Consider the following 144,179-nt stretch of genomic DNA (forward strand, 5'->3'; position numbering starts at 1 on the left):
ACAAACGGGTGAGCTCATAACTCATAGGATAATCATAGGGGACACAAACCGGTGGACTCATAACTCATAAGATATCCAACACATTTGGGAATCCAAGGGACAGTTAAGGCTATGTTGGGATCGGTTACAATAAGTTTGGGTATTTAGCCTAGCACCCGCGCATAGAAAATATGATCCAAAAAATGGAGATCTCCCTTGAAGCAGACTGTGTCCCCATCTCTCATTTCCCTCACTGTGAACATTCTCCATCATAGAAATCCAATAATGGTGTTAGAGCAAGGTTATCAAGTGTGAATTAGTTCTTGGTGTATGTGCGTGGATTTAGCCACCATTAGAAAAACAAAAAAAAACAGAGAAAGCCAATTAGGTTAGTTAACTCATAAGATACCCAACATATTTGAAAATCCAAAGGACACAAAATAGGATACCCAACATGTTTGGGAATCCAAAAGGAATAAGGTTGGGTTGGGATCAGCTGCACCAAGAGAGGCTATTTAGCTTAACACATGCATGCAAGAAATATGATCCAAAAAATAGAGTTTCTCCTTAAAGCAGGCCGTGTCGCTATCTCTCATTTCCTTCCCTCCCTTTTTTGCTCTCAGACTCTCTTCCTCACTGCACACATCCTCGGTCACATAATTTCAACATTTTATATGTGTGTGTGTGTGTTTTCTCATTCTATATGAACAAAGAGATGTCTCCAAACAAGATACAAAATCAAAGAGAAGTTTTCTTGCAAGGGAATTGAAGGTGTTGTCAAATAAGATGGATTCCTAATTCTTTCAAATTAATTTATCGTCATTTCCCTCTAACGTGTTTTCATCAAATTCACCCAATTACCATCTTACAACCAGAACCTAAATGTTTTTAAAAGGTAATATTTGAGAGGAACTGGTGGAAATGATTTGAAGATCTGAATCCAAGAAAAATGGGTACAGAATGAATTGGAAGTAATTATCTTGTTGGTAGCACCTTGCCAAATGTTTCCAAAAGAAGTTGGACCGTTTACAATATAAACATTTGGCAATTACCTCCATTTTGTGAATGAATTCAAACTATCAATAATTTAAAAGGATATGGCATGTGTTGATTCTCTTCCTATTTTCATAATTCTTCCAATTCGTTTGTTTCAAACAACCAAATGAAGAAATTGCTTTGAGTTCTATCCTTTTCCCCTCCAATTCTAACTTCCCGAACAATGCCTAGTTTTAGAAGTCAATGGCATCTCATCTTATAGCAATTTAGTGGCCCTGCAGTGAATCCAAAGGATAGTGCATACCCTACATGCCTTCCTGGTTATGAATGACCGTGGTTTGTCACCTGACATAGAATGACCATGGTTCGAAACTAACAAGACGTGTCCCTGATGCAAGGTTGAAGGTGGTGTATTTTTTTTTTTGCCTACCAGTTATAATAGCATTGGGATTCGAACTTGCAACTTCCCAACACAAGGTGACATGCACTAGCTGCTCCTACCAGACAAGCGGAGCCCCGGTTGGTTGAAGGTGGGTGTACTCCTTTGTGAGCAAGGGGAACCTGAAGGGTTTTACTGGCAGGAGGCCTTCTAATGTACAGCCAGTCTTTTAGGTTTTCCGGTGGCCTATCTGGAAAGAAAGAAAAAATGTAGCAAAGGGCAATGTTACAAATATCACTGTTGTCTCTTGAAGACATTGTCACATTTTCAAAAACTGATACAATGCACAAAACCATGCTATTTTTAAAATATCGATTCTTTTTAAAAATATAGCGCTTTTTGTTGTGGTTATTAATGTGATAAATATGTTTTTTGGTTTATACCAATGTTGTCAGTGTCGGTTTCGATACTCAAGTGAATCGTTCTGAATCGGCTAACTAAAAAATATTACGTGTCAATCAGAACATGACATGTGTAAAAACCATTAAAATAATATTAAAAAATTATTTTAAGTCTTTTTTACATTTATTAAAAAATAGCCAATTCAAGGGTGAAGCATATCAATTTTCTACCGATATGAAACGTATCGGCCAATATAGGCTGATACACCGATACGGACAACATTGGTTTATACTTCTCTTTGTTTTCTGCGTATGTTCTCAAGCTTCTCCAGAAAAACTAGAAAATTTTAAAGTATCAAGAGATTTTCCTTCACTAATATTATTATGAGAACGAGATGGTGACATTGGCAAAGAGAAAGAGTATCTTAAACAGTATTTAGCTAAGAAAAGAGATAACCCCTGAGAGCTTCAAACGCGAGGCTCGTCAATTATGATAGTGCGACCTATCCATCCAGCTATCTCATTCAACCTAAGAGTATGATATTATTATGATGGGTTTCTTTTCAGTTTGATAGCTGGACCTCATGAGAGCATTCAAGCATAGTACATCATTCTTTGTCCTATTGTTTGTTGCGTGGGCCTTGCATACTTTACAATTAACTGGACTTTGTCTGCTCCTTTCAGCGTCGTAGCAATCAAGAGAGCTTTCATTTGGATAAAAAGCTTATGACTTCCGAAAGAAAAAATCATCTCCTATCAATGAAAAGGGAAATTGAAAGAGCTTGGCACCTGATCTCAAAAGGGCCCTCCTATAAAGAAGAGAATTGATTGCATGAGGTAGCTCATGTAGTTGACATGAGCCATTCATCTGGACCACAAGGCTTTAAAAAATGGAAGAACCTTTCATTTTTGTGGGACCCTCCATTAATGACAGAAGCATGGCCCACCAAGAAATAGACAGAATAGGGAGGTTTGGTGTTATTTAAGGACAGATGGTCCAAGTCACGGGTTGGTGCAGGGTACATTATGGACCTTTGTGGCTCTAAGACAAGGAGCCTCCTAAAAATCAAACCGTTGCACAACTGGCACCACCAGTCCCCACGCCAGGAGTACATCGAGTTTGCTTTCTGCAGAAGACAAGATTATTCGATCTCTTTGGAAGGGAGCTGCTAACCAACCATCATTAACGACGGCTGGGAGACGATAACTAAGGCCTACCAGTCAGTGGTAGCCTTCCTGCCGAAGCCCACCACTTCCTCCAGCTCATAGTAGCCTTCATTAAAACTTTCTTAGCTATCATATTAGTTGCTAAGCACAGGTGGTTAAAGAGATGCTGACACTTCAAAGAATTACTAAGCATGGTTGGTCAAAGAGATGAAGCATAGTGGTTCAGAGATGTTGATGGTTGACATAGATTCTAGGCCCGAGTAGTCCCATGTTAGAGAGTCACTACAATCTGAACCATGGCTAGGTTTGGGATTGAGTTTAGTGGGCTCAGTTAGGTTAGGAGGTTAGGTCAAAGTCAACTTCGAGTAACAGGATAGACTAATTCTAACAGGTTTCAGTAACAAATTCACTACACTCAAATTGTTCCCTTGCGACTTACAGTGTACAATTGCGCTTAGAGTCTATTTTGCTTTTGTTGAGTCTGATGTAAGTTGCCCGGTTCAGGTGAATCAATACCCCGAAGGGGCAGCCCGTATACTTGAACTGTAATAGCCTGCGGGCAAAATTGCGAATGAAGTAAATGCGTTGAGCTTTCTTTTGTTCACCCTCATTGTGATTGCTTCTTGTGATTGCAATTTCTCTCCCTCTATTCTCTCTTGCTCTCTTGCACTCTGATTACAAGCTTCCGCGACCGACAAGCGAGCTGACGAGTAGGCTTGCGGCGGTAAGGAAGGATCGTCGCGCCGTGTTTGCCCATTGAAGGAAATAGGCCCGTGACAAGTGGTATCAGAGCCCGTTCTCGTGCTGGGGAAGGAACTCCGGAGTCGGTGTCGACAGACACGCCGACATGCTGCAATTTGTGAGCAAGACATCGTGGCGCCTTATCAACACTTGCGCAACACCAAAGGCAAGGCAGTTGCCGAAGCTGAGGAGATGGGTTCACCTCAGGGCTAAGAAGAGTTGGTTGCAACTGTTAACAAGCTGGTGGAAGATGTGACTTCGCATGATGAAGCGATTTCACGCGCATGTGAATCATTCAATGGATTAAATGATGTGATGGCGAGCCTGCAAGAGCAGGTGAACTTACTAATGGAGCAGGTCACTTCATTGACGACTACAATGACCGATCTTGAGTTGAAGAACCGTACGTTGCAGCGGACGGTGACCATAAATGATGGAAATGGTGAGAGACCATCAAGGATTGATGTACCTAGACCCGCAAAATTCAATGGTTCTCGCGACAGCAAGGCCATTGAGAACTTCTTATTCCAAGTAGAAGACTACTTGGATATCCAGAATGTGACCCTCGAAGATCTGAGGATCAAGGCTGCAGCGGCCTTACTTGATGGGGATGCTATCGCTTGGTGGAGGCGGAAGTGCAATGACATGGAGAGGGGTCAATGTGTGATAGACACCTTTGATGACTTCAAAGTAGAGTTGCGCAACTACTTCATGCCAAGAAATGCGCAGAGACAGGCTTACCGGATGGTTCGTGAGCTCAAACATACTGGTTCGTTGCAAGACTATGTCAGAACGTTCCATAAGCTTATGCTGGAGATACCTAACATGCCAGAAGACGACATGCTCAACTGGTTCATTGTGGGACTTCAACCATGGGCACAGTCTAAAGTGGAAAGGAGCAACCCTGTATTTTGGAAGATGCATATGTGGCGGCAGAGCGCTTAGTTGACACTCAGCGCAAGCCTTTTACCCCATCAACCAAAGTTGGGAAGAAGCCTGACCACGGAGGCAAGAAGGATGAGCAGCGCAACGATAAAGGTGAGGCGTCGACACACCATCAATCCGAAAAGAAACAGAACTTCACAAAGCATAACAACAGCAACAAGGGTGCGGTTGTGACATGTTGGTTCTGCGGCGATAGACATATCGTTAGGCAGTGTCCAAAGCGCCTTGTAAAGGACGACGGGCAAGCCAATGCTGCACGGGAAGAATGCAGCGATACTGAATGCAGTGACACTGAGACCATGCAACCAAGGATGGGGGTCATGCGATCGATTAACTCAGCTAGAAGTTGCGCAACTAAGAACATGCAGGTCAGTAAGGAACTTATGTACGTAGAAGTCATTATGAATGCAAAGTCTACTTTAGCAATGGTAGACTCGGGGGTCACACACAACTTTGTCTCGCGGGAAGAGGCAGAGCGGTTGGGCTTGAAAACTGGGCCAAAGCAAAGGACTATCAAAACAGTAAACTCTGAGGCCAAGCTCATCCTTGGTGAAGCAAGAGATGTGGCTACTCAAGTGGGGAGTTGGGTCGGTAAAGCCAACTTCTCTGTGGTTCCCCTGGACGATTTCAAGGTGATTCTGGGTATGGAGTTTCTGCGAAGCCAGAATGTTATGATGCTGCCAAAGTTTAACACGTTGACGATCATGGGGTCAGACCTGTCACACACAGTGCAGTGCCTTACGCAGAAAGGCAAGTCTTCCGTGTTATCGGCAATGCAACTGAAGAAGGGTGTCAAGCATGGGGAGCCAACATTCTTAGTTGCAGTGCGTGCAGATGAAGGGAAGGTGGAAGCAGCAGTGCCGCCGACCCTAGCCCCATTATTGGAGGAGTTTCGGGGGGTGATGCCCCCGAAATTGCCAAAGCGTCTTCCGCCAAGACGCGAGGTCGACCACAAGATTGAGTTGACCCCGGGAGCGAAGCCTCCTGCAATGGTTTCATACCGTATGGGGCCAGCTGAGCTGAAGGAGCTGTGCAGGCAGCTAGATGAGATGTTGGACGCAGGCATTATTCATCCATCAAAAGCCCCATTTGGTGCCCCGGTCCTTTTCCAGATGAAACATGATGGCTCTAAACGGTTATGTGTGGATTATCGTGCCTTGAACAACGTCACGGTGAAGAACAAGTACCCATTGCCATTGATAGCGGACTTGTTCGATCAGCTAGGCAGTGCCCGTATCTTTTCCAAGCTAGATCTGCGATCGGGTTACTGGCAGGTGAGGATTGCCGAAGGTGATGAGCCGAAAACAACTTGCGTCGCCCGCTATGGTGCTTACGAATTTCTAGTAATGCCATTCGGGTTGACAAATGCTCCAGCCACGTTCACGACTTTAATGAACCAGATTTTCTACCCTTACTTAGACAAGTTTGTGGTAGTTTATCTGGATGATATCGTGATCTACAACAGCAACATGGAGGAACACGTCGAGTACTTGCGAACAGTGTTTCAGGTGCTGAAGGAGAATGACCTCTGTGTCAAATGAGAGAAGTGTCTCTTCGGGCAAGAGGAGATCAGCTTCCTTGGCCACGTTGTGGGGCGTGGTGTGCTGCGTATGGATGGGCAGAAGATAAGGGCCATCCAGGAATGGGTTACGCCAAGCAAAGTACCAGAATTGCGGTTATTTCTCGGTTTGGCAAACTATTATCGGCGTTTCATTGAAGGTTATTCCCTCATTGATGCGCCCCTCACAGATTTGTTAAAGAAAAATCGGGTATGGCTCTGGACAGGAGCGTGACAAGATGCCTTCGATGGCTTGAAGAAAGCCTTAGTGAGGGAGCCAGTGCTGCAACTGCCTGATCATTCGAGACCCTTCAAAGTCCACACTGATGCCTCAGACTTTGCCATTGGCGGAGTTATTATGCAAGATGGTCATCCTATCGCATATAAGAGTCGCAAGCTGAAGGATGCAGAGAGGCGTTACACTGTGCACGAACGTGAGATGACCGCCATTGTGTATTGCCTCAGGACCTGGCGGCACTACCTTTTGGGTGCCGAGTTCGTCGTCAAGACGGACAATGTGGCCACAAGCTATTTTCAGACACAAAAGAAGTTGACGCCTAAACAAGCTCGATGGCAGATGTTTTTGGCTGAGTTCGACTTTGCCTTGGAGTACAAGGTTGGAAAGACCAATGTTGTGGCTGATGCCTTGAGTCGTAGGGCTGAATTGGCAGTTGCGCGCGCGGAGTCTTCTGAAGTGCATTTGAAGGGAGCATTGTTGAGCCGCATCCGTGAGGGTATGCAGCAGGATCCGATCGCACAACACCTTGTTTCTCTAGTGCGGGTAGGGAAGACTCAGCGATTTTGGCTACAGGATGGCCTCCTCGTAACAAAAGGGGGACGCATCTTTGTACCACGGTGGGGAAGCCTTCGCCGAGAGCTACTCAAGGAGTGCCATGATACACTATGGGCCGGCCATCCTGGTCAGGAGCGGACCTTAGCACTCTCTGAGCGCGGCTACTATTGGCTGCAGATGAGAGACGACGTTGAGGGGTATATGCGGACATGCCTCATCTGCCAGCAAGATAAGGGGACAAACCAGAAGGCTGCCGGTCTCCTTGAGCCTCTACCAATTCCAGAACGTCCTTGGGATAGCATCTCCATGGACTTTATTGTTAGTCTGTCGAAGGTAGAGGGCCTCAGTTCTATTTTGGTTGTGGTAGATCGTTTCTCAAAGTATGTCACCTTCATCCCAGCTTTCAAGGAGTGCCCTGCAGAGAAGACTGCAGAGTTGTTCGTAAAGCATGTGGTGAAGCACTGGGGCATACCAAAGAGCATTGTGAGTGATCGCGATGCTCGCTTCACGGGCAAGTTCTGGTGTGAAGTATTTCGGCTACTTGACTCTAAGTTGTTGTTTTCAACAAGCTTCCATCCGCAGACAGATAGGCAGACAGAGCGTATCAACGAGATACTAGAGCAGTACCTTAACCACTTTGTTAGTGCCAATCAGAAAAATTGGGTGAAGCTCCTTGATGTGACACAGTTTTGTTATAATCTGCAGAAGAGCAAGTCTTCAGGCCACAGTCCGTTCGAGATAGCCACGGGGCAGCAGCCACTGACCCCGCACACTCTTGCCACACAAGAAAAGGGAAGGCCATCATTCGCCAATCAGTTTGTTCACGACTGGCACGAGCAAAATGAGTTGGTGAAGGCATTCTTACACAAAGCGGCAAAGAGAATGAAGAAGTGGGCGGACAAACACCGTCGGCCCGCAGGGTTCCAAGTTGGGGACCAAGTGTTGGTGAAGTTATATCCTGGTCGCGCAGGCATCTTCCGCGGGCGGCACCGCGGACTACTCAGAAAGTATGAGGGACCCTTCACCATCACAAAGAAGGTGGGCAAGCTGGAGTTGCCCCCAGACTTCAAGGTGCACCCGGTGTTCCACGTGTGCAACCTCAAGCAGTTTCATCCAGATGATAGAGACCCGGAACACAGTGTGCCACAACGCGCTCTCATCATGCAGAGGGCCCCGACAGCACAACGGTCCGAGAAGCACCTCAATCAGATCCTTCACTACAAGGTCAACTACTTGGGACAAGCGAAGAAATACTTGGTGCAGTTGGAGGAAACAGTGGAACCAACGTGGGAGCCTGCATTTTGAATGAACAGCCGCTACCCGGCTGAAGTCAGGGCTTACCACGAAACAGATGGCACTAAGGACGGCGCATGATTTAAAGGGGGGAGCATGTTCCCTTGCGACTTACAGTGTACAGTTGCGCTTAGAGTCTGTTTTGCTTTTATTGAGTCTGATGTAAGCTGCCCGGTTCAGGTGAATCAATACCCCGAAGGGGCAGCCCGTATACTTGAACTGTAATAGCCTGCGGGCAAAATTGTGAATGAAGTAAATGCGTTGAGCTTTCTTTTGTTCACCCTCGTTGTGATTTCTTCTTGTGATTGCAATTTCTCTCCCTCTATTCTCTCTTGCTCTCTTGCACTCTGATTACAAGCTTCCGCGACCGGCAAGCGAGCTGACGAGTAGGCTTGCGACGATAAGGAAGGATCGTCGCGCTGCGCTGGCCCATTGAAGGAAATAGGCCCGTGACACAAACAACACCACAAAAAAATCTTAAATTTTATGAGAAGATTCTAGACACTTGAGGTTAGATGGGGTTAAAATTTTAGGGTCAAAGGCTTAGTATTTTGGGAGAAATGGCTTGAGAAATTGGTAAGTTGGGTTAGGGTTTCTGCAAGCTGGATTGAGTTTGGTAAAAATACGCCCAGTTTGAAAAATTAATATCTTTGCATAACGACCTTAATAAATTGAGATTTTTGAAGGGGTTAAACTAGATATTAGTGTCCAAAATTTAGTCTCAAATGCTTTACGAATTGGGCCGAGTGATTTTTCTAATTCTAACTAAAAATAGGGTTCGTCAAATTTTTGGTTTTGGGCAGATTTGGGTTCGGGGCTTTTAAACTCAGTTCAGGAGTTATGACAAGGTCTTGGATGACTTACTAGTTGGGGTATGCTACAGTCTTGGTTCAGTTGGAGAAGGCTAAGGTTCTACAGTTTGAGCTTAAGAAGGTCAAGACCATTGTTGGTTTGATGTTGACTGCACCAGTTTAGATGAGCCTTGGTTGCAGCCTTGGTCGATTAAGAACAAACCTACTAAAGATCAATTCATTCAGAGAGAGAAAACTAGTCCTTAGAGAGTGAGATGAGTTTAGGGGGTAAGAACACGCAATATAAAGAGAGTGATAGACAATTTTGAGAGAAATGGATTTCAAGTTTTTTCATGCTTTCCACACTACAAATGAGGCCCTATATATGTAGGGCTCTTAAATCCTATATAAGTTACGACATAGAATACATAGGAAAACCTAATTTTAGATAAGACCTTGAGAGCTTAGGAGCTCAGGCTAACTTTGGGTAAGCCTACTTGGACCAACCCTAAAAATAGAGTTCACCTCCAAAAATAAGTCTAGCGCTTGAACTTTTTCTTGACCATTTTTAAGGAGAGCCTTCAAGAGTGGTACACGAGTTTCATAAACTCCAGAAATAAGCTCGATCGCCCAAGGGATAAGTTACACTAGTTCTAAACCCCAAAAAATAGGAAGGGCATCCCCAGGTGGGTCCCACTTGACTTTCAATACTGAGTTGTCATCCCATAGCTTGGAGCAACTGAAGCTTCCTGAATTTGGACTTGTCGCTCTTAGATCCATATGAAGAGATTGGGCCTTTGGATTTTAATCATGCACTTCCACAACTTGGTTCTCATCTAATACTTGGACCACTGAATTTGGACATGAATCTGAGTCCGCAGAAAATGAGTCTGCATCACAATCTTTCTTGTGGTATTTAGATTTTGTGTTGTTTCGAAGCCCTTGTTATGGTATGTCAAACCAGAAAAATGAGCAAATCAAGCCAAAAAAAAGAGGTGAATGATTTGCCTGGTTCAACATCTACCTATATCAGAGGAGGTAAGAACCCTCTTGTAGGAGGTTTTCTATGATATTCACAAATGCTTTTATTTTTTACCCACAATGCATTAAAATTGCATGATTAAAGAAGGGACCATCCTGGGGTCGCCCGCGTAGCCAAGGGGGTTGGGCTTCGTAAGGAAGGGCGGTTGTGGGCCCCACATGGGGTTTTCCTTCAGTTCGGCGAGGGTTCCTCACCATCAAACAAGAAAAAAGGAAAAATCTTTGCTACCCTTGTGACAGTCAAACACCCTAGTGAATTTTTTTTTCCTGACATGATTACATGTTTGGTTTAACAGAAACTGGTGCTTGATCATGTTTGTTTTAAGTGCATCTCAGATTTTCCAAGGGTTAAAAAACCAACAGTGTACAATGGCTGGAATTTTCAATCATAAAAAAATCACATTTTTATGTCAAAAAATATAATTAAAAAGTTTATTATACTATTTTGACCATACTGAATACATCCATGGGATCAGATGTGGTCAAAACAACCTCTTCCTATAAATTTCAGCTAGGGGTCCTGAAACCCACAAGGGTAGCCATTTTTTTTTTTTTTGAAAAAATCATGCTTTTATGTCCAAACAATTCAATCCAAAACGCTATTTTCAAAGAAATGAAAAAACGCATTTATGAAGTTAAATTAATTGCTTGGGATGTCGAGGTCAATTCTTTCATCTTTGAAGCAGTACTTTTCAAGTGAGAGCAAGCCACTTGGCAAATGAACATGCATCTTATCTGCAATGAACTCCTTTCGTACCAATAATCTAAATGTCGTATTAGTTTCAGGGATTTCATACTGGAATCCAAGAGCTAAATCCTTTTAAAACCGAACTGATTACTTGTAAAATTTGAACTCATAAGTGAATATGGATAGAAAACTAAGTAGATTTGGATCCGTTAAGAGCTCTCACTGTGCGAACTCAAATCCAATCTTTCTATTTCAGATTTTGTTGGGGTTTTAAGTTGAGAGAGAGAGAGAGAGAGTCAACGTGTTATTCACCAACTAAGCCAGCCGTCCCACTAGAAACTTGGGATCCACTTTTTCAAGTCAACAAGGTCAATACTCGGTTGACTTTCATTGGCCTCAGACAACTCGCCCGTGCTGAAAGCAAGGCGTGTTCAACTCCACCCAATACAATCAACAACCTCCCCACGTAACCATCCCAAACAATTTAGACCTCCACCTAAAGAACAACCTCACGATAAACTGACTCCACACCTGTGCCTTTAATATTGCTGATATTTGGTAACAGTATTATGATTTTTTTGTGATATTCTCAAAAAATTGATATAATACCAAATGAAGTATTATATATACAAGGTAGTGATGCATCCCTACCGGATGGTACCAGATTGTTTGAGACGATAAATTTTTAGTGTTTTTTTAAAACTCTGACGTGTTTAGCATGATTAATTTACTAGAAAATGATACTTAGATCATTTTATTTTGATGTATGGATAGGTTTTTATAAGGTTACTGGTGTGGCTGAGATCCACTCACATTCTTTCTCTTGTCGTTTGCTTGCAATCTTTGTTGTAGTGGCTCATCTTGCCACAATATAAACATCCACCGGTCTTGTGGGGACAAAGGTGTCCCGTGTGGTCACAACCACACTTCTGGCAAGCCTGTGATGGTCAGTACTCCTGCTGAAGCTTCGAGCCTCCTTGATATTTCTGTTTTTGACCGATAGGGTAAACTTCTTATCACTAAAGTTCTTATGAAAAAATTCTTCTTCTTGGACTAGCTCTTTTGGTCACTCATGTTCTGCCCGTTCCTGTTGGTTGGGACTTCTATGACTTTGTCTAGTCACAATCAAGTAAAACAGCCACCTAGATGGCATCATCGAGGGTCTTAGGTCCATTGGTGTAAACCTTGGTCCTCAATGCTTTCTTTAGCCCCCGTGCAGCTGGTATAAATGTTGGGAGCAATAGCGCTTCAAACCTCAAAATGTTATGATGTAATCGGCTAATAAAGCTCTGCCCTATTGCAGATCGAGGAACTCTTTCATCTTCTGACTCCTCTCTTATTTGAAAAAGTAGGTCACATATAATACTTCGATGAATTGCTCCCACAACACTGGTCCGCTTAAGAACTTGACCTCAAAGGTTGTCTCCCACCATCTCTTCTTGTTCTCCCTGAGTCGGTACGTGCCAAAATCCACATTATTATTCTCAGGGACTTGTAGCACACAAAAAAATTGCTTGATTTCTCACATCCAATTCTCTGCTGCCTTGGGGTTGAATTTGCCCGTGAAGGAAAGAGAGTTCATATCCATCAAACTATGCCACCAATGACCGGTGATGCTCGGTCTTGAACAACCTGCTGGAGGTTGTCTCCCATCGTATACATAGTCTTGGCTTGTTGCCCCATAACCCTTACAAAGTTGTTAAGGGTATTCATGGTATTGTTGCAATGTCCTTGCCAAGTCATCTATATGATTATGCAAGAAGTCGAATAAGAGTTATGAAAAATATATTCTCGTCGTCACAATATAACATATAACTATCGTCATTACTAGAATGAGATAGTTATACCATGAGACACAAGAACAAAAGTACACAAACAAGAATATAATATATATGTATTTATCGCATACATCAAGACATGCTTTTATAACAGTATAAGTTCAAAAATTCAATAATACTGGTAAACTATGCAAACAAAAAGACAAAACTAAGAGCATCTATATGACGTGTATGTCTATGTTTCAAAGGTGGGTGTACAGACGATGCTGGTGTGTACTTTAGAGAAATTGGAGGAGAATCATACGAAGCTGGAGTGTAAACAAGGGATGTTGGTGTATATATAGACAAATCTGGTCTTACTGTCATAGCCAACTCCAAAGGATCAGTGTAACACCTCAGATTTTCAGAACCAATACTAGTTAAAAAATTAGACTTATTGTTATTATTTTTTTAATGTAGCGAAAAGATGATAGTTGGTTGTCGGTTTTAAAAATGTCGGGTGGGTCACAGTTATGTATCCAACCACATACTCGAACTTTAAGCAAACTAAAACATTTTATTTATAAGTCTATTATAAAATCATACTAGTTGATAAAGCAGTACTGCAAAAATAGAGTCTACGTAAGTCATAGTCTGATGAAACCTTAGATCTCGATGCCGCTCTGCTTCGCACCTCACACAGTAGGTCAACTACTTTGGATTCCCCAAAAATGGGGTCAGTACTGTACCAGACTGGTAGGAAAGCATTTCAATTCCAACAAGAATAATATGCTAAAACACAATTGGTCACTCGAGGGCTGCAATTAAAAATATCGATTTTGGATCGTAGCATAAGTCTTCGCGACTCAGCGTAGTATCGTTCATAGGTACCCCTTTGCCAAAGCATGAGTAGTCTATAATTCTTATAACTTTTTGAGGCTTTAAATACCATTTTTTCATCGAAAATACATTACCCAAGTGTCAATTTCTAGTAAATCAATCATGCCTTACACATTTGTAAGGTCAAAATTTCGAAAAAACACCGAAAATTTTCTTAGTGGGTAGGGTTGGTACGTTTTCTATCTGATAGGTTTTCATTTCTCATATATATATATATATATATATATATATATATATATATATATATATATATATATATATATATATATATATATATGTGTGTGTATGTATGCATGCATGTATGTATGTAAAGAGGACAGTAATAGTGGATGACATTTCGTCTACTGGTATGTCGAACGTATGTCCGTTGTTGATCGCATGCGTTAAGGAAAAAAACACCCTTTAACGGTGATTGTGATTGCTGCTAAAGGATGTTTTTCTACCCAGAGTATTAGCGATGATCAAAGACCAATGCTGGACACGTGTTCGACCGTGCGTTCGACGATTGGGCATCTACTGTTACATGTTTTCGTATATATATATAAAATCTAAGAAAAAAAAACTCCTCCATCACCAACCACATATTAGCTAGCCTTCGGTTAGTAGAACCTTTGATGTCCCTTTTGCCCACTGGGGCACACACCAAGAATCGACCTTGCAGCAAAGGTTGTCACTCATGGGTTTTGAACTTGTGATCTCCCATCAACCTTGGGGACACTCACAAGTTGCTCCTAGCATATGAGTAACTAGGGGTGTTAACGTGTCAGGTTTGGTTTGGACCCAGTGAAACGGGACCTAACCTCGATTTTTGGGTATGGTATCAAGTTTGAACCTGGGTCTAATCGGACCCACTATAAGAGAAACCATACTCTAGGTATGGTATCAGGATTTTTAATCGGGTCTTCTTATTTATCCCCATACCTAGACCCTATAGGATTTGGTATGGGTCGGGTCCAGTCTGGTAAACTCACCCGACCGTTGACACCCCTATGATTAGCGCCTTTGTGGGGGTAAAGCATGATATTTATAATTTTACCTATTTTAAAAAGTATCATGTCTTATCGTGATAAAGACAAAGTTTTTGATATTTTTATATTATTAGTACTTTTACATCTTTCTATGTTTTACATAAGGAATATACTTGCAGAAATCATTTGAATGTACACTCTAGTTGAGATTTCATTAGCTTTTATTAGCTAGGCCAAAGGAACCCTGGTCAAACCCTTGAAGCTCCTCCTACCCACTGTGGAAGGCACCCAGCTTCGACCTTGCGGCAAATGACACAATAGATATTCTTGACAGAGTCAATTTTGTTAAAAATCAACTCTTGGATTATGTTTTTGGCTAGAAATCGGGCAATGCAGATATTGACCTCACAAACATACCAAGTACATCATATCTACAAGGCCAAATTATTGAAAAAGAAGGTAAGAATTCTCCAAGTTCTTTAAAGATTTCTTTGTATTCCTCATTGGGGCTGCCATTATTTTATCATGGTTGGGCAACATAAGACTTGGTGGTCGTATCTTCAACCTGAAGTTTTAACATGGAGGGAGGCGAGCCCATTAAGTACGGGTTTCAATGGGTCGGGTTGACCTGGGCCCTATCCGTACCAAACCCTATATGGTAAGGATTTGGTGATAAATAATAAGGTTCAAATAGAATATATGGAGCCGTGTATGGTTTGTAAACATTCATACTAAACCCAGGTCTAACCTGAGTTTCGACTAAGATCCATAAATTTTCAATGTAAAAAGGATAAAAAATATAAATTTACCGGGTATGGTATGAGTCTAGTTCATGTAATCCTTATAGGATCCGGTTTTGGTTTATCTTGTGGTGGGATCGATTGGACCCATATCCAAGCTCGATACCAACATCTCAAATTAGGTCTGGGTCTGGGTTCACTTGAATGTGAACCAAACCCGACCCATTGACACCCTTAAAAAGATTTCTTTGTATTCCAATTATGGCAAAGATATTTCCTTACCAAATTTTCCCAAGAACGGGATTTGCAACATTACCCCTTGCTAGATGCCACAACAAAATTTAACAAATATTGGGAGTTTTTTTCTTAGCCGAGATTTTCCACCAAAATGAGATTTGAGCACTAGATACCCACAACAGGTTACTGATTCAAGGTAGACAGTCAGATAGGTAGTGGGACTGTAGTCAACAAATCATTACATGTCTCATTCACCCACTAATTGAACATAAATGTTCATTTTTAAGCTCAGATCAGTTAGAATGTCAGTCATTTTTAGCTTACCTAAGCTCACGATAAGCAGACTATGTTCATTTTTTATCATTCTTGCCAAAATGGGTTTATTTTCTCATAAATGAGCTCATTTCTCACTCGAATCCAAGCCAATTGTCTCTGAGTCAGTCATTCCTAGTCAATCTTATTCCTCTGAGTTTAGCTTGAGCTCACCAGGAGTTTAAGTACTCCAGTTTCAGTTCAAATCTATTTTCTAATGTCTAGGAGTTCATTTTATCACATTTCAGCTCATTTTAGCTGAAATTGAGCTAAGTCCAGTCAGTTGAGCTAATGTTTGAACTTTAGTTTTAGTTCATCTCAGTGATCATTTCTCACCATTTCTCTAAAAAGGACACCATTTCTCGACCATTCAGTCCAGGAGTTTAGTTGAGCCAGTGTCGTGTGAGTTCATTTGAGTTCTGAAACCCTAGAACCCAATAAATTTTAGTTCAAACCAGTTAAAACCCCAATTTTTAGTGTTACTCTTGGCCCGACAAGGACAAAACCATTTCTTGAATCATTTTTTTATTTTATCAAAATTATCACTTTTTAAACGGGTACAACTGTCAATCATGGTCCAATACCTAAAGTTCTTCATCCAGGGTTTGCATTTCACATGACATTTCATGTCATTTCATATCATTTTCCATCATTTCATCTCATTTTTGAGATCCAGAACACCAATTTTGAAAATTCTTACCATATTCGAATTTTAAAGCTTTTCAAAATCAATTTTAAACCCTCGATTTTTAAAATGGTCATTTTTACCCACAAGAGTCTAAATTTCTAAATATTTTACTGAGAAAACAATCTGAATTCTTTTCAAACTTGATTTTCAAATTTTCAAACTTGATTTTCAATTTTTCAAACTCGATTTGCTCTACAAAGGGGTATAAAATTTCAAACTTTTCAAAATTGCCAAAATCTTTCATTTAGTCCAAAATTCTTTCTAAAAATTTGTATAAAATAATGCTGCCCCTTTGGTTTTTAAAATGAATTTCAAAATAATGTGTGGACCCACTTCCAAGGTGGCGCCACACTTTGAGTTTAAAAAAAAAAAAGCCTTTTCCTTTCTCTTTTCCATTTTATTTATTTATTTTTATTTCCACCTAGAGAAAGGAGTGGACCCCACAAGGGGGTCGACCCTCTCTCTCTCTCCACTTTCCTTTTTCTTCCTCTCTTTTTTCTTTCCTTTCTTCTCCTTTTCTCTCCCTTTTTTCTTTCCTTCTTCTCTTCTTTTCTTTCTTTTCTTCTTTTTTCTTTCTTTCTTTCTTTTTTTCCATTCTTCCTTCCTCTTTTCTTCCTCCCTCCTTGTCGCCAGCCCCTTCTCTTTCTTTTCTTCCCTTCCTCTTCTTTTTTTCCTTTTATCTACCTCCTCTTCTTTCTTTCTTTCTTTCCCTCCTTCCTTCCTTTATCCTTAAAACCTAATTCCTCCTTTTTAAATCCCTAAGACCTACACGGCTGGGCATTTCCTCTCCATCTCTCTCTTCTTTCAGCCCTAACTCTACCTCTCTCTCTCTCATTCTCTCAAACTCTCTCCCTCTTTTTGACGCCATACTCTCTCCCTCACTCTCTTTCACATCCAGCAAGCAAGTGCAGCCCCCTCCCTTGGTGCAATCACCTTCAGCCACTACTGTAGCAGCTGGTGCTACCTCATCCTTCAGCCATTGCAGCAACCTCCACTAGTGGCGGTCACCTCCAGCCACCGGTGTAGCCCTCCTTAAGCAATTGATCCCTCCATTGCAGCCATCCGAGCTGGTGCAAGTAAAGCTTCCTCCCAAGGTAAACCCCCTTCATGACTTTCTTTCCTCATTATTTTCTGTGTAAATCCAACATGAATCCAATACCAAAAATGGATTCACATGGCTGGAAATTTATCCATGAATTTACAATGTTGTTGTTTTTTATTTTTGCTAATGTTGTGTAAAGGAGGGATCCATCTGATAGATGGATCAGATTTTCCTTCCCACACCCACATCAAAATATGGCTCATACCCCCTTTGATCCTCTTTATTTTTATTATTTTTCATGATTAGGCTGCACATTCTAAGCATCACCTTTGGATTCATGGCATCGATTTTTGTTTATTTCATATGTTTAGATTAGTTTGTTATTTTATAGGTTTTAATCTATGCATACTATCCAATAATTATTTCATGCATGAATTTTCATCAATAAATCCTGAAACTTTTATACTAAATGTTGTTGTCTGTCTCTGAGTTTCTGCAAAAAACCCAGAACAATTTGAGTTCTGTAACCTCATTTAAAAAAACCAAAAACCGGACCAGGTTTTCAACCCTATGAAAACGCTGGATCCCCCTCAAATTCCTAGCAAATATTTTTCTCCCATTCAAAATCATCCTCAGAATCTAACCATCAGTTTTTGCCCTGCAGAGAGCATTTGCAATCCTTCATGGTTTAGATAAGGTCTTGCAAAAAGACCACATTTATCCAGCATATCAATCATTCTTCCGCATTTGAGCAAGAAATGGATTCTCCATAATCTACCAGGAATCAGAACCAACAAGCCAATGATGATGTTGATCCACAAATGTACTCATTATTTCAAAAAATGATGAGTAAGATGGTGACAGAGCAAGCAGGGGCCAGTTCCGGCAAGATTCCTAGCAAGAAGAAGACTAGGGGCCGTACTCTGAAAAAGCATGCAAAAATTTCAAAGAAACGAGTTCAGCATGAGGATACTTCAGAAGAAACCGAGTCAGGGGGCGACACCGATGAAGAGTGTGAGGCTCAGCAAGCTTTTCAGAAGTTGACTCAGAGGCAGAGGTCGGCCAATAAGCTAAAAGACCTGTTTGTGGATGATCCAGTTCAATCACAACTGGAGGAAATGGTCAAGATAGTCAAAGATCTGCAGGTTTGTGATAAAGGCAAGAAGGTCTTCACGAGTGAGGATTTCTATGGTGGTTTGGAAGGGGATGACAGCCTAGAGGATCTCTCCCATAAATTTGTCAAATTTGATGGGACTGGTGATCCCAAGGCTCACCTGGCTATGTTCTTTGTGGAATGCAATCGATTCAAGAGAGAGAATCGTGTTTGGTTCAGATGTTTTCTCTGGAGGGAACCACCGCAAAATGGTACTCAGAGCACATCAATCCCATTGAATTAAAAGAGTTTGATAAGGTGGTAAACCTGTTTATTGAGCGGTTCTTGTTCAACATGGAAGCATTGCCTACTCTGAATCACCTCTGCAACCTGAAGCAGAAGGACAATGAGAAAGCCAAAGACTTCATTCACAGGTGGAGATCCACTTGCAACCGAATGAAGGATCCAATATCAGAAGGGCATGCATTATCAGTTATCCTGAACAATTTCTCCCAACCTTTGAGAGGTCTGATCTTCACTTCCCCAATGCGATCTTTCGTTGAATTGATAGAACGAGCTGAATGACTCGAAATGGGGATAGAAAATGGTGTGTATGAAAGCCTCACGCTCTCAAAGAGCAATCCAGACACCAAGAAGTCACATTTCACTTTCTCTGCAAATACCACCAGAAATAACAAGGGTCACAACAAAAGAGGTGGCGGAAAAAATTATACTAGCAGCTCAAGAAACCCAAATCCCACCAGAGATGATCATACAGGTCAGAAAGAGAAAATGGACAAGCTGAATGGCAATTCCCCCTTAAATACCCAACTAGAATTAAAATCCCAAGGGAAGTCAAAGCATGACGGTTGGGGATATTATCGCAAATTTACTCCCTTAAAACAACCGCTCGAGCAAGTTCTGGAATATATGATAGCCAAGGGGATGGTTAAAATTTCAAAGATGGTCGATCCTTCGATGATCATGGAAAGATTTAAAGAACAGTTCTGCAAATTTCATCAGGCAGTAGGGTATGACACCGAACATTGCTTTGTCTTCAAAAATATTGTTCAAGATTGCATTGACAAGAATCTCCTTGTTGATGATAAAGAAGGCACCAGTCAGTCGTTCTGACCAAGCTTTCCTCAATCATTTTAAAAAATTGACAGCGCCAGTGCTTTTTTATTTCTTGTTCTGCTTTTATCATCTTAAAGGGATGATGTAATCCCGTTCTTCTTGATTTGTCATCTTTCCTTTAACGTATCAATAAAATTATCAATTTTTATTATAAGCTAGGTGTCGTCTATTAATCTCCTTCTCTGCACAATGTCCTTTCGCGAGAAGTGATCATCTTCAGAGTCCCTCCCGAATCAATTAAGAAGTGCATCGTTCTCCTATTATCTTTAAAGAGCTTTCGTCAAATATTAATTACTCCTCCTTTCATCCAATGACTTATTCCTCAGTTACACTGAGGCATTTTTTTTTAAAATTTGTTTTTACTTCAAAATGTCATGTATGCAGGTAGGATCAAACAAAATCTTTCATTATTCATTTGCATCTATTTGCATTCATTTGTATATATTTGCATTTGTTTGCATTCATTTGCATCCATTTGAATCAAATTCATTACCCATTTAGGATAAGGGATGATCGTGAGACCCCAACAATCATTCCCATCACAATTCCCAAACGTCTTTGAAAAGCAGATCTCCTTCCAAAATTCAAATCTTAAATAAAATTTAGTACTCGTACTGGTACATTTTCAAAATCAAGTGCTCATACTGGTACACTTCCTAAATCCAGTTGCTACTGGTCGAACTTCTTAAATCCAGTTTTTATACTGGTCGAACTTCCAAAATCCAATTTTTATTGGTCGAACTTCTCAAATCCAGTTTTTATTGGTCGAACTTTCTAAATTCAGTTGCTACTGGTCGAACTTCTCAAATCCAAGTTTTTTTACACTAGTCGAGCTTCCCAAAATCCATTTTTTATTTGTCAAACTTCTCAAATCTAGTTTTTACACTGGTCGAACTTCCAAAATTCAATTTTTATTGGTCGAGCTTCTCAAATCCAATCTTTATTGGTCAAACTTTCAAAATCTAATTTTTATTGGTCGAACTTCCCGAATCCAATTTTACTGGTCAAACTCTTTAAACCCGGTCTTTACTGGTCAATGTTTTTGAACCCAGTCCACATTGGTCTAGTTTTCCTTCAAAGATTCGAGTTCCGACTCGAATTTTCTTTTCTTTAAATTCTAATTGGTTTAATTTTCCTTTGGGATTCGAGTTATGACTCAAATTTTCTTTTCAAACCCAGCTTTGTGCTGGTTTATTTTCAAAATCCAGTTTTTACGCTGGTTCATTTTCAAAATCCAGTTTTTGAGCTGGTTCATTTTTCAAAACCAACTCTTACATTGGTTCATTTTCAAAATTCAGTGCTCGTACTGGTTCATTTTCAAAATCCAGTTTTTAATTGATTTATTCCTAAAATCCGGTGCTCATACTGGTACAATTTCAAAATTCAATATTTATATTGATACATTTTCAAAATCGGGTGCTCATACTGGTACTTTTTCAAAATCTAGCAATCATGTTAGTGTCTTGCCCATTGGTTGGGTTAGTTAATCTCTTAGAGACAATCTTTGTGCTGACCTTTCATTAAAATTCAAGCTTTATACCAATTTCGACCTTCGGGTCATCCAATTTTCAATTTCGACCTTCGGGTCATCCAATTTCTAATTTTGACCTTCAGGTCACCCAATTTCCAATTTCGACCTTCGGGTCACCCAATTTTCAATTTCAATCTTCGGGTCACCCAATTTTTAATTTCCAATTTCGACCTTTGGGTCATCCAATTCTCAATTTCAACCTTCGGGTCACCTAATTCTCAATTTCGACCTTCGGGTCACTCAATTTCGACCTTCGGGTCATCCAAATTTGACCTTCGGGTCATCTAATTTCGACCTCCGGGTAGACCAATCTTATCAAACCTTTGGGTTACAACTTTATCAATGTCAATCATTTTTAAGTCTTTGGGTTACAATCTTACCAATGTCAATCATTTTTCCTGCCTTCGGGTTATAACTTTATCAATGTCAATCATTTTCAAAACCATCAAACTTAACCTTTCAATCAAATCCTACTTTCGAGCAATCAAAATCCTGCTTTCGAGCTAGTCGAACAATAAAATCTTGCTTTCGAGCTGGTCGAACAAACAAAATCTAATTTTTGAGTTGGTCAAACAATCAAAATCTTGCTTTCGAGATGGTCGAACAAACAAAATCTTGCTTTCGAGATGGTCGAACAAACAAAATCTTGCTTTCGAGCTGATCGGTCAAACAAAATCTTGCTTTTGAGTTGGTCGAACAATCAAAATCCTGCTTTCGAGCTGGTCGAGCAAACAAGATCCTACTTTCAAGCTAGTCAGTCAAACAAAATCTAATCTTCACACTGGTCGATTAATTAAAATTCAATCTACCCACTGGTCAAACTTTTAAGGTCCAAATTTTAGCAATGGATTTATCAATCTAACATCAAGCAATTTCTTTCACCAAGGATTCCAGAAATATTTTGCCAATTTATTATCAAAATAATTGTTGATCTTAAAATCTTTATTGCATAAAACTTTACCTCGTATTACCTTCAGTATTCTCTCCAAAAGGACAAAGCCTTTGCAAAGAAAGAAGAAAATTCAATCTTTTCTGTTGGTCAACCAAAAGGATGAAGAATAAATCCTCGATATGGCCAGCAAAGAAAATTCAATGTTGTCGCAAAGTCATAAGTAATTGATATTGATCGCAGTCAATGACACATTTTTAAAGAGCATTCTTGTGGTAATAAGGCAGTAGAAATATCCTGGGCGATAAAGAAAAATCTACTCAATTTCAACATTTCTTCAATAAATATCAAGTCACAATCATATATCTGCAAAAAAGATCTCTCAAATATCGCCAAGTTGAAGACGATGAACGAGTCAGATCCCCGGGGACAAAGAAGATTTGAAACATCTCTAAGTTGACGGTGCATGTGACGTATCCTTCCAGGGAAAGTTCAAATCATCGTCAAGTTGAAGGTTAATGCGATGAACCTCCCACAAATCCCTGAAAGATATTTGATCAATGCTATCCTCAAAAGAGATTTTCAAAGCGACAATATTATCAATATAATCCTTGTGACCAAGCGACAATATTATCAATATTATCAATTTCCTTGAAGGAGTTTGTGACGTACCCTTCCTGAAGAAAAAAGAAAAATCAGAGCATCTCCAAGTTGAAGACGGATGCAATGAAATTCTTGCAAAATCCCAAGAGAGCTCAAATTCTGTCTCAAAAAGAGTGTAAAAAGATCATCATGGGAAAAATCCAGGATATCAAACTACCAAATCTGTCAAGAATCTTCTTTAATTTTGTGAAATTCTTTTATCAAAATCCTTTCACCAATTCCTTTCACAATGTTAATCCTTTCTTTCTTTTTCATGTCAAGGAAATTGATAGCCTCCTTGGAAGAAAGCCAACTGCAAGCAATTTGAATTCGATTCTTGATTCTATGAAGTTAGCCCAATTGGAGGTAATACTTAAGGTAGAAAAGAGGAAATATTTTTGCACCACTGCGCATTATTTTCAATTACTTTGAATCAACAATAAATTTTCAACATTTTGAAAATATTTTCTAGCTATCTTGGCATGAAGTGAGAGCTTGATGTTCATCTTTGATACATCCTCGTGTCATTTGTCATCCCTCTTTAGGACTTGATAACGGGAGTTTTCAAGATTTCCTTCCGTTCTTTTTTTATAATCTGAGCACCCGAGCTCTCAGATTAGCACACTTCCTTGTGTTTCCCATTGTCTCACCATAGACAGTTCAATTTCGGTTTGAGGTTGAGCCACAAATCATTTTCTCGCAAAAGGTCATCAAATTAAAAAGCTATTTAGTCTTAGTAAAGAGGCGCCCAAGATCAATCCTTTTTTCAATCTTTAGGGACCCCCATTTTCATCCCTTTGCAAAATCCTTATCGGATTCATTGTGCAAAATCTGAAGGTTTGATCATGGTTTCTTTATTTGAGGATTCCATCATTTTCCTCGATCAGGTTAAGGGTTAAACCTGAGCCTCATTTTGATGAGGTATTTCATTTCCCGATCAGGTTAAGGGTTAAACCTGAGCCTCATTTTGATGAGGTATTTTATTCCATGATCAGGTTAAGGGTTAAACCTGAGCATCATTTTGATGATGTATTCCATTTCCCGATCAGGTTAAGGGTTAAACCTGAGCCTCGTTCTGATGAGGTATTTCATCTTCCTTTCAAGATAAGGGTTAAACCTGAACCATTCTTCGCAAAAAGCTATTTTTTAAAAGTTATTCAGTCTTAAGTCATGGGACGCCCAAATTACTCCCTTTTCCAAAGCTTTTAGGGAAAACCATTTTCATTGCCTTCTTTGTGATCCCTTGTTTCTACACGAGGTATTTTTTTGTCCCATCCAAGTTAAGGGCAAAAACCTAAACTTCACTTCTATGAAATGAATCTTTCTTTGTTATTTTCCATTTCATACCTACCATTTTTATCAGGGCTAATTTCTTCATAACCAGTCAGATCCTTCTAACTAGGGTATTTTTTTATATATATAGCCCAAAATTTGGTGTATTTTTCTTTTCCACTAAGCTCGACCCTAAACTGGCTTAGTAGTAAAGAGGAGAATCTGTAAACACCCTAAATTTTTCTCATTCACTTTCAGACACACTCCTCTTGCATATGCCAACTTTGGTAGGTCAGTACAGGAGTCCGACCCCAAGTTTGTCTCAGTTTAGGTGTCATTTTACCCCCTTTCATAAAAAAAAATAGCATTTTACCCCTAAGTCATCCTAGATCTCAGTCAGTCAGGGTTAACCAAGTTCATTCTTAAGCTCAGAACGGTTAGAATGCCAGTTATTTCTAGCTCAACTGAGCTCACGATAAGCAGACCATGTTCATTTCTGCCAAAATGGGTTCATTTCTTCATAAATGAGCTCATTTCTCACTCGAATCCAAGCCAATTGTCTATGACTCAGTCATTTCTAGTCAATCTTGTTCTTCTTAGTCTAGTTTGAGCTCACTAAAAGTTTAAGTGCTTTAGTTTCAGTTCAAATCTATTTTTCAGTGTCTAGAAGTTCATTTTAGCCCATTTCAGCTCATTTTAGCTGAAATTAAGCTAAATCCATTCAGTTGAGCTAATGTTTGAGCTTTAGTTTTAGTTAATCTCAGTATTACTGATCTTTATTTCAGCTTAAACCCAGTTCTTGTTCATAACTCACTTCACTCTAGTGATTATTTCTCACCATTTCTCTGAAAAGGACACCATTTCTCAACCATTCAGTCTAGGAGTTTAGTTGAGCAAGTGTCGTTTCAGTTTATTTGAGTTCTGAAACTCTAGAACCTAGTAAATTTCAATTCAAACAAGTTAAAACCCTGATTTTCAATGTCACTCTTGGCCCGACAAGGACAAAAACTATTTCTTGAATCATTTTGTTCATTTTATCAAAATTATCACTTTTTAAACTAGTCCAACTGTCAATCGGGGTCCAATAACAAAAGTCCTTCATCAAGGGTTTGCATTTCACATGACATTTTATGTCATTTCTCATTATTTTATATCATTTTCTAACATTTCATCTCATTTTTGAGATCCATAACTCAAAATTTGAAAATTCCAATCCAGATTCGAATTTTAAAGCTTTTCGAAATCAATTTCAAACCCTGGGTTTTTAAAATAGTCATTTTTACCTCCGAGACTCTAAATTTCCAAATATTTTTTTGAGAAAACAATCTGAATTCTTTTCAAACTTGATTTTCAAATTTTCAAACCGGATTTGCTTTGCAAAGGGGTATAAATTTTTAAACTTTTCAAAATTGCCAAAATCTTTCATTTAGTCCAAAATTCTTTCTAAATTTTTTATAAAATCATTCTACTCCTTTGGTTTTCAAAATGAATTTCAAAATAATGTGTGGGCCCACTTCCAAGGTAGCACCACACTTTGAGTTTAAAAAATAAAATAAAAGCATTTTCCTTTCCCTTTTCCTTTTTTATTTATTTATATTTATTTCCACCTAGAGAAGGGAGTGGACCCCACAAAGGGGTCGACCCCCCCTCTCTCTCTCTCCACTTTCCCCTTTCTTCCACTCCTTTTTCTTTCCTTTCTTTTCCTTTTCTCTCCCTTTTTCCTTTCCTTCTTCTCTTCTTTTCTTTCTTTTCTTCTTCTTTCTTTTTTTCTTTTCTTTTCTTTCTTCCTTCCTGTTTTCTTCCTCCCTCCTTGTCGCCAGCCCCTTCTCCTTCTTTTCTTCCCTTCCTCTTCTTTCTTTCCTTTCTTCTTCCTCCTCTTCTTTCCATCTTTCTTTCCCTCCTTCTTTTCTCTTTAAAACCTAATTTCTCCTTTCTAAATCCCTAAGACCTACACGACTGAGCATTTTCTCTCTAGCTCTCTCTCCTTTCAGCCTAACTCTACCTCTCTCTCTCTCATTCTCTCAAACTCTCTACCACTTTCTCTCTTGCATTCTCTCAAACTCTCTCCCTCTCTTTGACGCCATACTCTCTACCTCACTCTCTTTCACACCCAGCCAGCAAGTGCAACCCCTCCCTTGGTGCAATCACCTTCAGCCACTGCTGTAGCAGTTGGTGCTACCTTATCATTCAGCCATTGCAGCAACCTCTACTGGTGGCAGCCACCTCCAGCCACCGGTGCAGCCCTCCTTAAGCAATTGATCCCTCCATTGCAACCATCTCAGCTGGTGCAAGTAAAACTTCCTCCCAAGGTAAACCCCCTTCATGACTTTCTTTCCTCATTATTTTCTGTGTAAATCCAATGTGAATTCAGTACCAAAAATGGATTCACATAGCTGAAAATTTACCCATGAACTTATAATGTTTTTCTTTTTTTGCTAATGTTGTGTAAAGGAGGGATCCATCTGATAGATGGATCGAATTTTCCTTCCTACAACCACATCAAAATATGGCTCATACCCCTTTTGATCCTCTTTATTTTTATTGTTTTTCATGATTAGGCTGCACATTCTAAGCACCACCTTTGGATTCATGTCATCAATTTTTGTTTATTTCATATGTTTAGATTAGTTTGTTATTTTATAGGTTTTAATCTATGCATATTGTCCAATCGTTATTTCATGCATGAATTTTCGTTAATAAATCTTGAAACTTTTATGCTAAATGCCGTTGTCTGCCTCTGATTTTCTACAAAAAATCCAAAATGATTTGAGTTCTGTAACCTTATTTAAAAAAATGAAAAACCGGACCAAGTTTCCAACCCAGTGAAAACGCTGGATCCCCCTGTAGCAGAGTTGTTAATTCGAGATCTCTCTCATAGGAGATTCAATTCACAATCTGTAAAATACAGCAGATTCATGGCGAGATCTAGTAATTTACTGGATTTTATGGGATGTTTCTAATAAAGGTTGCTATCTCTTAAAAATAAAGTTTCACAGACCACTGTATCATGTCTGAAATAGGTTGTTACAACTCTATACTGATTTAATTTGATTGTGGCTCTCTGACCTGTAAGTCGGATATTCTGTCTGTCAAAAAAGAAATCGATCTTCATGATGTCCTCTGTAATTTCCTAGAATTTGTTTAAGATTTAAATTTCTATTTTTTATAGATTTTAAAAGTTTACCTGCTGATTTTCTGTTATTACAATTTCTTTAGATTTAGACCTCTATTAATCTAGTGTGTCCTCATCAACCGTAGGTCCAATGACAAAACTATAAAAAGAGGATGTGATCCTCTGTTTGTCTACTTGTTTGTCCTAAAATTTTAGAATTTTAGCCACTGTTTAGCTATTTTCCTACAATTTTAGTTGAAGGTCTGTCAGTTTGCTTGGGATTTCAAGGTTGCCGGATTTCGACCTGGGTTGCCGGAGTTGTAATTCTCCAACCGTAGGTCAAATCCTAAATCTGTAAAAGTCAAAAATCGTCATCTTACTATCTACTATCACCCTGTAAATTTAGTGAATTTCTATGGTAAGTTAGTACCCAAAATCATGCTGTCATTAGGGTAGGAATAGGCATTAGGCAAAATATCATGATTTTTTTAGGGGTTTTTATTAATTTTTATATTGAAATAATGCAAAAAAATGATTTTATTATTCTATTTCATTCTTAGGATTAATATAATCATCCATGCCAAATTCGATTTGATTATGAGTTTAATTGCCATATGTGTTAGCTAAACTGTCAAAAAAAGGCAAAATTTGTATGAGATTCAAGCAAAATTTGATATTTTAGTGATATTTTTGCATTTTTAAGGTTTTAGCATGCATATAATCATATCATATCATCCTGTGTTTAATTTTATCTTCATTTGCATTCATTTAAATTTCAAAACTCTCATTTTTACAAAAAATATTTCTGAGAACCTTGATTACAAGGTCATAGTCGTGTTATCTGGGGTATTTTGGTTATTTTTATCTCAATTTTGAATTTTTAAACTTTATTTTTGTATTTTTATACATTAGTATAATTTATTTCTCATGTTTATATCAGGGAGGTATGATTTGGGTTTATATTTAGATAAAATCCAATAATTTCTCGATATTGTTGAATAAATCGAGAAAAACCTACATATTTGTGCTAACTCATTTTCTAGTTTTGCAAGGATATTCAAAAGGAAGATTTTATTTATTTTTCTTTTATTTCATTGATGTAAAAGTAAATGTAATATTGGAATAAGAGTTTACATTTCCTGCATAAAATAGGATGCATTGCATATAGTTTGCTTTCGTAAATTCTGACATCTGATGTATAACAATTCATTGCAAATTTCCCAAATCCACTATGGTTGACACGAATGACACATGCACAAGCTTTTAGGAAGTTAACAAACTCGGTGGAATTCATATTTATGGCCATAGTCAGAATACGAATGAGACCCAGATTTGTCATCTTCGTATAAGCCACATTCAACCTACACTCTTAGGCTATTTTGAAATTCACTGTATTTCTCAAATTTCCCAGAAAATATTCTTTGAAGTTACATTCATTTATTCATATTGGCTAATTCGCATCATGAAAGCATTTCAAAGGGCCAAATCCTCTTTTATTGATTTATTTCAATGAGAAATCGATTTTTCTTAAAAAAATTTAAGTCTTTCTCAGAAATTGATTTTCTCAAAAACTCTCAGTTTTCAATGATGTTTCAAATATTTTTCCAGTTCAAATCATGATTTTCCAATGTTCTAACATGCTCAATTTCAAGGTTCAAAGCTCTAAGAAATCGATTATCTTAAAGTCATTGGGATTTTATCAGAAATCAATTTTTTAAAATCTCATGATTTCTTCAAAAATCGACCTTTCTTTTCTTCAAAAATGCTTTCTCAATGCAATTCATGATTTTCCCAGAATCATCATTTTTCAAAGTACTTTTCAAACATCAGAAGCAAACATTATCTTTTCAAAATGTGCATCTTTCAAAAATTTTATAGCACATGCTTGATTCTCTGTGCATTTAAGAAATAAAGCATAATTTAGATATTTGGGCCTAGCTAAGCACACATTGATTCTTGGTTCAATTACCCCTGGTAAATGCACTAGGAATGGTTGAACCTCGTACCGACAGGCGAGTCCCATTCTACAGAATTTTCTCACAAAATTTAAAAAACGAAGGCGAATATTTTTCAAAAACCATTTTCAAAACTTTGATCGAGTTTGACTCACATAATAGTTTTTCTTTCTCTTGCAGAAGGAGGAAAAAATTTTGAAGAGCGGGTCTAGGCGGAGATTGGGAGAGGGCGGGACAGGGTAAAGCGTAAGTCTATCTCCGCCTCCATCCCCGCATCAGAATAAATTCCCCGCTTCCATCTCGGTTTCATGCCCTTCATCCCCGGTCCAAACGTGGCGAGGGAGGGCCGTTGTCCCCGGGTCCACTGCCATCCCCATCCAAGATGATTGACTTCTTTCCTTTTTCACACCGCCAACACACAATCATCACCATTTTACTTAAAGCTAAAAGGAAGTTGACTATGTCAATGACCCCGAACTAACCCCAACTCACAATTAAAAGCTTTTTCTAGGCCTTTTGGCTGTCTTTTAGCCACCCCAAAATGCAAAAATACTAGAAAAGAAAGAAAGAAGGCTCCCCAGTTCCCATTTCACAATCCCTTCTTCCTCTCAGGTCTGGGAACAAGAGCTCCAAAACTGCGAGAATCCATGCTCAGAATCGTCTTCTTGCTGCTCCCCATATGGGCAGTCCTCAGAGTTGCTTCTGCTGCACCCAAAGGTGAGTTGCCATGGCTGGTTATGTTTATTTTTCCTGCATACTTTTATGTTGGAGTCTTTTGTTATTTATGTTTTTTCGTTTGTTTTGCAGTACTCTAGTTCTGGGTCTCTGTTTTTGTGCATCTTGTAGCATAACCTTCATTTGTGGGCAGTACCATCAAATTTTGTTGGAAGAGATGGTGTCAGTGAAACCAGTTTTGTATTGATTTTCATTACCTTCATTAGTGGGTACAACCATCAATTTTTGTAGAAAGATATGATATCATCTTTGGGTGCAAAAGAATTCTGTGTGGATTTCAACCCATGGGTGTTCCCCACATCCGATTGAACTAAGTTTGTTGCGTGCTGTTTGTGTTGCATGCCGAATTTTTGAGTCCTCTGATTGATTTTGGAACATGGGTATTCGGTATGTTGGGGAAAATTTGTCTTTTTTTTTGCATTTTTGTAGCATAACGTTCATTAGTGGGCAGTGGGCTCTAAGGAGAGCTGGTTTCACCTTTGGTGAACAGAAATTGTGTATCTTGCGTCATTTCCATTGATCGATGTTCCCCTTATTGGTTTGAAGTAAGTTTGTTGTGTGTTGTTTATAGTGTTGAATGCCAAATTTCTTAGTCTTTGATTGATTCTGGAACATGGGGGTTCTGTATTTCCTTAGAGAATGCTGCATGGAAAATTTGTGAGTGTTTGCAACCAGGATTGGTCTCAATGGAAGGGTAACGGAACCTTCGGATCCTTCCCCTTTAGCAGAATGTGCATGTTGGGACGTTTTGTACTTCCTGAAAAAATCTTGTCAATACTCTAGGAATTTCTTTCGGCCTTGAAGCCGATGACCATATTTTGGGTTATTTCCCAGTTTGATACATTTTACAAGCTGAGCAATTTGCTGCATCATGAGGGAAGGGATCCTGTTGCGTTGTAGTTGGGATAATTGAAATGCGGATGTTTGAATGATGCAAGAATTTCAAATAGTTATTCCAAGAAAAGAAATACCACTGGCATGCAGCATCGAGTCCAACAGACAATTTGATGGTGCATATGCCTCTCCATTTTAATTCCTCCTTGGAGAACCACACTGGAACTTCAGAACAGAATGGGCAGAACTATAAAAACAAAATAGTGTATGATATGGTCTTCTATGTTCATCATGTCTGTTTAAGAGTAGCGAAAGCAAACCAGACTCAAGAGTACAATGAATTGCAAAAATGCATCATGCCCAACATATCATCAGTTCACACCAGATTTCTGACCAAATTTTGATTAATCATAGCTGAATCTTTTCACAGATGAAATTCGCAGCCAAATTTAGTTATGTTAGTTCATCTCTCATTAATTGGAATACACATTGTGAACCACACTTTTTCCTTAAAAACTGTCAAGGGAAATACATATAAATGCATAATCAAGAGAAACACACACAGTGATACCAAAGCAGATCAGGTGATCTGTCAAATCACTTTAAGAAAGTGATTTGGCATCTTCACCATCCATTGCTTCATCCCACATGGACCTCATGGTCCTTGTACATTGTGGATGAAACCAAAGATGTTTGTTGGGGTGAGTTGTATGCACCTCGGTTTTGTCAGTTTAGATTGTCAGCTTATAGTTCGACTATAACTGACGGTTGTTTGATCACTTATTCTGAGTGTGTTGTATCACTCATTTGTTTATCTGGCCATTGATATATTGTTGATGCTTGTATTTATTGTTATCTGTGATGGCTATATTCTTCATTGAAACCATGATGGTTTACTAGATAGTTTGTAAAAATTCATTGTTCTTACCTTGATTTCAAATCTTGTTTTCTTGGTGACATTGGTTTGTTTTTATTACAAGTTCTCGTTACCTTGCCTGTTTCTCCACCCATACCTCTTATTTGAGTGACCTTTTTTGTTGGATAAGAGATTTTTCTTTGTCAGTTTTACAACCATGGTTGTGGTGAGTTATGTGCACCTGTTGTAGATGATGTTATTATTTGCAGTTTTACAATCATTCGTGAGGTGAGAGATGTGCACATTCTGTACTTGTAGCTGATTTGTATTATCAAATAGCCAGTATTGCTGGTGCATGGACACTATTATAGTTATTTCTGACATTTGTGTTTGATCTATTGTCATACACTTGAATTATGAGGTCATTTGGGTTGGAGGTGAAAGAGGTGATTGCTTGTGGTAAGCAAATTGGTGTTGAGATTTGCAAATAGCATTCCTTTTGTTATGTGGGATTTTTTAAAATCTCTCCATAAAATTTCTAAACTTTTACTACTTGTTTTCCCTTGTATTGGAAATGTTTATTCATTAAAATATTTTCATGCATTGTTATTTGCAGTGAATATGCTTTAATTGCATGTTATATATATGTTGAGGATATTTAGATTTGTTCCATGGTGGTTGTCTTGCATGTTTTAGCATAAATTTAATTAATTCCTTGATTATTGTAAACTCCTTTGAGTGTTGTGGTAAACAAGAGATGATTACTTACTGTAAACAAACTATTCTTGCAAAGTATCATTTCTCTTGTTTTGTTGTATCTAGGTTTTTGAATTTCTTCATTATTTCCGTTGTGCATTTATATGAAAATGGTTACCTTTTTTTGAAAAATCCTTTCCCTGAACATTTTATTTTCTCATTGGGTGGATTTAACTCCATGATGAGTTGTTTAATTGTTTTTTTTTTAAATCTTGTTCTTGATAGTTAAAGATTCATATTCATGTGTTAAATATAACTACATGTTATATATATATATATATATGTGTTTTTTTATCATGGATACAACAACAACAACAACAACTACGCCTTCATCCCAAAACAATTGGGGTCAGCGATATGAACCAAAAAAGAAAATCATTCTGGGTCTTCCACATGAATCCTTGTAAAACCCGCGTTTTCAAAAAAAAAAAAAAAAAAAAAAAAAAAAAAAACGACCCAGGAGGTCTTCCTCCTGTGCGCCGCACCCCCCCATCGCGCCTTCGGCCGATAGGGAAACCCATCAGGGTTTCCCCTTTTGTCGCCCCTCCCCGAGCTCTTTAAGAGCATTGCGGGAGGGGGGGATCGATGTCCCGCCCCCCTTCTCGTTCCCTGCAGGCGGCAACCCCGATCGACGCCTCCTCCTTTCCTGCGCACGCCGCCGACCGCCAGCCACCTCACCTCCTCTCCTTCCAGGTACGCCCTCTGCACCTCCCTTTTCACCTCCCCCTCCTCCTCCCTCTTCGCCCCTCTCTCTGTCACCTCGACGGAAGGCACGACAGAGGGACCATTGGCCCTGTGTCACCCCCTCGCCCCGATCTCTCTCTCTCTTCGGCAGGGGTTTGTCCCCCTGCCATCATCCTTTCGCCGGACGTCAGGGGCTCGGCCAGTGCCGATTCGCTGTCATCGGCAGGGGCTCGACCCCTGCCGATTCACTGTCGTCGGCAGGGGTGCGACCCCTGCCGTTTCAGTGCCGTCGGCAGGGGTGCGACCCCTGCCGTTTCAGTGCCGTCGGCAGGGGTGTGACCCCTGCCGCTTCAGTACTGTCGGCAGGGGCTAGCCCCCTGCCGATTCGTTGCTATCGGTAGGGGCTAGCCCCCTGCCGATTCGTTGCTATCGGTAGGGGTTAGCCCCCTGCCGATTCGTTGCTGTCGGTAGGGGCTAGCCCCCTGCCGATTCGTTGCTGTCGGTAGGGGCTAGCCCCCTGCCGATTCGCTGCCGTCGGCAGGGGTGCGACCCCTGCCGCTTTGTTGATGTCGGCAGGGGTGCGATCCCTGCCGCTTCGCTGCTGTCGGCAGGGGCTAGCCCCTGCCGTTTCACTGCTGTTGGCAGGGGTGTGACCCCTGCCGCTTCAGTGCCGTCGGCAGGGGTGCGACCCCTGCCGCTTCAGTGCTGTCTGCGGGGGGGGGGGGGGGGGGGGGGGGGCTCGCCCCCTGCCGCCTCGCTATGTTTGACAATGACTCTTTCTCTGCCGCCCCGTTGTCGTCGGCAGTCGGGGGATCACTCCGTGCCGCCTAATCTTACCCTTGCCCCGTTGCACCATTAATTAGATTAACATAATTAAATGTTTCACACTCTTGCAGAGTTCGCAACGAGTCCAGTTCGCGCTCCGCGGCCCGACCTTCGTATCATCCTCACCCGTAGACGTATGCATCTGCACGACATTCTGAGGTAGGGTAAAGTCGCACAAAGGGCAATTGATGAACGTATTTAAGTTGAAATAATTAAGATGCCCATGCTAGATATGCTTAGATTTATATTGCTTCTGCGTTACATATTTTCTTGTCTGCATATTTATGAGTCGATGTATGATTTTACTCTTTGAGTATTAATTTGTGTATTTGCTCATGTGGTTGAAGGTGGTTTCGTACTTTTTGCAATACTTATGCCCTTAATTGCTTGCATATATTTTTGCATGTTCGTTCCTATGGGTCGATGTACAATTTCATTCTTCGATCATTATTTTGCATAAGTTGATTATGAGTTGAGGTGTGGTTTCGTATTTCTCGAAATACATATGCCCTTGTTTGCTTGCATCCACTTTTGCCTGCACGTTTCCTTTGAGTGAGGTACGACTTTGTGTCTCGTGTATTACTTATGACCTTATGTGTTTTCCTATCTAAGTAGACAATGTATGTTTCTGGTACCTTGTGTGTTACTTATGTGCTTTTCGCTTGATGTGCGGCATCGCAAGTCGAGAGGTGCTTGTCGTCATGTTATAACCTGCATATGCTCACACTTATGGTAAATATGTACCTACATAAATGTAGTCTTGTGCCCATCCTGATTTCACTTGTTTTCAAAACACTAGAAGTTGTGCATGTGCATTTCAGTTCTCTAAAAACGAGTTTCCTTCTGCGAACCCGGTGCTCTTCGTAATGCACAACTTTTGCAAAGTAAGATTAAGTCTTGCAGGATTGCGAAGTCACATTTGACCCCTCCCAAGTCCACACACTTGGGAGAAATGTTTTATAACCTTGATTCAAGTTGCGGCTCAATTTACATAACCCCGATTGGGGGCATGAGCATATGAATGAGTGGGGTTCTGTTGAAGGACCCATTCTTTATGTATCAACCTAGTATCACATGTCGATACTAAGATAAATTTTGGATGCGAGTTTGATAGTGTTGTGCCTTGCGTGAATGACTTAATGTGGCATTATGACTTTTAAGGATGAATCGTGTCAAATGAGCACTCCTATATTCTTTGAATTGTTATGAAGTTGCGTGTTGGGTATTCCTTTTGAGAAGCCCACAGACCTCCCTGGTTCAGTATAGCGTACTTTTAGACATGCACAACATGTTAAGTACTTTGTTGATCGGACGAGAGATCCGAGATGACCTTGCATCACGAAATATGAAAAATGTTGAATTGAATTCAAGACTTATCTTGCCAGGATGTGTTGTATTAATCCTTTGGCAGATAATATCTGTTGGGGTTTCTTTTGTGGAACCATATCCCTTTCATCGTAGTCGTACTTATGACATGTACGACCGTACTTTTTGACAAGTACGTCTTCTTACGTTGCGATGATTGGATGAGTAGGTTGTGGCAACCTCGATGAGTGCAAATAACAAAATGTTGTGATCACCTAAATAAGTGATGTTTTCGCCTTCACCGGCAAGATACTCGAGTGGGTCGAAAGACCAGAGTATGTAGAATGAGTCTTCAGTTAACTACCCCTGATGTACTCATTCGAATTGCTGACTCCTGTCAGGAGAGAGAACAGGAAGGTACAAAACTTCGATGGACAGGCCATTAATGGCAGTTACGAGCAAAAGACTCGGCTTCCCCAGTCATCGGAGTTAGGGGAATGGGACTACCATAATTATCCTAGGTGGTAGCTCTCCATGTTTGGGATGCATCCATTGTTTATGCTGCTTTGGGGATTTCTCTCTTGGTCACCGACCGTCCCCTTAGGTGCGGACTCAGTCAGCTATCCGGGTTATCATAAAATACATAGCATAATAAACCCCCGGATCAGTCTAGATTGTTTCTAGAGTCGTGCCTTGTGCGTACCCGCTTGGCCAGTTAATATCGAAACATAATTTAAATCCGATCACACAATGTGTTCAGTTATGCACGTATGAAAGTTATAGGGTACAACAGGTTCAATACTTATGGAATTGTGTGTGGTTGATGAAGCATTGTATTTTGCTAGTTAACTTTCTTGTGCAGTGCTTTGCTTGTAATAGTTAGCCTACTTGTGCCAGTAAAATGCTTGTAATAATTTTAACATTGTGTTCATGATAGTTGATGTTGAAATTAAATTGCTATATAATTGCCTGTCTACTTGACATATTAAATTATTCTGCTTAATTATGTTCAATATTGTCATGTCTGTGCACCTACCAGTTTTTAGTGAAACTGACCCATTTTATGGGCAGGTTTTGGATAGGTAATACAGTTTGCGATGGCACGATGGCGTGATGAGATCAAGATAGAGTTTTTTCCCTGACGTTTCGCTCCTGAGGACATGTTGGTAAATTTGGTATGAAGGGTATTCCAAAATTTCTCTTTTTATTAAACCTTGAGTTACTAAAGCTGTTTTAGTAAACTTCTTTTCGGTTTCAACAAACAAATTCTCCATCATTGAAATTGCATTTCAAAACCATTTGATTTCAATAGTTGTGCGGGATTTTACAAAGGAAAGTTTACACTGTAATGCGCTCAAGGTCCATTGACTTGTGGTTTTAAAAATATCATTTTCCGCTGAAGTATTATTTAAACTCTGATAATTGTATGATTTCAAAGCTTTCTAAACTATTCTAAAAGTTACAAGTCCTGAATTTTTGGGGCGTTACAATCCTTCTCCTCCAATCATTTCTATCCAATGCCATGTCCTCGGTGAGGTTCAAAGCATTCATATCCTTTCCTATCACCTCCATCCATGCCTTCCTAGGCCTACCCCGACCTCTTTTAACTGATATATTTTCCCATTTCTCCATCCTTCTAACTGGAGCATCATTAGGCCTTCGCCGAATATGTCCAAACCACCGTAAACGATTCTCTCTCATCTTATTTTCAATGGGTGCAACGCCTACCTTCTTACGTATCTCTTCGTTTCGAATCTTATCTTTTATTGTATTTCCATACATCCATCTCAGCATATGCATCTCAGCTACACTAATTTTTTGAATATGATGTCTCTTGGCAGCCCAACATTCCGTACCATATAGTAAATCGGGCCTAATAGTCGTCCTATAAAACTTTCCCTTCAACTGCAATGACATTTTACAATCGCACAACACTCCAGTTGCACTCTTCCATTTCATCCACCCAACCTTTATCCTATGATTTACATGTCCATCAATTTCTCCATACTTTTGAATGATAGATCCCAAATATTTGAAACAATCATCCACCGATATTTCTTGCTCACCAAGCTTCACTACACTCCCATCACTACTTCGTTGCTTACTAAACCGACATTCCATGTATTCTGTCTTACTCTTACTCAACTTAAAACCTCTTGCTTCCAATGTCTGTCTCCATAATTCTAACTTAGCATTAACCCCAGCTCTAGACTCATCAATCAAAACAATATCATCAACAAACAACATATACCACGACACATTTTCTTGAATTGATCTCGTAAGCTCATCCATCACTATAGCAAATAGGAAAGGGCTTAAAGCAGATCCTTGATGTAACCCAACCGTTATCAGAAAATTTGTTGTCACCCCTCCACAAGTGCGGACATTGGTTCTATGTTTGAAGTTTGAAACATTTTGTATGCATGATTGTTGATTTTACTTGGTATGATAGATGATTTATTTTCTTAAAACCTTCGGATGGTATGCATGCATGATTATCTAAATACATGTGCTTGTTTGAATTTTTGTGGATAAAGCCTCTAATTAGGATTTATGTTTTCTTGAAATATATATTGTTTTTTGTGACTATCTTTGAGGTTTGTTCCACTTATCTGATCCCTTTTTATGTTTTATGATATATATCCTTGTGTATAATTGGGATGTTTTGTTAGCTCTATCTATAGGTTCTCAAATATTGATGATATTGAAGATCCTAGAAACCCTTTGTGCAATAGAGCATATGATAGAACATCGAGTGCACCTTTCAAGGAAACAACTAAACGAAAGAACTTGATGAAGTCAATAAAGATATTTTATGTAATGGGTTTATGCTTTTGTAATTGCAAAATGCAAACTTATGGTGAGTCATCGTAAGTTGAGGGGGGTGTTAAAATAGCATGTATATATATCAGGGTTATTTTGGTCTTTTTTCCTTATAATAGGCACTGTTCATTAGGAACAATTTTTCATTTCTTATTTTTTATTTTTATTGTCATTAATTAAGTAAAGCAGGGGCTCTATGGTTATTTGACTATAGAATCATTGGGGCTCCCCAACGGTCATAAATATAACCGTTGTGAGCTCCCAATGGTCTCTCTCTCTTGTATACGTGTATATATAGGGGGGTTTGTCTCCCTTGATATTGGTTTTTTTTGCTTAATCATATCCTAATAAAAGATATTTTTTATATTCTTGTGTTGCCATTGTTGGCTTTTGTATTGTCCCATAGTGGACTTGTGCACGTGCACTTGTGGTTGTGATCTTGTAAGCTCTTAAAAGCTTTTGTTTTGTATTTTTACATATTTTATTACAACAATGAGGTAGTATGGGGAGAATGAAGAATCCCTATCTGTTAGAAAGTGACTTGAAATACATTGGGTTCAATAATGAACCCATATCTATGCACGTGAAGTGCAAATATACCCATTAAAGGGAAACAACATAAGCACATAATGTGCTAACACATAAAACCCATAAAAAGGGAAAAATATGACATAAAGTCATAAGTTGCATATCATTGAAGAATAATGGAGAAGGGGTAAAAAACCCCTTACAATGGAGCATAAGCTCCCTCAAGAAGTTAATAAATACAAAGGGGAGAGCCCCTATTTATAAGCAAGAAAAGGAGCCACAAAGGGGGCTCCCAAGAGAGTCGTTGGGAGCCCCCAACGGTCACATATGTGACCGTTGGAGGCTCCCCAACGACTCTTTGGGGAGCCTCCCTATGTGGCACAAAAGCCGAAAATTAAAAAGGGAAAAAAGAAGAAAAAAAAAAAAAATAAAAAAAAAAAAAATAAAAAAAAAAATAAAAATGAAAAATTACAAACAATATTCTAAAGTGGAATATGCGCAAAACAGGAATTTACAGAAATACCCTTTTGGGTGAATAAAGAATATATATTTATATTCATATATATATATAGATATACATATATATATATATATATATGTATCTATATATATATATATATGAATATAAATATACACGAGATTACAAATGACGATAATACACATATTTTAACATCCCCCTCAAACTTTGCGGGGAAAAACCCGAAAGTTTGGAAAAACAAAGGGAAGCCTTGAGACGAAGTCCAATTCTTCAAAAGTCTTTAAGAAAAAACTCCATCTTCATGACAGTTTGAGCTAGGTCTTCAAAGTCCAACTCCCCATCGATCGAATCCATGATGCATCTAATGTTCCACATCTTTAGCGATCCTGTAGAGAATCAACAAAGAAACAAGTAAAACATATCTTTGCACTTTTACTCAAATGGACCATTTCTAACTAGCATAATCATGGATGACCTATGTTAGAAATTATGCAAATTATGCAGAAATGACACTTAAAGTTTCGAAATCATACATCATGTTAAAACAAACTGAGCGGAAGCAAATTATGCAAAAATAAATTGCAAGAATGCATAATGCATTCATAAAGTCCAACATTGGACAAATATAACCCCATAATGGGGAATAACAAAATGATCCACAAAGGGATACCACAAGAAGCCTACGAAGAGACATAAAATACCTATGCTTTATTGAATGAGAGCCCAAAAAAGGCCATAAAGAGCATATGCATATACTTATCATTAAATGAATTAATACTCAAGGAACTCATTAATGATCATGCTTCAAACATGTAATGAAGTCCCAAACAAGAGAAACGAAGTCTCTAAGCATACTATAGGCAAAATAAACCCAAGAGTTCACAAGGTTTTAAAATCATTTATGAAAGTCATACTTAATTGACAAAATCCACATTTTGCATATAAGGGTGGCAAAAACCATAAGCACTTAATATATAGGTTAAATGCTAATAAATCAACTTGATATCCATATCAAAAATATGAGTTACTTGAAAAACACAAGTCATGAATGAAATTTTGCAAATTTCAATAATAGTTTATTCATTACAAACAACTTCCTCATTAGTCCTCCAAAACCCATAAATCAAGTGTATAAGCTACTAGATCAAAAATATAAAGCCATTAAAGGCCAAAGACACACACAAAGGTGTGTAAACGAACCTCTTGTCTATATATAATAATACTTGAAATAAGTGCATCTACGACAAGAGCAAGAGAATACATGCCCACATGGACTAAAAAGTATCTCTTGTCTACGTAAAAAATACACTTAAAACCAAGTATGTTCAGCTACTAGAACAAGAGTAATAAGCCAACTATGGGCTAAAACATAATACATCTCTTGTCTACATAAGATGGCACTTGACATGAGTGAAATAAGCCAACCATGGGCATACATCTAAGCGACTAGAACAAGAACACAAACGCCAACATGGACTAAGATCACACACGATGGTGTGAATCAACGTGTCTTGTCTACATATAAGATCACTCAAGACAAGTGTGTTCAGCTACTAGACCAAGAGAGCAAAAGCCAACAAAAGGCTAAAAACACACGAAGGTGTAATAAAATTCTTGTCTACATATGATGACACTTAGATAATGGGCATAAAAGGAAAAGACTTTTGAGGCAATAAACTTGTAATGACAACAGTAAAACCTTGAATTAACATAATATTCCTTTTAAAAAGAATTCTCATAACAATAACATTTTGGAATAAATGCATGTAAAAAATATCTTCAACAAGATACTATAATCGATAAAAATTCTTGAGAACAAATGTGTGAACATACACACACTATGAACACTTAGAACACTTGTGCAAAAACACAAGAACACAAAATCATAAATGTGCAAATGCACTCATAAGATCCATAAGCAAGAAAAAGTTGGGCAATAATCCCAAAACCCTTGATTTTAAATATACCTTAAAACATTTAAGGTTTCAAAACACCATATGTCCATCACATTTACATAGAAGCATTAATAATATCAATGGCCACAAGAGAGAAAATGAGTGACACACTCATAATTAGAGATCATACAACAAATCATTTTAGAGTCCCAAGGTGCCCATAACTCACCTCAACAACCATCTATAATATGGAAGGTGGACAATCTAAAATGATATAACACGAGGTGCCCATAACTCACCTCAACAAACATCTCTAATATAACAATAATAAGGCCAAATAAATGATGCATTAAATAACATGTGATGGACAAATATAAATGCCACAAAAAGACAATAAACACATTAGGAATCATTTTTCAAAGAAGAGAGGACCGATTAAAAAATTGAATCGAAAGGTCCAATAACCAATAATATGCTTCGTAATAACAATTTTGCATAAACACAAATTATGCTTAATCTTCAAACAAGTCATTTATACCAAAAAAGACTTATTTAAGCAATAAACACAACAACATAAAGAATTCATCAAGACAATCAAGCTTTTAATCAAAGAAATCATAAGAACCGTAATGGTTCACAAAGAAGGCTTTAACACAATATCCAAGGGAAGAATATTTAAGAAACACTTGAAAATTTATAGATTTGGGATTAAATCCCATACAACAATTTTTAAATATTCTTTGATTGTGATGAGATATGCGGAAACATACAAAGTGCTATAAGCACTTACAATGATTTAAAAAGGACTCAATATCTAAATTCATTATATTTTTCACAAAAAGAAATGTGCATAAAGGCTCCATAATGCAAAAATGTCTACGAAGAGACAATACACATGTAAGCACAAAAGGCTTTATAAAAGATGTGCACGAAGGCACTCATACAATACTTGAACAAATACACACCAAGGTGTAAACATGCACTAAGGCATGTATTTCATAAAAAAGAGGGAATGCCTACAAGCGCAAATATTTGAGAAACAAATGTGCACAAAATACAAAAATACACAAAGGTGAGCAAGTATGCACTTTATAAAAAGAGCAATGCTTGAAATTCTCAAACTTTAGCAAGTGCAATTGAGGACAAAGAAAACCATATTATGGCCAATGTAGGCATTTTTTAAAGATATTATTAAGAGGTTTCGAAAAAATACAAACCAACAAGTTTATAAAGATGAAAAAATGAAGTCATTTATACCAAAAGGATGCAATAGATGAACTATGCACTCTATGTAGTGTGAGAAATTCCTTTTAAAAAATCTTTCCTAATGGTTTATCATAAACAATTTTTCAAAAAAGAACCATTGAAAAACTTTTAGGAGTTCTTATAAGTTATCATTAACAAGAACTACTTTAGGATTCAACAAAGATTTTAGATGTGAGAGATTTTCATATAAGGATTATATCAAATTTTTCAAAAATGCACTAAAATCCATAATCAAAAGAAGAACTCAAATCAAATTAGGGTTTATATGAGAGTTAAGAAATTTTAAGAAAAGATCATTACTTTAGCAAGAAATCACATATATAATTTTAAACGTTAACTTATAGGTCAATCATGAGATACTTATGTAAGAATTATAAATCTCACATAATTGAAGGTAATTTTAAAAACATAAATTGCTATTATATGTGACGAGTAGTTCGAACACAAATTATATATTTGGACAACAAACGAGTTCACCAAATTTAAAAGAGAGATATTTTTAAAATATATGAGCACACGAAATGTGAAGAGACATAATTCCACTTATCATTAAACGAACAAACTATATGCAAGAAACATATTTTCAAATGCATAATACTTTAAGAAAAGGGATACATACCGAATAACTTCAAAAAAAGGAAGAGCAATGAATACTTCACAATTTCTTGAGTGACACGCTTTCCGTTGCACCAAAGGACAACCCCATCGTGACCTCGCTTTGATACCATGTTAGAAAGTGACTTGAAATACATTGGGTTCAATAATGAACCCATATCTATGCACGTGAAGTGCAAATATACCCATTAAAGGGAAACAACATAAGCACATAATGTGCTAACACATAAAACCCATAAAAAGGGAAAAATATGACATAAAGTCATAAGTTGCATATCATTGAAGAATAATGGAGAAGGGGTAAAAACCCCCTTACAATGGAGCATAAGCTCCCTCAAGAAGTTAATAAATACAAAGGGGAGAGCCCCTATTTATAAGCAAGAAAAGGAGCCACAAAGGGGGCTCCCAAGAGAGTCGTTGGGAGCCCCCAACGGTCACATATGTGACTGTTGGAGGCTCCCCAACGACTCTTTGGGGAGCCTCCCTATGTGGCACAAAAGCCGAAAATTAAAAAGGGAAAAAAGAAGAAAAATAAAAAATAAAAATGAAAAATTACAAGCAATATTCCAAAGTGGAATATGCGCAAAACATGAATTTACAGAAATACCCTTTTGGGTGAATAAAGAATATATATTTATATTCATATATATATATAGATATACATATACATATATATATATATATGTATATGTATCTATATATATATATATGAATATAAATATATACGAGATTACAAATGACGATAATACACATATTTTAACACTATCCTCTTTATTAGCATGGTGAGGATGTTGTCATTTTCTTCTTCATAGTGATGCTGCTAGCGTCAACAATTTGCCTCTTGGCTACAAAGACAACATCATGGGATTCACGTTAGTGATATCTAAACATTAGGATATGATAAGAAAGATCTTGCTGGAACGACCCCAAACTGACCCTCGAAAAATGCATTTTTTTTAACTAAATAATTTCAAAACATTGCGAAAACTATCCTAGGGACTCAGGTCACATTACAAATTTAATATCCACAATCTCACAATAATTTCAGACATAGAATAGAATCAAACCATGAACTGAAATTGAATTGAATTAAATTTAATCAAATAGTTCTCAATGGAGGTTAACACAATTCCCAAAACAAAAACAAAACATCTCGAGTACGTAAGAACCCGGTCCACCAAATCATAACCCTCGTGCCCTCCAACCAGTTGGTCTCTCCATCATGGTGCCTAAGTACTTGAAAAAGATTTTTAAAAATAGGGTAAGAACCGTAGTCTTCGTACGAGACTCTCTTGAAATCCAATGGTAAGAAAAATTAACATAGATTAAATCAAACACAAGTTTAAGAGTGTTCTACAAACAACACTTATACAAAACAACTTACAATTTAAGTGGTTCAAACAAGCAAACAATAATTTTATGCTATATTAAACAATTAGGGATGCATGAATATAACTTTTTAAGTTCAATTATCAGAATTGCTTTTGCATGCATGTCCCTATTTAATGCACACCATTTAATTTTCACTTTCTTAGAACTCGTAGATACTTAAAAATAAGCAAAGTTTTCGAGGTTCAAGGCAGCTCATAGAGGTAGCTTAACACAATTTGTATTTTATTTACTGGGTTTTACATGTTCCTCGACCGACGTCAATGATCATCACCATCAATCGAAACATTATAAATCATCACCTAATGCCGAGATGACAAAAAAATCAACATCTATTGACATAATTTTATTGGTATACCAATAACTACAATTGAGTCAATAATACCACCCCTAGGCAAAGTGGTGGAAGTTTCCTACAACTGTGGCCGGAAACACGAACCACACATCGGGTTCTTAGGGACAACAAACACATCCAGTGTTTAGTATCCCCACGGTCTCCTATGACCGCCATCCATGGTTCCCACCCTTTCAGAGGGACACCAAAGAAGAAAAATTATTACACTGTTTGGTCTCTTTTACCGGTCTTAATTAATTTATAGTTATGCAAATCATCATACAATAACATATTCGGGCCTTTGCCCTATCAAATCAACAATGTAACTATTTAAAAAACAAATTTTCAAAATCGTTTTGCAATGCATTTATAGTTTACTTTTAGCCAGACACGCTCTTGGCCTTCAAAGGCCTATCATTGGTCCACACACACAACCACTATACAATTTAATAAGATTTAAATGACATTACAAATTTCAGTGAATATAACTCACACATAGATATTCAAATTGGTGTTCACCATACAACATCAATGCATATTCACAACAAATAAATGAATGCACATTGAACCAAGCTTATCAGAGTTTTAGATAACTAAAAAAACATCAGATTCCAATTTGATTTCCAATCCAGATTCCTTTTACATGCGAGAGATCAGATTTTTATAACATACCAGAAATCAAATTTTATAACATGTCAATCTTGCTTTTAGAATCAGATTTAATTAAATATCCACAACAAACCAATTTGCAACATTCATTCGGTTCATATTCAATTGACTATCCAAAACCAGCAAATTTTATAGTTCCAAAAGAAATCGGACACTTGGAACAGCATAGATAAATTTCAGTATAGTCAAAACCTTTTTCGAAATATGATTTTGTATATATATACATATATGTTGATCGACTTGTATACACTGACTGTTATGCATATATATACCCTGTTTAATATATATATGCTTAACAGTCATATATATATATACCCTGATCGGTATATATATATATATATATGTATACATTCCCTGATCAATATATATATGTGTGTGTGTGTGCTGAATGATATATATATATATATATATCCTGTTCACCTGTATAAGCTCAAGAAACTACAGATGTATACATATAACAATCAGAATACAGGCTGGTACAGAATCAGGAAACTCGCATGAACATATTGAGTTCAACTGCTTGCATCACTGGCAGCGATTCTGGTTCAAATCATATTCAAAAGAACTTAAGTCTGAAATGATATTCCATGTATTTATGTATACGGTTTCTAATCAGCCCAAAAATTGGGTTCTTGACATATACATAAACATATGTATTTTATATTTTTTGGATCAGACCTCAATTTAATCACACTCAGATTTAACCTAGAACCAGATCTTGATATTATGAAAGTACTCAGGTTTTATTTTTTCAAAAACTACAGATTTAAATTCAATCAATAAGATTTGGATTTAATTAAATCTATAATCATATATGTAATATTGCGTATTTTCACACAGTTAAATTTGAGATTTTCGAAAATTTGGCTAAGTATAGAAGAAAAATTGTTTGATTCTCGATTTTAAGCCGATGCTTTGGAGTCTGGGCTTGGCCCAAGTCTCATTCTCAAGGGCTAAACGAGCCAATCAAAACGTGAGAAAAAGTTTTATTTTTGACCTTTAAATTCAAGCGAAATTTGGGTTATTTTTGGGTGAATTTTGGAAGCAAAATTCGAGTTATATATCGTTGGATGCGTCTCAAAATTCTGAGCATAACGATATTTTATTTTCCTTGATTCGGGCTACGGTTGGCCCAAAAATCACATTTTTTTAAAAATTGAGCAGTTTGTCGGTTCGGATCCGGATTTGGATCGGATCAGATCTAATGGATTTGATCCAAATTCATATGGATCTGGACTCTATCCAAGAGCCATATTAATCTTGTATTGATCCAGCTCAAGACCCATTTGGATTTTTGAGATGAATTTGGATTTTGGATCCAGATCCAAATTCATGCCCAACAAATTTCCAACTTTAAATTCATTAGAAATCTTTAAATTGGAGTTAATTAATGTTAAGAAGCCTCCCAAGTTAATTTGGTTATTTTTTGAAAGCTTCTGAAAATTTATTTATTATTTAATATTAATTAATTAATTAATTAATTTAATGTAATTTCAAAATTTTAATTTGGCATTTGTTTAGGACTCTTTGTAATAACCTCATTTTTTCTATTTAATTTTATCGTAAAATCATACTTATTTTTCTAAAATTGGGTCTGGGATCCGTGTTTAGGACCCAGGATCCACAATGGACTATATATAAAAAATATAGTACTATAATAATTATATAATAAATGTACATATATATCAATAAATGGGTGAATCCACGGTTGGATCCATATGGATCCAATCCTAGGCTAATGACGGATCCAATTGGGCAGACAAGCTGTGGATCCAACATGCGGTTGGATCCCGGGTCCCGGACCCAAGCCGCGCCCCGTGTAACCAACAAGTTATAAAAAAAAAAAGCACAACACTAAAGCTATGCTGGCCCGATAAAGTGGGCATTAGGGTTCAAAATGAACCCTAACGCAAGCCGAAGGTGAGAGGGGGAGTGCGCAACCGCTGAGAAGGAGGGGGTAACTGCCTCCTTCCTTTCTGGGAGATCACCCCCCTACATAGCGCCTCTCCCACTCCTCTCTTCCTCCCACTCTCCTCTCTTCCTCCACTCTCTCTGACTCCCTGTCTTTCTCCCTCTCCCCCCGTGTTCTCTCTATTAGCCGCCGACTGTAAAACCCGAAAATTTTTGTTGCAAAATATTTTAAAATATGCAAATTGGGCCTAGATCCACATTTCGGATCTAGGACCCATAAAGGGGTAATTAGGAATACATGTTATCAAACATGATTTAATAACATTAATAATAATAAATAGATAAAATTTTAATTATAAAATTTATTTATTTTTATTAATCCGAGGATCCACAGTTGGATCCATTGGGATCCAACTTGTGGATCCATCTCGTTGGGGTCGGGTTACGGGTCTCGGGTCCGGACCCGAGCCGCACCCTGTACAACCTTTTAAAGGAAAAAAAGGGCAACCCGATAAGGGTTGCCCGATAAAACTGTAACAGAACAAGAAAGGGGGGCAAGGGGGGGGGGGGGGGGTTATGCAGGGCGTAACCGACCCCGCACCTCTCGGTAGAGGAGGGGCTTGGGGCCGATAAAGGGGGAGTGGAGAGGGGGTTCTTGCCCTCTTCACTCGATCTCTCTCTCTTCCCCCGTCTCTCTCTCCCTGTCAGTGTACGCACGTCGGAGGAAGGTCCGGTCGCCGGCAAAGCTCCGGCCATCCACAACCAACAAGGAGCTTCGTCTGTCACGACAGTGAGTGGAGCTTTGGCTACCAGCCACCACCGAAGGCCGCGGCTAACAACAACTAGATACTCCCACCACGGCAGCCTCCGATCGTCGGAAAAGCTTCAAAAAAAGGTACGGTGCTTCTAACGAATTTGGGTGAGGGATCGAACATGGGTTCGATCTCGTGTGAGGGGTTTGAGGGGAGCATCCAGGGAAGGCTGTCGATGGAGGTATTCCCTATTTTCAAAAATAAAGAAAGAAAAAAAAGGGGAAGAAAATTATGTTAAACCCTAGATGTACGATTTGGGGGTTTCTTGTTTTTATGCAAGAAGGGGAACCGAAGGCCATCACGAACCCTAGGGTTACAGGGGAAGCTCTAACTCGAACGAAAATAAGGGTTTAACTTGTAAATGCAAATTCTTGATTCTAAATGCGTGATCTGCACTGATTTTGGTTCGGCATGTATTAATTTAGGAAATCAGTATAGAAGCATCTGATTAGCCTAATTTGGTGTTTGATCTGTCGATTTTAGGGGTAATCACGATTCTCTTAAAGAAATTTGATTCACGTGTACGTGAAGGTTGATAGATTTAAACCCATGAACTTTAGGTTATTTCATGTACAATGTTTCTTTTACAGTTTTCATTTGACTACAGTATTCTTGATCATGGTTTTTATACTAAGTTGCAACAGTTGGGTCAAATTTCTGTTTATGTATGATAAAGTTTCATATCAACAGCTTGGTTCATCATAACTTCAGCACCATGAAGTGTCATTTTATAGCATGATTTTCTTAATTGTATTAAGGTGATTAGGATTGCACTGACCATCAAGATTCAGAAACCTGTTTAATTACTTTGAAGTTTCATACCATGAAGGCCGGTGTATTAGGTGCACAAGCATATCCCTGTGTGCGGTATGTAAACAGAACAAGGATTGATTTTATTTTAAATCTTGGTTTAGATATGCTGTGTGTGTTAAATCCACAAGGGTTGATTTTATTTTTAACCTCGGTTTAGGTAGGCTGTGTTCTATGAACATGATTGAGTTTTATCAATCTGTGTTCTGAAAGTTAAGTCTTGATACTGTTATTCACCTGAAATAGGGTTATCTGAACTTGAGTGCTTGTATTCTTGAAACCGAATACTTAAGGACTGTTTGGAATCTGAAGTTGCTGTTGATAATGGGGATGCAGATTTAAAATAGCCAAAAGATTTCAAACCCCCATCCTTGATCTGTCCCATTTGCATCCCTAGTTGGATTTGGGCCATGAATCCGACATGGATGACCCGATATCAATGCCTTTGATATCAATCCAAAGTGTTGCTGTGTATGTTTTGTTAATGAACTATTAGTGCCTACGTTGAGTTGATATTTTCCCAATTCAAGTGTTTCTATGTGATACATTAGGCTTTGATTAATGAACTGTTAGTATTGTTACTAGTAAGGAAACTGTTTTCCATCTTCAATAGGCAAATTTCAATTGAAACTGCATCTATGTAAAAATAGATAACAGGCTATTCTATCTTGAATTAAGACAAATGGAATTGTGTTTCAGTGCCAAATAGAAATTAAACTCTTGTTATAGGACTGAAGGGAAGCGTTGGTTTTCAATATGTTACTTATGTTTGCCATGGAGGTGTATGATCTCACTTGACTGTTATGAATCAGATTTAATGGAAATATGTTCCAAATTTTTATAAATACTGTGTATGATATAAGTCTTGATATGAATAAAGGGAAACCTTTGAACATATGCACACCTATATATAGGTGTTAAGAACAGGTTGGAATGTCATTTCTAAGAAGGTTATGTAACTGTTATTGTTATAATTATGGTACTCATGAATGTGAGCATGATCCAGTTATTGATAATTCTTCTTGGGTAAGAATACTTGAATTGTGCACTCACACACTTAAAGAAACCATGGATTGGTTAATACCCGTATGTGATGTAGGTAACACACACATAGTGGAAATGCATATGAATGAGCAATGACACGCATATGTTTGGGTTTATGATTGCATAAGTGCACATGCTTTTGGCACTTTGGCTTAGTGTTATGAATGAAACACTAATTTGGTTTTATTATGTGATGCGTCGATGGCCTAAATGGACCATCATCGGCTTGGAGAGCCGTGAGTTTGGTTTTCTTTTACTTATGTTTTTAATTGCATCACTTGAACTACATAAGATGGTTTGGCACATTACTACACTGTTCTAGTGGTTTATACGGGCTGGAGTCCCGAATGGGTCTCCGCAAGGGAGGATGCGGGTTTTCACTTTAATTTTGCATATGGTGTTGCAAACTTAAAGAATTAACTTAAATAAAAATATAATGAATAAGAACAGTGTAATATACATTCTGGGATATCTCATCTGGAGTATGAGAATCTTAGATATCCGGTCTTAGGAAGACTGTGAGGATACAAAAACTCTGTGTACTGTAATTTGGTCCCCTGAACCCGATATTGAGGTTCTTTCTCCTGGCCACGGTTTTAGGGAGAGTCCGCCACTTTACCCGGGAGTGGTGTGTTGGTCACAGTTGTGAGTTTGTTTGGTACCAAGGAAGTGACACATGTGGGCGTGGGGTGTCCCTTGTGTCCCCGACATTAGATGTGGAGGTTTAATGTTCCGAAGGTGATTCGGTCGAGGGCTAAGTTGGAATCCAGTAATAAAATATAATTTGCGTGTTAAGCTACCCTGGGAACCTACTTGACCTCGGGGATTGTACCCGTTTGGTGTATCCGCGGGCAACAGTAATTAAAAAGAGGAACTTAAAGTTGCGTGCATTTAATAGGGCATGCATATGGAAAGATGAAACTTAAATGAAAGATAACAGAAAAAATCATGCATTGTACATAATCATGCATTCTCCTGTTATGCATTAGATCATGCCTGTTTGAATCATTCTCTATATCATGACATGATTTGGTGGTAGTATACGATTTACTTATTGAAATCATGCTGCAAGGTTTAGTTATTTAGTTCTTGATATATGGTACTGCGTTACTGTTCTTGACTGGTGAGCATATGTAATTGTTGGTAGTATGGATATTTGAATGCTGCAAATTTTATATCTGTACTCACTCAAATCATTGCATGAAATCTTATCCATGTTCTTTGTCTTACCTGGTTTCTTTAGAAGTAGCTGTGCTTAGAATTTCGGTTCTGACACCCTACTTTGTTAGTTTTTCACAGGACATGGTGAACAGTGAGGCTGAACTGACTACTGGGGATGGATGAGAGTCATACTTGCGCTTGTCAGTTTCAACAGGGGACAGAGAAGCTCTAGTTTTGCTTCTTTTAGTCTTTTTAATTTCTGCAGTTGTTACTTCACTTTTGAGTTGTGTATGAGACTCTTATTGGTTCATAAATAAAAGAAATTGGTTTGGTTCTTATGGATGATGGTTGCAACTTCGTTTGTGGTGGTTGGGCTATCCAATGAAAATTGGAACTGTGAGGACCCCAGATCTCTGAGAAGGTTTCCGCAATTCTTAGAAAAAAAAATATTCCGCATTTTCAAAGGGTATAGATTGGGGTTGTTACACCGGCGACTTCTGTACACTCCCGATCGCCCCTTCACGACAGAGGATCGATGGTTGGCAAAATCCCCTTCTCGCAACGGCAGCAGCCCCCAAGCGCTGGTTTGAGGTACGAGTCTCCCCTTTTGAAAATAGATGAGAAATTGAACACTGGTTCGATTTTATGCTTTTTTTGGATGGAATCCATGTGAAAAACGTTCCCATGGTGGATTCTTCCACGATGCATGGAGGATGACCCATGGATCGTCCCCATGGCTGGTTTCCGGTGTCTTTGCATCCTTTTTAAAAAAATAAAATAAAATCTGTAACTGCATGTTTGGGTGGTTTGGCTGCAGGCCGGACCCAGCCGACCGGGCTGCGTCACGTTTGTTAAAAAAAAAAAGGGGGGCGTTAAGGTGTTTGGGCCCAGCCAACCTGACGTCGGCTAAGCCTTTGGGCGATCAGCCCCAGCTGACTCAGTCGGCTGGGTGTTTGACCGAGCCGACTGGGTCGACTAGGAGGGTGTGGCTGTATGCTAGACCCAGCCAACTGGTCGACTGGGTCACGTTTCTTGTAATAAAAAAATGTTAACAATAAAATTTCTTTTGGTGGCTGTTCAGCCCTGACAACACACAGGCCCGGACTGAGGCCTGTGCATGGGCTGTCGGGCCCAGTGTCGGCTGGGCTGTTATGGCCAGCCGGCCTGGCAGGCAGTCTGGCCCGGGGTTGACCAAACCCGACCCAGCTGATTAAGGTCAGCTGGGCCTGTTTGGAGCCGGTCGACTGGGTGAAATCTTCAGACAAAGGAAAAAAAAGAGGGGACTGAGTATTTAACTGTCTGTTGTGCAAAACTTTATTTAGACATGTATGTGCTGTGTGGTGCAAAATTTTATTTAGACATGTATGTGCTGTGTTATGCAAACCTTATTTAGCCATGCATGTTATGCAGAATATGATTGGGTCACACTTATATATATATATATATATATATATATATATATATATATAGATTCATGTCTACAGGTGATTTGGGTATTCTGTTACAAAATTTTCTCTCTTGCAAGTGCTGTGTATGTATTTAATGTTCATCTTAGTAAGATAGATCATTAAAGTGAGTGTGCATTGAGGTATGTATATGTGGGACAGTGTATTGATAGGTACGTATACTCATGATGAAAAGAAAGATGCATTAGCTAAGTATGTGCAGAATTTATTCATAACATACACTGCTATGGTTATGTAGAATTTGATTTTGTACATTCATTAGCTATGCATATGCAATGTTTACATGAGTACATGCATTCAAAGAGACTCATGCATTGAGAGGTGTATGCACACTTAAGGAAATTATGCTTGATGTGATTGTGTCTGCAGTTGATTTTAAAGTTGAGCATATAATGAAAAATTGTATTTGTCACTAGGATATGAAATGAAACAATACATGTGCATGAATATTTTTGTGTCATGTGCATAGTCAACGATGTGCTTATACGAATGTGCATTTAGACGAGCTAAGTGATTTATTTCATATATGGCATGTGATTATGGTTTTTGCATATGGTGTCTCGATGATCAAAATGAATTATCGCGGGCCTGGTAGGCCTCGATCTATGGTTTGCTCTTTTCTTATTCACCTTTAAATGCATCACAAAAATCATATTTATTTTTATTGCATTGTATTGCACTGTTCTATGTGTTTCTACGAGCGAGAGTCCCGTGATGACTCTCGCAGGAGTAGATGCGAGCTTTTGCCTTGCTTTTGCATACTAAATTGCAGAACTTAATAATTGGCTTTTAATAAAAAGATAATAAATAAGAACCGTGTAATATATGAACTGAGATCTCCCATCAAAAGAATTGGCATCTTAGAGGTTCGGTTTTGGGGGACCACGAGGGTACAAAAAAAAACTCCGTGTGCTTTACTTTGACCCATGAATTCGATATTGAGGTTTTTTTCTCCTGTTCATGATTTTAGGGAGAGTCCGCCACTTTACCTGGGGGTGATGTATTCGACACAACTGTTGTTTTGGTATACCAAGAAAGTGACACTTATGGGCGTGAAGAGTTCTTGGTGTCCCGACATTAGATGTGGAGGTCTAATGTTCTGAAGGTGATTTGATCGAGGGCTAAGTTTGGAACCTAGTAAATAAAATACAACTTGTGTGATAAGTTACCCTGGGAACCCTACTTGACATCGAAAAATTTTACCCGTTTGGTGTATCCGCGGGTAATGGTAATTAAAAAACGAAAACTTAAATTGTGTGCATTTAATAGGGCATGCATATGAAAAATAATACTTTAATGAAAGATAATAAAATGTTCATGCATTACACATAAATCATGCATAATCTTGCTATGCATTAGAACATGCATATTCTACCTGTTCCCTTAATTGTTAGATGTTGGTGGATGCTTGATGTTTAATTCTTAATGCATGTTAAATGACTTGCTTACTTAAATTGTAATCTCTATTATTGATTAATGTTCTTTCATGCTTAATAATTACTTCCTGTTGCATGAATGCTTAATTGAATTTTGTAATTGTCATAATTGTATTCCTCTGAATTATTGCATGAAATCTTATCTGTGTTCTTTATGCTCATTTATTTCATTAGAGAGATTTGTACGTAGAATTCTTCGAATTTCTGATACCCTCTATTTATGTTTTTTCGCAGTCGCAGGTGACCAATGAAGCGACTAGCTTCTGGGAGAGCTACGAGTGTCACGTTTTTGCTAGACAGTTCGTGACTCGGTCTTCTTTATTTTCTTTTATATTTGGTTCTCTATGCACTCTGAATTTCATCTATGCTATCACTTATTATATCAATAAAGGTTTGTTTTGGTATGGATGATAATTGTAAGCTCTATTGTGGTTGGTTGTTTTATTCAATTGGGAGTAGAACTGTAAAGGCCTCGGGTCTCTAAAAAGATTTCCGCAATGGTTTAAAAAACTTTTTTTTTTTGCATTTTCAAGGAGTATAAGTTGGAGTCGTTACACTCTTAGTAGAGCCCTTAAACATACCTAGAAGCATCTAAGAAGGTTTTAGAAAGCCTATTAAAATAAAACTTTGAAAAAGTCAACTTGGAGAGTTTCAAAATTTTCGGAAAACCCAAGAGAGAAGAGAGCCCATGTAGGGCTGCACTCTCTTCTCCAACCCATCTAGAAGGGGTTGGAGAAGGGGGGGTGTCCCCCCCTAGAGCCCTATAAAAAGAAAAAAAAAAAGAAAGAGAAAGAGAAGGAAAAAAAAGAGAGAAAGAGATGAAAGGAGAGGAAAAGAGAGAAAGAGGAAGAAGGGAGCTTCTTCCCCAATCATCCATCGTTTCCACCATTAAATCCATATTTCTTTTCAATCTACATGTGAGGTACGGGTCTTTCTCTTGTTTTGAATGAGAAAAAGAGCATGAATTTGATTTCCATGCAAGATTTTAGTGAAAATCTATGAGAAAAGAGTAGATCTAAATAATTACTCTAAGAATCGTCGGTGAAATTAATGTATTTTCACCTTTTCGATATGTGCTTGTTGTCATGATAAAACAAGAGTTTTGTTTCACATATGTTCATGTTAGAATAATATGTTAGATGCATATTGACTCGATGATTTCCACTGTATGAGTAGCTTTTTCTCGCTACCCAAAAACTCGATGCATTTGAAGTAGATGTTGTACTTGCTGTACATAGCATCATCTAGGGGTGGCAATCGTGTCGGGTTGGCGGGTCGACCCGACGGGTTGGCAGGTCGCATACCTCAACCCGAACCGACCCGTTTATTAAACGGGTTGGCTGTGGCAAACACGAACCCGGCCCGTTTAATAAACGGGCAACCCGACACAACCCGCCAATCCATTTAATAAATGGGTTGGGTCGGGTAAACGGGTTCTCAGGTTCGCGGGTCGGGTTGACGGGTTGACCCACCCACCTAACCCGTTTATTAAACGGGTCAGCTGGGTTGGCGGGTTGGCATACCCCTAACACGAACCCGACCCATTTAATAAACGGGTTAGGCGGGTCGACCCGTTTATTAAACGGGTTCGTTTTTTCCAAACCCGAACCCGCCTAAGAGGCGGGTTGGCAGGTCGTGTCAGGTTTTGCCACCTCTAGCATCATCCCTGTATCAAAGATAATTTCTCATTTCCTTGCAGTCTTATCCATGATTCTTGGAAACTCTACAATAAACTAGTAGGTAGTTGGCGTAATCAGTAATCACATTCTCACACTAACAGTTTAACAGAATATGGGAATAATCTCACTGCTAAAGAATTATGGGGTTTAGACTTTTTGTTTATGTTCAAGTAACATATGGTTTCCAATTGTATTCTCAATAAATGTAAACAAGAATTTGGGTAAGGTGTGACAGCTGGATGAATATAGTTAATCCTAAATGATAGGGTCCAGTTGGAAATCTTACTAGGGATACCCACTACGTTGGCTATTGAAAGCATGTAAAGATATATTTGCTCAGCAATTGTCTCAAGATCACACCACAACTTATACCTGACATCAACACACACTTCCACATTATTCAAGTTCACGATTTTACCCAATATACATCCAATATTTATAATTTCGATATCCATTACCCTTATTTTTTTTAATGGATATAATCACTTGGTGCTATGAAACTATTTCAATAGGTAAACAAAGACACTTTGCAGTGTCTGACAGTTATGCTAGCACAACCATGGAATACATCAACCAATGACCAGATCTGGCCACGACTGACAGGCCTGTTGAACCGTAGGGGCTAGCCGAGTTGGTACACAGGCCCAGATTAGGCTGTGTAGGGGTTGCCAGACCAGCCAGCTAAGTTTGGCTGGGCTGGAGCCGAGCCCCAACTGACTGGGTCGGCTAGGAGTAGTGGGTTATTTCTTTTTAAACAAAGAAAAAGAATTATACATATTTTTTTATATGGTTGGCATGTTCAGATTCAGATGGGTACATGTGAATTTCAGTTGATGCTCATATGATATGCTTAATTGAATCTGAAAATGACATTAAATTGGCATGAAAATTTCCAAATTTGTTATTTCAAATTGGGCTTGGCTATATGTGTGTAAAAGAATAAAATTTTTGTAGGCTAGCACATTAGTATATCATGCTTAATCAAAGTGTTAATACACAATCGTTCTTATATGCATGTGCATTCTTGAAATTGATGTGTTTTGCATGTAAGTAATCACATGAATGTTCACAAGCTTAAACTGGATATTCTATGTTGAGTTAAAGTATTAATATAAGGTGGTTTTCTTATGCATGAGCATACGCGGAATTGATATGTTGTTGCATGTAAATAATTGCATGGGTGTTCGCATATTTTAAGTGAAGTGGTTCATGAATGAAAGCATGCATTTGATATGAACATGTGAATTAAATAAAAGCATGTAATTAACCTGATTATGCGAACTCATACCCATGCATATGAATATTATTATTTCATGTACATCTCTAAATTTACATAAATGAATATGCATTAAGAAACATTTGAAAAGTAATGCATAGTGGCATGATATTTATGATTTTTACTTATGAATGCATCGATGATCAAAATGGATCATCATGGGCTCTGTGAGCCTTGAGCATTGTGTGAGCCTTGAGCATGTGTTGCTCTTTGTTTTAGTTCTATGTATTGCAAAAATCAAATGTGATATTATTGTTTTAATTGACTGTTCTATGTTGCCACGGGCTGCGGTCCCGTGAAGAGCTTCGCATGTTAATTTGCGAGCTTATGTTATTAATTCTACATGTTGAATTGCAAATTAAAGAAGATGAATTAATGGCGAGATAAAATAAATTAAAGAACACTGTAATCTACGTTTCCTTGATGTTCTTTCTATAGTACGAGAATCTTGAACATTACGATTTTGGGGAACCGTGAGGATACTAAAACTCTGTGTGCGTTGTTTGTTGCCCCTGAACCCGATATTGAGGTTCTTCTCCTGGTCACAGTCTTAAGGAGAGTCCGCCACTTTGCCTAGGGGTGGTGTGTAGATACAGTTGTTGTTTTGGCATACCAAAAAAGTGATATTATGGTTGTTGATTTCTATGGTATCTCGATATTGGTTGTTGATTTTCAATGTTCTGATGGATGGTGTTGATTCTTGATATCGGTCGAGGGCTAAGTTTGGAACCCAGTAATAAAATACAATTTGTGTGCTAAGTTTTCTTGGGAACTCTACTTGACCTCAGAAACTTTTATCCGTTTAGAGTATCCGCGAGCAACGAAAATTAAAAAAAGAAATTTAAATTGTGTGCATTTAATAGCGACATGCATACGAAAAGAAAACTCTGATAAAAGATAATAATTTATTCATGCATTATACTGAAATCATATATATTTCTGCTGTGCATTAGATCATATATATTTACTTTTTTTATTAATTGTGATATAGTGGTGACTGCATGATGTTTGTTCCCTAATACATGTTAAATGTCTTTATTGCTTAAATTGTGGTTTCTATTGTTTATTAAATTGTTCTCTCATGCTTAAAAATTCTCTATTGCATGAATAGTCAATTGAGTTATGAATTTGTCATAATTTCATCCTTCTAAAATATTGTGTGAATCTTATTTGTGCTCTTTTTACTTATTTGTTTCATTAGGGGAATTCATATAAAGAATTCTTTGGATTCTGAAACCCTTACTTTTGTGTTTTTTTAGTCTCAGATGCTTAGTGAGGCGACTTGCTTTTGAGGAGTCACGAAAGGATTGCACGATTGGTTGACAAATTATTTTAGACAACGTGACTCTTCTTTTTGCTTTATGTACATTTTATTTGCTTATGTCTCTGACTATATGTACTTTAATTAAATAAAATTTGGTTTGGTTTGAAAGATGAGTATAAAATTCCTGTGGTTGTGGATGTGTTATAACTGTAAAGGCCCTGGGTTTCTGGGAATGTTTCTGTACTTATTTAAAAAAAAAATATTTTGTCACTTTTTCATGGGTACAAGTTGGAGTCGTTATATATATATATATATATATATATATATATATATATATATATATATATATATATATATATATATAAGAGTTGAGTGTGGACAGATATGGGGTTTAATATATATAGGTTCAGTCTGAGAAATCGAACACAGGCCCTCTAATAGATTGGGCATGTTGGATCAGAGTCCGATACTTGCAGCACCAACAAACTATATATTCAAAGCAGTCTACACTGCATATACATCTCAAAATAACTATGCATTGCACCCAACCACAGCGTTGAACCTGCATCCTCATTAACAGCGACACATGAACAAAATTCAAGGCTGCTCATCTAATTAAATCTGGGCATGCATAACAGTTTATTCTAGACTATCCTGCGATAACTAAACACACAGAAACAGATTTATGTGCACGGTTAACAGAGAAGTAAATTGATGCCGAAATGCCTAAATTAGAAGTTTAGGATCTACGTCATCAGGTTACAAGAAATCTGTACAGGAAACATGATTTACAGAAATCAGTACCTTGGCATGGACACATGCTGTTAAACTTCTAAAATACCCAGAACAAGGAAATCAACACTCTTAAAATTCCTAACATGCTCAGCTCATAAACAACAAAAAGAAATACAAAAGAACATCCAACAGAATTCAGACCATGTAATATACCTGTTTGTAAATACCTATCGGTTGATTTAGCCAAAACTGACATAGGCTAAATTTAGAGTTTCTGTACCTGATAACTATAACTATAACTGTAACTATATATATATATATATATATATATATATATATATATATGTGTGTGTGTGTGTGTGTGTGTGTGTGTGTGAACCTTCAAAATACATGTTAAATTGAACCAGGACATGCTATGATTCAAGAAAAATTCGCATTCCAATGGCTCTCGGTCACATCCATAACCCAACGTGAAATAGATCAGAAAAATCTGTATATGGTAGCACATATTTAATCTTTCTCTGACCTATGTTTGATTCAGCCTAAACTAAATCCCTTCCTGTCATATTAGGAGAAGAATCCCGTACCTTATTTTCTTGCGGCGTAAAAGAAACAGAAGTTGGAGAAGAAGAGGATGGAGAGCACACTGCAGCCCTCTCTTTCTCTCTCTACTTCTCTCTCACTCACAGTTCAGCCTGTTCCCCTTTTTCTTTTTTTCTGTATTACAGCCCTCTCCCTCTCTCTCAAAACCAGCATAGCGAGAGGGCTACTACCAAGCTTTTATAAAACACATGGGACTCCTCTAAGGGGGACGTCCCATGTGTTCTATAAATAGAAAGGCTTTATTTCCTCATGAAATAGTAGTCTTTCTATACTAGAACTCTCATATATCTATATGTATTATTATATATATGTATATATAATATCTGGTTATAAACTTTTTTTTTAAAACTTATGTATTCCACTACAATTAGATATTGGATGCTGGCCCAAAGGATCTAAGATCCATATCCAGATTCATCTAACTTCATATTGGATCTTGGCCCAAAGGGTCCAAGATCCAATATTAGGATCCATATCTCGTTAACCATATATATAATATATTAAATCAATTTAATAAAATAACGTTTATTAAATTTTAAATTAGGCAAAAATTCATGAGATATTACACTTGCTCTTTTCCTGTATTTCAGTCGGTGACCATGAAATACATGAGAAGGAGAAGGCAGTGGCTACTTATTATAAAAACATCCTAAAACCTTTCTCCTTTTGGCTTTTGAGAACCAAACAAATCACTCTAAATGTTAAAAGAATGATGAGGTGCAATGAAGAAGAAAAAGTTAAATCAGTGATACATCCTCCCTTTCAAAGATGCAATTCTAAATGTACCGATACATGCCAAGTTGGCCCCAGACCATTTTGCCTTTGCATGGTGGTAAATATAAAATTTGTATATATATATATATATATATATATATATATATATATATATATATATATATATATATATATATATATATATATATATATATGAGAATGAGGATTATCCTGCCCCCTTTTTCATTATGTCACCATTAGGACCCTCCAAAAATGATAGTTTTAGGTGTTTTATGCTCGATTTGAACCATTAAATCAAATCTATGTCACATGGACACTTCACTTAGCATGTGTATCCCATATCCACACGATACGACACTAGGACACTTCATGGACACAACACGACACTCCATAGGCACAGGTCAACATTGTGTCATTAACTTCTATTTTCTTTTATGATCTTATTTACTTATTTCATATTCACTTGAATTCTTTTTCTTTTAAAATTTGTCATCAATTACATTACATTTCAATTTCAATTTGCTTTCATTATTTGATTTTCCTAATTATAGTGATTTAGAATTGTTGTTTTATACACACATACATCTATGTGTGTGTACAGCCGTGTCCCTGTGTCCTAATTATTGAACATTATCAAATTGTACCAAGCAAATCCACATCATGTCCCGCTCTCGTATCCGTATTCATATGACAATTTCAAATTGATTTGACGTAAAAGTGTAAATATTTTATCATAAAATTTTAGTACAATGTTAACTGTTGATTATAAAGATGCTTAATCAAATACATGTTCTCTATTGAGTAAACAATGATAAACACATCCAACGGTTCAGATCGAGCATAAAACATCTAAAACTATGATTTTTAGAGGGTCCTAACAGTGACCTAACTAAAAAGAGGGCAGGATAATCTTCATTCTCTCTCTCTCTCTCTATATATATATATATATTCTATCAAATCTCCACCTCTCCTTTTTGTAGCAATTGGTTCTCTTTTCCATGAACTTCTGCTATAATGGCTTCTTTTCTCCATAGAACTTTTTGTGGTTGCCACTGGATGATTTTTCTTTTTGTTGTTTCCAGATCCATTTGCGTTACGCATAAGCTGTGGTGCTCGTCAGAATGTTAACACTGGTCCTACCAATACACTTTGGTACAGAGATTTTGGTTATACTGGTGGGAGACCTGGTAATGCAACGCCTTCAAGCTTCATCAGCCCCAGACTGAATACACTTCGTTATTTTACTCTTTCAGATGGTCCTGAGAATTGTTATAATATTCATAATGTGCCCAATGGACTGTACTCAGTGAGGCTCTTTTTTGCCTTGCTTGGTGAACGCAAATTGAACAACGAGCCTCTTTTTGATATTTCCATTGAAGGAACACAAATATATTCTATGAAACCAGGCTGGAGTAACATCGATGTCCAGTCATTTGTTGAGGGATTGGTATCTATCTCAGATAATTCTGTATCTTGTTTCCACAGTACTGGTCATGGTGATCCTGCCATCCTTTCTATTGAGATTCTTCAAGTTGATAATAATGCTTACTTTTTGGGGCAACAATGGAGTGGTAGGTCAATCCTTAGAACAGCAAGGAGACTCGCTTGTGGTGCAGGAAAGCCAGCCTTCGATGAAGATTTACATGGAGATCATTGGGGTGGTGATCGATACTGGGAAGCTATAAAAAGTTTCGGAAAAATTTCTGACCAAGCAATATCAACTGAAAATGCAATAAAGATGGTCTCTCTTGCACCAAATTTCTATCCTGAAAAGTTATATCAGTATGCGATTGTCAGCACTGACAGTGAACCTGATTTAACGTTCAACATGGAGGTGGAGCCTAACAAAAACTACTCAATCTGGTTGCACTTTGCAGAGATCGATCCAAGAATTCAGGGTGCTGGATCAAGGGTGTTTGACATATTGATAAATGGTGATATTGCTTTCAGGAGTGTTGACATTGTTAATCTTACTGGGGCTAGTTACACAGCAATCGTGCTTAACAAGACTGTCGCAGTGAATGGGAGGACCTTGACCATAACTCTGCACCCTATGAATGGAAGCCACTCCATCATCAATGCCATTGAGGTCTTTGAAGTTATTCCAATGGAGTTCAGAACTTTTGCAGTTGAAGGTCTCTCTCTCTCTCTCCAAACATGCATGATCAACACACACACACAACATACATTGACATTCACCTAAAAGATTCAGTTTTTTTATTGGCTTTTCTGTTTCATAAAACTTTTCAATCACATATCGTGAACATCCATAGAATTTTTTTTTCACTTCAGGGGCAGGGAAACAATTTCAAGATGCAAGTTTTTTTTTTCTCTTTGTATCTAGTGCAGCCAAAAATGGTTATATTCGACTAATTGAAGAGGTACTTATAGACTATGCACTCTATGTGGATTGCATTTTCTTTGGAATGGTTAAGATCACAAAGTTCTATGTACAACAAACTAGCATTTTGCAGTGGAAAAATAAAATCAAACCAAAATCATCAATAGTATATGGAAAAAGAAAGCTTAACTTAGGAATGTAATGTTTGACTAATATTACACAAACTTGCTTAAGGATGCTTTCATTCTAATGCTGTCATGCGTGATTGAAGTCTAATGTTAGTCGAAATCTTTACATTATTCTAGTCCTGTAGCTCTGAAAAATAGACAAACTTATGGTCTTCTTAGTCATGAATTTAAAATAGTTTCATCTGTTAGGATAATTTACAATAGAATTTTGAGCATGCATAGACCTTGAAAGGGAACAAGATAACATATGTCCCTACCTCCAGCAAAAAACTTTTCACACTAATTTAATATGTTATTGGTTAATATTTCGAGTTTCAGGCTTTTAGGTTGTCTAACAAATCTGTTAAATTTAATTATCGTGACTTTATGCGCAAGATTCAAAAGAAAGAAATTGTAAAAGCTTTAAAGAAAATGAAATCAAGAAGGGCAGTTGGCCCCGATGGTATACCTATCGAGGCTTGAAAATGCTTGGGTGAGAAAGATTTAGAATGGTTGACAAATCTTTTTAACAAGATTTGGTGGACAAATAAGATGCCTAATGAGTGGAGGAAGAGTACTTTGGTGCCTCTATATAAGAATAAGGGTGTTATACAAGATTGCACAAACTATCGTGGTATAAAACTCATGAATCACACTATGAAACTTTGGGAGAGGGTGATTGAGTATAGGTTGAGGAAGGTTGTCATGATATCGGAGAATCAATTTGGTTTTATGCCTGAAAGATCAACTATGGAAGCTATACATCTTCTTAGACAACTTATTGAGAGATATATAGAGAGAAACAAAGATCTGCATATGGTTTTTATTGATTTGGAGAAGGCATACGATAGAGTACCTAAGGATGTTTTCTGGTGGACAATGATAAAGAAAGGTGTTTCTCTCAAGTACATTAGTATAATTAAAGATATGTACGAATGAGTAGTAACCAATGTCCGCACTTGTGGAGGGGTGACAACCAATTTTCCTATAACGGTTGGGTTACATCAAGGATCTGCATTAAGCCCTTTCTTATTTGCTATAGTGATGGATGAGCTTACAAGATCAATTCAAGAAAATGTGCTGTGGTGTATGTTGTTTGCGGATTATATTGTTTTGATTGATGAGTCTAGAGTTGGGGTTAATGCTAAGTTAGAATTATGGAGACAGACATTAAAAGCAAGAGGTTTTAAGTTGAGTAAGAGTAAGACAGAATATATGGAATGTCAGTTTAGTAAGCAACGAAGTAGTGATGGAAGTGTAGTGAAGCTTGGTGAGCAAGAAATACCGGTGGATGATTGTTTCAAATATTTGAGATCTATCATTCAAAAGTATGGAGAAATTGATGGACATGTAAATCATAGGATAAAGGTTGGGTGAATGAAATGGAAGAGTGCAACTGGAGTGTTGTGCGATCGTAGAATGCCATTGCGGTTGAAAGAAAAGTTTTATAGGACGACAATTAGGCCCACTTTACTATATGGTAGGGAATGTTGGGCTGCTAAGAGACATCATATTCAAAAAATGAGTGTAGCTGAGATGCGTATGCTTAGATGGATGTGTGAAAATACAATAAAAGATAAGATTCAAAACAAGGAGATATGTAAGAAGGTAGGCGTTGCATCCATTGAAAATAAGATGAGGGAGAATCGTTTACGGTGGTTTGGACATATTCGGCGAAGGCCTAATGATGCTCCAGTTAGAAGGATGGAGAAATTGGAAAATATATTAGTTAAAAGAGGTTGGGATAGGCCTAAGAAGACTTGGATGGAGATGATAGGAAAGGATATGAATGCTTTGAACCTCACCGAGGACATGGCATTGGATAGAAATGATTGGAGGAGAAGGATTCATGTGGAAGAGCCAGAATGATTTTCTTTTTTGGTTCATATCGCCGACCCAATTGTTTTGGGATGAAGGCGTAGTTGTTGTTGTTGTTTGTCCTTAGAGTTTAGCTGGAATCATGGAAGTTCTTTAATGTTGATATGAATCATGAGCCCATAATTCAGCGATTGATTCTTGACCAAATCATTCTCATATGTGAACAACAGCGTGCCTCAAGTTGTGGCTGTTTTGCACCAACCTTGTTGGTTACTCTGTCATGCTGAATGAGGATTTAGATCTTTGTTATTTCAGGCATAGGCAGGACTAGGACAATGACTGCAATCGAATAATTTTGCTTTGGTGGCAAGACATCATGGTTAAGACATTGAGCTCCAGGTTAAACCCCCATGCTGGAAGCTGATTATCAAGTAATCTAAGAAGTTATTAGGACGAGATACATGTCTACAAAATTACTATTCGATACTATATATTGTGGTTCTACATATGTGAGATGGCTTATCTGTAAGTTATGATAGGACATTGATTATGGAATTATTCTGATTAGGCAAACTGTGCATCTAAGATAGGTTTATCAATTATAATCTAAATTATAACTATTGCGATTGAACGCTCTGCTAAATGGTCAAAAGGCGCAAAAGTGTCCGATGCAATGTTACACCCTTCTCTATTATTATCTATATATACACACACACACACAGAGAGAGAGAGAGAGAGAGAGAGAGAGAGAGAGAGAGAGAGAGAGAGAGAGAGAGAGAGAGAGAGAGAGAGAGAGGTTGCTGCCTACTTCTATCCATGCCTACCTTCAGCATACCGGGCTTTTGAAGGGTTTTTTCATATTTTTTCAAATCTGACCAAACAGATATGTTTTACATGCTTGATTTTATGTGAGTGGACTCTTGGATTGTCCAATTCTGACACGTGGTAGGTTTTTTATAAGGTTTGAAAATCGACGGTCTAAAATTTTCATAAATACTCAAGCTTAAAAGTTCATGTTTTTTCATCAAAAACATGATCCAAGTCTCATTTTCTAACAAATCCACTATGCCGAACACATCTGTGGGGTTAGATTTGCGAAAAAACCCTGTTCGCTCATGGTAGGCACCTACTCTCCACTATATATATATATATATAATGTGTGTGTGTGTGTGTGTGTGTGGAACAGTGGCTAATTCATGAGTTTTATTGGTGAAGGTGATTAAGGAGGGAGAGATGTAGTAAACTTTTTTGGTCGTTATGTTAATGCATAAATTTTGAAGGACTTAATGAACTTAAGTGCATGAAGACTATTTAATTGAGTGTAATTCTCCTCCTGTTGCTTTCACTTATATGTAATATGTTTAGATTCAACATTTTCAGTAGGAATATTACACATTTATTCATTTGAATTCATCGTACATCACAGTAGTTGAAAGTCAAAACTGTTTCTTCGAATGGGTCAGAAACTTGGGTGCCTTGGAAAAGTTAGTCTTCTAAGGGGGTGTTTGATGTCCAGGTGAATTCATCCAAGACAACTTGTCCAGGACGAATTTGTCCTGCCAAAATGGGATGCAAGTGATGTTTGCATCCCATTTTGGCAGGGACATTTTTGTCCTATGTTTGATGGACACTGTGGGCCCCATGTGTTTTGCGACACAATAATCTGGAAGATTGTTGTGCCAACCTTCAAATGGCCTCTAATTAAGCAGAAGATAGTTTTTGGATATTGATCTGTGGCCAGCACCACATAGGCTCATTGATTATTGAGAATGAGGCACAGGTCCACAACGTGGTTCACTGCAGTGTTTTGCAGCAACCAACTTAGGGGGTGATTCCCCTTGTAGGTGGCAAATGGTATAGAGGTTATAGCTTGTGTAATGTTTTCCAGCATGTTATATGGGTATCTAAATTAGTAATGTCATTTCATCATTGTATGATCCTTGGGCTGTTGTTTTTTCCTATTGAACTTCTGGAAGAATGCCTTATTGACTAAAATGCTCCAACATCGTTTCTAATATGATCAGTAAAATTGCACTGTGTAGTTGAGGCATTGCAGACATTGAAAAATGCATTGGGCCTGCCTCCTCGTTTTGGGTGGAATGGAGATCCATGTGTGCCTCAGCAGCATCCTTGGAGTGGAGTAGATTGCCAATTCAACCGCAACGATGGCTCTTGGGTCATTGATGGACTGTACTCACTCAACCTGTGTTGATTTTTCAAGAGATGAATTTCATGTCAATTGAATGTACAAAAATGATCATTTATGTGTATAACTTGTCTCATTTTTCTTATTCCCCAATTTGTATTCTGCACTCTACCTGCTATTTTTTGTTTAATGCTGTTTTATTTCTTAACAAAAGCCGTTATGCATTTGCAAATTTGCAACTGACGTCTGAAATTCTGTTTCGGTGGCAAGAGAATATGTTAAATATACCATGACCATGCCATAGCCACATGATCTCCAAAGAAATGATTATGAATGCTACTCTATATATTAATAATTGATGTACTTGATATATTTCTGTTTTCCTGCAGTTAAGATGGAAAAGTTGCATCTAAGCTTTTGTTATGTATCCCTAGGATTGCTTCAATTTACAACTAAAGAACTTTTTTGAAAACAAGAAAAAAGTCTAGATATTTTGTATTGACAGTATGTAGGTTGACACCTTATATTCACTTCAATATATCAAAATAGAGCTTAACATTATATGCTTTTGATATTTGATTATCTGACATTTCATGGAGATCTTAATGATTTGTAAGAGGTCTTGTCAGTGACAAGTGAGACTGCTACTCTAGACGAACTAGTTTTGCGGTTGGTGCAAATGTTTCTTAGCAATCATTTTATGCAACGCCCCCAAAATCCTTGACTTGTAACTTTTTACGAAAAATTTGAAAGCTTTGTAATCGATCATTTTTCAAAGTTTAAAATAACAGGTCAGCGAAAAATGATGTTTGAAATAACAAGTCAACGGATCTTGGGCGCATTACTTGCGAAACCTTTCCTTTACACAACGGATTTAAAACTCCGTACATTCAAAACCAAATAGATTAAAAAATGCACTTTTAATAATTTAGAGTTTATACAAAAGAGAAATTTTCAAGGAAACCCTCATGCAAAATTACAGAAATGTCCTCAGGAACAAAACGTCAGGGAAAGAGTCTCATCTTGATACTATCACGTCATCATGCCATCGCTTGTCGTACCGACCTAATCATCATATGTACCCATAAGACGCGTTAGTTTTATGAAAAACTGGTAGGTGCACAAGCATAGCAATTTAGGACAAAACTAACACATGCTTTATTTCATACATAATATGTAATTCAGAATATGCAGAAATGAGCATAATTTATAACCCAAACTAATATATACGTCGTTCATTTCCCTTTCCCTGTGTGCAAGTCAAAATAAGTAAAGTGAACATGATAACTTTGTTTCGATATTAAACTGTCCTGAAGGTACGCACATGAGAAACATAGAAATAACTGAGACTGCCTAGGGGTTTATTATGCTATGTATTTTGATACTCCAGATAACTAGTTGAGTCTGCTCCTAAGGGGACGACCAATGACCGAGAGAGAATTTCCTAGAGGCTACTCGTTTAAGGGATGCACCCAACTTCTGCAGAACGCCATAAAATCTATCACCTACGATAATTTTTGGTAGTCCCGTCCCTTAACTCCGATGACTGGGGACACCGAGTTATTTGCCTGATGGGTGATTGTTAATAATCTATCCATCGGAGTTTTTGTACCATCCCATCCTCTCCCTTGACGGAAACAAATAGGCGAATGGGTACGTCAGGTTTTATTTAACTGAAAACTCATTCTACATGCTCTAGTCTTTTAAACCAGCTCGAACATCTTGCCTGTGAAGGTGATTATCACCATTATGTGATTTCAACAATGTGCATTTTGCACGCTTCGATGTTTTCATAAACCTCTCATTCAATTATCGTAGTACTGACATGCCGTGCATGTCTGATAGTACTGCTGCGATGAGAGGGGTATCAGTTTCTCAGCACAAAACCCAACATCATTTAGAAATTTCAGGGTTCCGTTTATCATTATTTATGTGATTTCCTTTTTATCATTTTGTATTTGCATGCTACGAGGTTATCATAAACCTCTCATCTAAACATCGTAGTACTAACATGCCGTGCATGTCTGATAGTACCGCTACGATGAAAGGGGTATCCGTTTTTTATAAAGAAACCCCAACACCAATGTTTCGTGAAAGAAGCGATGTAATCATTTTAGTTTAGTTTGACATGACTTGGTCTTTCCAGCTACTTTTATATCATTGTGCAATTTTCACGATATGAGATCGCCATAAATCTCTAATCCAGTTATCGTAGTATCAACATACTGAGCATGTCTCGCGATATTGCTTACGATAAAAGGGGTATGGGTTTCTCAGAAGAAACCCCGTCCAATCACATTCCTATGCTCCCAACCGGGGATATCCAGGTCATATCAGATATTAAACCAAAGTTAAAACATTTCCTTCTATCATGTCAGTTTGGGAAAAACTTGGTTGCAATTAGGCAACCTTTAAGTGCTTGAATTTGCTTTTCAAAACCCCGCATATTTGAATGCTGGATTCTTGTAAGAAAAGCTTTTTCTTTAAAGTTTTAGCGCCTATGCCCAAATCTGCGTCTTTTGTAAAAGCATAAGCATGCTACAAGGTAGGAAGTAATACAAAATTGCCTATTTTGTGAGGTTGGATATATGTACCAATAATACATATATTACACCATGTAGGCCTGTGCACATTTTAACACGACAACAATATATAAAGCAATGCTCGATGTGCGAAATCACACATTGAGCTAAATAAATGCGTGAGTGCATGAGGTACGAAACCGTACCCCAGCTAAATAAATACGTAAGCTGTGCACGAGGTACGAAACCGTACCCCCGCTAAATAAATATGTAAGCAGTAGCCTGTGCACGTGATAGCGCGGCGGCAAAGTAAATGAAATAAAATAATGCTCAATATGTGAAACCACATATCGAGTTAAATAAATGCGTAAGCAGAAACCTGTGCACATAAAAGCGCAGCGGCAAAGTAAATGACATAAAGCAATGCTCGATATGTGAAACCACATATCGAGTTAAATAAATGCATAAGCAGAAGCCTGTGCACGTAAAAGCGTGGCAGCAAAGTAAATGACATAAAACATGCACAAGCAGAAGTCTGTGTACGTAAAAACGTGGCGGCAAAGTAAATGACATAAAGGAAAAATGATAAAGATCGCAAAACTGCGTCCTTGAGTTAAAAGCGTACATACATATATATACATATATATATATATTTAATTATGTTTATTTAGAAGTTTTAGCATTGTCCTTTTTTTATTCATCGTGCAACTTTCTCCTACCTTGGAGAATATCGGCTTTGCTGACGTTTTTGAGCGTAGGTGATAAGTGGTTTGTGCCTCGGGGCACACTTAAAATTCATTGCATCGATAGGGTGTGCTAAAGGGTTCGTCGTACTGCGTAAAAGAAAAAGAATCACGCTTGTGTCACAGGGGTCGAACCCGACCCTAATTCAAGCCGCCCGGGTGGGCCGAGTCCATAATCGGGGTGGCGAGCTGAGAAAAGGAGGGGACCGAGCTCACTCGGGCGAGTGAGCCGGTTAGGCCCCAACCGAGCCAGGCTCGGTTCAACAAAAAGGAAAGGGTGGGGTGGGCTCGGTTACGAGGCCGAGCCCAACCCCAACCTGAAAACACAAAGGGGCTGGGGTGGGCTCGGCAACCAGGTCAAGCCCGACCCTATCCCGTAAACATAAAGGGGCTGGGGTGGGCTCAACAACATGGCCGAGCCCGACCCCATCCCGTAAACAGAGAGAGAGATAGCAAGGGAGAGGGAGGCACCCCTCCCCTACGAACCTCAGACAACGAGAGAGAGAAGGGGGGTCCCCTGTCAATCGAGACAGGGAACCAGGGAGGGGGCGACGCCCCTTCCCCTTTAACAAAGGTGAAATAGGGAGGGGCGTCACCCCTCCTTTATAAAAAGGAGAACCAGGGGAGGGGGCGATGCCCCTTTCCTGTTAACAAAGGGGGACAGGGAGGGGCGTCGCCCCTCCTCTGTAAAAAGGAGAACTAGGGAGGGGGCGATGCCCCTCCCTAGCGAAACAGGGTACCAAGGGAGAGAGTAGGGAGAAGGGGGGCTGCGCCCCTCCCCTGTCAGCCGAGAACACAAAGAGAGAGAACATGGAGGGGGTGGCGCCCCCTCCTATGCGAATCGAAGAGACGGAGAGAAGAGAAGAGAAGAGACGAGGAGCGGGGAGTTGAGGGAGGGCGTGTAAAACCCATGAAAAAAAAAATTTATCGGACCCGGGTCGGGTCGGGACCCGACTCAGGCCCGCCCTCGTTGGGGTTTTAAAATCTGACACAGGGTGAGGGCAAAACCCTCCCCTGTGCGCCGCACCTCACCCGTGCCGCTCCACCCTTTCGGCAGGATAAGGAAACCCCTTGAGGGTTTCCCCGGATCTCGCCCCTCCCCGAGCTCTTTAAGAGCGTTGTGGGAGGAGGATTGATGCACCGCCCCCCTTCTCGTTCCCTACGAGCGACAGCCTCGCCGGCAACCCCGACCACACCTCCCTCTCGAGCCCTCCCCGTGCCCTGTGCACTACAGCACCGTCGATGCCTCCTCCCCTCTGATCCGATCACCGCCGTCGCTGCCACCATCACCGTCGATTCTCTCCCAGGTGGCGGGTTCCTATCAGAGCTCGCCGCAGCCAACCCGAGCCCTTTCGCCGGCGTCCCAACCTCGGAACCCTCGTCTCTCTCTCGTTGCGATTTTCGGCAACCCCCAATCACGTGCTGGTTCCTTCTCTGGCAGACCACCAGTGACTACCATCCCCTCTCGTTCATCACTATTACCGCTGCCTTCTCGACGACCCTCAGGTAAACCGATCTCTCTCCCTCTCTCGTTCCCTCGCTTTGCTCCCCTCTCTCTAGGATCTATCCGGCGACAGCGTCGCCGATCTCCTTGCACCCCCCGACCCTTGCTCCTTCTCCTTGGGTTGTCACCCTCGGCCCTCCTATTGCGAGCTTGGGGATGAGCTTGGCCTGACAGACCGAGCCTCAATCCTCCTTTTGTGAGCCAAGGAGGGGCTCGACCTGACGAGCAGGGACTATCCCTGCTCATTCCCTTTCCCTTCCTTTTCAGACCAGCCGGTAGGGGCGATGCCTTGTCGTCGTCCTCTTTCCGGTCGGCAGGCAGGGGTGACACCCCTGTCACCTCCTCCTGCCTTTTTGCCTACCCTCGTTTTGCTCAGGCAGGGGCTTTGCCCTTGCCTACTAGTTTTCCAATGGAGGGGGGGGGGTGCCCTAGTGCACATTTCCAGTAGGCAGGGGAAGAGCCCTGCCTCCCCATATTGTCTGCCCTTGCTGATTCGTTGGTCCAGCAAGGGTTTTTCCCCCTCCCGCCTTTACCTTTTTGTTGTCGTGCAGGGGCCTTACCCTTGCCGATGTGCTTTTTCAGCAGGGGTGTAGCCTTGCCTCCGCCGCCTCTTTCCTAGCAGGGGCTATGTATGTGCCTCTGCAGTTCCTGCAAGCCAGAAGCGAGTCCCACCTTTGCCCCTTCTTCTATTCCTCTATTATTTGGCAGTCAGGGACGTAGCCCTGCCCTATTTGGGGGTCTCAACCCCCTTTCTTCTTTTTAAAATGTTAAGCATGATGCTCACTTTTTGCCTTTCGCAGCTCACGCAACAGATCTCGCTCACACCCACAATCCAGACATTGATTGCTTACACTCGGAGTCAGGTGTAACCTCCAAGGTAGGGGAAAGTTGTGTAAAAAGGGCAGTAGATGAACTGAATTAAGTTGAAATAATTAATAGTCATTCTAGAGATGCCTAATCGTACTTTATTTCCTTTATGTACTTCTTTGCTTTGCGTATTTAACTGCCTGCACGCTTATTGGTTGAGATATGGTTTCGTACCTCATGCATTATTTGCATATTTACATATTTACTTGCTTGTTTAGATATTTGATCGATGTACAAATTTGTACCTCGTGCATTTTACTTATACATCTTTCGCTCGAGGTGTGATTTTTGCATATCAAGTATTGCTTAGTACTTTGCTATCACACTATAATGTTCCCATGCTCATAGTTATTGTATACAAGTCGATGCAGCCTTTTATATATCCTGTTTTTGTTAATTTTCGAAGGATGCGAGTTGCGTAATGGTTCCTCCTGAAAGGATTCCTTATACGAATCCAGTTTTTAGATGCACCGTTTTGCAAAAGCGAAAATTGGAAGTCTTGCAGATTGCGAAAGTGCAACTAAGTTTTTCAAGACAATACTTTCGAATAAAATGTTTTATAACTCTAATTTGATATTTTAATATGATTCAGAAACTCTGAAAAGGGTCACAACTTATCAAGGGTGCAACCTTGCAATGCAAGCTCGAAGGTTTTCGGAGTTTCAATATATATCAAGCAAGTCTCTCAAATTGCCGTGTCTTTGGAGAACGGAAGCTAGACCCGCAACGATCTCCTGCATGCAATGTTGTATCGTCACTTCAAAAGAGTGATTCGAGGCAAATCTCGTATCGTGCAACATGCCATTATGTTAATATAAATTAAAAGACTTGATCTTATGAAACAGAGTAATTATTGTATCACTTCTCTTATAAAGGATAAATGTTGGGGTTTCTTTTGAGAAACCGTTTCTCCCTTTTATCGTAGTGGTACCTTTTAATAGGTATGGCCGTACCTTTGGACATGTACGTCACATTGGTGTTACGATGATCGGATGAGAGGTATATGGTAACCTCAAAATGTGTTTTGGCATCTTGTTGCAATCATGTAATGTTGATGATCGCCTAACAGGCAAGAGGCTCGTGAGGGTCTAAAGGACCAGAGCATGACAAATATGAAATTGAATGATTATACTGTGTAAATTAAATCGATTGCCCATGAATATCTTGGAAAACAAATCACCCTACCTTTCCTTACATGGTGTTCATCCAAATTATCATGATTTGCGAGTATTCGGGTGTGTATGTTATGTTCATGTTGACAGTTCAATGCGACATAAGTTTCAGGATAAGGCCTTGAAATGCAAATTCGTGGGGTATGCTGATGATTATAAAGGGTACAGATGCTATGATCCCGTGGGCAAGCGTATCAAAATATCCGAGAATGTTGTATTTGATGAATTGAATTTTGATCACAAGGTTGACACCCTTTCTGAAATTGAAGTTTATCACCCCTGGTTGAACTCTGACCTCTTCTCTAGTGTTAATGATGTTTGTCCTTCAGAATGTAATAAAAGAGATGAGAGAAACATGTCTGATGATGTACAAACGACTCAGGAAAGTGTCATTTCCGATCCACTCTTGCCTCTCGAAAGGTATAAAGGCATTGTTTACTCTCGACGTGAGAAGGGGATTCTTCCTAATTCTAATCAAGAGATGAATTCTTCTTCTACTCCCAGAAGATCCACTCGATCTCGACATCCTATTGATAGATGGGTAAGTTATGAGAATTTCACTATGGATTTTCAACTCTTCTTAACCTCTCTAGGTAAGGAAGAACAACCCACGACTTTCTATCAAGCAGCAAATTCTAAGCGATGGATTGAAGCTATGAATGAAGAAATGGTGGCTCTTCATGAATGTGGCACTTGGGAGATTGTTCCCAGACCACATAATCGAAATGTAGTTGGGTCCAAGTGGGTGTACAAAATAAAGTATAAGCCGGATGGTACTATTGAGCGATATAAGGCTAGACTAGTTGCCAAGGAATTCACCCAGGAGCAAGGACAAGATTACGATGAGACCTTCAGTCCGGTTGTGAAAATGGGTACTATTCGAATCATACTATCATTGGCTTTTGAACATCAGTGGATTATCAGTCAACTGGATGTAAAAAAATGCATTTTTACATGGAACTCTAAAGGAAGAAGTGTACATGGAACAACCCACTGGGTATGCAGAAGGGAACTCCAGAGAATATGTGTGTCGATTAAAGAGAGCTATATATGATTTGAAGCAAGCCTCTCGATCTTGGTTTGACAGTTTTTCTCTTGAAATAGAGAAATATGGTTTTAGTCGTTCGCTTCTTGATCATTCACTTTTCATATTCAAATGTAACGACACAATTACCTTATTATTGATATATGTAGATGACATAATCATTACAGGTAACTCTGCTGAACACATTGAGCAGGTCAAAGAACTCCTGAACCACAGGTTCAAGATGAAAGATCTTGGTAAACTACGATATTTTCTTGGAGTAGAAGTTGACAGTACTATTGAAGGCATGGCACTTACCCAACATAAGTATACCATTGATGTTCTCAGCAAAGCAGGTATGAAAGATTGCAAGCCTCTAAGCACACCCAGTGTACTTCATTAGAAACTCAGTTTCAGATATGGCGATTTGTACGAGGATCCTACAGGATATCGCAGGATAGTGGGGATGCTTCAATATCTCACTTTTACTCGCCCTGATATTGTCTATTCAGTCAACCAGGTATCTCAGTTTATGCATGAACCACATATTTGACATATGGAAGCTGTTAAACGTATTCTTCGATATTTGAAGGGAACTATTGGAGATGGTCTTTTGTACAGAAAGAATATGAATGAACATAACATGCATGAACTTCTTGTTTACACAGATGCAGACTGGGAGCGTAGGTCAGTGTCAGGATACTGTATTTTCGTTGGCCTAAATCTTGTATCTTGGAGCAGTAGAAAACAAAGGGCTATTTCCAGATCAAGCACAGAAGCTGAATACAGATCAATGGCAGCTGCTACAGCTAAAGTAACATGGATTAGACATTTATTGACAGAAGTAGGAGAATCAATATTTAAATGTATGCTCCTATGTGACAATCAAAGTGCCATCAACATGTCATTCAATCCTATCTACCACAGCCGTGCCAAGCATATTGAAATTGATCAACATTTTGTAAGACAGAAAGTCGAAGAGAAGGAAATTGAACCAGAATTTGTTCGGACTACTGATCAAGTTGCTGACTTGTTTACCAAAGGGCTTATCAAGGACCGATTCTGGATGTTGAAAGGCAAGTTGTTCACGGTTCAAAACCATGTACAACTTGAGGGAGGATGAAAAGAAGTGTGTATTCACGATTGGGTTTGGATCTTATCCAAACCCAATTTGTGAATACAATTAGCACTCTAATTAGCACATGTTCATTAAAGGCACTAATGGCATATTGTAATTTACATTTGTTGTATGATGGGTATTTTCGTACCCTAGTAATTGTAACATGTATTTAACGTGAAACCCAATACCACAATTGAGCATATTCATTTGGGGAAAATCCTGCAGCTTTCTCTTCCCTCTCTCCCATTCGGTGGTGTCTGCTCTTGTGTATAAAACAGGGAACCACGATTTCTATGAGGAGCCCCCCCCCCCCTTCTCATTTGTGTATATATAGGGGTGATCCCTGTAACGCTCCAAATTTCAAACTTGCGAACCTTTTCAGAAAAACAGGCAAGAGACTAGAAATATCTCTTTCCTTCAGAGTTGTTTTATGAAATCAGCGGAAGATTTTTCTTTGATAAATCAGAAGGCAAGCTCACAACTTTGGTTACGTTAGCTAAAAGAACCAAAACTCGCAAGATTCAGATATCGCAAGGAAAATTCGATACAAACCCATAGTGTACAGGACGCGAGCTAAGAGCATGAAGATGAAGTCTTGAAGCCATCTTGCAATCGCGCTATCGCCCGTAGAGTACCTAATCATCACCTGTACTCATAGAATGTGTTAGTTTCGCGAAAAACTAGCAGGTGCACAAGAGAGACTACAAGAAACTGAATTAAGTCCATTTAATTCAGTAGGTTACGCAGTTTAAAGCAAAAAATGCAATTAAACAGGTAAGCAATGCAAGCAAGTGAATAGTGCAAACGCGTAAGCAGTGCAAATGCGTAAGTAGTGAAAACAGTAAGCAATTCAAAACAAGTAAGCAGTGCAACTGACAAACGCAACATACGATTCAATTGATCGTAGGGTGTGAACCACCACACAACTAGCTTGTTCTCGTTCCTAGAACAAGATCTCTGCATCTAATCACCATCAGGACATCGTTTGTCACCCACTACTTATAACAAACGCTTTGTCCTGAACAACCTTAATCTATTCTCATCTCTCAAAGTCTTACGCGGCTAACTGTCACCGGTTATGACGCCCTAAGGCATCATACTTCCTCAGAAAAGCCCACCCTTCCGTAGAAGGTCCAAAACATAATCACTAACTCAAATCACTAACGATCTGATTCTCACATCTGAGTCCTGCATGTAATCATGCTAGAACAGAAAGTCGAAACTATGAATTCATAGTTGGCTATCACAAACAATCTCAGAAGATCGTAATAGCTCACTATAACTTTTTATGGTAAGCGAAAACACAAGATCCACGTCGGATCGTTCGGTCCGAGAGATATACGACCGGACAAGGAATTACCGCCCTAGAGGGTAAAACTGATCTTGGACCCTACACTTCCTCACAGGAGTTCTCTGTCTTTGCGGCTACCCGTTCGTGGACAGTGTACATCCTCACAGAGATCTCCCACTCTAGCCGGGTCACTTGATCTGGGAAATGTATAACCTCACAGCGAAACCCTTGGGAGACCGGTCCCTAACAAATGCCATATCCAATGAAAATCATTGCGATACACGCATCAACACAAATAACCGCTCTCAGGGTCGATGGCCACTAATACAAACAACAAGATCAACGCCGGATCACCTGGTCTGGGAAATGTATAACCTCACAAGGAATTCCGCCCTAGATGGTATACCTGGTCTTGGACCATACACTTCCTCACAGGAGCTCATCGCCTTTGCGGCTACCCGTTCGTGGACAATATACATCCTCACAAAGAATCTACCACTCTAGTCGGGTACCTGGTCTTGATCATACACGCCCCCGCAGATAATCCTTTGGAGATCAGGTCCTCGACAGACACCCTACTCGGTGATCACGCATCTATACAATCGACTGCTCCGAACAGCTGACCACTCTTGGGGTCAGTAGCCACTATATGGGCACAAGTATGTATATTAGCATACGCATCGTATCACTTCACATAAAAGCATACAACCCTACGCATCGTATTGTTGCCACAAGGAATATTGCAATCCTCAAATAGGCCCTCAAAGCATGCGTAAACGACACATGAGAACGCACAGATATGGCAATCCAGTTGATTCTATGGGCGAAGAGTAACTAACTCTACCCGTCAGCCAAACAAAACAACTGAATAAGACGCGCACTCATAACAATGTTCGTAAAACATACAATTACCATCAAATGGCTCAGTCCATCAACAAGTAATTAAATTAATCGTAAGGCATAAACCATTACATCACAAGTCATTCATAAGGAATTATACGACAACAGTTATATCACAATATGTAAGCAGCTTATAAGACAAGCGGCCACATCAATCCTAGTTGCCACCAGTTCGTAGAGTATGTGCTGTATGCAATCACATCAATCATAAGGTATGCAAGCCAACAAGTGCTACGCTACAATAAGCATTAAACAGTTCGACCAAGGGATAAAGCAAGTCATATGGTAATATGTAGCAACTGGCATAATGCTATTATTATAAGCATTTAACTAGTAGGAGAAGCTCCTTATTACTCTGCAAAGAACTGCGTAAGCAGTTTAACCAACTAGAGTAATGCCTTGACAGGCGTGCACAACTCAACGAGTAGCATACTGAACTACCGAGCAAGCAAGCGATTCAGTAGTGCAAGCGAATCAATAGTGCAAACGAGTCAGTAGTGCAAGCGAATCTCACGACCCAATGACCAGTGTGAACAGACCTTATGTTTTGATAATTACTGGCCTGCGGGTACACGCAGGCAAAACGTAGAAACAACTGAGACTAGTTCGGGTGTCTGTTATTCTATGTATTTTCAATAACCCGAATAGCTAGTTGAGTCCGCTCCAAAGGGGACGACTTTAGCCGAGAGAGGATTCCCCAGAGGCTGAAAAGCAATGCCACAGATGCATCCAACTTCTGCAGAAGTGTTGAGCTAACTAATGTAGCCCCTTTCCTCTTAACTCCAATGACTGGGGAGGCCAGATCATTGCCCGTGGGGTGGTTGTTAACAACCTGTCCATTGGAGTTTTTCCACCGATCTGTCCTCTCCCTTGACAGACAACCAGAAGCGAATGGGTGCGTTAGGGGTTGCTTAACTAACGACCCATTCTATGCTGTGGTCTTTAAACCACTCGAGCATCTTGCCTGTGAAGGCGAATGTGAGGCCATTTATGTGATTACAATATTTTGCATTTAACGTTGTTCGAGGTCGCACAACCGTCTCATCCGATCATCGCAGTATTAGACGTGTCGTGCACGATTACAAGTACTCTAGGATGAAGGGGGTACAACTCCTCAATAGAAGCCTCAACAGGAGTGTTTCACAAAGATGTAAAGTTTATCAACTTTACTTTATCTTTTGAAACAACAGTACCTTGTGCCAACATTATGCATGTGATCATCTCGAATCACTTCCGCTATCGGGGTATCTACATGTTTCGCATGACTCGATACCGACCTCGATAGACGGGATACAGGTTTCTCAACAGAACACTCGCTAAGAAGTTCGCTCGAACCCCCAATTCGGGATCACCCGAGATATGCCAAAAAGGTTCGCAGAACCAACCCGTCACATCCTTCCAAATGCTTCGATTTGGAGCAGTCTTTGATGCTTTTGCGCAGCTCCCTAAAATCTAAAGTCGACTCTGCAGGACTGCGCACACGAAGAGCCAAGATCCTTGCGAGGTATCCCTCTCCTTAGACGAGAATGTGTCGCTCGCTCCCGACTGAACTCTTTTCGCAAGAGAGAGAGTGGTAAATGCCCCTTGCATCCTCTACGAGGATGCCTTTTTAAGGCATACACAAAAAACAAGAACCTGCACGTCATCTGCAATAGCAAGGCAATACCAACACATGCAAAAGCAAGAGCCTAGGCGCAAAGCGCGACGACAAAGTAAAGGCGGTAAGCAGAAGTGCAACGCAAACCCTCGGCACAACGCGCAACAACAAGTAAAGACTGTAAACAGGAGTGCAACGCCAAACCTTTGCGCGATGCGCAACGGCAAGGTAAAGACCGTAAGCAAGAGTGCAACGCAGAACCTTTGCGCGATGCACAACGACAAAGTAAAGGACAAGGATCGCGAAACCACGTCCTTGAGTTAAATGCGTACTCGTATAAATATATATGATATATATATATATATATGCATATATATTTATTTAATTGTCCTTTTTAATTAATTGAACTCAATTCAATTGTCCAAGTCTTCTGTGCAATCTTTCCCTACCTTTGGGAGTCGCAAGCTTACTGGCATCCGTGGATGGACGCGATGGACGGCTCGGGTCGCGGAGCGCGAGCAGGATCCGTCGCACGAGCTGCAAAAGTAATAATCTTAGCAAGCTAATACCAAAAATAGAAGGTCAGGGGAACTGTCGCCGTCCTGACGTAAAGGAAGCGGGGGCAGGGTCATCGTGCCCTTGCGCACCTGCTATAAGCGCAAGAAGTAGGGGCAGGGGCTGCGAGCCCCTACTGACTTGCTGTCAGTGGACTCAGAGGAGGCAGGGAGGTCACGCCCTTGCCCGAAGAAGACAACGAGAGAGGCTTCGCCCTGCCTGCCAAAAGAGCAAGGAGGCGAGGCCCTTCCCTGCAAGCCACTAAGGGGGAGCCAGGAGGCCGCACCCTGCCTTTCAACAACGAACGGAGGCCCGCCTGATGCCAGGGAAAAACGAGGCGAGGGGCTTGCCTCGGCCTGCCGAAAAACAGCGAAGGCAGGGGCGATGCCCCTGCCTAACGAGAAAAGAGGCACAGGGAGGGCTCAGCCCCCTCCCCTGCCGCAACAAGGAGCAGGGAGGGGCTCGACCCCCTCCCCTGTCAAAACAAAGAGCAGGGAGGGGGCTCAGCCCCTCCCCTGTCAAAACAAAGAGCAGGGAGGGGGCTCAACCCCTCCTTTGCCAAAACAAAGAGCAGGGAGGGGGCTCAACCCCTCCCCTGCCATAAGGGGATGCAGGGAGGTTCGACCCCTCCCCTGCCGTAACAGATGCAGGGAGGGGTCGTGCCCCTCCCCTGCCGAACAGAGGGAATAGAGAGGAGGGGGCGAGCCCCTCCTCTGCTGTAACAGGAGGCAGGGAGGAGGGCTCGGCCCCTCCCCTGCCTTGACAGAAGGCACAGAGAGGGGGGGGGGGGGGGGGCGAGCCCCTCCTCTGCCGTAACAAGAGGCAAGGAGGAGGGCTCGACCCCTCCTATGCCTTGACAGAGGGCACAGAGAGGAGGGGGGGCGAGCCCCTCCTCTGCCGTAACAAGAGGCAAGGAGGAGGGCTCGGCCCCTCCCCTGCCTTGACAAAGGGCACAAAGAGGAGGGGAAGCGAGCCCCTCCTCTGCCCCATCTGCCGCAACAGGAGCAGGGAGGTGGTTCGACCCTCCCCTCCCTGCGTAACGGAGAAACGAGGGAGAGAGAGAGAGAGAGAGAGAGAGAGAGAGAGAGAGAGAGAGAGAGAGAGAGACGAACGAAAGAGGGGGAGGCGCGTACCTGATGGTCGCCGGCGGCGGCAACGTCGGCGTCGGAGGGAGGAGGGAAGAGAGAACGAGAGATTGTGAGGGAGAGAGAGAGTCGGGAGAGAGACAGCGAGGGGGGGGTTTCGTATTTGAAACCCCCCTGCCTTGTTTTCTAAAGAAGGCTCGAGGGAGGCGGTGAGGCTGTGCCCGACCGCCTCTCCCTTTTGGATCCGGGTCGGGTCCAAATCTGGATCCGACCTGGGTCGAACAAATTTTTTTTTTCGTTTATTACAATCCCCCTCTAGCCTTCTTATGCTTTTGTAAAGCCCTTCTTGGGATCCGATATATTGAAGTTGATATTTTTTATGCTCTTGTGCATTTGTATCCGTGCCTTTGTGCACTTGTGAGAGTTCTCTTTTGTGCACATTTCGTGTTTCTAGCATTGTGTCTATACACAATATCTCTTTTTATAGAGATTTTCACACTATGTAGGAGAGAAGATCTAACTTGCTCAAATTTGGGACGAAGTCCATACCAAAATTGAAAAAATCTCTCTTCTTTCATTTGTTTTCACCTAAGTTCCATATCTTCCATGGCAACCCACTTAGGCTCCAATAGTGCAAGTTCATCCCATAGGGGGTTTAAAGCACTATAAAAGTCTTGGACACTTAAGTCTCCTTGCTTGATAGTTCTAATCTTGTCTTGCAAAAAATATGCCCTTGCAAGATCTTTTTTGGTATACATACCCTTCATGAAGAACCAAGCCTCATTCGCTTTTCTAAATTTAACAATGTTAGCATATACCTTAAGCTCCACATTGTTCATAAACCATGTAAATTTTTTTGCATGGTTACTTTTTCAATCTCTACTTGCTTATGATGATCTTCAATGGCTTAGACACGAGCATCTCCCTCTAAAGCCTTCTCTTGACCTCCTTCCAATTTTGTGAACTTGAGTTGAGACTCGGTGATAATGTCCATCATATATCCCCAAAACTTCTTTCCTTTGAGGTTATTTTTCATGATGAAGGCTCATGTCATGTAGTTTTTTCCATGGAGTTTGAAGGTAAGATCAATTTTGGTCTCCACATGGTCCATTTTGAGTGAGAAAGAAAGGAAGAGGAAGAGAGTGAAAATTGGAGTAGCATACGATCCCTTTGAATACTTAGTCACAAACACAATCATTTGATGGCAGCACTGGCCCTGATACCAACAACAACAACAACAACAACAACTATGCCTTCATCCCAAAACAATTGGGGTCAGCGATATGAACCAAAAAAGAAATTCATTTTGGGTCTTCCACATGAATCCTTTTCCTCCAATCATTTCTATCCAACGCCATGTCCTCGGTGAGGTTCAAAGCATTCATATCCTTTCCTATCATCTCCATCCAAGTCTTCCTAGGCCTACCCCGACCTCTTTTAACTAATATATTTTCCCATTTCTCCAACCTTCTAACTGGAGCATCATTAGGCCTTCGCCGAATATGTCCAAACCACCGTAAACGATTCTCTCGCATCTTATTTTCAATGGGTGCAACACCTACCTTCTTACGTATCTCTTCGTTCCGAATCTTATCTTTTATTGTATTTCCACACATCCATCTAAGCATCCGCATCTCAGCTACACTCATTTTTTGAATATGATGTCTCTTGGCAGCCCAACATTCCGTACCATATAGTAAAGCGGGTCTAATAGTCGTCCTATAAAACTTTCCCTTCAACCGCAATGGCATTCTACGATCGCACAGCACTCCAGTAGCACTTTTCCATTTCATCCACCCAACCTTTATCCTATGATTTACATCTCCATCAATTTCTCCATACTTTTGAATGATGGATCCCAAATATTTGAAATAATCATTCACCGGTATATCTTGCTCACCAAGCTTCACTACACTCCCATCACTACTTCGTTGCTTACTAAACCGACATTCCATATATTCAGTCTTACTCTTACTCAACTTAAAACCTCTAGCTTCCAATGTCTGTCTCCATAATTCTAACTTAGCATTAACCCCAGCTCTAGACTCATCAATCAAAACAATATCATCAGCAAACAACATACACCACGGTACATTTTCTTGAATTGATCTCGTAAGCTCATCCATCACTATCGCAAATAGGAAAGGGCTTAAAGCAGATCCTTGATGTAACCCAACCGTTATCGGGAAATTGGTTGTCACCCCTCCACAAGTGCGGACATTGGTTACTACTCCTTCATACATATCTTTAATTATACTAATGTACTTGAGAGAAACACCTTTCTTCATCATTGTCCACCAGAGAACGTCCCTAGGTACTCTATCGTATGCCTTCTCTAAATCAATAAAAACCATATGCAAATCTTTGTTCCTCTCTCTATATCTTTCAATAAGTTGTCTAAGAAGATGTATAGCTTCCATAGTTGATCTTCCAGGCATAAAACCAAATTGATTCTCCGATATCATGACAACCTTCCTCAACCTAGACTCAATCACCCTCTCCCAAAGTTTCATAGTATGACTCATGAGTTTTATACCACGATAGTTTGTGCAATCTTGTATATCACCCTTATTCTTATATAAAGGCACCAAAGTACTCTTCCTCCACTCATTAGGCATCTTATTTGTTCGCCAAATCAAGTTAAAAAGATTTGTCAACCATTCTAAACCTTTCTCTCCCAAGCATTTCCAAGCCTCGATAGGTATACCATCTGGGCCAACTGCCCTTCTTTATTTCATTTTCTTCAAAGCCTCTGCAATTTCTTTCTTTTGAATCTTGCGCATGAAGTCACGATTTATCTCATGAAAAGGAATGGAGAAGTCTCCAAGATCTTGAGCATGACTATCATTAAATAGCTTATCAAAATAATCTTTCCATCTCTCCTTAATCTTGAGCACTGGCCCTGATACCATGTAAGAAAATATGCAGAAATACAAACAAGAGTCACTATGGGCTTACAAGATTACAAACACAAAAGTGCATAAGCACAAGCCCACTAAGGGACAATACACAAGCCAATATTGGCAATAACAAGAACACAAATTATAGGATTTATTGAACAAATGCTTAACACAAGCATTAACTAATACAAGCGGGGTTCTGTAATGAAATATGCGAAAATACAAAATGAGTGCCTCTAAGGGCTTACAAGATCGTAAACACAAATTGCACATGCACACTCATAAGTCCAACTAAGGGACAATACAAGAACACAAAGGCACAACACAAGCACTAGGTGCATTCAAGACATTAAAGAACTAAAGAGAAAAGCACAAAATATAAAAAATATTGATATTATTGAGCATGAACACTTAAGAGAAGCATTGAGATTGAGAAATAAAAGGAGATAAAAGTCTTTTTTTATACACATACAAGAAAGGGAGACCTCAATAGAGTTGTTGAACTGTTCCAACAACTCTATTGACTAATCAACTCTATGTTGACTAGTAAAAAAAAGAACCCAACATCTCTATTTGGTATTTGACCAAATAGTCCCTATAAAAACAAAAAAGGACAAAAAAAAGTAAAGTAAAAGTACTAATGTGCCCCTAATAGGCACAACCTATTACTAGACAATATTTATGTTTTTCTTTGCAAATATCATTCTCTTCTTCATGATATGATTCATCAAAGATATTCTTTTCTCAATCTATCGTATCTTTAGGAACTTGCAGAGAGAACAAAACAAAAGAAAATATCCTAACTTAATAGTTATAAAGTTTTTATAACAAATATATTTTTGAACAAGAGAAACATTAGATAATGATTAAGAAAGATAAGAGGAGCACACCTAAAGGATAAATTTTTATGAAATCAAATCATAAACCCAAAATCAACAATTTTTTTTCAAGAAAAACATAAATATTGTTCATAAAAGAATTTGAAATTTGATTACTAAAGTACATATAAATCATCAAGAAGAGATAAACAATTATGCATAAATAATATCCCAAGGATTTTTAAAAAATTATTTCAAATGAAATAACAAATCATCACTGATAACATGCGTATGAAATATAACAATTCAAAAGCGCCTTCAAGAAAAGAGGGGATAATTAAATTCATGTATACAACAATGTGAACAAGATAATTATTAATATGAAATACACATATATATCCAACATGCATTTAAAGCATATTTAATGCACATGAAATGACAATAAAAAATAGCTATTTTTATCAATAAAATGCATGAATTTAATATAAAAAACTAAGTAGCTTTCAATTACAAACCAAAGTGTTCACCAATATCAAGTGTACAACACACAAGTGTTCTACACTCTTGAGATATCAAGTGCATATGAGACCGATAGCATCAAGTCATTCAGATCATGTCTCAGTCACCAATCCAACTCCTCATACTCTTGAGATCAGAAAATCAAACCGCATACGACATCCTATTGACAGGTGGGTCAGCTATAACAACTTTTCCTTGGATCTTCAACTCTTTTTAACTGCCCTCAATAAGGAAGATGAGCCCATTATGTACTATCAGGCAGTCACTTCTACCAAATGGGTAGAAGCCATGAATGATGAAATGCAAGCCTTGCATGAATGTGGAACCTGAGAAGTTGTTTCCCGACCACCTGACAAAAATGTTGTCGGATGTAATGGGTCTATAAAATAAAGTACAAGCCAGATGGAACCATTGAACGATATAAGGCAAGGCTTGTGGCAAAATGATTCACTCAAGAAGCAGGGCAAGACTATGATGAGACCTTTAGTCCGGTTGTAAGAATGAGAATAATTCGAATTATTATTTCTCTAGCTGTTGAACATAGATGGAAGTTGAGTCAGTTTGATGTGAAAAATGCATTCTTGCATGGAAATTTGAAGGAGGAAGTATACATGGAGCAACCTCCTGGATATCAAGAACAAAACTGTAAAACCCATGTGCAGGTTAAACAAAGCTATCTATGGTTTGAAGCAAGCATCTCGCTCCTGGTTTGATAGCTTCTCGCTAGAGATTCAGAAACATGGATTTTCACGTTCCATGCTGGACCACTCATTATTTATTTTTAAAAATCAGACTGTGACCACTCTATTATTCATTTATGTCGATGATATTATCATCACAGAAAACTCTGCAACCCATATTCAAGAAGTCAAAGACTTACTAGGTCAGAGGTTCAAAAGATCTTGGAGTTCTACGTTATTTTCTTGGTGTAGAAGTTGATAACCAGGCTCATGGCTTGACACTCACTCAGGATAAGTACACCGTAGACGTTCTCAGCAAGGTAGGCATGAAAGACTGCAAACCTCTAAGAACTCCGAGTGTGCTTCTTAGCGCTGATGATGGAGATTTGTGTGATGACCCCACCAGGTATCGAAGCATAATAGGAATGTTACAGTACCTCACATTCACTAGACCTGACATCGTTTATTCAGTCAATCAAGTATCTCAATTTATGCATGCGCCACGTACTGGACATATGGAAGCCGTCAAGAGAATCCTTAGATATCTGAAAGGGACTATTGGGATGGATTGATATATTCACCACAGTCATATGGCAAAGATGAGCACGAGCTTACTGTATATTGTGATGCTGACTGGGCAGGAGATCCTGATGAACGAAGATCTACATCAGGATATTGTGCCTTCATTGGAAGAAATTTAGTCTCTTGGAGCAGTAAAAAACAAAAGGCTATCGCTAGATCAATCACTGAGGCTGAATATAGATCCATGGCTGCTGCTACTGCCGAAGTCACATGGATCAGGCATCTACTAACTGAAGTAGGAGAAAAGATCTCCCACACTACCTTGCTATGTGACAACCAAAGTGCTATCAACATGTCATTCAATCTCGTACATCACAGTCGTGCTAAGCACATTGAGATTGACCAACACTTTGTGAAACAGAAGGTTGAAGAAAAAGAGATTGAGCCTGAATTCATCAGTACTGAAAGGCAAGTTGCATACATATTTACCAAAGGGTTAACCAAGGATCATTTTTGGATGCTTAAAGGCAAGTTATTCATGGTCCAAAACCATGATCAACTTGAGGGGGGGTGAAAAAGGTGAAAAGGATCCGAGACCCGGGACCCGGGACCCGACCCGAGTCGGCCCGATCCATGTAATGTAAAGATCGTGTACAGAGTATACGTTTACTCTTAATCGGGTCTGGATACACCAGACCCAGATCCATATCTATGTAAAATAAAGTTATAAATGTATTCCTTTAGGTCACGATTTCATACAGAAATCGTGACAGACGCAGTTCTTGCATTTCGTCTCTCCCTCTCTCTCTCTCTCTTTCTCAATGCAGGTACGGGTGGTGGATTTCTAACATCTATTTGGTATTTGGTCAAATAATCCCTATAAAAACAAAAAAGGTAAAAAAAAAGAAGAATAAAAAGTACTAATGTGCCCCTAATGGGCACAACCACAACCTATTACAAGATCTGAAATGACCAAAATATCCCTAATGGGTACCTATTACATCATTATAAATAAACTATATATATACAACTTAACAGGTTCAACCCTTATTTGTACACAAATAACCATAAAAAGGGAAGGCCATTGGGAGCTCCCATAAAGTCGTTGGGAGCTCCCAACGGTCATAAATACGACCATTGGGGAGTCCCAATGACTCTTTGGTCCTAATGATCAAAGAGCCCTTGGTCTTTGGGAAAAGGACCAATAATAAAACAATAAATAAAAAGTAAAAAAAAACTGTCCCTAGAGGACATATTCTATTTACAAGAAGAAAAGACCAAAATACCCCTGAATAACAGAAGATATAAAAGACTTAAAATATACTATATATATATTAACAAACCCATGGTCAAGGTTGTTAAAAGGTATCTTCAATGAGCAATCAACCATGGAATTGGATACATATAAATGGAATGGGGGATCGATCTTATGGAAGGTTTGGCTCTCAATCCCAAAGGATATCTCCTCATTTGTTTGGACCAGAGTTACCAGTCGAGGAAGTGGGAGCGGGAAGCGATACGGGAAGCGGGAAGCGAGGCACTTTCAAAAATTTAGGAAGCGGGGAAGCGTGGGACTACTTAGAAGAAAATTCCGAACCGTCTCGGAAGCGACCTAGGAAGCGAACCGGAAGTGAGGGGGAAGCGAAAAAATGGAAAACATGGGGAAGCGTGGGGGAAGCGCGCTTCCCAAAAAAGGGAGACGCATCCCCTCACACTTTGGAAGCTCGACGTTTCACGCTTCCCCTTTTACCTAGGCGCTTTCGGTAACTCTGGTTTGGACATCAAATTGTCCATCTTAAGAATTCAGAATGGAATACACTCACCAAGAAAAGTTAGACTCGTAGTACTTTTCTGCACCCGAGCATGTGGATTGCCAAAAGCATATAAGCCATCCTTATCACCACTATGTCCCCAATTCTTTCCCCACTTCAGGTCCTGAAACTCATAAAATGAATGGAAATTAAAAACAAATTTAAGGATCAGGTAACACAACCTACAACATGAAAAGCAATGTTGAAATGCCCTGATTGTCAACCACAGGTGTAGTCTTGAGTGGGTCATTCTAGCTAGTGGACCCTTCCATGTAAGCCATTTGTCCAAGCAAAGGCTCATGATTGCCGTTGCTAGAGAAGCTGAATCTTAAGTTATATCCAGCCTTGGCGTGGAAGCCTTCTCTTTGCCTGGTGTGTATAAATGGGAGTTACTGTCCAGGGTCATTTGTGGACATCAAATGCCTTGGTGGTTTCATGCATTGATTGTCACAACAATAGGCATTTTATTATTTTGCAAGGCTAAATTACAGTTATTAGCTATACTTTGAGATGCACAATGACTATTATGATTATACTATCTAAATTCTTCTTCATAATTAATAACCATTTCAATCCTTTTTCTAGAATTATTTAACAAGCTGTCGGTCTATGAAGTCATGAAGTATCCTTATTTGCTAAGCATTTTAAATATGTTGTAACCAAAGAGTGCCCATATTTTTGAATGTTTCTTCAATGATTTCATTATATTCTCTTTGGAGTTATTTTTGTTGAGCATGTAGTTACGTGTTATTTTTGTTTTGTACGTGCAGAGGCCTTGACAACCAAGGTTTGAGGGGCTACTTGCCAGATGTCTTTTCCATGCTTAAACATCTGCAGACTATGTATGTTTGGTTTCTATATCAGACTTTCATCCCTCTCTCTCTCTCCTCCTTCCTCCCTTTCATCAACATCATTCCATCTATTCAGCCATTCATTATATACTGTATTTATGTTAAACAACTTTTAGAATTGGCTTCTTACATCTGAGCATTTGTATCTTCCACAATCCATTGAATTGTTATCTTTCTGCTGTAATTGTAAATTATTGTTTTTCTTTTTTGTCCAGAAACTTGAGTGGAAATAGTATTCATGGTGGTATTCCCCCCTCACTTGGGACAATTACTAGTTTGGTAACCTTGTAAGTGATTTTTTCCCTTGTACAGAATTAGTTCTGCAAGCTGAATGTATTCTATGAGCATCCATGTTTTTCAGCATTAAATTCATGTTCCTGTAGTCAAGGTGCTACGCCAAAAAACTAGGACAAGTATGCTCATTTTGTCATGATTTCCGATTGTAGCATGTAAATGTCCATTGCATCTAAAAGTTAGTGAAAATTTCGAACTTAGCTGTATATATTAGCATACAAGATAGTCTGGATGCTCAACCTAGGGCACAAACTAATTTTTTATCATAGTTTTTCTGATATCCCGGTATTAAGTCAATTGCCCAAAGGGGTTTGGCCTAGTGGGATGGGGCCTAGACCTCTAGGCAGGCGGTCTAGGTTCAAATCCCATGGGCATCACCCCTTGCGCAAGCCAAACCGTGGTGACTTCCTGGGGGCAAGGGGTATGCCCACGGAGTTTTACACTGCCAGGACAGTGATCGTAAGTACAGCAGGTTGAGCCAATACGGCTAGGTCTCTGATCCTAGGGGTGGTTTCTCCATGTACATATAAAAAAAAAGTTATTAAGTCAATTGTATGTATGGCAATGTTGTTCTCTTATCAAATAAAAACAAAAAGCAGACATGCCTTAGATGATCTGAATTAATATGAAAGGATCCTTTTTTATAGTGAAAGCTTTTATGGAAAAACATTCAATAAGAAGCTCTTTGTGTTTTGAGAGGAGATTCAACAAGAAGCTCTGAGTGGGGCTTATATGGAGAGGGGTGCAGTAGTTTTTGGAACCTTGTCACACCTCTCTATTGGCACAATGGGGAAAGTGGTGATGGAGTGGGGATGATCAAAGAAAAAAGAAAGTCATATGTGCTATCTCAGTTTCATAGTTAGAGTTGGAATATGTGCTATCTCAGTTTTAGAATTTCCATTGCTCTTAAAACAAGGAAAACACGTCTTATCATATGAAAGGATCCTTTTTTATAGTGAAAGCTTTTATGGAAAAACATTCAATAAGAAGCTCTTTGTAAAACCCACTTAAAAAAAATGGACCTGGGTTGGGTCTGGACCCGACCCGGGCCCGTTCTCGTTAGGGTTTTTAAAACCCGACGCATCTCCCCTGTGCGCCGCACCCCACCCACGCCGCTCCACTCCCTCGACAAGATAAGGGAAACCCCTTTAGGGTTTCCCCGAAGATCGCCCTCCCCCGAGCTCTTTAATAGCATGGCAGGAAGGGAGGGGGGGGGGGGCGCACCTCCCTTCTCTCCTCCTCCTCCTCGCTCCCTCTTCCCTTGTCAACCTGCCGAAGCCTGACGCTGGTGGCTTCCCCCGTGCCGCTCCGCTCCTCTCCTTGCGAGGTCCCCTTCGACAAGCTATTGCCGGCGACCGTGCCATCCCCCTCAAGTAACATGATCCCTCTCCCATTGCTGTCGTCTCTTCCCCCATCCCTTTTCCCGTTAGGTGGTGGTGGACCAGAGCCACCATCGTGGGTGGCCATGGGTCTATCAAGAGGGTGGTGCCGAGCACCCCTCCTCGCTGCCTCCCTTTCTCCCCTTCTGTTTCCTTCCTATCGTCGGCTGGGGGCAGAGCTCTCTGTGTCGGCTCATTTTTCCGGCAGGGGGTTCTGCTTCCTGTGGTCTTCCGGCAGGGGGCTCTGCTCCCCTGCCCCCATCCTGTTTTTGGCAGGGGGCTTCGCCCCCTGCCTTGTGTTTCCCGACAGGGGGCGAGGTCCCTCTGCCTTTGTTTTGTCTTCGATAAGGGGCTTCGCCCCCCTGCCTTCTTATGTTTCTCGGCAGAGGGCGAGGTCTCCCTGCCTTCGTTTTGTTTTTTGCCAGGAGGCTTCACCCCCCTGCTTTCTTTTGTTTCCCAGCAGGGGGCGAGGCCCCCTTGCCTTCATTTGTTTTCCAGGCAGAGGGCAGAGCCCCCCCTGCTCTCCTGTTGCTTCTCGGTAGTGGGTTTTGCCCCCTGCCTCCTGCGTTTTGCCGCCAGGGGGCGAAGCTCCCCTTGCCTCCTTTGGTTCCCAGCAAGGGGCGAAGCCTCCCTGTCTTCTTCCTGTTTTCGAGCAGGGGGCGAAGCCCCGTGCATCTTGTTTGTTTTTCGGCAGGGGGCTTCGCCCCCCTGCCTTGATCTTTCTGCCAGCAGGTGCTTCGCCCCTGCCTGTCTTGTTTCCAGCAAGGGGTGTCACCCCCTATCTGGTTGTTGCATGTTTGGCAGGGAGTTTTCACTCCCTCCCCTGCCTTCTCTGTCCGGGCAGGTAGGGAGCCCCTGCTGTAACGCCCCAAAATCGTGGACTTGAAACCTTTTATGAGAAAGGTTGAAAGCTTTGAAATCAATCATTTATCAGAGTTTGAAACAGAAGTTCAACGGAAGATCAAGTTTAAAACATCAAATCCCTAGACTTTGGGCGCATTACAACACAAATGCAGGACTTCCTCTTACAAATTGATTTGCAGTTCAAATATATATATTTTATTGAAATGAAATGAAAAGAAGAACTAAGTTTTTTGTAATTCAGTTTTAGAAATCTAGAGTTTAAATCAGAAAAGATGCTTTCCAAGAAACTTTATACCACATCTATCAAAAGTGTCCCCAAGAGCGCAACGTCAGGAAAGGGCCTTGCCTTGAACGCATCACGTCATCGTACCATCGCAAGCTGTCTCAACCTGATCACCACCTGCCCATGGAATGGGTCACTTCAGGTAGAACTCTGCCTACCCAATTTAACTTTTAAATTGATTTTAAAGTTTTAAATTGGCCAAATTTGGATTTCAGATCTATATTCGGATCAAAGATCCAAATCTATATCCAAAATTCATATAGATCATACCTGGACTACATCCTAGTTAATACGGGTCCTAGACTGGGTCCAGATCCATATCAACTTGGATCAAACAAAGTAGATTCAGTCTGATCCAATCCAGAAAAAGGAAAAAACAAAGGCGGGTCATTTTTGAAAAATGCAATTTTCGGGCCAACCGTAATCCGATTTCAGAAAAATAAGGCACCAATGTTCTCAGAATTATGAGACGCATTTAATGGTATACTTACCTGGTTTTTGCCTCTGAATTTTGCTTGAATTTAACCTTAATTTTGCTTGAATTTCGCTCAAATTTAAAAGTTAAAAACAATTTTTTTTTCAAATATTAATTGTCTCATTTTGGTCTTGTCAGTGGGCCCTGGGCCACGCCCAGACCCAGCTGATGTCACCTATATTTAAGGATATTTTTCACGTTTTCTATCAATTTCATTAAATACTTGGTTAAAAATTCAAAAAAATTCGGAATTAAAGATCATGGAAAAACACATGATATTACAGGGCACAATGTTTATATTTGTAGCTGTTGGGAGCATCCCAATGACTATATGGAGGTCCCATATGCCTATTTAAAGGGGTTCAAGCCCCCTCTTGTGTTATGTTTTCTCAAGCATATATTTTGGTGAATAAATATTTACTTTTTTTATTTTGTGTTCTTTTGTGATTGCCATAGTGGCTATTGTTTGCACTCTTGTGCTTTTGCAGTTGCCTTGTACTGGGCTTTTGTATTGTCCCATTGGTAGACTTGTGCTTGTGCACATTTCTTTGTACTCTTGTATGCCTTTAGAGGCTTCTCTTGTACTCTTGTATGCCTTTAGAGGCTTCCCTCTTGGCCCTTGTGCTTTGCCTATAAATGGGACCACTTGTCCCCTTCTCTTGTAAGCTTTTCTCAAGCTCTTTTCTAAGTGAATAACATTATATATTTTCTCTTGTGCACTTTGAGTGATATTTGTGAGTGTGCCCATTAGTGGCTTGTGTTTAGCCCTTTGTGGCTTGTGGTTGTGCTTGCCTTAAGGCTTCATTACAGCACTATCACAACTGAGGGGTCTCAGATTTGAATCCTGCAGTGGTTGTCCCACCCAGCTTACCTATCAAAAAGATCAAGTCCAGTTCCAAACTACAGATTTCCAACTCTGATTGACTTTTATACGTTTTAACCTCAATATACATACTGTACAAATGATTTGACAATCCCAGCTTTTCAAATAATTCAAATTTGTGTAATTCTGGAGCTTCCCTTTTCTGCTGAAATGACTGAATGTCTCTTGCTGCATCTGTAGTCTTTAGTATTTTTATCTTTTCAGTAATGCATCAATGAAACTGTGGTCATCGAAATGTTTTCTGTGTAAATGTGGATATGAACAGAGACCTATCATATAACATGCTTAATGGCACGATTCCAGAAAGCCTTGGACAATTAACTTCATTACAAACACTGTGAGTATTGATCAGTGTTTTCCAGATATTTTTTTCATTTTGTGTCACAGAGTGAAATTGTATTTTTGTGGTGGGCACCTTAATTTGTAGGAATCTTAATGGCAACTTATTATCTGGAAAAGTCCCATCAGCACTTGGCGGGAGGCCTCTCCACAGAGCTAGCTTCAAGTAAGTTATTTACATCTAATGCTTCAGAAGAATTTTCTTTTAATGTGTTCATGCTTCTGTCATATGTTAGTTCTTCTTTACTACAATCAAATTTATTCTCTGCCCCTCTACAAGGCATTGCATCAATGTCCAATTCATCCCTTTCATCCTTTTCGGATCCAGCTACTTGTCACGTTCTGTATAGATCCTTTCCTGTCATCATTTCAACATTAAGTCAGGGTTTTTAAGAAACTGTGCCCATGTGCAGTTTTACGGGAAATGCAGGCCTCTGTGGTATACCTGGACTGCCTGCATGTGGGCCTCATCTTTCTACCTCTGCGAAAATAGGCATCGTGATCGGGGCTGTATTTGCATTTCTTCTCATCCTTCTCTGTTCCCTGTTTATGTGGAAGAGACGGCAAAACATTCTTAGAGCAAAAAAGCTTGCAGGTAAACCAAATTCTTGCATTCTTGATACATGCATTGGATTTATTTTTCCTTCATTTTTTTCACAAAATAATGTTAAATAGGATTTTTAAGTTTCTGATATTAAAGAAAGAACAGCCTCATAGAAAACATATGAAGTGGGATTTTGAGGAAGTTCATCTTTTTCTTGTGCATGGAACCTTTTGGAAAATAAGTCTCACGTATGACAACTTTTACAGCAAAGGAAGCTCCATATGCAAAAGCCAGAACTCACTATGTCCGTGATGTGCAAATGACAAGGGATGCTGTTCATGCAGATAGTGGATCTCAATTGCTTTCTTAGATAAGCCAGTTGTGAGTGCTCTGAGACAAATTTGATTTATTTGTTCCATTGAGAAGGTGGCTTCCCTTTATATCACTGAAAGTGGTCCTGTTCAATGCTAAATTGCATAGGAATGTAAAATGTAACAAACAAATCTATGGTTCATTCTTGTATATAGCATTTTTTAACAAAAAATGTACATTTTTTCAACAGGTCTACACCTAGTTGATTGACAATGAAAAGTTTCTTCTTGTATGAGTCATAATAATTCTTCTGGCAAAAGTCGATAAGTTGCAATAGGAAACTTTTTCAAACATAGCCTACTCTCTAAATCTTTTTCTACCATGGATAGATATAGTTAATTCAGTCATTATGGTTGACTTTATTATGGATTTCTAACCACATTTTCTATATTCAATAATTGTGTTTCTAACAGCCTTATTTGTGTGTGTGTGTGTGTGTGTGTGAGAGAGAGAGAGAGAGAGAGAGAGAGAGAGAGAGAGAGAGAGAGAGAGATTTAATTCATTTTATTATATTAATACATACCTGCATTGTATGCCTTTGCTAACAGACCTTAATGCTTATATATGAACGTCTAGATGCAACTAGTGAAACATATTTTTGAGATTCTCTGAGGAAAGCTCAAGAGATGAACATACTCTACATATTTATAATTGATAGAAAACTTTAGAAGAACATTATCCTACTATGGATTTAATTTGTAAAACTAACTCAATCATCCCTTAGTTCTTAAAATCTGGCATCTGTTATTGCTGAGCAAAATGTAGTAAAGCCACATGCAGCTATAGTTGAAACAAAAACTTACCTAATAGTTGTTATTGTTTACCTGATTTCCTTTCTTCTTCCTCTGAGGTTTCTTTCAGGAATCCTCTCATATTTGAGAGCGCTAATTTTTCTCAGCAAATCCATTGAAAATTTTCATTGCACACTCATCCTTTGCTAACATGAAACGGCAAGCTCCTTTACTTTGCCATCTAGCATCTCATCTCTATCTTTCTCTTTTTTTGTTGGCGTAGGACAGTGGTATCGAGTTGGATCTCTCTCTCTCTCTCTCTCTCGCATGTGGCTTTATGTAATGCATGGATCTGCAGCATCATAAATTGTGGCCTTGAGTGTTGTTCTTTTGTACTTTCTTTTTCTTAGGTGTTGAAATACTATGATCTCATTCATGGATTTCATGAAATTTAGTTTATTTATAGGTATGGTTTGTACATGTCAATGAGATAGGTCCCCACGGTATGTTAATCAATCAAAAGGTCTCTACGTTAAGCAGTTATTCTTGGAGCAGTGGTTACAAGTGGCAAGAACATTTTGCAATGCAGAAGATTTGTGGGCCGGTGGTGCCTTTGGCTGCACCAGTTTTGCAGTGTAAATGTATCTGACAGAAGGGTTGACTTATGGGAGGAAAGTGCATTTGGGTTGAAGTTTCTGGCCAATAAGATGTAGTGCTTCTACTCGGCCAGTGTATGGAAGCCACAGGAAGGCTCAATTGTGGATATGATCCATGAGTATATTTACTGAGAGCTCCTGTTCAATAATGTTGCAGGCACAACACATCAAATGATAATAGTTAGTCTTAATCATTTAGATAAAATATTGATGTATTTCTTCAATCAATTTGCTTTGTTATGGCAACAAGCTATCAATTCATTAAATTATATTAATTACCTTCAGAAAAAGGTGAAATCTCCCCATAATGAGAAACTTGCTACATTACTTCTGTGGTTTTCTTTTTCCGAAGGAAATGAAATTATGTTACCTCCGTGATTTAAGACATGATTGTCCTAAAGTCCCATACTTAAAAATTACCCGCTAACAAGCCTTTTATATTTTGTAGTTGCTCAATTCTTAAAGGAATGTACAATGCCATTTTCAAGGTAGGGGAACTTTATTTCCAGAACAGAACTATTCTCCCACCTAAGTACACAAGGCATTTTCACTGCACAAAGTTAACTATGAAAATTTACAGATTTTAACTTTTCTGAACTTTTTGTATTAGAGGATTTTTGGATGCACCCATTTGTACAGCGGCAAATAGGGATATTGCATTGAGTACAATATGACATCCCAATTTATCTGTAATTTCAGTATACATGGGTGCATTGTATGATCCACTTAATGCTTAAATGATGTTATTGAGACAATAGTACCAACTTATTGATAGAAAAGAGTGTTGTCAACAAGGAAAAGCACCAATTATGCCACAAGGATACTCCAACTTAACCCCCATGTTGTGTCCCCTTGTATACTATTCAGGAATCATGCAAGAAGGGCATGTTAGTTGTCGACAGCTAGCCTGCATTGCTTCATTCGACTGGATCTCTGAAAATTTTGCAAATTATCCTGAATAGGTTGGCAAGGATGAGGGATAGGGTTCTTGGAAAAGGCTGAACCAGACCATCTTTCTACTATTTCCCTGACGTTAATTGCATTACGGTCTACTGTATTTCCTAACATTTTCAATGCTGCTAATGAAAGTGATTTAAAGGCAGAGAAATTGATTTCCAGTCTCTTGGCTTACTATTCATTCAACAAAAGTAACATTGGCACCTCTCGCCGATAGGTTAGCTCTGTTACGAATCACTGGTTCCTATTGGACTTAAATAGGCCATCAAAAAATTAGTAATTATTTGTGGTCACTATTCATAAAAGCCGGCCACTATACCTTTCGGCTCCATCACCAAAAAGGATCCAGTCCTTTGACATAAGATTGGATCCATCTTATGTCAATCCTAGCCATCCAGCTTAAGCATCTGGAAGGCTAGGATTAGTCCACTAATGTTGATTGGACGGCTAGGATTGAACATAGGATGAACTGGATCGGCACTCCTTGATCTCACACACACACAGAGCACCACCAAGTTTACATTTTTCTCTTTTGCTTTATTCACTACACAAGTTCCCAACACACACACACACATATATATATATATATATATATATATATATATATATATATATATATATATATATATAGAGAGAGAGAGAGAGAGAGAGAGAGAGAGAGAGAGAGAGAGAGAGAGAGAGAGGCACCAAACGCATCCGGGCTATAATTGAATCCTTTTTTATGGGCACCACCAAAAGAAATCATGAGAATTCCTGTCTTGCAACTTTTTTATTTGATGAAGACTAGTCTGACCCATCCTAGTAAGGTGGATTCGTGCCAACCTGGTCGTTTCCATCACTTCCCACAGTTGTCATCCTGATGCATCACGTGCACTCATGTGGTGCACAGACCATCATCGCCTTCAAAGGTCCCCAATAATGCATCCATGACTGTCCCAACAATCCCTCCCCTTCACATGGATGTGGTCTTCTCATCCTTTATACATGTCCTTTCCTTAAGACCGCCAACCCCACAACAGAAAGAAGCATGTCTCGTTTCCATCAATTGCGCTTTCATGTCCAATTACTAGATTTCCAACAAACTCCAAACCGCGCCCCCCTCCCCCCCCCCCCCCCCCGCCGCCGCCCCCCACCCCACCACCACACACACACACACACCAAACATCAGTGATCTTTGCCCAGTGTTCATTGTGCAAATAGTGGGGAACACATCGACTATCTGCATGACATCATCATCAAGACATCAACAGCCCCTGCTGGCTGTCGCTGATCGCTTGAATGGATGGTGATAATGCTGAAAATCTCTCTCTATGTTCTCCCTGCTTAATGGAGGTTTATCTTAATAGAAGCAGAGGAAGAGTATGGGAGTGAACAATGTGAGGATCCTGGAGGTAGATGAAGCCTACCACTTGATTCGGTGTACTTTGGTGTAAGATTATGAGATCGCTCATATGCGTCAAGCTTACGTGCATCGGCTGGGAAGTCATGGCGGACCTCCTTGAGCAGTGCCGCTACATCTTTCATGGTAGGCCGGTCATCAGCATTGCTGTTAACGCACAGCAACGATATGCCAAGTGCTTGCAACATCTCTTGGATCTGCGAGTCTGGCCTGCCTTGGAGCTTAGGATCCAATATCTCAATGGCGTCACACTTGTTTCTCAGGTGGTCCTTCACCCACTGAACCAAATGTTGGCCTTCTGGGAAGGCCGGGTCAAGTGGGTGTTTCCCGGTCAGGACCTCTAGTATGACTACTCCAAAGCTGTAGACATCACTCTTCTCTGTAATGCGTAACATGGATGCATACTCTGCAATATGATTGCAAAAGAACAGGTCATTTAAGAAACTTCAATTTGCATCAACCACTGGCCACATAACTTAATAAATTAAGCTTAAGCAGCAAAACACAGCTAGCTCAAAGGAGAGAAAGAGAGATCAAAGTGTAAATTTTATTGATTAATCACCGAAAATTTTTCTATGAATGGATGTAGTGATGTAGTGAATAAGCCTCCACAACTTAAATTGAACTATAACTCCAACTATGGGTTTGTGTCACTAAATCCACATGCATATTTCAATGAGAAAATGATCAGAAAATGTTTGCATACACTGAGTGTATCACAGCCCTGTGATACACTCGAGTATTTCTGGCATCATTCCGGTGTTGCATTGGCCAGAAACTGGTTGAGGAGCCAGCCATCACGGCCAGTGTGTCCATACTTCCAGACAACGGCGCTGGGATGATACACAACCAAAAGAATGATTTTTTTGGATCAAACAAGGTCTAAAATTGATCCCTTTGCTGCTACAAAGGGTATCACATAAAAAAAGCATGACACTTTCCAGCCGCAGCAATGCTGGATATCGATAAAGGAAATGGCACCCTTCAAGATGATGCCAATTCCACTGGTTTCTGACACGAATAATGATATAATCTGTTAGTATATAGGCTCATCTATATATCGAATATATCAAAAATGTCTGCAAAATAATTACACAGAATTAAAGAGAGGTTCATTGTCTTACCAGGAGCAATGTACCCATATGAGCCAGCAAGATGTGGAGATGATCTAGAGTAGCCCATATCATCATCATTCAGTAACTTAGCAAGCCCAAAGTCAGCCAGATAAGGCTCATATCTGGGACCTAAAAGAATATTGTTAGACTTCACATCCCTATGGAGTATGGCTGGCATGCAGTCATGGTGCAAATAGACCAGCCCTTGTGCTGTACCCAACAAGATGTTGTACCTCATCTCCCATTCTACCACCACACCTTTGTCATTCTCATTGTACAGCAGTGAAGCCAAACTTCCATTGGGCATATAGTCATACAACATAAGCTTTGAACTTCTGTTTCTACAGTAGCCCAGGAGTCTCACTATGTTCTTGTGTCTTATGGAACCCAATGTATTTGTCTCTGAGGCAAAGGCTAATTCACTGCATCTCTTGCTAGGCCATAACCTCTTTACTGCTATGCTGTTGCCACCAACTGATGCCCTGTAAACCACTCCAGAACACCCTCTTCCGATGACGTTTGCAGGTGTGATACTCTGTAGTATGTCGTCCATTGACACATCCAGCTTCTGGAAGAGTGTTATGCTCCATGGCAGAGCAATCTCAGGGTCCTCGGTATCATGGGGTACACCAGCACGGACCTTTATCAGCATGTATGCTGCTAGTAGTAGTAACATGGCAGCTGCCCCAAGCAAGAGACTCATTGCCAATTTTAGTGTACCAGGTCTTGCTGCTGAAGAGATGTGGGTGCATGAGTCACCAGACACACACAGTGCTGAATTTCCAGTGAGGTCACTTAACGGGAGCTTCTTGAAGAAAGGTGTGTCTGGTAAGGAACCGGAAAAGTTGTTGAAGCTCACGTTGAGTGTAACGAGATTTTGAAGAGTTGAGAGCACAGAGAGATCTCCAGTGAGCATGTTGTATGATAGATCTAGGGTTCCAAGCTTGACGAGGCCAGAGAATTCTTGTGGGATTCGGCCTGTGAGAAAGTTCTTGCTTAGATTCAGTGAGATCTCTAGAGATGGGAGTGTTCCCAGTTCAGGTGGAATCTCTCCACTGAATCTGTTGCTACTAAGATCCAAGAGCTGCAATTTAGTACATTGGCCTAGTTCAGCAGGGATTGTGCTAGAGAAATTGTTGTTCCCAAGCATGAGTTTGCTCAAAGAGGTCAATGAACCGAGTACCGAATTCAGATCTCCAGTGAGATAGTTCCCTGATATGTCTATAACTTGCAGACAGACCAATTGGCCTATACTTTCAGGTATGTTTCCAGTGAGGCTGTTCAAATGAAGGTCAAGGAATTGAAGGCTTGTGCAGGAAGAGATTTCTGGAGGAATCGATCCAATTAATTGGTTCTGACCCAAATCAAGAAAATTCAATTTCATCAAGTTTCCCATCTCAGCCGGGATCGGTCCTGAGAGCATGTTGCCGCTTGCTCTGAATCGAACAAGTGATTCACAATTACCAATTTCCGGCAGGATCGGACCAGAGAGATCATTGGACAGGAGAAGCAACTTTTTCAGGTTTGTCAATGCAAATATCTGCTTTGGGATGGACCCGACAAGACTGTTCTGAGATAGATCAAGTGCCTCTAAACTTTCACAATCAGCAAGTGTAGAAGGAATACTACCCTCAAGTTTGTTTTTCCATAAATAAAGCAAAGTAAGATTCTTCAATGTTCCTAACTCTGGAGGTATCTGACCTGTAATCTGATTGTTATCAATCTCAATATGTGTCAGAACGGTGCAATTAACCAGGTTTGAGGGGATAGTACCAGAGATCTGATTGACACTCAAAAGTAGCTCTTCAAGATTGCTCAAATTCCCAAAACTTTGAGGGATGCTTCCTGTTAGAGCATTCATTGAAAAATCAATGACAACCAATGAAGAGCAGTTGCCAATTTCGGGGGGGATGGTACCCACAAAGCTATTCTGCCACAAAAGAAGATTTTGAAGGTTGGGGAGCCTCCCCAACTCCTTAGGAATTGAACCAGACAGTGAATTCCCGTACAGATATATGCTCTCCAATTCACTACATTCCCCCAACTCTTTGGGTATTGGACCTGACAACATGGCTGTATAGACGGCAAGACTTTGAAGCTTCTTGAGTTGGCCAAGTGTTGTAGGCAGGGGACCAGTGATGCTGGTCTCAGACAATCCCAAAATGGTGAGCTTGGTACAATTTCCAATCTCTTCAGGCAATGGGCTTTGGAGATTTGCATTCCCACCTGCTCTGAATACCATCAAATTCTTCAAGTTTCCTATGCTAGAAGGCAGCTCACCATTCAGTTGGTTGTCATAGAGAACCAACCATGAAAGGCTAGTGAGGTTACCAATATCTGCAGGGATGGGTCCTTCTAAGAAATTTGAATTCAGGTAAAGTTTTTCTAGCCTTGTGAGCCTACAAATCTCAGGTGGGATTGCACCATTGATCTCATTGTTGCTGAGGTCAAGAAATATCAACTGAGAGTAGTCGCCAAACTCTCTTGGGATCGAACCGGTGAGGTTGGTGCCAGAAAGAACCAAGATTTGGAGATTTTTTAAGGATGAGAAGCCAGAAGGCAAAGGACCATCAAGTGGGAGAGACCTCAGACTCACCTTGACGACATCTCCATTGGCATTGCAGAGGATGCCATACCATTTGCAGGGGTTGCCATTATCGGAGTTCCAATCACTGAGGCTTTCAGTTGATCCATTTAGACTGTGCTTCCATGCTAAAAGTGCCTGTCCCTCTGGGTTCAGTGCTTGGATGACCATGAATTCTGTTAATGAAAGGAAAACGAAGAGAAGCAAGAGAGGTGATGGGGGGGCATGCTTCTCTTCCATGGATTTACAGGCATTAGATGGTGGATGAGGTTGAGAAGAAAAAGGCGGGGAAAGCCATGTTCTTATATATATTTTAGACCCACAGTATCTGGATCCAAGAAACAGCTAGCTCACCAAAGAGAGAGAGAGAGAGAGAGAGAGAGAGAGAGAGAGAGAATCTTTTCCGATTGTGTTTAACGGGAGCGTGTGAGGTGGGACGTGTATGGGGTCATGGATTTAAACAAGATGTGGTTTGTCTCCTTTTCTGGTCTTTGTTTTTATTTTCTTACAACTTGAGAGAGAGAGAGAGAGAGAGAGAGAGAGAGATGGGGCAGTTTAGTTCTCACATTAAACAAAGGGAAGGTGCGGTAATTGTGGTCTTTCTTTTTTGTTGTTATTTTAAGTCTAGATGGGGAGACGAAGCATGTGAGCTGGGGCTGTTTTAAATTACAAAATGACTGACGAAAGATGGGAAGATGGGCAGATGGTGTTGTTCCATTCATATTTCATCTATTGTAGTCAAGAGTAGGGGTGCACAACGAGCCGAGCTAAGCCGAGCTCGGCTCAGGATTAGCTTGTTTAAGCTCTCGAGCTTGTTTGTGAAAATAAATGAGCCGAGTTTGAACATCAGATTAGGCTAGGCCTAGACAAATGAGCCGAGCTTGATCAAGGCACTAAGCTCGAAAAGCTCGGTTAGGCTCGGTCTGGTATTGTGTATGTGGTACTAAAATTGATTTTTGCCTTAATAAGCATGGCTATTGCTTTTTGTCAAAAAGTAATTAATGTGGTTATGCTTTTGTATATTGTATATACTTTTTGCTCTGTCTTTTGTATCCTAAAAAGAGGCTTACCCTACGAGGCCTTGTATGTATTTTGTAGACGCTTTTATATAAAAAGTGACACTTTGTATACTTAGTATACTTTTTCTCTGTCCTTTGTATCAGCAAATGATAGTCTACTCTAATGGCGAGGCCTTGTACCGTTTTCGAGGTGGCGTGTTCAATTCTTTTTTTTTAAATACGATCAAGCTTAGTTTGGCTCGAGCTCGGAACAGGGCCGAACTTGGACAGTGTTGTTCAAGCTCGACTCTGAGCTCTAGCCAAGTTCAAGCAAACATATTTCTGGCCGAGCCAAACTTGAACAACCCCGGGGGAGAGAGAGAGAGAGAGAGAGAGAGAGGCTCTGACAGGAAGGTGGGCCAAAGAGGATAATTTAAAGGGTGAAATGAAGGACCTTGGATGAAAAAATAAAAAGCGAGATTTACGGAAAGCCCTATGTATATACCAAATATTTACAAAATTCATCCGACATTTTTTATAATTATATAGCCGTTTGCATTTATAATTTATGTTTCAAAAACATAAAATATTCAATGGACTTTTGTTTATTCAAACAATGTGAGTGAAACGCCACTACTTCTCAACTTGTTTAACAAAAGACCAAGATGACACAAGATGAGTTGTTCTAAAAAAAAAGGACCGAGATATTATTTTCGGAAATTTCTATTTAAGGCCAACTTTTTTATCCCTAATTTCAAATATGGGTGACACGTTTCTAAAATTTCAAATATGAACTAAACTTTTTTTGGAAACTGTCAAACAAAGAACTAATGTCCAACATCCAGCACATTTCAAAACTTGAGTCCATTTTGGTTTCTTGTATTATCCCTTAAAAATTGAAAAGTATTCATTCATCTTCATAAAAAAGAAAAAGTAAACCATTTGAACTCTTAATGATGAAGGTAGTTATTGTAATCTGACTTATAATTTAACATGAGTTAAAAAACAACAATAAATATATACCCTGTTTGACAGTTTTCAGGAAAAGTTTGGCTCACATTTAGAATTTCAAAATAGTGTGGTTTATATTTGAAATTAACAGTAAAAGTTGACCCTTAAATGAAAAATTTCCTATCATTTCATACCTCAAGTAAGAAAGTTGTAATGAAATCAAATAAAGTAGTTAGTTGAATGTAATAAATCAAATACTAAGCTTTTTTGGGGAATATATGATAAATTGGGTGGCTTTCTGTTAATTAGTCAAAAGAAAAAAGGAGAGGGTTGGATTATGTCATAATCCTTTTTTCTTTAAAAAAAAATTGCCTTGTCCATGGTGGATCGAAGAGACAAGAAGACACCATCTGATGAGTGGCGACCTAATATGCACACACTGTCTCATGCCGTTGCCTTGGCCTATGTTTTTGCCCTCATTGATTAGATTACACGCTGCTTGCCTTCAACCAATGTTTTAAGAACCGATTCTAAAGCAATCGACACATTATCGAGTTGATACAAGGGGCGATACCCGGACCCTTCAACTGATTTTACCCCCAATCCATTAACTTAAAATACTTTTAATATATGCATACAAATAAAAATTGAATAATAAATACTCCGATTTTTAAATTATTCGATTCAGACTTTTTTTTTTAACAAAAAAAAAAAACGATTCATTTAATGCCTAATGAATCGATTTTATCATCATTGCCCTCTGGGACAAAAATCAGTATTTTCTAGCTACTGCAAAAGTAACTCCTTTGGGATATGTACATGGTTTTATAAACCTTTTCTCTATTGTTGTAGGAGCAGAATCATGTACTTCGCTATGTCATTTGGGCAAATTGTCACATGACTATGGCAGGCTGTCGCATAACTTCAAATTCTATAGGTATGGCAGTGGACCGGGGTGGGGGACAAGGTCTCCATCCTTGCCCCTTCTCAAAATCCTGCCTTCAACCCTGTTTCATGTTCTCCATCCCAGGTTCAAACGGGGCGGGGCGGGGCGGGGCCCTATTTTCCCTCTGTCATCCTTAAAGAAGGATTGGGGATGGGACAGGGCAGGGCGGGGCAAGGGATGGGAACGGGGTAGAGTGTAAGTCTATCCCCACACGGGTTTTGATTTTAACATCCATCCCCGCCTTCATCCCCGTTTCATGTCCTCCATCCCAGGTCCAAATGGGGCGAGGCAGGGCGGGGCCGGTTTCCCCGGTCCACTGCCATCCCTAAAATTCTATTCTCTTATTTGTTACACACTTGATTTTCATAAATCTAAGATGCAAAATTTAATATTTGGATCATCCTTAACAAGCTCTTTTTACTATGTTCATATTTTAAAGTTGCCTGAAATGCCATGTTTTATACCATTTTCCCCCGGTCCACTTCCTTTATTGTCATGAACCGTGAGCTGTTGATTTTTCAGTCTTAAAAATGAAATCTTGTGACACGTGAAACAAGATAAAACTCTCTTTCATAGTAAATAATCGATGCTAAACACATCTGCATAGTTAGATCTATCATTTATTAGCTAGATCCATGCATAGGTATCATGGTACAAAACCACCATCTATTTTCCTATAAGGGGATGCTTCTTTGGTGGTACACCATATATTTTCTTCTAAAGGATCCATGATCTATTTTCTTATGGGTTTAGGATTTAAGTTGGTGACCACATGGATGCAGCTTGAATACTAGGGATGCAAACTGTTTGTGTTCGGGTTGTATATTCATTTGAATCCAAGTCCATTTAATCAAATTTCATAAGCAAAACTAGATCCCAATGCCAATTGAACTTGGATTCACTTATAGTATTCGCAAATGTGACTCTGAATCTGAATCTGGGTCTGACATGAAGTCCCACGAGATCTAAACTCTCATTGTATGCACATGTCAGATGTATTAGTGTATAATTAGGGGTGTCAACGAGTCAGGTTTGATTCGGACCCAGGTGGAACCAGACCTGGCCCCAATTTTTGTGTCCGGACCCAGGTTTAATCAGACTCACCATAAAAGAAACCATACCCAGACCCGATAAGAACTACATGAACCGACTATACCTGGTAAAGTAATAATTTTTATCATTTTTACATTGAAAATTTGTGGGTCTTAATTGGAACTCGAGTCGGGCCTGGGTCTGGTATAAAATTTCACAAATTATATCTGGATCCATGTATTAATCGGACCTTCAGGTCCGGACCGGAGTCTTCTTATTTATCACCATCCCTGGACCCTATAGGGTTTGGTACCGGTCAGGTTCGCCGACCCATTGACACCCCTAGGTATATTCTCTAGTCCAGTCTGGGTTTGATATAGGCTCTATTCATCCGAATCTGAATACAACTTTGAATCAGATTATGTTACATATATCCGACAAGATTGGACCCGACTCGGACCCGTTTAAATACTATAATGAGGACAAAGGTTCCCTTGCACCCTTTTTGTGAAGTATGCATTTTCAAAGTTATCTTATGGTGCCTGTATAGTCAGGCCGTTCCACTAAAAACTGTAGGTCAAATAACAGTTTGGACATTGAAAGCAATTTTTGAATTGATGAGCACCCCAAATCACTTGACTGTGGTTGCTTTTTGTTTGAAAGGCAAGTTGGTCCCCTACCAGTTATACAACTATACCATTGGGTTTTGAACATGCCCTCGTTGATTGATTGTGGTTGCTTTTGTTGTTTCTATTGTCGCTAGTGGCATTGTGGAGATTCTGATTGGTCCCCCTTCATTTTTCCTGTGCACTCTTTTTATTGCATGAATAAAATTTAAGAAAAGCTTCACTTGGAGCGCCATCTTTTGTTGGATATATATACAGACTCAATTATTCTGGAAAAAAAGTATTTCAGAATCATGTTTTTGTTGAGAAAAACAAGCTTTCTCACAAGTGAAGATCAATGAAAGCAATATATATATATATATATATATATATATATATATATATATATATATATATATATATATATATAATAACAAAAAATTAAAGAAGCACACAAAGATTTACGTGGTTCCTTCAAACTGAAGTACGTCCACGGTGACTGATAAATTAGTCCCTTTCACTATCTTCAATCAGAGTTTACAAAGTAGGCAAAAGACATAAGCCTTACAAACACACAAAGGTGTAACAAAAAATAACAAGAGGAAAGACCTCACCAAATGTTCTTAAGAACTAACCACACGAAGCAGCCCAAAAGAAGTGGAGAAGCACCCTTTGCTTGCATAACCACACACACTGCTCTACAACAGAAAAAAAACACGCACACTACCAAGAGACTATTGCTTTTCAGCAAATATAGAAAATAGTCCTTGAGACAATCAAAGGACATGCTTTGGGAATCCTCTAAAATAATGATAATGAGCAGTTCCAAAGCATGCCATAAATCAGCAGTTATCAAAAAATCTATTCACTAAATAGATGGGTCCCACAAAGGAGGAAAACCCAACAATTCTCCCCCTCCCGACTTATGTGGAGGCTTCGACCATTTCTGCCAAGAGTGGGCACTTCTCGTGCTTATCCTTAGGCAATATCTTAGTCAACATATCTGAAGTATTATCATCAGTGTAAACTTTCTCAAGTTGTAACAGTTTACCATTCAAGACATCACGAATCCAACGATATCTAACATCAATATGTTTCGATCTTGAATGAAATGAGGAATTTTTGCTCAAGTTGATTATACTCTGACTATCACAATGAAGAACATACCTTTTTTGTTTTAATCTCAACCCTTGTAAGATTTTTTTCAACCATAATAATTGTTTGTTTGCTTCTGTGATGGCAATAAACTCAGCTTCTGTGGTGGAGAGAGATACACATTTCTGTAATCTTGATTGCCATTCAACAGCTTCTCCTGCAAAAGTAATCAAATAACCAGAAGTAGATTTTCTACTATCCACATTACCAACCATATCAGAATCTGTGAACTCATTACGAATAGGTTCACCTTTTTCAAAACACAAACTCATTTTTGAAGTGCTCTGAAGATACCTCAGAATCTATTTCACTATTGCCCAGTGTTATTTCCACGGATTTAACAAAAATCGACTAACAACCCCAACTGCATGAGCAATATCCGATCGAGTACAAACCATGACATACATCAAAGAACCAACTGTTAAAGCATAGAGAGTTTTCTGCATCTCATTTTCTTCTTCGACACTTATAGATTGTCTTGAGCTAAGTTTGAAATGGCCTGCAAGAGGACAATTATCAGGCTTTGCTTTGTCCATATTGAACCTCTCAAGAACCTTTTTAATATAATTCTCTTGTGATAACTAGATCAACCCATGTGATCTGTCACGAACGATTCTCATTCCAAGAATTTGTCTTGCTGGACCTAAGTCCTTCATGGCAAATAACTTACTCAACTCTAACTTCAGCTTGCTAATCTTGCTTGTGTCTTGGCCCACAATTAGCATATCATCAACGTAAATCAAGAAAATAGTAAAATTATCATCTGAAAATTTCTTCACAAATACACAATGATCTGTGGTGGTTCTTGAATACCCATGCTCATTCATGAAAGAATCAAATTTTCTATACCACTGTCTCGATGCTTGCTTCAATCCATACAAGCTCTTCTTAAGTTTGCAAACCAACTGATCCTTACCCTTCTCAATAAAACCCCCATGTTGTTCCATAAAAATTTCTTCTTCTAAGTCACCATGCAAAAAAACAGTATTTACATCAAACTGCTCAACTTTTAAATTCATACTCGCAGCTATACCAAGTACAGTTCGGATAGAAGACATCTTCACAACTGGTGAGAAGATCTCATCAAAATCAACTCCCTTCTTCTGACCAAATCCTTTCACAACAAGAAATACCTTGCATATAGGTTGAGAGTTGTTCCCATCATTCTTTTGTCTAAAGACCCATTTGTTTTTCAAAATCTTCTTCCCTTTAGGTGGCTTTACCAAATCATAGGTATAATTCTCATGTAATGATTTCATTTCCTTTTTCATTGTCTTAATCCACTAAATTTTGTTCTCATGCTCCAAAACTTCTTGATAAGTCTCTGGCTCTGTTTGATCCGTTATCATCACATACTCATGTGAAAAGTATTTTCTAGACGATTGTTTCTCTCTGGTAGATCTCCTTAACGGTGACTGTAGAGGTGGCTCTTGAGGTGATTGCTTTTCCTTAATCTTTGGCTCAACATTTCCTTCATCTATATTATCATGAGATGCTTGCATGTAACGCCCCAAATTTTCAAACTTTCGAACCTTTCAGAAAACAGGCAAGAGACTAGAAAAAATCTCTTTCCTTAAGAGTTCGTTTATGAAATCAATGAAAGTCTATTCTTTTGTTAAATTCAAAAAGGCATCTTTTGTTAAATTAAAAAAGGCAAGCTAACAACTTTGGGCACGTTAGCTAAAAGAACCAAAACGCACAAACCATGTTACTTGCAAGACACTTGGAAAAGCCACTTCCAATAAAAGAAGTTTCCAAATAGTACAAAATTCGGATATCCCAAGGAAAATCCATTACAAAACCCAAAACGTCCACGACGCGAGCTAAGAGCAGGATGAAGAAAGTCTTGAAGCCATCTTTCCATCGCGTCATCGCCCGTGGTGTACCTAATCATCATCTGTACCTATAGAATGGGTTAGTTTCGCGAAAAAAACTAGTAGGTGCACAAGAGAGACTACAAAAAACCGAATTAAGTACATTTAATTCAGCAGGTTACGCAGTTTAAAGCAGATATGCAATTAAACAGGTAAGCAGTGCAAACATGTAAGCAGTGCAACTGTCAAACACAACATGATGATTCATTTGATCTTAAGTTGTGAACTACTACGTAATAAGTAAGCAAGTCTCATGACCCATCGACTAGTGTAAACAAACTTTATGTTTCAATATTACTGCTCTGCGGGTACGCGCAGGCAAAACGTAGAAACAACTGAGACTAGTTCAAGCGTCGGTTATTCTATGTATTTTCAATAACCTGAATAGCTAGCTGAGTCTGCTCTAAAGGGGACAACTTTAGCTAAGAGAGGATTTCCCAAAGGCAGGTAAGTGGCAACGGATGCATCCAACTTCTGCAGAAGTCCATGGGATCTACCACCTAGGATAATGTCTGGTAGTCCCTTCCCCTAACTCCAATGACTAGGGAGGCCGGATCTTTGCCTGTGGGGTGGTTGTTAACAACATGTTCATTAGAGTTTTGTACCGCTTCGTCCTCTCCCTTGACAAACAACAAGAAGCGAATGGGTGCGTTAGGGGTTGCTTAACTAACGACCCATCCTATGTTATGGTCTTTAAAGCACTCGAGCATCTAGCTTGTTAAGGCGATCAATCACCATTTAAGTGATTACAACATTGTGCATTTAGCACTATTCGAGGTCGCATGACCATCTCATCCGATCATCGCAGTATTAGCATGTACTGCACGACTACAAGTACTGTAGGATGAAAGAGGTATAGCTCCTCAATAGGAGCCTCAACAGTAGTGTTTCACAAAGATGTAATGCTTCTCAAACTTTACTTTTGACATTTTTTATCTTTTGAAACAACCAGCAGCTTGTGCCAACATTTGGCATGCGAATTTCTAGAATCTCATCAGCTATCGGGGTATCTACATACCTTGCATGACAGGATACGGGTTTCTCAACAAAACCCACACTAAGAAGATCACTCGAACCCCAAATCATCTGCAGGACTGCATACTCGAAGAACCAGGATCCTTGCAAGGTATTCCTCTCCTTAGACGAGGATGAATTGCTAAGCTCCTGACTCAACTCTTGTCGCAAGAGGGAGAGCGATAAGTGCATCTTACATCCTCCACGAGGATGCCTCTAAAGTGCATGCAATGAGCGAGAACCTGAGCATCATCTGCAATGACAAGGTAGTAACAACATATATGCAAAAGCAAGAGCCTGGGCGCAAAGCGCGACGACAAAATAAAGACTATAAGCAGGAGTGCAACGCAAAGCCTGGGCACAATGCACGATGACAAAGTAAAGACTGTAAGCAAAAGTGCAACACAAAGCCTGGGCGCAATGCGCGATGACAAAGTAAAGACTGATAGAAAGTAAAGGACAAGGATCGCGAAACCACATCCTTGAGTTAAATGTGTACTCGTATAAATATATATTTGTATATATATTTACTTAATTATCTTTTTTAGTTAATTGAACTTAATTCAATTGTTCAACTCCTTCGTGTAATCTTCCCCTACCTTGGAGAGTTGTGAGCTTGTTGGCGTCTGCGAGTGTAAGTGATTGCCGGTTCGGTTCGTGGGGCGCAAATGGGCTCCATTGCAACTGCAAATATGCGATATTAACATGCAACCAAGACGAAAATCAATAGCAAGGAGAAGACTCGACTTCTCTAATACATAGGGCTGGGGCCAACAGCCCCAACCGACCCGATAAAAAGGATGGGACAAGCCGAATGACTTTTTTCGCCAAAAGAACAGGTGCAGGGGCCATCGACCCCCGCTGGTTATTTAAAAAGGTAGGGGCCTTAGGCCCTTGCTGGAAATTTTAAAAGGGCAGGGGGCCATCGGCCTCTGCTAAAAAAGATAAAGGGCAGGGGCCTTTGGCCCCTGCTGGAACAGTAAAAGGGGCAGAGGCCGATGGCCCCTGCTAGACAAGGTGAAGGGTAGGGCCCCTGCTGGAAAAGTAAAAAGGGCAGGGGTCGATGACCCCTGTAGGGAAAATGAGCAGAGAGAGAGAGAGGCGCAGGGGCCAACAATCCCTCTGCGGCTTTTGGGAGAGGAGGCTGGGCCAATGGCCCCTGTCAGTTTGCTTAATAGGGAAACGAGACAGGGGCCAAAAGCCCCTGTTGTTTCTGAGAGGAAAAAGAGGCTGGGAGGGGTCTCGACCCTCCCTGGCAAAGACAAAAGGGCAGGCAGGGCCCCCAAAACCCCCTACCGAAATCCTCCTCACAGGCGGCAGGGGTTTTACCCCTGACGACCTATCAGCAACTGGTAGGGGCTAAAGCTCCTGCTGCACGACCCTTCCTCATCGTAAACAACCGACGAGAAGGGGATTTTGCCCCCGTCTGTTGACGATAGGGAGAAGAAGAGAAAAGGGGAGGCAGTGGAAGGAAAAAGAAAAGGGAAAGAAAAGGCATACCTGGCGGTCGTCAAAGGAGCTTCGGGCTGTCGACGGTTGGACGGGAGGTTGCAGGTGGCGTCGGGTTGATAGGAGTCTCTGGGATGGCTGGCCGAAGAGGATCGCTAGTGGCGGTGACCGTGGATGAGCGAGAGAGAGTGGGAGAGGCGGTCGGGGGGAGAGAGAGACGAGAGAGCAGAGAAGGGGTTTCGAGAACCTCCCAACCCTAGTCCACATTGTCTTTAAAAGACAACGAAGGCGGTGCCTCAGGTGGGTCTGGGTCAGGTGCGGGTCTGGATCCGACATGAATCCAAGTTAATTTTTTTTTTAGTTTTTACATCCTACCCTCCTTAAAATAATTTCGTTCACGAAATTTCTATTGCATTCATTGGTCAAAATACAAGTCAGTGTATTTTTTCCTGATATCAGACTCAGGCTCCCATATACATTCATTTATTCTATGGTGTTGCCAACATACTTTTACAAGAGAAATCGTCTTCGATCTGAGCACTTGGTCTCGACGATCAACGATTGTCACAGGCCTTTCCTCGAACGTCAAGTCTTTTTGGATGTCCACATCATCGTAATGAATGATGTGCGATGGGTCGTGAACGTATCTTCTCAACATAGATATGTGGAAGACGTGAATCTGAGTGTACTGAGGAGGCAGCGCAACACGATAAGCCGCCTGACCGATCCGATCCAGGATCTCAAATGGTCTGATGAATCGGGGACTCAAATTTCTCTTTTTGCTGAATCGAAAAATGCTTTTTGTAGGAGATACCTTAATAAAAGCCATATCTCCCGTTGAGAACACAAGCTCTTGACGTTGACGATCGGCGTAATACTTCTGCCGACTTTACGCGAAACACAGACGTTCCTTGATCATCTGCACTTGCTGAGTATAGTGTTGTAGCACTATTGGTGAATCCTGCATCTGTTCACCAACTTCATCCCAGTAAACAGGTGATCGACAAGGCTTCGTACGGGGCCATACCGATGCCCGCATGATAACTATTATTGTACGCAAATTCTGCCAACCCGGTATGAGAGTCCCATTTTCCCTTCCAGTCCATCATGCAAGCTTGCAGCATGTCCTCCAAGGTCTGAATCGTGTGTTCAAATTGTTCGTCGGTCTAAGGGTGGAAGGCAATGTTGAATTTCAGTCTTGTGCCCAAGGCCAACTGCAGTTGCCCCCAAAACCTGGAGGTGAACCTTGGGTCATGATCAGAGATGATTGACACAGGAACACCATGCAATCTCACAATCTCCCTGACATAGAGGTTCGCCAAGTTGTCCAATGACTGACTGAGCCGTATAGGAAGGAAATGCGCCGATTTAGTGAGTCGATCCACGATTACCCAAATCGCATCATGTTTTCTCTGCGTCCTCGGCAAACCGACGATGAAGTCCATCATGATGTCCTCCCACTTCCATTGTGGAATCTTCATCTGTTGTATCACTCAGCCTGGTCGCTGGTGCGCGATCTTAACCTGTTGGCAAGTAAAACACTTTGAAACGTACTCGGCTATGTCTCGCTTCATTCTGCTCCACCAATATCTGCGCTGCAAATCTTTAAACATCTTCGTGCTGCCTGAGTGAATCATGTACTTGGACTTGTGAGCTTCTGCGAGAATCTCATTTCTTAAAATAAGATCTTCTGGCACTCAGAGACGATCCTTATGCCATACACCTCCTTCCTCACTCAGACGGAAGGAGGTATCGGCCTGCTGCGCTAGAGCCTTCACCTTTTTGTATTGTGCATCGATCTTCTGACTGACAAAGATCTTTGACAATAGCTCAGGTTGAGCTACCATGCTGGAAAGACTGATCGAATCTTGAGTGACCATAAATGGTTCCCACGATATTAGATCCTCGATCAGATTCCACCCAGCGAACAAGTTAACGAAAATGCTAGGAGACTTGCGGCTTAGAGCGTCGGCCACGATGTTCGCCTTTCCTGAGTGGTAGGACAAGGTAAAGTCATAATCCTTGAGGAGTTCCAGCCAACGTCGTTGCCTTATATTTAACTCCTTCTGCGAGAACAAATATTTTAGGCTCTTCTGATCTGTAAAAGCCTCGAACCGCTCCCCATACAAATAGTGTTGCCATATCTTCAATGCGAAGACCCCCGCTGCTAACTCCAAATCACGAGTCGGATAATTCTCCTCATAAATTTTAAGTTAGTGCGATGTATAGGCGATCACTCTATCGTTCTGCATTAAGACGCAACCCAAGCCTGCCCTGGAAGCATCGGTGAAAATCATGAAACCGCCTTGACCCAAAGATAAGGCCAAAATAGGAGCAATCGTAAGACGTTCCTTCAACATCTGAAAACTGCTCTCGCACTTATCGTCCCACACGAACTTAACTTCTTTCTTTAGGAGCTTCGTCATGGGTAGAGAGATCTTAGAAAAGTCCTGGATAAATCTTCGGTAATACCCAGCTAATCCAAGAAAACTCTGGATGTCATGAACATTCCTCGGCTGCTGCCAACTGAGTACAACCTCTACCTTCGCTAAATCCACTGACACACCTTCCTTGGAGATGACATGTCCCAAAAACATGATCTCCTCGAGCCAAAACTCGCACTTAGAGTACTTAGCGAACAAACACTCCTTTTGCAAGGTTTCGAGAATAACTCTCAAGTGCTCACGATGTTGCTCCCAGTTGTCTGAATACACCAGGATGTCATCGATGAATACGATTATGAAGGTGTCCAAGAAGAGTTTGAACACCCTATTCATGAGATCCATGAACACTGTAGGAGCGTTAGTGAGTCTGAAGGGCATGATCATAAATTCATAATGCCCATACCTGGTCCGGAAGGCTGTCTTGGAGATATCATCTCCCTTAATTTTGAGCTGATGGTACCCAAATCTAAGGTCGATCTTTGAGAAGATCTTTCCCCTCTGCAATTGGTCGAACAGATCCTCGATACATGGCAATGGGTATTTATTCTTTATTGTTGTCTGGTTGAGCATCCAATAGTCGATGCACAACTGCAATGATTCATCCTTCTTTTTTACGAACAAGACAGACGCTCCCTAGGGCGAGACGCTGGGTTGGATGAATCCCTGATTCATCAACTCCTGCAACTGCTTCTTGAGCTCTTCAAGCTCGGTTGACGCCATCCGATATGGAGCCTTTGAAATTGGTGCAGTACCGAGCAACAATTCGATGCTGAACTGCACCTCACGAGGTAGAGAAAGCCCTGGCAGTTCCTCCAGAAAGACGTCTAAGAAATCTCGAACAACCTTCAAGTCTCCCATCGAGACTCACGTCGTCCCTGACTGGATGACACTGACCAAGAAAGCAGTGCATCTTTTCCTCAAGTAGTTCTGCGCCGTGAGTGACAAAATCAACTTGCCCGCACAGACAGGTTTCATGATCTTGAATTCCACCTTGAGCATTCTTGGTGGAGATAAAAAAATCCTGCTATCTTGGAATGATACTTGTGCATCCAATCCATGCCTAGGATGATGTCAAATTACGTCATCTCTAGCAGGATAGCACAAGCTGGCAAATGTTGATCTGCCAAGACTACGTCCAACTCTGGTACGTAGGTCGCACAATTGGTGTTTTTCCCAATCGAGTTATACACTTCAAGGGTATTATACAAAAGTTTTACAGGTATATGCAAAAACTCGACAAAATTTACCGAAATAAAAGAGTGTGTGGCACCATAATAAAAAAGCACAAAAGCTGCTTGGTTAGCGACAAAAAGGGTACCTTACACTAGGTTCTCTTAGTCAACTGCTCGGCCTTGGCGGTGTACACGCATCCCAGTGCCTTTCTCTAACCGCTTGATTACGGTTGCGACGACTGATATTGTTGTTGCTACGGTGGCCGAGGGAGCAGAGGTACTCCGTTGTTCTGCCTGAGGTCATCAACTGCCTTTTTGCGACAATCGCGGACGTGATGACCCATCTTGCCACAATACAGGCATTCGCCTATCTCGAGCGGGCACACCTGCCCATAGTAAGATCGTCGACATCTGGGGCATACCTTGCCAACCTGCTGCCTGGCTGCAGGGTTGCCCTGAGGCCGTTGACGCTTTTAAGGAGAAAATTGTTTCTTTCCTCCTTCGATCTTTACAAGAAAGAACGACCGTTTGCCTGGGTCATCGGATGGTGTCTTCGGCTCACCACCCGTAGCGGGTGGCTTCCTGCTTTGAGTACTCCTAGAGCGCTCTTAGGCTTTACTCAAGAGGGTGGCGACAACAACTGCCGCAGAGAAGGTCGAGGGCATGTTAGTTAGGACCCGATACATGAGCCCCTCCTTTAGTCCTCAAATAAACTTTTCTGCCCGCTAACGATCATCCGTGAACAGGTTGGAGCAGTACGGTTCTAAACTCTGGAATTTGGTGATATAATCCGTCAAACTCGAATCATCCTGGCTGAGCTCCAAGAACGCCATCTTCTTATTCTCTCTCGCATGAGGCGGGAAGTAGTTCTCCAAGAAAGCCTTTCTGAAAGCTTCCCAAGTAATGAGTGAAATTCCCATAAACTGCACACCCTGAGTCATATCCCACCAACTGCGGACATTGTCCTTCAGCCTGAAGGTCCCGAATAACATCTTCTTGTCATCAGGGACTGAAAAGACCTCGAACACACATTCCACCTCCTTCACCCAGTTATCAGCCATGTCTGGGTCGGGCTTGCCGTCGAAGGTCGGGGAGTCAAGCTTAAAAAATTTCTCATACGTTACTGCGGTATGCGGGCTCAGTTCAGGAACGAGCGCTGGTTATCTTTAGGAACGAATCTGGTCTTGCATAGCCGCTGTCAAGGTACTTAGGAAATCTATCACGAATCTCCGCTGATCTGACCATTTGTCAGTCAACTCTTCGTTTGAGTTCTTTACCATCCTTGAAGCAAACAAGGGATACAAAGATCAGAAATTTCAAGAAGCTAAAAAAAAAGTCAAAAACATAAGTATTATTCATGCTTAACATGAGTAGTTTACAAAAACTCAACAATGTTGGTACATAAGCAGAATGTGTCAAGTCACTTAGCTTAACAATGCAAAATATACCTACTAAGCAAGAGGAAATGTATACTCACAGCGCGATGCAGATGCTCAATGATAAAAAATCCTTGTTTCTCTTAACTTTGATACCAAGTTGTAATGCCCAAAATTTTTAAACTTTCGAACTTTTCATAAAACAGGCAAGAGATTAGAAAAAATCTCTTTCCTTCAGAGTTCGTTTATAAAATCATCGTAAGTCTATTCTTTTATTAAATTCAGAAAGGCAAGCTGACAACTTTGGGCACGTTAGCTAAAAGAACCAAAATGCACAAACCATGCCACTTGCAAGACACTTGGAAAGCCACTTCCATTAAAAGAAGTTTCCAAATAGTACAAAATTCAGATATCCCAAGGAAAATCTATTACAAAACCCAAAACTTCCAGGACGTGAGCTAAAAGCAAGAAGAAGAAAGTCTTGAAGCCATCTTGCCATCGCGCCATCGCTCGTAGTGTACCTAATCATCACCTGTACCCATAGAATGAATTAGTTTCATGAAAAAAACTAGTAAGTGCACGAGAGAGACTACAGAAAACTGAATTAAGTGCATTTAATTCAATAGATTACACATTTTAAAGCAGATATACAATTAAACAGGTAAGCAGTGCAACTGTCAAACACAACATAACAATTTATTTGATCGTAAGCTGTGAACTACTACGCAATAAGCAAGTAAGCAAGTCTCATGACCCATCAACCAGTGTGAACAGACTTTATGTTTTGATATTATTGCTCTACGAGTACGCGCAAGTAAAACGTAGAAACAACTGAAACTAGTTTGGGCGTCTGTTATTCTATGTATTTTCAATAACCCGAATAGCTAGCTGAGTCCGCTCCTAAGGAGATGACTTTAGCCGAGAGAGGGTTTCCCAAAGACAGATAAGTGGCAACAGATGCATCCAACTTCTGCAGAAGTCCATGGGATCTACCACCTAGGATAATGTCTGGTAGTCCCTTCCCCTAACTCCAATGACTGGGGAGGCCGGATCTTTACCCATGGGGTGGTTGTTAACAACCTGTCCATTAGAGTTTTGTACCACTCCGTCCTCTCCATTGATAGACAACAAGAAGTGAATGGGTGCGTTAGGGGTTGCTTAACTAACAACTCATCCTATGATGTGGTCTTTAAACCACTCGAGCATCTAGCTTGTGAAGGTGATCAGTCACCATTTAAGTGATTACAACATTATGCATTTAGCACTATTCGAGGTCGTACAACCATCTCATCCGATCATCGCAGTACTAGCGTGTAGTGCACGACTACAAGTACTCTATGATGAAAAGGGTATAGCTCCTCAATAGGAGCCTCAACAGAAGTGTTTCACAAAGATATAATGTTTCTCAAACTTTACTTTTGACATTCTTTATCTTTTGAAACAACCAGCAGCTTGTGCCAACATTTAGCATGCAACTTTCTAGAATCTCATCCGCTATCAGGGTATCTACATGCCTCGCATGGCTTGATACCGACCTCGATAGACAGGATACAGATTTCTCAACAAAACTCCCGTTAAGAAGTTCGCTCAAACCCTAAATCGTCTACAGAACTGCGTACTCGAAGAACCAGGATCCTTGTGAGGTATCCCCCTCCTTAGACGAGGATGAATCGCTAAGCTCCCGACTCAACTCTTGTCGCAAGAAGGAGAGCGATAAGTGCCTCTTGCATCCTCCACGAGGATGCCTCTAACAACATATATGCAAAAGCAGTAACAACATATATGCAAAAGCATGAGCCTGAGTGCAAAGCGCAACGGTAAAGTAAAGACTGTAAGCAGAAGTGCAACGCAAAGCCTAGGCGCAACGGGCGACAACAAAGTAAAGACTGTAAGCAGGAGTTCAACGCAAAACCTGGGCGTAATGCACGACGGTAAAGTAAATACTGATAGAAAGTAAAAAACAAGGATCACAAAACCGCATCCTTGAGTTAAATGTGTACTCGTATAAATATATATTTGTATATATATATATATATATATATATATATATTTAATTATCTTTTTTAGTTAATTGAACTTAATTCAATTGTCCAAGTCCTTCGTGCAATCTTCCCCTACCTTGGAGAGTTGCGAGCTTGCTGGTGTCTACGGCTGTAAGTGATTGTCGGTTCAGTTCGCGGGGCGTGAACGGGTTTGATTGCAACTGCAAATATGCGATATTAACATGCAACCAAGACGAAAAGCAATAGCAAGGAGAAGACTCGACTTTTCTGATATATAGGGCTGGGACCAACAATCCCAACCGACCCGATAAAAAGGATGGGGCAGGGCTGAATGACCCTTTCCATCAAAAGAACAGGTGCAGGGGCCATCGACCCCTGCTGGTTATTTAAAAAGGCAGGGGCCTTCGGCCCCTGCTGAAAATTTTAAAAGGGCAGGGGGCCATCGACCCCTGCTGAAAAAGATAAAGGGCAGAGACCGATGGCCCCTGCTAAAACAACAAAAGGGGTAGGGGTCGATGGCCATTGCTAGACAAGGTGAAGGGAAGGGGCCTTTGGTCCCTGCTGGAACAGTAAAAAGGGAAGGGGCCTATGGCCCCTACAGGGAAAATGAGCAGAGAGAGAGAGAGAGAGGCGCGGGGGCCAACATCCCCCCTGCGGCTTCTGGGAGAGGAGGCAGGGGCCAATGACCCCTGTTGGTTTGCTTAACAGGGAAACGAGACAGGGGCCAAAGGCCCCTGTCATTTCTGAGAGGAAAAAGGAGGCAGAGAGGGATCTTGACCCTCCCTGGTAGAGACAAAAGGGCAGGCAGGGGCCCCAAAACCCCCATGTCAGAACCCTCCTCACAGGCGGCAGGGGTTTTACCCTTGCCGACCTGTCGGCAACTGGTAGGGGCTCCCCAAAACCCCCATGCCAGAACCCTCCTCACAGGCGGCAGGGGTTTTACCCTTGCCGACCAGTCGGCAACTGGTAGGGGCTAAAGCCCCTGCTGCACGACCCTTCCTCATCGTAAACAACCGACGAAAAGGGGCTTTTGCCCCCGTCTGTCGACGACAAGGAGAAGAAGAGAAAAGAGAAAGAGGAGGCAGCAGAAGAAAAAAGAAAAGGGAAAGAAAAGGCATACCTGGTGGTTGTCGGAGGTGATTTGGGTTGTTGACGGTCGAACGGGAGGTCGCAGGTGGTGTCAGGTTGACAGGAGTCTCTGGAATAGCTCGCCGAAGAGGATCGCCGGTGGCGGTGACCGTGGATGAGCAAGAGAGAGTAAGAGAGGCAGTCGGGGGGAGAGAGAGAGACGAGAGAGCAGAGGAGGGGTTTCAAGAACCTTCCAACCCTCGGCCACGTTGTCTTTAAAAGACAACGGAGGCGATGCCGCAGGTGGGTGCGGGTCGGGTCTGGGTTCGGATCCGACTTGAATCCAAGTTTTTTTTTTTTTTTGAGTTTTCATATTGCATCTCCTCAATGACATTCTGAACAACAGGTGAATCAAGAGGATCTAAGTCAACAAGATCTTCAGTGCTAGGCTCAGTTGTCTTAAACTTGTCAATGTCTTCAATAGTCTGATCTTCCAAGAAAACAATATCTCAGCTTCTGACAACCTTTTTATCAATTGGATCATACAATTTGTAGCCAAATTCTTTATGCTCATAGCCAAGAAATATGCACTGCTTTGCTTTAGGATCAAGCTTGAACCTCTCATCCTTTGGAATATGAACAAAAGCTCTACAGCCGAATACTCTCAAGTGATCATAGAAGACTTCCTTCATTGTCTAAACTTTCTCTAGAACATCGTCATTCAACAAAATAGAAGGAGACAAATTGATAAGATCAACTGTTGTCATCATTGCCTCACCCCAAAAAGATCTTGACAATTTAGAATGTGACAACAAACATCTGACTCTCTCAAGAATGATGTGATTCATTCTCTCTGCAACCCCATTATGTTGAGGTATCTTTTTTACTATCTTTTCTTGCCTGATGCCATGATTGGTGCAATACTGATCAAATGGCCCAATGTATTCACCACCATTATCCGAGCGAAAACATTTCAACTGTCTACCAGTTTCTCTTTCAACCATGGCTTGAAAATGTTTAAATACATGTAAAACTTGATCTTTAGTTTTCAGTGTATAAGTCTAAACTTTTCTAGAGTGATCATTAATAAAAGTAACAAAATATAGTGCACCACCAAGTGTCTTAACCTTTAAAGAATCACATACATCAGAATGTACCAAATCTAGAACATGAGATTTTCTAGATGCAATGTTTCTACGGACTGATACTCTATTTTGTTTATCATGAAAATAATAAACACATGTTTTCAAAGATGTACCTTTTATCTCCGCTAGAAGCTCTTTCTTGAACAAAACTTGCAATCCTTTCTCACTCATATGCATAAGCCTTATATGCCATAAATCGATGGATGAATCATTCTCTGCAACATTCACAACACCCTTGCAAATCTTTACTTGTATAGTATAATGAGAACAAGTCTTCTTTCCTTTTGCTAACACCAGAGAACCTTTGGATAGCTTCCACCTTCCATCACTGAAATTGTTGTTGTAGCCTTCATCATCCAACTTTTCGGCAGAGATTAAATTTAGTCGAATATCCGGTACATGCCTCACATCTTTAAGCAATAATTTGCAACCAATATTTGTTTTCAAGCAAATGTCACCTATACCGATAATTTTTGACATATTTACATTTCCCATTCGAACATTTCTGAAATCACCTTGCGAGTAAGAAGTAAAGAAATCAGCCTGCGAGGTAACATGAAATGGAGTTCCAGAATCAATTACCCAATCTGTCTCTTGTCCAATCAAATTAATGCTAGTATCATCACAGATAATCATGAGTTCATCATCTGTGACTGCAGCTATATCATTTTGCATTTCCTCTAAATTTTTCTTTTTGTTCTGCTCTTTGAACTTGAGTTTTCTGTACTCCCATTTCATGTGCCTTTTCTTGTGACAATAATAACACTCGACGTCTTTCTTTTAACTCGAGCTTGAACGGCCTCTAGATTTGTCACGATTGTGCAAAACCCTACTGTTACTCCTACCTCTCTTTTGATTTTCCATCACAAGTGCCTCAGAGTGAGGACTTGATGATTTTCTTCTTGTCTCTTCATTCAATAGACTGCTGGTAACTTGGCTCATTGTTACCATTCCATCAGGTGCGAAATTACTAACTGTGACCATCAAGGTTTTCCAACTTTCAGAAAGTGAACTAAAAAGTAACAAGGCTTGCAACTCTTCATCAAAGGTAATTTTCATGGTGGCCAACTGATTCACAATGCTCTTAATCTCATTCAAATATTTTGCAATAGAAGTACCCTCTTTATATTTGAGATTCACAAGCTTTTGAAATAGGAAAGCTTTATTCACTGCCGCCTTTTTATCATAAAGACTCTCCAGTTTGATCCAAAGACCATGTGTTGAATTTTCTGTAGAGACGTGATGAAAAACACTATCATCAATCCATTGCCGAATGAAACTGACAGTTTTTCGGTCTAGCTTTTTTCACTCATCATCTTTCATCTCTTCTAGTTTGTTGCTATCACCCTCTATGGGTCCATCCAAATCTTTACAAACCAAACGATCTTTCATTTTTGTTTTTCAAGTCATCCAATTTGTGTCATTCAAGCTAATCATATGCCCAACGTTGTTTTTCATAATTTTCACACATAAAATATAACGAATATGAACTGGATTAACAAAACTTTAATACCAGATATTGAGAAGAACAAGCTTTCTCACAAGTGAAAATCAATGAAAGCAATATATATATATATATATATATATATATATATATATATATATATATATATATATATATATATATATATATATATATATAGCAACAAAAAATTAAAGAAGCCCAACAATTCTCCATGATACTAAAAAAACTGAACTCAATAATATCAATTAAATTAAGTGGTAACACGAGAGAGAGAGAGAGTGGTTTTGTAGGTCATCATGGTAAGATGGTGGCAGCCTCATTCATTTTTGGGAAAGTTGTGTCTAGTAAGAAATTGCTTTTAACCAACGGGGCTCCCCTTGTCTGGTAGGAACAGCTAGTGCACATCACCTTGGGATGCTGCAGGTTCAAAACCCAATGATATAGTGTAACTGGTAGGGGTCTGCTTGCCTTTCAGAAAAAAAAATTGCTTTTAGCAATTTTTAGATAATTAGAAAATTTTATTAAATGAAAAAATTAACTGATTTTTTAGGTAAAAGTAACCTGATATTTATTTGGTTAGGCCAACTACTTTTCGGGTTGAGGATTTGGGTTTAAATTTAGTCAAAATACTGAGGTGATGGTTATTTGGGAGAATGAGGTTCAGTAGGAAGTTTATGAAAATGAGATAGCAGGTGAGGTGATATCTCATTTGTATTTGCACTTAAAACTGGATTTGGTAACTACCACAATCTAGACAGATAGCTGTAAATTTCGGGAATTGATAGCTTTCACTCTCTTTTTTATGACAAAGTTTCCTGCCAAATCAGGTAATCTGTGGGCCGGGTCATTGACACCCAAGCCCTTATGGAGCCCACAAGTGAAAGGCACCTTGAGATTTTTTTTTTTTTATATAGAAATCCAGTGAAAGTTAAACCTGGGATGAAGGGGTCAGCACCTTCTCCCGAAATGCATACTCCTTCAAACACTCAGCTCCCAAGTAGAGCCTTAATTTATGGGCAAACCAAATAATATAATGATGTCGTGAGTCATGAACTTGTTGCAAAATTTAAGACTTGAAAGATGACTTGGTGCCGCAAGCTATGTAACGAAAACTTTAATCTTTTCATAAATATCTTCACATTTTGATTAATCCTCAGAATGCCCTAATCTTTGCATAATTGTCAGGATGAGATGATGGAAATGGGCAATTGACTATCGTCGGATCGTGTTTGGTTCAGATATCCGAGAAACCCATTACCATTTAGTTGGATTTCGATAGAGTATTCCAGACTTGATTAGCTAAACGAGTCAGATTCAGCTTTAGTGTTCTAGATCCAAATCTGAAGTTGAATCTGACTAACATCCGAATCCAAACACATGAAAAAGTGCATCTCTGAATAGCGACTCGATCCAAATTGTCCTTGCACTTTTCGTCTTACTCCAAATCTGATTAGCCAAATCCAATTACGTCTAATTAAAGTAAATTCTTATATCCGAACCGAATCTGACCAGTTGATGATGTCCTTGGTATCACTAGTCAATCCAATAAATCCGGGTCTTCGGCTAGATGTGAGCACTAGAAAACTAGCACCATCGATCCATAACATGCGCTGGTTGTCAGTTCTTTATGTCAAGAACTATTGGTTTAGTGAGAAGGTGAATGTACAATTCCTTCAACCAGTATTATGTGTAAAAGCTATTGGAGAAAAAACAGGGAAGTTTCAATTCAGGGTCCAACCTTTTACCACAATTTCCAAAAAATGACCTTTTTTTTTAAAAAATTTTCTAATGTGGGCCGCAAATTTCCTGTAAACTACCAAATAGAGACCTCATGTTAATTCCCTCATCTTGGAGAATGTAATTTTTTTTAGTTATCCATATTGCCCTTTAGAGTTGGAAATTTTTTATTTTCATAGGTAAGAGAAGGGTAATATTTTAGATTTGGTTCAATTTAATCCCATGAGTTAATGGACAATGGATTCATGGTAAAGATGAGTCGTTGTTTGGCAGTTTCTAAAAAACCAGAGGTCGATATCAGGAAATTCTGAAACTTAAAGTCCATTTTTGGGTTTAGAAGCAGAAGGTTACTTCCCAAATGTAATTTCCTACAAAATATAGGCCCAAGGATGGATTGAATGTGTTAAACTTTGATTACCCTTTTTCTTCCACATTATTTTCGAAATTCCAATTAAACAGTTATATTTTCATGATTTGACTTGAAACTAGCAGCAATTTCAACGATTAAATATTTATTAACAATGCATGTATTACCCATCCATATTAAAATTACCTTTATTTAAGGGATTCTTTGGAATGATGGCCATTTGTGGGTGATGGCCATTGGGTTTCAGCAGTTCAATTATCAATCACATGCTTTTGTGCTTTTTTCACTTGGTGTGCTACCCTTTTATATTTGCATTATTTTGGAGGCTTTAGGGGAAAGGCAAATTGCCCAATAGAGCAACTTTCTTTCATGGTAAGCTTTTTCTCAAAGCAGCATCTATGACCAACCATATCATTTGTATTTAGCAACTTGTCAGTTCATCGAGTGTTCAGGATTTGTGGGACCCATCCTAAGCGTTTCCAATCAAGGTCTTACAAAAGGTTAATATTTTGTTCGACCCTTTTTTTTTTTTTAATTATTATAAGTTGAAGGATAACCTCCATAAAATTTGAACCACGACCTCTTGGTTATGATAATACAACCAAACCATCTAGCTATCTCTCCTTTTTTTATATATATTTACGCGTCGAAACCACTCTCAAGATCAGAGACCTAGTTACACTTGTCATACTTACGGTCGTTGTTCTAGTAGCGTAAAACTCCGTGAGCTTACCCCTTGCCCTCAGGGAGTTGCCACGCTCAGATCTAGATAACTGATTATATCATTTTGCTAGCACTAGTTTCCTTTGACACTAATGGGATGTGTCAAGAGACACTCAATTGTGATGAAAGTTTATAACAGTGAAATAAGGACATCCAAATTCTAATAGGAAAATAAAAAAGTTCATTTTTCTTCATTTTTCTCCTGTTCTTATCAGGAAAAAATAAATGAAGTAAAAAATACAAATAATATATTGCAAAAACATAAAACTAAAATATATAAAAAATAAAGGCAATCAAGTTTTAGTTAAAGAACCGATATAAGTGAGAATCGTCTAGACAAATATCTGAGACATTGCGGCATCCACAAGTGTGTGTTTGGGTTCGTGGAATTGGTAGGATAGGAATGTAATTCCATCTAAATGCATAGTGCCCTTTCGTTTTTATTCTCCTGCAGCGAATTAACTACTTCTGTGGGCCCTATCTATTCCATCTCCCCAGTCCCACAGAAAACCCCCTTTGGACTCCGTATCTATTTTGACTCTATATAAGCGGGCACCTAGCTAATATCTATGAGGGTTCACTCACCCTGGTTACAACATTCCTTTCTATTGCACCTAATGCCCAGAAAGAGTGGACGTTTTTTTTTTTACAACTAATTCACCTACTCTGATTTGGCTAATATAATGATGTTGGTGTTGCTCCCATGCTGAGGCAACAAAAAATGACGTGTTCCAATCACCTTATTTGACCCATTTTATGCGAGATTTTTGTTGTCAAAAGCTCTCTTCAACATCTAAAAGAAGACCACTGAGGTGGTATCCCATGTGGTAAGTGGGGTCCTGTGTCAAGCTCAAGGCCCCAGGATCGAATCCCTCTGTCACATGGGCGGCTGTTGTTCTGGTAGTGGTCCGCCTAACCCCAGCTTGTCTTTAAAAAAAAAAAGGTGATCTAGCTTTTCCCACAAAAGAAGTTCTTTATCCATGGCTGAGAAGGACCCCTTATCAAAGCTCCAATTGGTTTAGCTTGAGCTGTTTAACATCCGGTATGTTGCTGTTAATATTTCCAAACTCTGCTTTGTTCCATGCCTTAGCGCCTGTAGAATAGTCAAATAGTGGGTGAGTAGTCTTTCTTTTGTGAGCATCGGATGACACAAGGAGCTTCTCGGTCACCATATTGCACAGGAGATGAGAGCATACAGTACGCGTAACTAACTAGTATCAGCAATAGTAAAATGAGCAGGGTTGGGCTCAACCAACAACACCTGGGGGTGAATCAGAACAACAGTGTTGACCATATTACTTTTCTTTTTAAACGTATGTCCTTTCTCTTGCTATCCTAGAAAAGCTTCTCCCCCTTTTCCTTCCCGACCTCCTATCTACTTCCCCAAAGGTTACCTTTTGAATCCAAGCAGCAACCTCCTTTGATTCATTTTATGTCCTGCCTTCGGGACTGGATACTCTCGGAGGACTATCTTTTGCCGGCCTTTTTATATTATCACCAACCATTCCATATAATATAGTAGATCTTAATGAGCACGAGTTCCAGCCCAGCCCACATACGTTCATGAGTGACTTCATAACCTGCGTGTGGTGTATATTCCCCACTATAAGATACAACCTTATGTGTCATTTGCATGGAGGGCTAGGACGGTGCCGAGGTCTTAATAGTGAAACAATTTTAATGAAATTGAATTCTAATTCTGAGTATCACACTGTTGATACAATGGTGATGACTTGCCTATTCATGGCAGTGACAAAGGCATTCATTCTACCCAAACTAATAGCCTTTTGTTAAAAGGTAAAAATGCATCATTTTTGTACCCTAAGATAGATTCATGTTTTAGTTTATTTAGGTTACATCTACATGACACTAAGGCAGACCCATGTTTCATTCACTCTGTAGGTTACCATCCCTACATGAAAAAGCTAGACTAATGCCTTCCCACTACAACAAAGCAGTGGATTAGCGACGACCTCATTCTGTCGCTAACCGACTTAGCGACGGATTAGTGACGAAGTAGCGACGGATAACTTACGTCGCGATTTTTTCGATGCTAACGGGCGACGGAACCAGTTTCGTCGCTAATTGCAACGGAATAACGAACAACGGATTCTGTCGCAAATCCGCCGGTACTAAACGGCGACCTCGGCTTGGCGACGGATTTACAGCCGTCGCTAACTTTAACAGATAACGACAGATATATCTGTCGCAAACAAGAAAAAAAATAAAAAAATTTATTTGAAAATTAAATATCGAGAACGCTACAATTTATATTTCCTGTAAATAAAAAACAAAGTACACAAAATTTCATATAAAAGAAATCTAAAACAATTAATCGTTCCACTTTAAAATTAACAACTTTAATTATTTACAATTCAACAATTACATTTTCAAAACAAAAAAAAAATAGAACAAATTCAACACATTAATCTAATCATCGCCAAAATTTTGTGCGTCTTCTTGCTCATTGCCTTGATCTGTCCCTTCAGCTCCGCTACGCTGATTATCGCTAGCAACCTACACAAGAAAACAACATTCATTATTGATAAACAAAATATATTGAAATAAATTATACACTATATGTGATTCTATCATGTTCTCATATGTGTTCTAAGGCAGTAAAAAAAACTCTATATGTGATTCTATCATTCTCATATGTGCTCTAAGGCAGACAAAAAACTCTATATGTGATTCTATCATGAATGATATGTGTTCTAAGGCAGTAAAAAAACTCTATATGTGATTATATTATGCTCATATGTGTTCTAAGGCAACCAAAAAAACTCTATATGTGATTCTATCATAAATGATATGTGTTCTAAGGCAGTAAAAAAACTCTATATGTGATTATATTATGCTCATATGTGTTCTAAGGCAGCCAAAAAAACTTTATATGTGATTCTATCATGCTCATATGTGCTCTAAGGCAGGCAAAAAACTATATATGTGATTCGATCATGCTCATATGTGTTCTAAGACAGTCAAAAAATTAAATATGTGATTATAGCATGCTCATATGTGTTCTAAGGCAGTCAGAAAAACTCTATATGCGATTCTATCATGCTCACATGTGCTCTAAGGTAGGCAAAGAAAAAAACTTTATATGTGATTCTATCATGAATGATATGTGTTCTAAGGCAGTAAAAAAACTCTATGTGATTCTAGCATGCTCATATGTGTTTTAAGGCAGTCAAAAAACTGAATATGTGATTATAGCATGCTTATATGTGTTCTAAGGCAGTTAAAAAACTGAATATGTGATTATAGCATGCTCATATGTGTTATAAGACAGTCAAAAAAACTTTATATGTGATTCTATCATGCTCATATGTGCTCTAAGGCAGGCAAAAAACTCTATATGTGATTCTACTATGCTCATATGTGCTCTAAGGCAGGCAAAAAGTTATATATGTGATTCGATCATGCTCATATGTGTTTTAAGGCAGTCAAAAAATTGAATATGTGATTATAGCATGCTCATATGTGTTCTAAGGCAGTCAGAAAAACTCTATATGTGATTCTACCATGCTCATATGTGCTCTAAGGCAGTTAAAAAGCTGTATATGTGATTCTAACATGCTCATATGTGTTCTACAATAGTCAAAAAACTGAATATGTGATTATAGCATGCTCATATGTGTTCTAAGGCAATAAAAAAAACTGAATATGTTAAGGCAATTCAAGTTACATGAAATCTAACGACATGCAATATATTACTTGAAACTTTCATACCTGAGAGGGACCTGCAATCGAAGTTCTCCTGTTCAGCAAAAAACTGTTGAACTCAGCTCGGAGAACATCGGGAACAGTTTCATGAAAGTAGTCACGCATTGTGTCCTTAACAATCTGGCGTACATCATCACCGAAAAGAATAGGCTGCTGCTTGGAGCTTATGTCGATGAAAGAAGTCTGTGAGCCGTAATTGGAAGAAGCAATAACAGGTGAAGTGTTCATATTACTCTCAAACCCGAACACACGACCCTTTTTGGGTTCACCTGCTGCAGTCACCCATGCTGCATGATCAAATGATGGATGCTGAGTAGCGTCATCGCCATATCGCTATACCATCTGTTGCTCATATGCCTCCTACAAAATAATGTTTAAAGTATGCATTAATAATTAATGATAATTTGCATATTGCAATGATTATTAATAGAATAAATGCATATCGTTGTCGTTCTCGCCTTCTCTGATACAAAGTCTCTTGTGGTCTTCCGTTTATGTATTTCAACAAACACATCCTTATATGGTACAATGCCTCCTTTTTCTGCTTCTTGCGAAGTTAAATGATAAAAGATTTAGTAAACAAGTTTGTAACAATACATATAAAATTAATATTATATATTGATGAGTTACTATTTTCTTCAGGTGGCTCCCAAAAGTCTTACATCCTCCTGTGTGTAGATGGACTTTGGGCATTTTCGCTCGATTTTGTGCAGCCTTCGCAGAGCGATTTCGAAATGCATCCTCTGCCCACTTGTTGCACATTCCATCCCAATAATCTCTCCTAATAGTAATAGGGTCATGGCCCTTCCACTGTAGTGGATCATCTATTTCGCCAGATGCTTTTTTTGCTGCAGTATTCATATTGTGCAGCATGTATGTAAATCGATTGACAACCACCCTCTGCCACACCTTCCTTGCATCATGTTCCTCCACCGTAGTCGCGAAACGATTTGAAGCCTATATATATTTTCAAAAAGTTAGTAGACATGATTATAAAAAAAAATTAAATATAAAACACATTAACTATGACAAACAACTGTATACCGTGAATGAGGACCACAATCTGTCTATCACCTCTTTTGGATACTCTTTCCATTGAGCGAATGGTCCTGGTAGATGTTGAAGAAGTAAATTCTTAATCTCGCGTACTACTTCTTGTGGCTCAAACCTCGTGTTGTATATGAATTGGTACACAGTAAATATCAATATAAAATATTTATAAAATATGCAATAATTGAAAACAAAGTACTTACGGTTGATTATCGATATACACTATTCGAATGAGTCTTCTTGTGCCAGACTGAGAAGACCCTGCATCCTGTGTTGGCTCCTGACTTGTGTGATCAACTGGTGTAGGTGGGTCGTGTACAGGAAAAACATCATCTGTAAAAAAATACGTTAGAAATTCTCAGAATGTGCATTTCAACTAATCAAGCATACAATTAATTAGTTAAATGATATACCTATCACAGGAGCCCGTGAAGATGAAGGTTGGGCCTTGATACTACTGGATGAACGACCATTGTAACCTCCATGAACTATATTCTAACAAATAATAAATGTCATACAATACATTCAAATAATTTGCATCAAGTATTACAATATATTCAAATCATTCGCATCAAGTATTGCAATACATTCAAATGATTCGCAACAAGTATTATAATACATTCAAATAATTCAAATCATTCACATCAAGTACAATACAACCAAATCATTCACATCAAGTATTACAATACATTCAAGTCATTCACATCAAGTATTACAATACATTCAAGTCATTCACATCAAGTATTACAAAACATTCAAGTCATTCACATCAAGCATTGCAATGCATTCAAATCATTCACATCAAGTATTGTAATGCATTCAAATCATTCGCATCAAGTATTACAATACATTCAAATAATTCAAGTCATTCACATCAAGTATTACAATACATTCAAGTCATTCACATCAAGTATTACAATACATTCAAGTCATTCACATCAAGTATTGCAATGCATTCAAATTATTTACACGTCCTCTTGGTTATGATAATACAACCAAACCATCTAGCTATCTCTCCTTTTTTTTATATTTACACGTCGAAACCACTCTCAAGATCAGAGACCTAGTTACACTTGTCATACTTACGGTCGTTGTTCTAGTAGCTTAAAACTCCGTGAGCTTACCCCTTGCCCTCAAGGAGTTGCCACGCTCAGATCTAGATATCTGATTATAACATCATTTTGCTAGCACTAGTTTCCTTTGCCACTAATGGGATGTGTCAAGAGACACTGATTGTGATGAAAGTTTATAACAGTGAAATAAGGACATCCAAATTCTCTTAGGAAAATAAAAAAGTTCATTTTTCTCCTGTTCTTATCAGGAAAAAATAAATGTAGTAAAAAATAAAAATAATATACTGCCAAAACATAAAACTAAAATATATAAAAAATAAAGGCAATCAAGTTTTAGTTAAAGAACCGATATAAGTGAGAATATAGCAATAAAAGTTATAAAACCATTATATCTTGGTTTAAATGAGTGTATCATGTTGCAATATTTTGGTCATTTAAAATGATGACCAAAATATCACATTTTTGTGATATTTTCAAAATATATCGTTAATGTTTGTCATTATGTTCTCACTGTTAATGATGCCATATTAAAACTAAATACCTGTCACGGCTCTGCACGCTTAAGGGTTTGTTTGTGTGTCAGGAAAGAGGGTGCCATGTCACCTTCTTCTGCTCTTTCCTTTCTACGGAGCCACTCCCCACGGTAACACTTTTCGCTGAAAATGAGGGGATCCCATGTATTTTGGGCTCTCTTTCCTCGAGGAAAGAGAGTCCCTTAATTTGTTTGGTCAGTGTAGGTCCCACGAAAATGCACCTTGTTTCTGCATAAAGCACCCACTTTCCGTGACAAACAAACGGGCCCTAAGTCCTCAAAGCAGGTTATATGTTCTCCCCCGAAGACGATCGTCAGCTACAGTGCATGTTCGGAGTCTGAATGAATGCCACGTATATAAGCACGTGGGGCTCGTATACCCGTGTGTGTCGGCATCACTTAGCGTCAGAATTGCAAAGACTTAAATACCTTTTACCGCCATTCTCATCATGAAACGATGGTTCAAAAAAAGATGAAAATGCCCTCCAACTAGAAAAGTGAAACGTCAGTTAGAGAAAGGGATAAAACTGCCCTCCATCTAGAAAAGTGAAACGACGGCTCGAGAAAAAGACAAAATTATCCTCGATCCAGAAAAGCGAGTTCTGATCTTAAGTCTTCAAAAAGTCCAAATGTTCTGTTTTTGCCTTAAGCAATAAACTCTACTAGAGCACCCTTTGTCGTCGTCTACTACCGCTGGAGCACCTTTGGTCGTCGTTTGTTGTCGTCGGAGCATTCTTTGCCTTCTTTTGCTACCGTCGGAGCACCTTTTGTCGTTGTTTGTTGCCATCGGAGCACCCTTTGCCGTCGTTTGCTGCCGCCGGAGCATCCTTTGCCTTCTTCTGCTGTCGTCGAAGCATCCTTTGTCGTTGTCTATATAGTGGCAGCATCATTGCCACCATCGGCTACGTTTACATTCTGGGTGTTTCTCCTCCACTGTCGAATTACCAAAACTCCTATCGTTTCAGTGAATTTCGTGTAAGATTTCGTTATGCAAATGAATCGATTTGTAAATCTGAATGTTAAATCTTGCAACTGGGTGGTCGTCTTTATGCTAAATAACACCTATTATCATACAAAAACAAATCGATTTGTACCTATCTACCTTTTGGGCATCGAAAAACAGTTAACACGATTTGTTCTTATGAAGGTCAAACATTTCAACGATATGTACTTATGAAGGTTGTGATTTATACAACGATTTGTAAGTTTGAAGCGACAACGATTTATACATTTAAAGCAGTAGCGATGTGTATTTATGAAATTATCGTGATTTGTACTTAAGTTTGTTAAATCTTACAATGATGTTACTTATGAAGCCAAATATTGCGACGATTTGTAATGTTGGTGATTGTTTAACGAATGAGATAATTTGTATTATTATATACTTGGGGAGGCGGTTGTAACATATAATGATATGGTTGAATTTATGTGTTGTGCATGTTAGCAATGTCTACAGCTTGTTAGACAAGAAATCCCCCGTCATTCTATGGGCTGACTATTAAAGAAGTTATCTGTCAGACCCATCTATATGAGTGTTATGAAAGGTACTAAAATATAATGAAGATTGAGAATGATAAAGACAGGGATGAAGTGTTGAAATTGTATTATGCGAAGGATTATCTATCATATATTGAGGCTGAAGATCAAAAGAAAAATGAGGAAGAACTAAAGATGAAGAAGAAGAAGAATGGCGAAGAGAAGGAAAATTAAAAGGAGGAGGAGAGGGAAAGGCAACTGAAGAAGAAGGAGGAAGAAGAGAAGGAAAGACAAATGATGAAGCAAAAATATTTTGAAAAGCAAAGGAAGAAAAGGCAAATGAAGAAGGAGGAGGAGAGGGAAAGGCAATTGAAGAAGAAAAATGAAGAAGAAAAGGAAAGACAAATGATGCATATGGAAGAGGAAAGGCAAATGAAGAAGCATCAGGATGAGGAAGATAAGGGAAGACAAAGGAAGGAGGAGGAAGAGAAGGAAAGGCAAAAGAAGTTGAAGGAAGACGAGGAAGATAAGGAAAGAGAAAAGAAGAAGCAAGAAGAGGAAGAGAAGGAAAGGGAAAGGAAGGAAGAAATTGAAAAGCAGAGGAGGGAGACGAAGGAACGAAGGAAGGAAGAAGTAGAAAAGCAGAGGGAGGTGGCGGAGCAACAAGAAAGGCAGATGGAGGGACGGGATGTAGAGGAGAAAAGTGTGACAAAGGTATGTAAATTGATCATGTTTGTCATGATTTACTGTGATAGGTATTACTGTGATAACAATTACTATATATAGTGATTATTGTGAATGATTTACTGTTATAAGTATGATTCTGTATAACGATTACTGTGATGGCGATTACTATGTATAGTGATTACTGTAATATCATGCGTGCAACAATTATTATTTATAGTGATTAATGTGTACAACGACGTGTAAAAGTATAAATGAGACTAATTTATAATTGATACGAATAATATGCTATTTTGTGTTACAGGGAGGTTAGAAGAGAAGTAGAGCATCAGGTAAAAATCTCAGAGGGTGGTGTCAGTAGCCTGTAGTGTTGTCGTGGTATGAACAACTTAGTGAATATCAGAAGGGTCGATTATGAAATATGCACTTTGGCGGCCTTATGGACCAGCATTATTTTGAAATGTGCTGGAACACCATGACCCACCTGGTAAATAAGTAGAATAATAACATGAACACATTCCAGTTTGATTCTTTTGAGATCACCATGACCCTAGAAGATGTGACACGGATTACGGGCCTTAAGTGCCATGAAATTGCTGTCCTATTACCGGATTCAAACTATACCGCAAAGGACAAGTGCATGGCCCTTCTAGGAATTTCGATGGAGGAATAGAGGCAATGTATTTATGGTGGAAGCCATTCCACATCGATAAAAGTTTATTTTTTCTGTAATAAATGGGAAGGTTGGTCCGCTACATGTACATCTGAAAGAGCTGACTAAGAGTTGCGCGGCTTCCTTCTTTGTTTTTTTGGACTTACTTTATTTTTTGATTTGTCTGGTTCGAGAATAAGTTACCTATGGCTGCAATTCTTGAAAGACTTAGATGAAGTTGGCAATTATGCATGAGGTGTTGCTATGCTCGCATACTTGTACAATCAACTTTACCGTACGAGTAATGGTACAAAAACCTTCATAGGGTTTTGGCCATTTATCCAGGTAATTATTTATTACATGTTTTGTAGTTGTAGACTAAGATAGTTGAAGGTTATAGTCTTACTAATATATATGATTTTGTAGGCCTGGTTGTGGGAGTATATTGTCGCCTTGCATCCTCAGTGTGGCCCTGCGATTTATGGTTTTTCAAAGATCTACCGGTGGGCTAGAATAAATGTCAAGAAAGATAATGCCAAGTTTATTTTAGATGGTCTACAATTAAATGAGATAAAGGGTTTAAAATCGTTTACAATCGTTTTAGCATTTATCATTCATTAGTATAAATCGTTGAAATGTTTTGCATTCTTAAGTAATCATCGTTGTAGGATTCTATATTCCTTAGTACAAATCGTTATTGCTTTAGCATTTAACTTTCAGTACTGTAAATTATTGTATTTGTTTGCATTCTTAAGTAATGATCATTGCAGGATTTAGTATTTCTTAGTACAAATCATTATCGTTTTATATTTAACTTTCAGTATTGTAAATCATTGTAATCATTTGCATTCTTAAGTAATGATCGTTGCAGGATTTTATATTTCTTAGTACAAATCGTTATTACTTTAGCATTTAACTTTCAGTACTATAAATCATTGTAATCATTGGCATTCTTTAGTAATGATCATTGCAGGATTTTATATTCCTTAGTACAAATCGTTATTGCTTTAGCATTTAACTTTTATTAGTGTAAATCATTATAATCATTTGCATTCTTAAGTAATGATCATTGCAGGATTTTGTATTCCTTATTACAAATCGTTATCCCTTGAGCATTTAACTTCGTTAGTGTAAGTCGTTGTAATCGTTAGCATCATTAAGTAATGATCGTTGCGGAATTTTGTATTCCTTATTACAAATTGTTATCCCTTAAGCATTTAACTTTCGTTAGTGAAGTCGTTGTAATCATTAGCATTCTTAGTAACAGTCGTTGTAATATATTTAGCACTCATTATTATAAATCATTTTATTATTTAGCATTCATTAGCATGAATAATTGTCGATACCTAAACCATAATCTCCAATGTACAGGTTCTATGGAAACCGTATAGAGATGGGGAGGACGAGGACCAATAGGTTGTTGCTGAGGCTGCGAGACTGTCTAGCTGCGATATTTGGCTGTTTAGCAATTATAAAGCTGAGTTGCAGCATGATAGTCGAGTTCTCCTACAATCTGACTTGAGACGGTCTATCCCAAAGAAGCTTGTGGAAGTGAGAAGGAAGATGAATAGTGGTGGGGCCAGGAACGTGAATTAGCATGAACGCTATAGTGAATAATTGCATAGCTGGAACAAAGGAGGTGATCATGTCATAGCGTACGATTATAAAGAATGACAATATGATCCCAACTATTTCAAAAAATATTGAGAACCCATCGTCAAAATCTGGAGATTGAAAATATTGGGAACCCATGCGTCCCTCCTGTCCCCCATCATGTCATCTCCTAGCATAGAAAACACGTTCATCTTCTCCCTCTGGCTACAACAACGATTACCTTAGCTGCAATATACGTTGAGGAGTGAACACAACTCACAAAAGAGAAGGTAGTCTCTGTCACAAGGTATGAGATATTGGAGATGGAGAATAATGACTTACGGAAACAGGTGAGGAATTTGGAGAGACAAATGTGGTCACAATATAATACACTGGTAGAGATGATGACCAGTGTTTGTAATAAGAACCAGAGAACCAAGAGGCCACCAAGGAAAGAGAGTCCACCAAGAAAAAGAAAGAGACGATTTTTAAGTCATAGTCAATCTGAGTCGTCAAGTGCCACCGAATAAATGTTAGCGATTCTTTTTATCTTAATAATTATTTATTGTAATTCTATAATTCTTTTTTATAACCTGACATTCTTTAATTGTTAAATTCTTTTTTTAATAAGTGTAACACACAAGTGCCACTGAACAAATCGTTGTAATGTTCGGCCTTCATAAATAAAAGTGATCGTGATTTGTTTATTATAAGAGATTGTGATTGGCTTGCAACTAGTTGTTTAAGAGATCACGATTTATTTTTTATAGAAGGTGTTCTATCACGATGTGTACAGCCATCCCACCTAAACCCATCAAATAATCGAACCAAATATGTTTGAAAATCCTATTGCGATTTGCCTTTACAAGCTGTCTAAGCGAACGATATGTTCCATCGCGATTTATACAATGACTGATTCATATATGGCGGAAAAGAAAACTAAACAAATCGACATGATGTTAGACTTAGTAAAGAACAAATCGAGTTAACTTCAACATACATACGTCATTGTATAAATTGCTCTGGGACAATATTATAATGATTCAGATACATTATATATATAATCTTCGTCATTCGTAAATGAAAATCATAAAAGCGATTAGCGTTGTGTACAGTGAACAAATAGTTGCAATGTTCACGATTGCTTTTACGATCTTTCTGTCGCAATTTGCATACAATTTGATAAATGAATGAATCGATTAGATCGTATAAAGGCTACGTGCTATAGCAATTTGTACGATATATTCTACAACGATTTACACAATGACTGATTCAACGATACAAATTGTCGTCCCATTTAGAATTAGTAAAGTACAAATCGACATAAGTTCAACAATACAAATCGAGTAAACTTTTTAAATACAAATTGATTTCGTTCACAGACACAAACAAAGACATATTGTTGTCGCAGTAACTTCATAACTACAAATCCACATGATTTACAACCATATTCATTTAGAAAAAATATTCATAATGCAGCCCACGTTCATCATCAGCATGTTCCCCACGTTCATCGTCGAGTTCATTTCCTGTTGCAAAGCGATTCTAGGTGTAACTGTAGATGCATTCTCTGCAAGCAAACAAGCTCATTAGTAATTGCAGTCCACTGCATCATTTTCCTCACCAATCTTGTGCACTACTTTAAAGAGAAGTATGAAGGCAAAGCTGACAAAGCTGCATAAGGTATGGATGCCAACAAGCACAGAAGATGAATCTGCACGACTGTAGCATATTTGTCATGAATTATATCGAAGATTAGGTAGATATTTTTTCAGTTGTGAAGGATATATACAAAGAAGATAACCACCACAATCATCATCGAAGATTATCCAGATTGTACAGGAACACAGAAGAACTACGATATCAGCTAAGGTAAAATGAACACAAAGGAATAAAGAAGAAAGAAAAATACAGAAGATAAGAAGGAGAAGAATAAGAAGAAAAAGATAAAGGCGGAGGAGAAAAAAGAGATTGAAGAAGAAGAAATTGCGCTGTCGTAGAAAAGAGAAAGATAGGTTAAATTGATTAGGGTTTTAGACCTGGAGAACGGGTCGGGTAGGGTATTACATAGAACAGGGTTTTACACTGATCTATATTAGGGTTTTACATAGATTAGGGTTTTACGCACATGTACCTCTTCTTCTTCTTTTTCTTATGTTGTTCTTTTTTCTTCTCCTACTTCTTTATTCTTTATCTTATGTCTGAAACAATTTGTACCATCGCGATTTACACAATGACTGGTAAAAGGTTGAAACGATTTGCACAAACATTGATAAAAGGCTGAAACACTTTTTTCCTATCATGATTTTCTATTATGGGATTTCTCTATGTCAACGATATGCTATATAGCAATTTACACAATGACTGATAAAAGACGAAAAAGAAGAAGGAAAAACAAATTGACACGTTGTTTATTGGTAAATTACAAATCAATTTACAACTTCATACCAGTTTAATAACTATTGCAAATCGCTTTCACTATAACGATTTGTCCAATAATGGACATAAAGCTGAAATGATTTGTCCTATCGTGATTTGCTTTTATGGGCTTTGTCTATGTCAATGATATATTATATAGCGATTTACACAATGACTGATAAAAGACGAAAAAGAGGAAGGAAAAACAAATTGACACGTTGTTTATTGGTAAACTGCAAATCGATTTACAACTTGATACCGGTTTAATAACAATTGCAAATCGATTTCACTGTAACGATTTGTACAGCCATGGACATAAAGCTGAAACGATTTGTCCTATCGTGATTTGCTTTTACGTGCTTTGTCTATGTCAACGATATATTATATAGTGATTTACACAATGACTGATAAAAGACGAAAAAAAGAAAGGAAAAACAAATCGACACGATGTTTATTGGTAAACTACAAATCGATTTACAACTTGATATAATAACAGTTGCAAATCGATTTCACTGTAACAATTTGTACAGCCATGGACATAAAGCTAAAACGATTTGTTATATCGCGATTTAAACAATGACTGATAAAAGATGAAAAAGAGGAAGGAAAAACAAATCGCGAAGATTTTTATTGATAGATTACAAATCTTGGTAACTTGATAAATACAAATCGACTTACAACCAAAATTCTTTAAGTTTTATAGAATAACAGTTTCTGTCCTATCGTGATTTGCTTTTATGATTTATACATGTGAAGGATACATATTACAACGATCAAACATGCAGAGAAGACAAATACAATTATGTAGCTGAATAATTCACAAGTGATTCTTGTGTTGCATTGCTCACAGTTGAATTGAATTGAGCCTGTCATGAAAGAGAACAATATAGACACTATATTGAGTTTAACAAGAAATGCAAACATCCTCCCAAATCGATATACATATCACATAATATATTACAAATCAATACGACAAATCAGCATAATGCCTTACAAATCGATACTACAAAACACATAATATCTTAAAAATCGATATACATATCGCATAATATATTACAAATCGCTACGGAAATTCAACATAATAACTTACAAATCGATATTAACAAACAATACAATATTTCACAAATCGGTATTATGCTACTACAACCGCAATTTGTGTTACATTGCATATACTGAGTGAATGGACGATACCGGATGGGATAGAGGCCCTTCCTCGCTTTTGTAAACAAGCATTCTTATCAACAGGTCCCACAGCCCTACATATATCTTTAATTTTCCAACCATCAAAAATACATCCACCTGCAATAATAAAATAACACCTTAATGGCACTCATGATGACATATATTCTTCAACAATAGTATGATGACATGGAAAGGTACTCACGACGCCTTAATGGCACTTCTTGGAATGTTTATGTGCCATTCTTTTTTCCATACTGCCTAACAAAAATGAAGAAGAAGAGAACACTATAAAAAGAGATGGCCGACAAATGCCCCTATGAAGACCACCAATGATCGAACCCGTCGATCGATTTATAGTTATCTCCATGAGGTAGGAACGAACCCAGGAATGTTTTGTAACACAAGGCACAAATGAGAAGGTGGCAATGTGTTGTAACACAAGCTAAAAACCAAGGTGGGAACCTGACTCAAGAGGACGACAAAGTGTGCTCTGGCAGCAGCAGACGATAACAAAGGGTGCTTCGACGACAGCAGACGGCAGTAAAGGGTGTGTCGTCAAGGAGATCCTGTTACAACAAATGGTGCATCGTCAAAGGGTGATCCGCATAGGAGTTTACTGCTTAGGGAAAAAACAAAACATTTGGACTTTTTGAAGAGTTAAGATCAGAACTCCCTTTTCTGGATGGAGTACATTTTTGTCCTTTTCTCGGACCATCATTTCATGGCGAGAATGGCAGGAAAAGAGTACTTAAGTCTTTGCAACTGCACCAGACTCCGATGCTAAGTGATGCTGACACACACGGGGATACGAGCCACATGTGCTTATATATGTGGCGCTCATTTTGACCCCTGAACACGCACTGTAGCTAACAACCGTCTTCGGGGGAGAACACATAACACCCTCTCCTAAGTCCTACATGCTACTCATATTTTCCCCTGCCGTACAGGTTTCCAGGGAAAATCTTTTCATAGCCCCCTTTGGTATATGTTTTCCTGCAGACCATGTCAGATGAGATACCGTCATTTTGGGTGTGTCCCTGGTGACATGAACGATCACGCTTGGACACGATGGTGTGGACACTGACATGTACAACCATTATTTTAATATTTTAATATATTTTAGTATTTTTAATAACAACACAATTTTTTATTAAAATAACAAATTGTATCTTATTTTTTAAAATTTCTCGGACTTGCAGATCGTACCCACATCACCTGTCTTCGTGTCCATGTAGAATGGTTGTGTCTTGACAGATGTTTCTTTCATCATGCACAAGGCCCCTTCCTTGGAGCAAACAGTCGTAGAGCGGTTCAAAACTGGTTTTAAAAGGCTGAAGTAAGCTAGCAAAAAGGTTTAGGGCCCGTTTTTCATGGGAAATGTCATGTTGGTAGAAAAGTCTGATCGAGTTTTTCTCACCGTTGACCAAACAAACACCACAACAATAGAACAGGAAAAGTCCAAGTTCATTCTGGGTTGAACCTAGCTTTTCCCCTCCCTCAATGAAAATTGATTCATTCCTCCCGCATGTGAATGGATTTTCGTAGAAAATGGATAAAAGTTACTCTATGGATAACAAGTTGGTCTTCCCCAAAAGTTCACATCGATGAGAAAGTTGGCACCTCGGCTCTTCGACACCTGGGGTGGTAATATGTCCCAAAAGGTTGGGTTGTTTGTCCATTACGTGAGTTGGGTTCAGAACATTGTGAGACAGTTAGATTCATATCTAGTGTGGACATTAGAACATTAAGAGGACTTTTTCCTAGTACGAAAGGAGCGGGAAGGACACACCTCTAGTGTACCAGTTATCATGCCCACAATAAACGTTGGGTAGTCAACTGCGAAGTAGATAACTCTTAAAGCATCTAGCTCACCCCAAGATGAGTGCTCTCTTATTCATACTTTTCAAGAGCCTCGATTAGCACAGTTGAGACAATAGTATTGATAATTCAAGATAAGGTCAAGGCGAGATGAGCCGTTTATCATCACAATAGGTGTAAGTGAAAGTGTAGTGATGTATGCAACTGAAGCATCCTAACAGACCTAGAGATTTGAACTAGAAACTGGCACCCTTTTTCCATGAAAGGCCATTTAATGAACATAGAGAGGGTTATACCAGTCAAATTAGCTAAGAATAGAACAAGTTTGATACTCACCACCATGGTAACAAAATTTCTTTAAAAAACAGCAAAAAATATAGGTATTTGCAATATACCAATATAATTTTGAATAAAAACCATGATAGTTTCCTTTCTATTGTTCTTTTCCCAGATTTTATCTTCCAAAATGATGTGGGTTTAGGAAGAAGCTGATTTTTAAGGTATTCATCTGAGAGAGTTCATGGTTTATTAATTCATTGATATTTTGTCACATTTTTATAAAAGCTATTTTTTTATTTTTGCTGTTATCTTTTACATTTTTTTTTACTTTGTGGGTTTGCCAAGGTCTTAGACTGGTAAGCAAAAATGAGAAGTGGGGCATTTTAAAATTTATTTGAAGCAAGAAGCAAAATATCAATTCGAAAGTGAAACATGAATAAAGAAATGAAGCCATATGTGAATTGAATAGAAATCGATCAAGAAACAAATAAAAACTAAAATAAATTTGATTGTTTTTATATTTCATGATTTTTCAATAAAAAAATATTTTTTTATTAAAATCTAATAATGATGGCTACCAAGTTAGAGAAAGCACTTGAAAAGTAAACAGAAGCCCAAGAGGAAGCACATAGAAAACATGAAATGCACCAGAGTCTCAATGCTGGGCAACTTCCGCACCAGGGCGTTCTTCTATGCCATCTTCCGCATCCTGAGTGCGAGGCACGTCCTGATCATGGCCGGCAGCCCCTCTGGGATCACCGCCACCGTGAGCGCCACAGTGATCTCGAAATTGTACATTCAAGTAAGGAAGCATAGACAATGTGTGTGCAAAGCATAGAAGAAGCATGAGGAATTGAGATTCCCATGAAGTTTTGAAAGCTAAGAGTACCACGCTTCCAAAGCTAGTTTCTGGGAAGCGAACTTCCCACCTAACTAAGAAGAGTAACTCTATGTCAGAGTTCTAACTCTGTCAGTGTTCTAATCTACTTAATTATACACAAAATCTTTGCATGTTGCACTCTATTTATCTTCTTAATTTTTGTTTAATTTTTCTCATGTCATTCCTTTCCGTTAAAGTCTAAATTCCTTTAATGCATGGTATATCCAAGTTAACTTTTGTGTTCCAATAATTAGGTAGTTTTTATTTTTCATTCTGTTTCACTTGAACATTTGCTGAAGTGAAAATTATTCACTACTAACCAGCCTACTTTTTTGCAGTTTTTGGTCATCATCTAAGTTCACATGGATTTGTATATGCACATTCTTTGTTTACATTTTTTAAAGATGAACTGACTGTTGCAGCCAATGAAAATAATTTAGTGCCTCAAATTTACTGATTTTTATGTATATTTTCATAGTAATTAAATTGCTGATAATTAATTAACGATGTATGATATGGATGACAAACCCACCTATGGCTGGATTTCGACCGGTGGGAGGTGGTGCATGTTTCTGTTTCTGGTCAGATCAATCCAGGAATCACATTATTTGGTGCATTCACCATAGTTCCAACACAAAGTAACTTCAGCTTTAAACATTGCTCAAAATCTTGAATCAAAATGTCCTAATGACTGATTGTTTGATCGACCAAACAACAAGTTGCCTATTAAACAACTAAATTGTAGATCCGAATGTGAATCACGAAGAAATTAACTAATCCGTTTTTTTTTTCTGTTTTAGCGTTTTCTTTTTGTGCTTTTGCAAAGAAGTTTTCTGTTTTCTGCTATTTTTTCTAGTTTTCTATTTTAGTTTTTTTTTGTGCATTTGCAAAGAGGTTTTCTGTTTTTTATTTTTTTGCAAAGCGGATTTTTATTTTATATTACCTCTTTGCTTTAACCCTAGATTTTTGTTTTTTGCAAAGGGTTTTTTGTTTTTTTCCAAAGAGGGTTTGGAAGGAGCATCCAAATTAGCCTATTGGCATTCAGCCCTGTCCCTCATCTTCCTATGGCTTTTTTTTTCTGCATTGACTATTTCTATACTTGTTTGGAAGGCAACACCAATTCCTTGAATTCCCAAAACCATCTGAAAACCAAAGCTAACTCCCAAACAACTCAATGAGTTGGCAGCTCCGTAACTTTTTTTTTATGACAACTCTCTCCGAAGTGAGAAAAAACCCGGGTGAGGACCCACGGCCACCCTGCCTCCTGAACCACCTTAAAACCATGTTTTGGCAAGCATGAAAACGGTTTATCTCATGCCGGTGCAAGGCTCCCAAACACTAATGTCATCTCTTGCTCATCCTTTAGTATAAGAACAGTGAACAATCTACAAAGAGCTCTGGGAACAGACAACCTAAAAACATAGGTCCCCTTACCAACGGCTCCGCTTATCTGGCAGGAGCAGTTTGTACATGTCACCTTGTGTTGGGATGTT

The 144,179-nt window shown here is 39.3% G+C and overlaps 2 protein-coding genes across 4 annotated transcripts; one reads left to right on the forward strand and one right to left on the reverse strand.

Moving 5' to 3' along the window:
• Positions 1-29,588: 29,588 nt before the first annotated feature.
• On the forward strand, positions 29,589-94,596 carry LOC149834559 (receptor-like protein 4). Of its 3 annotated transcripts, XM_090011484.1 has the most exons (10): positions 29,625-29,764; positions 53,914-53,978; positions 61,054-62,106; positions 66,340-66,487; positions 88,844-88,915; positions 89,140-89,211; positions 93,368-93,439; positions 93,530-93,607; positions 93,855-94,036; positions 94,252-94,596. In XM_090011484.1, the coding sequence occupies exons 2-10, from the start codon at positions 53,927-53,929 to the stop codon at positions 94,353-94,355; spliced, it is 1,833 nt and encodes a 610-aa protein (XP_089867610.1). In that variant the 5' UTR covers positions 29,625-29,764; positions 53,914-53,926; the 3' UTR covers positions 94,356-94,596. The 3 variants fall into 3 exon arrangements, with proteins under 3 accessions (XP_089867609.1, XP_089867610.1, XP_089867611.1); XM_090011483.1 differs by lacking the exon at positions 53,914-53,978 and having other exon boundaries at positions 29,589-29,764; XM_090011485.1 differs by lacking the exons at positions 29,625-29,764; positions 53,914-53,978 and adding an exon at positions 51,270-51,368.
• Positions 94,597-97,963: 3,367 nt separating this feature from the next.
• Positions 97,964-102,011, reverse strand: LOC149834560 (uncharacterized). Its single transcript, XM_090010188.1, has 2 exons — positions 99,225-102,011; positions 97,964-98,506 (listed from the first exon to the last, which is right to left on the reverse strand). The coding sequence occupies exons 1-2, from the start codon at positions 101,968-101,970 to the stop codon at positions 98,025-98,027; spliced, it is 3,228 nt and encodes a 1,075-aa protein (XP_089866314.1). The 5' UTR covers positions 101,971-102,011; the 3' UTR covers positions 97,964-98,024.
• Positions 102,012-144,179: the final 42,168 nt, after the last annotated feature.

The sequence above is a fragment of the Nuphar pumila genome, chromosome 6 (assembly GCF_984573655.1).
Source record: "Nuphar pumila chromosome 6, dmNupPumi1.hap1.1, whole genome shotgun sequence".
In the NCBI taxonomy this organism is placed as follows: Eukaryota; Viridiplantae; Streptophyta; class Magnoliopsida; order Nymphaeales; family Nymphaeaceae; genus Nuphar; species Nuphar pumila.

Coding starts and splice junctions, on each gene's coding strand:
- LOC149834560 (XM_090010188.1), bottom strand. CDS start 101,970: ATGGTCATCCAAGCACTGAACCCAGAGGGACAGGCACTTTTAGCATGG. Junction 98,507..99,224: donor ATATGGGTACATTGCTCCTG/GTAAGACAATGA, acceptor ATCATATTGCAG/AGTATGCATCCATGTTACGC.
- LOC149834559 (XM_090011483.1), top strand. CDS start 29,695: ATGCTCAGAATCGTCTTCTTGCTGCTCCCCATATGGGCAGTCCTCAGA. Junction 93,440..93,529: donor TTAACTTCATTACAAACACT/GTGAGTATTGAT, acceptor CTTAATTTGTAG/GAATCTTAATGGCAACTTAT. Junction 94,037..94,251: donor TAGAGCAAAAAAGCTTGCAG/GTAAACCAAATT, acceptor CAACTTTTACAG/CAAAGGAAGCTCCATATGCA.